Here is a 137,241-nt window from a genome sequence, read left to right on the forward strand (position 1 = left end):
AATGCATTAGACAGATGGGACATTCCCTTATCTCCGTCTTCCAACAGTGGTCCCCAAATCTCTACAAGTCCTTCCTCCCTCTCTGGAACCCAGAGCCCTCCAGGCCTGGTCTGCACTCTGCCTTCTGCCTCTCCCGAAAAAGCCACCGCTCAGCCTTCAGCCTCCCTCTGCCCAACAGCACTCCTGCCTTCCAGGTTCTGGGTGCTCATCCAATGAGGCACCCCTCCTTGGAAGAACTTGGGGCATGAATTCTTCACCCCCAGACACTCACCTTCTGTCTCCAGTCGGTGCCTGTCCCTTGTCCCCTCTTGCTGTCCAGTCCCCAGACTACTTGGGCCAGGACTGCTGAGCACTTGGATCTGAGGAGGGGGGGCTTGGAGGAGGACAGTTTCCTGTCAGGAAGCCCCTCCCTCTCTGGGGCCAGGGGCTGGCAGGCCCCATTATCTGTCTGCCCTTCTAGGCCAGGCTGTGGTTGGGCCCTGCTGTGACAAGGGCCACAGCCCCCCTGTCCCCACCCTTAACCCCCCCTCCCAGCTTTGCCGGAATCTGCACGCCCTCCTGCCTGCTTTTCACGCCTCCCAAGGTAACAACACCATCCTGTGTACCCAGGGGAGACACCCTGAGCTGGACAGGGGCCCACAGCCGTACTCCAGAGCATTGGCGACCTGGATGGGGTCTCAAGGGGGCATGTATCCCTCTTGTATCCCCTGCTAAAGGGGACAGGATTCAGAGGAAACCCTGCTGGTCCCTGGTGTGGCTTTAAAAATGTAATTCTCGGCAGGAGGCTCTCTGTGAGTTCGAGGCCAGCCTGGTCTACAGCGTGAGTTCCAGGACAGCCTCCAAAGCTACACAAAGAAAGCCTGTCTCGGAAAACCAAACAAAAAAGTGTAGTATTTATTTATTCCATGTGTGAGTAACATACATGTCTGTCTGTCTGTCTGTGCATCAGATGCTTGCAATGCCCAGACAGATTAGGAGATAGAGCCCCTGCAGCTGAGGTTACAGACAGTATTGCAGCACTCTGAGTTCAGCACTGTGTGCGGTTGCTGAGAATTGAACCTAGGTCTTCCGCAAGAGCAGGCTGTGCTCTTAACCTCTCAGCGATCTCTCCAGCCCCAAATTAACCCTTTTATGACTTGCGATTTAGTGGGTCCCGGTGCATTCACAGAGTGGCAGCAGAAGGCGCCGGCATCTGAATCCAGGACATCTCCATCACCTTGAAGAGACTCCACAGACTCTGGTAGCCATCCCTCTGCCTCTTCCCAAGGCCCCGGGCCACCAGGAAACCAGGGCTCTTGTTTCTCTCGGCAGCGGGGTGCCTTCTTTTGAACATTTCGTGGAGAACAAATTGTATGATGTGACCGTTTGTGTCCTGCTCCTTTCACTAAATGTCACATTTTCCAAGCTTCATCCACGTCGTAACACTCAGTCTCTGCATGTAGGAGGGATCGGAGAGTCGGGGACAGCGAGACCCTAAGAGTGAGTAGGGAGACAACAGCATGCCCCCTGGTGGTGGATATGAGCACTGCAGCTGTCGGAGCTGGGCCCCGGGAGGCTGGGGCGGGGCGGGGTGGGGTGGAGAGGTGGGGTGTATTCTACCTCAAGGACCCCATTCTACCCTGAACAGTCTTTGGGGGTCACAAGACTCCTAAAAGCTCACCCAGAACTCCCCCCTTAACATTCTCTAGCCTCCACTTTATTTTTTATGTTTTTTATTTATTTTTATGTATCTTTTTTTTGTTTTTTTTTGAGACAGGGTTTTTCTGTGTAGCCCTGGCTGTCCTTGAACTCACTCTGTAGACCAGGCTGACCTCGAACTTACAGAGATCCACCTGCCTCTATCAGCCCCAGTGCTGGGAATAAGGGCGGGGTCATATTATATAGCCCAGGCTATATAACCCTAGAAATTTCTGTGTAGACCAGACTGGCCTTGAACTCAGAGTTCCTCCTACCTCAGCCTCACAAGTGCTCGGATGCTAGGCACCTGCTACTAACCTGACTTGAAGCATTTTATTTATATATGCAGTTTGATTTGTAGTCATACCTTGGCTGCACTATTATTACTGAGAAAAAAAAAAAAAAAAAGAAATCATTGCAGTTAAGTGACCAGGTCCTTGTCGGGCGTTGGTGGGGCATGCCCAATCCCAGCACTCGGGAGGCAGAGGCAGGTGGATCTCTTTGAGTTCAAGACCAGCCTGGTCTCCAGAGCGAGTGCAAGGATAGGCTCCAAAGTTACACAGAGAAACCCTGTCTCAAACAAACAAATAAACAAAAAAAAAAAAAAAAACTAGGGTCCTGAGTTCAAATTCCCAGCACTTGGGAGACTGAGGCAGGAGGATTAAAAACTGGAGGCAAGTCTACACTACACATTGAGACGATGTACAAAAGGGAAGAAAATAAATTGTCTCACAGATATAATTTTAGAACTTGGGAGGCTGAGACAGGAGGATTGCCTGAAGTCCAAGGTCACCCGGGGCTATGGAATGGGACCCTGTCTCAAAAGCCAAAAACACTTACCTGGAGTTAATGCCATCGCAAAGGTGGGACTCATTTCTCAGGGCTACACTTATGTGGATAGCTGACCCCTCGATTTCCCCAAATTATAATTTGTGGCAGTGGAGACTGTGTTGTAGCTCTCCCCAGTTAAAACAAAGCAAAACCCAACATTCTCAGCGCTGTGACTGGGTGTGGTGGCTCACTCAGGTAGTCTCAGCACTCCCTGAGGTGGAGGCAGGAGATCAAGGCCAACCTCAGTCTTAAAAGAACTTCCAGGCTGCCTGGGTTGTGAGATGCATAGGACCGAGGGCTGGTTCCGGGGTGAAGGTGCTTGCATTCAAGGTTCATGACCCAAGTTTAATCCTGGGAACACAGAGACAGGGAGGAGACAAAGGACTTCCAATCGTCGTCCTCTGACCTACACAGGCATGCTCCCGCCCCCAATATAATAAATTGCTCAAATGTAATAAAGAAATAACCTTTGACTGCCACTCACTGTTGTTTCGGGCCTTATCTTTTATACCTTATGTTTTTATTTTATGTGTTGGGTATTTCCGCCTAGATGTATGTCTGTGCACCACCTGTGTGCAGTACCTGTGGGGGCCAGAAGAGGGCGTCAGGTTCTCTGGAACTGAAGTTACAGACAGTTATGAGCTGCCATGCGGGTGCTGGGAATTGAACCCCGTCCCCTGCAAGAGCAGCCAGTGTTCTTAACTGCTGAGTCATCTCTCCAGCCCCCCAACTTGAATAGTAATAAAATTTGCTTACTTGTATGCTTGCATAATTTAATTTTTAAAAAAGATTTTATTTATTTATTATGAATACAACATTCTGCTTCCATTTATATCTGCACACCAGAAGAGGGCACCAGGTCTCATAACAGATGCCTGTGAGCCACCATGTGGTTGCTAGGAATTGAACTCAGGACCTCTGGAAGAGCAGTCAGTGCTCTAAACCTCTGAGCCATCTCTCCAGCCCACATAGTTTAATTTTTAAATAATGTTTATGCTTAACAGCTAGTCCCATAATAATTTCCAGTGTGCTAGCTCTAAGCACTTCTGTCTCCCCCCCCCCCATTCTGTTTGACAGGATCTCGTGTAGCCCAGGCTAGTCCCAAACTCGCTGTGTAGCTGAAAGAATGTCCTGGAACTTCTGAATCTCCTACCTAGGACACCACCATGCTTGACAACATCTAATTTTCACCAAAGGAAACTGAGGCTTGGATAGACTTTCAAAGACAGCAGGACAGAGACCTTCCCCAGGAGCACCCGGTTCTGGGCCAGAATTTTGCAAACCCCCTTTCTTTTCATTGCACTGTGTGACCTCAGCACAGCTCTCACCCTCTCTGGTCTGTTTGCCCCTGCTGGCCTATACCTGTTTGGGTTTCCAGCTGGGGAGGAAACCGAGGCTCCCTCCCCCTCATTGTACAGACTGGGAAAGTGAGACCAGCTGGAGCTGCCTGTCATCCACCAGGCAGGGCCAGACTCAGGGTGCAAGTCACTGTGCTCTCTATCCCTAGTCGGAAGTTCAGCAGGACCTCAAGCATCTGACCCTCTTCTCTCTACCCTGTGCCCTGGCTTCAGTTTTTTTTTTTTTTTTCCGAGACAGGGTTTCTCTGTGTAGCTTAGGAGCCTATCCTGGAACTGGCTCTGGAGACCAGGCTGGCCTTGAACTCACAGAGATCCGCCTGCCTCTGTCTCCCGAGTGCTGGGATTAAAGGCGTGCACCACCAACGCCCGGCTCAGTTTTGTTTTTTGTTTGTTTTGCTTTTTCTTTGTTTCTGAGACAGGATCTTGCTGTGTAGTCTAGGCTGGATCTCGAACTCATAGCAACCTACCTATCTCTCAACCTGAGTGTTCCACCTGTGTGTGTGTGTGTGTGTGTGTGTGTGTGTGTCTCTGTCTCTGTCTCTGTGTGTGTGTCTGTCTCTCTGTGTGTCTCTGGGTGTGTGCGTGTCTGTCTGTCTGTCTCTCTGTGTCTCTGTCTCTCTCTGTGTGTGTCTGTCTGTCTGTCTCTCTCTCTGTCTCTGTGTGAGTGTGTGTCTGTCTCTGTGTGTGTGTGTGTCTGTCTGTCTGTCTGTGTCTCTGTCTCTGTCTCTCTGTATGTGTGTCTGTCTGTCTGTCTCTCTGTCTCTGTCTGTCTCTCTGTGTCTCTGTCTCTCTGTATGTGTGTCTGTCTGTCTCTCTCTCTGTCTCTGTCTGTCTCTGTCCCCTTCCTGCCCTCGGTCCTTTTGTCTCTGCCCTTGGCTTCTCTGTCCCTCTTTGTGACTCTGCTTCTCGCGTCTGTCCGTCTGTCTGTCTGTCCCTGTGTCCCTCCCATCTCTCAACATCTCCCTCTGCTCTCCTCAGCATCTCTCCGATGCCTCCGGCTCTCCTGTGAGAACTTGCCGGAGACCGGCGCGCCCAGACCTGCCACCGCCCCCAGAGCCCCCGAGCCAGCCTGGGCCTGTCCCTTTAAGAGCCGGCGGCGGGGGCGGGGTCTCGCCGGGCCCCGCCCCTCCCGCCCCTCCCCCTCCCCTGACGTCCCTTCCTCCCCGGCCCCTTGGTCGCCTCCTCTGCCGCCGCCCCGGGCCGGCTCCGCGCCCCCTCCCCGGCCCCCGCCCGTGCACCCTGCTGCTTGCCCGTCGCCCAGATGGCGCCCCGGGTCCCCCTCGCACGGGGCCACTAGCACCCTCGGTGTCTTCTCCCCTCCCCCGTCCTGCCCTCGCTCGCTCGCCCGCTCGCCCGCTCGCCCGCTCGCCCGCTCGCTCTCTGCTCGCTCGCTCGCTCCGCGAGGACTCGGGCGTCCACGGCGCCCAGCTTTTTTGAGCTCGCGTCCCCAGGTCGGCTGGGGGGGGAGGGGGAGAGAGGGGACCCCGCGATCCCCACCCCCCCCAACCCGGCCACCCCTGTCCCCTTCCCTCCTGGGACCCCGGAGAAGATGTCTTCGAGGACGGCGCTGGCCCCGGGCAACGATCGGAACTCGGACACGGTGAGTGGGGCCCAGCCCCTTGCGGGGGGGGGGGAGCTTGCTTGGGGGTCCGGCCCCCGGAACCTCTGTCTTCCCCGCTCGGGGCCACCGGCCCCGCCGCCGGTCCTGGTCCCCTCTCCCGGCGCTTCCCGTGACTTTGAGGCCTCTCCGTCCCTCCTCCCCGCAGCCCCGGCCCAGCCCGACCCCTAGGGGCGCCCCTGTCTTTGGACCCTTCTCTTGTCCCTCTGCAGAGCGCTTCCGCCCGGTCCCTTCCCTCCAGGAAGCCCCCTCCCCTGCCCGCCCGAGCCCCTCCCTTCCCCGGCTGCCGCGGCTGTCCCCTCCCGGCTCGCCCGCTCGCCCCGCAGCCTCGGCTCGACCCTTCCCGGCTCGCACAGCCCCTGGTGCCTGAGGCGCAGCCCTGCTCTCTCCCTCTCAATCCCCCACCCACCCCCCCCAGCCAGGCCCGACCCGGCCTGGCCCTGCTGTCCTCCCTGCCTCTTGTTTGTCCGGGTGCTGGCTCCCCTTGCCGGCCACCTCCAGTCGGTCCCCAGGAGCCGCCTCCCCCAGGAAGCCAAATGCCACCTGGGCCCAGGGCCCTGCCAGGCTCCTTCAAGGTGGCTCGGCTCCCCTGGCTTGGCCCTCCCTGCTGGGCCCCGGCAGCGCTGTCCTTGGACCCTTGGCGCCTCTGGGCCACCCCCCCTCGATGCGACCCAGACCCAGCTGGTCTTTCTAACAGGAAGTCTTGGCTTCCAAGCTGCAGGCTTCCATCCCGGGCTTGGGTTTCCAGGCCCTGCACCCGGCTGACTCCCGGCCTCCTCCTGAGCCTCCTCAGCTTGCAGGCAAGCCCCAGCCTCCAGACACCTCCTCACCCCTCCCAAGGACTGGAGACCCCCCCCCACTTTCCTTGCTAGGCTTCTCTCCTCCGCTTCCTGGGCCCAGATTTGCACCCCCAGACTCTTGGACGGGACCCCAGGCTCTAAGCCTTGCTTCCCCTGTGGGGTTGCCCTGCCCGTGCCTTTGACATCCAGTGCTGGACCCTTAGCCCTGGCTCTGGGGAGTTTACTGAGCCTGGAGCATCTGGCTTCAGGGACTCCTGGCTGTACCCTGCCTTCCATCCCGGGGCTCGGTAATCTCGCAACTTGCCCCCCTCCCCGCATTTCCCATAATTCTAACAGCTTCCCAGGTCCCCAGAAGCCTTCCCATCAATCCGTTCCCCCTAGGATGTGGGCTCCTCCGCCATCCTCACACCACCAAGCCCAACCAGACACTTTGTTTTGAGACAGGGTTTCCCTGTGTGGCCCTGGCTGTCCTGGAACTCACTCTGTAGATCAGGCTGGCCTCGAACTCACAGAGAGTTCCCGCCTCTGCCTTCTGTGTACAACCAGAGGCTTTCCTCTGTGGCAGTGATGTCACAGATACGCCCCTCTGCCCCTTTCCCCCATCGGCCCAAGTTTCCAGTCCCAGGTTTCAACCAGCCCCACCCACCTTGGTTACCGGGTTCCCAGGTCTTGGGTTCGAATGCTGCCTCCATGAGCCAGATCGCATTGTGTCTCGAGGCTCCTGGCTCTCCCTCTCTGAACCTGATTCTTGCCTTGGAAAGTATGTGCGCGTTGGGGGGGTGGGGGGTAACGACTTGAGTCCCGCAAAGAATTGCCGAGACATGTGGGTGAAGACTGGTACATAGGCGGCCTCATGGCTGTTGGCTGCTGCCATGACTGTGGATCTGAGTCAGAAGGCGCTGCGTTCTCAACTCCAGCTGTCATTAGTTGTCAGGCAAGCTCGCGGAGTCTCCTTCAGCCTCAGTTTCCTTGTCAGTGGGTTGATGGCTCCACCTCCCTGACTGGGACATCCTCGGGTCACGTGTTGTGCCTATTGCTACCTTAATTATTCAAATAGACTCCGATTCACATCACACTGCTGTGTGACCCCAGGCCAGTGACCTCACCTCTCTGAGCCTCGATTTCCAAATCTGTACGATGATTGGGCTCCTAGCGGGCTTTCCTGCGTTCCTAAGATTGTTGGCGCGAAGTGGGGATACTCGGATGGGTGGTTCTGTCCCCCCCCCAACCCAGTCTAAAGGATGACTTTGTCTTAGCTGAAGTGACGCCCATCTCACTCTGCAGTCTGAGGTTTCAGACCCCTCCCCTGCTACCTGGTGACTGGTGACAGCCACAGAGGGGCACACTCTTCTACCCCAAGTTCTAGGGCTCCTAGACCAGGGGCCAGTTTCGCTATGTCCCTTAGCAACAGGCCTGGTGTTGGGGCACTGGCCCTTTAGGCCCGGGCCAGCTGGTGGTGCTGGCTAGTTTTGGCTCCTGCCTCTGACCCCTGGGGGTTTTGTCATCCCTTGCCCCAGCTACCCCTTCACAGGGGTCCCTCGGCCATTCAGGCTTCAGTAGGGTGCCTTCCTGTGTGCCAGGGAGCCCCCTGGCAACACCCAACAGGGATTCTTCTCCAGGCTGTTGGCTCAGCAGGGACCAGAGACCTTATCTTGCATCTCCAACAGCCGCCTGCCGCTCCTGGGTGCCAGGAGCTATGAGCGGATGCTGGCATCTGGGAGGACCGGCCCTCAGGAGCCTGCAGCTCAGCCAGAGTCCCAGGCCTGCTCGCCACACACCATGTGCCCTTGGGGAAGCCTGAGTCTAGGCTTGAGAGTGATCATTGTGACTTGGACTCACAGTGGAGCCGGGATGCAAGGGGCGTTGAGCAGGGAGAGATGGTGAGGGAACCAGGGGTGGAATTTGGAACCAAGCAGCCTGGGGAAGTCTTATTCTTTTTACTGGAAGTAGCGGGTGCTGTACCACGGGCGAGGGCTCTAACACAGTGTTGAGAGGTAAAAAGCCGGGGCCTTGGGCATGTTACTCAGGAGCTCTATCACCTCCCAGCCCCTCACTGGGGGATTCTAGGCAGGGGCTCTACCACTGAGCCACACCCCCAGCCCCTCGCTGGGGGATTCTAGGCAGGGGCTCTACCACTGAGCCAAGCCCCCAGCCCCTCACTGGGGGATTCTAGGCAGGGGCTCTACCACTGAGCCACACCCCAGCCCCTCACTGGGGGATTCTAGGCAGGGGCTCCACCATTGCACTATGCCCCCAGTACCCCTTTCTTTTCGTATGTGTGTGTGTGTGCAGGTGTGCTTACCTGTGGAAGACAGAGGTCAGCTATGGGTATCTTCCTTTATTACTCTCCAACCTTAGTTTTTGAAATACTCTGTCTTCACTAAACCTAGAGGTTGCTGTTTCAGCTAGACCGGCTGGCCAGCAAGTGCCTAGTATCGGCCCTATCTCTACTCACTCCACCCCGCCCGGTGCTGGGTTACAGGTGTGTTCCTCCATGCCCAGCTGTTATGTGGGTACTGGAATCTGAACTCAAGTCCTCAGTAAGCTCTTGACTACGTCAGCCATTCCCCCCATCCCACCCTCCAACTCTCATTTTAATTTTGAGATAAGGTCTTGAAAACTTGAAATCCTCCTGCCTCGGTTTCCCAAGTAGCTCACTGGCTTACTCCACCACGCCTGCTTCCCACGTGTTTTTTTTACTAGATGGATGATACCATCCACCAAGTCTTGTGCAGACAAGTACCTCACCCACACTCAGTTCCTAACAGAGCCCATGAGGGAGGCCCCTGCGCCCCCACAGTCTGGATAGGAGCCAGCCAGGTTCACCCAGCTTCCTCACAAGAGGCCAGAGGACAGTGCCCACCAGGCCTGCCAGTCATCCCAGCTACTTGGGAAGCAGATGCCATCAGGTTTTAAATTCAAGATCTGTTGGGAAAATGGAGGGAGTTCAAGGCCAGCCTGGACAACTCAGCAAGATCCTGCCTCAGAACAAGCGAAAGGTCTGAAAGAAAGTTTAGTAGTAGAGCCCCTGCCTAGAATCCCCCAGTGAGGGGCTGGGGTGTGGCTCAGTGGTGGAGCCCCTGCCTAGAATCCCCCAGTGAGGGGCTGGGGGCGTGGCTCAGTGGTAGAGCCCCTGCCTAGAATCCCCCAGTGAGGGGCTGGGGGCGTGGCTCAGTGGTAGAGCCCCTGCCTAGAATCCCCCAGTGAGGGGCTGGGGTGTGGCTCAGTGGTAGAGCCCCTGCCTAGAATCCCCCAGTGAGGGGCTGGGGGTGTGGCTGAGTGGAGGAGCCCCTGCCTAGGATCCCCCAGTGAGGGGCTGGGGGTGTGGCTGAGTGGAGGAGCACTTCTCTAAGTTACAAGAACTGAACAAAAGACAAGAACAGGTGTAGAAGGTGGGTCAGTCTAATGAAACACCTGTAAAAAAAAAAAAGTCAGTTTGACAAAATGGCTGAGTTCAGATCCCAGCCCCAGGCCTCAGTTTCCCCTGCCTGTAAAATGGGGGTGGTGATACATAGGCTTTCCATGCTGGTTGTTACTGTGGGGTGGCCTGGCAGAGCTTCCCTGCCCCAGGCAGCCCAGGCCTCAACTCTCAGTCTGCCTGGCCTTCTCCCTTCCTCCCTGTCCTGTGTCCTGTTTTCCCTCAGCTGTGAGGAGGACAGGGAGGGAGAGCCAGCCAAGAAAGGAAGGCCCAGTCCCTGGAGGTTCCCAATCAGGACAGGGCAGCTGGGCCTGAACAGGTCGCCTCGTTGGGGAGTCTGGGGAGGGACAGGCCAGCAGGAACAGAGGAGTTGATGGCGTGGGAGATGGCAGGGCACATGCCACCCTCAGGCGGGGTGGCGGAGGGCGGTCAGGATGAAACAGTGTTTCGTGGAAAAGTGGACACAATGAAGACTTGTATTGTTTGCAGGAGAATCTGGGGTAACAGTGATGGCAAGACAGCACCCCCCATCTAAGACTCTCCCAGAGGCTCCCCAGTCTATACCATTCCAAACTCGAGTTCTCTTTGTGTAGACATGTGGGCTGATCAGGAGGGACACTTATAAAAAGACAAAGGAAAATGCAAGACTCTGTTGCTAGAGGGCCTCCCTCCCTCCCTCCCTCTTTCTTTCTTTCTTTCTTTCTTTCTTTCTTTCTTTCTTTCTTTCTTTCTTTCTTTCTCCCCCCAAGACAGGGCTTCTCTGTGTAGACCTGGCTGTCCTGGAACTCACTCTGGAGACCAGGCTGGCCTCGAACTCACAGAGTTCTGCCTGCCTCTGCCTCCCGAGTGCTGGGATTAAAGGCGTGCGCCACCAACGCCCAACTCATTGCTAAGAGTTTCCAATGTAACATTTTCAAACCATGGAAAACTGATGAGTAGTGAGGAGACCACTGTAAAAATGTCTGGTTTGGGGCAGCCTCCAAAGCCCCTGAGAAACCCGTCTTGAAAACACCATAGATAGATAGATAGATAGATAGATAGATAGATAGATAGATAGATGTCTGGCAGTCAGCTGGGAATGAGGTAGGGACATAGAATTGAGGGCCTGGACGGCTGGGTGTGGTGACTATAGGCCCTTAATCCCTGGGTGGGCCAAGGCTGGAGTTATCGGGGATTCAAGGTCATCCTTGCCTAAATAGCAAGTTGGAGGGTAGCCTGAGCTACTTGAGATCCTCTCCCAACCTCCCCATTCTCCCACCCCAAGAAAAATAGACTTGGGGCTAGCCAAGGGTGTTGATGGGTGAAATAGGGTGTTTGGGATTTGTGCTGGCCGAGAAGGGAGTGTTGCGTCTGGATGGAGGTCCATGTTCACTGGGGGTTGAGGTTAGCAGCCTTTGGAAGAAAGTAATCAGGATGCTGGCAGAGGAGAGGGTGTGTGTGGGGGGGTCTCAGAAGCCCCCGTTTTTTGTGCATTGCTGGGCATAGAACCCTAAGCCTTGTGCCAGGGAACCAAGCACTCCACCCACCACTGAAATGCTTCTCCAGCACTTGGTTTTTCTTGAGACTGCGGTGGTTCACAGTTATCAGCACAGCCACTGAGAAGTAAGACGGGACATTAAGGCTGGCCCTGGGCTACACGATCAGTTTAAAGCCAACCTGGGCTCCAGGAGGAGCTTTTCTCAACAAAACAGGAGTAGCTTGCTACATAGCCCAGGCTAGCCTAGAACTCAGAGTGTAGTGGACGGTGCCCTTGCACTCCCAATCCATTTACCTCCACCGTCCAGAGTGCTGGAACTTGGAGCTTGATGCCTGCCTCCACCATCCAAGCACAGCCCCTGATGGAGGCCTCTTCGGGGTGGGGGGGTGTGGGGGGATGGGAGGAGGACCCAAAAGCATTGTTTTCCTATGGCCTGAGTTTGCAAAGAGATAGGAGGGCACAGTGGCCAGAGCTCCAGAGAGCCACCCACCCTGGCCCTCGGGTGCCACTGTACTGGGAAGGGACTGGGGTGTGGCTCACATGCTTCTCTCCACGCAGCATGGCACCTTGGGCAGTGGCCGATCCTCAGACAAAGGACCATCTTGGTCCAGCCGGTCCCTGGGTGCCCGTTGTCGGAACTCTATCGCTTCCTGCCCCGAGGAACAACCCCATGTGGGTAACTACCGCCTGCTGAGGACCATCGGGAAGGGCAACTTCGCCAAAGTCAAGCTGGCCCGGCATATCCTTACCGGTCGGGAGGTGAGTGCGGTGACCAAGGGGCTCAGGGAGGGTGGCAGGGGAGGGGCGTTCAAGAGGTGTGAGTTCAGGACGAGTCCCGGTTGGCCTTCTCACCATAGGGAATTCCTCCACTTGCTCAAAATTTAAAGTTGGATTTGTTTTGAGACAGGGTCTCTCTACATAACCCTGGCTGTCCTTGAACTCCCTAAATCAAAGTAATGAAGAGCCACCTGCCTTGCCTCCTGAGTGATGGTATTAAAAGTGTGTGGCACTATGCCCGACCTAAAATTTAAAGCTTTTTTTTTTCAATGTTATTTTAATTTTTTTATTTGATTTTTTGTTTTGTTTTGTTTTGTTTTGTTTGAGACAAGGTTTTTCTGTGTAGTCCTGGAGCTTGCTCTTGAACTCGGAGATCTGCCCAACTCTACCTCCTGAGTGCTGGAATTAAAGGGGCGTGCTTGCCACACCTGGCTTTAATGTTTTTTTGTTTTGTTTGTTTTTTGAGACAGGGTTTCTCTGTGTAGCTTTGGAGCCTATCCTGGAACTCACTCTGTAGAACAAACTGGCCTTGTACTCACAGAGATCCGCCTGCCTCTGCCTCCCGAGTGCTGGGACTAAAGGCATGCGCCACCAATGCCCGGCTAATGTTATTTTTAATTTGTGTGTGTGTGTGTGTGTGTGTGTGTGTGTGTGTGTGTGTGTGTAGTGCCCACAGAGGCCAGAAGAGGGCGTCAGATCTTCTGAGGCTGGCATCACAGGCACTTGTGAGTTGCCTGGCATTGGGTGCTGGTACAGACACTGTCCTGTGGAAGAGCAGCAAGCATCTCTCTAGCCTCTGCTTGCTCAGATTTTTCTAGAACAGCCCCAGTAGAAAAAGAAAACGAGTTAGAAAGTTCACTGAATTGTCAGGAAGTCTCAGGTCACAGGTGTGTTGCCTGCCTTCTTTGGGTTTTGCATATTTTTATTGTATTGTTTGTTGTGTGTGTGGGGGGGGACCACATAGGACATCAGGTGTTTTTGCCTGTCACATGTTTACCTTGTGACAGGTTCTCTCATTAAATTGAGACAAGCTCCTGGCATCCACTGTCCTGCTCCCAAGTCCATCCCAATGCTGGAGTGTAAGGGACTGGGGGTGTGGCTCAGTGGTAGATACCCTGCCTAGTGGTAGAAGTGCCTGGCTTGTACAAGGCCTTGGATTGGATGCCTAGGAGCATATAAACAACACAACCTGGAACCCTAAGGACCAGCCAGTGGTGGCACACCTTAAATCCCAGCACTCAGGAGGTAGAAACAGGGGAATCTTGGTGAGTTTGGAGGCCAGCCTGGTCTGTAGACTGAGTTCCAGTCCATCTAGACTGGAACTTAAAAAAAAAAAAAAAAAAAAAAAATCAAAACAAATCCTAAGAAACAGAACGGCAGTCTGGTATTGCTCATCAGTGTGAATACAAATTAAAACCCTTTTCTTTTTTGAGATGGGTTTTTGCTAGATTGATGGAGGCTCAAGTCAAAACTCCTTTTAGTTTTATTTTTTTCCCATTTATTTGTTTTGTGTACAGAGGTCAGAGGACACCCTGCAGGAATTAATTCTCTCAATTCACCTTGTGGGTTCCAAAGGCTCAAACTCGGGCCCTCTGGCTAGACGGAAATGCCTTTACCTGCTGAGCCATCTGACCGCCACCCCCAGTACCCCATCTGAAAGACAGTGTTAGGATGGGATGGAGTCAGACAAATGAATTAGCACCAACCATGTGACGGCAGCGCCGGGCCCCTCCCAGGAAAGCAAAGCTCTTTTTCATTCCACAATTTATTCTTGTGCTTCGTCACATTCACAGATGAAAGGAACCATATGATCATCTCAATACTGGCATGAAAAGTGCCTGACAGAATTCTCAAAAATCCATGTGTGAGAATCCGGCAAGGGCACAGACTGTTCCCCATATGTGGGGTACGGAATACATTCCAGAGGTTGCTTTTTCCCCACCCCAAAGATTTATCATATTTGTTTTAAATCTTTACTTTTATTTATTTATTTATTTATTTTGAGACAAGGTCTCCCCTTGTAGTCCTGGCTGGCCTAGAACTCTTGGAGATCTACCCCCCACCTACTCCTAAGTGCTTCACTGCACCTGGCATAAAATTCATTTATTTACTTATTTAAGTTGTGTGTCTGTGTTTCTGTGGGTGGATATGTACACAAAGAGTGCAGGGGGCCCAGGAGGCCAGAAGATGGCATTGGACATCTTGTAGCTAGAGTTACTGATGGTTTCGAGCCACCAGGTGGGTACTGGGAGCTGAACTCTGCAGGGCCCTCTGCGTGAACCATATCTGTATTTAACATCTCTCCAGCCCCTGGTTGGCCTGGAACTTGCTGTGTAGACCGGGCTGGTCTCTGCCTCCCCCTTGTTGTCCTGATAGGCATGGGCCACCATACTTAGCTCAATTAAGACTTCACATTCAGCCGGGCGTTGGTGGCACACGCCTTTAATCCCAGCACTCGGGAGGCAGAGGCAGGAGGATCTCTGTGAGTTCGAGGCCAGCCTGGTCTCCAGAGCGAGTGCCAGGATAGGCTCCAAAGCTACACAGAGAACCCTGTCTCGAAAAACCAAAAAAAGAAAAGAAAAAAAAAAGAAAAACAAAAAAACAAAACAAAGCAAGACTTAACATTCAATATTTAAGAAGCTTTAAGAGAATGTTTGACGTGTCTCGTGTAGCCCAGGCTCGCCCCAAATTTGCTATGTGATCTGAGCTGGGGGATTTTGACCTCCCGTCTTTTTCCACCTCTAGGTTGCTATCAAGATCATTGATAAAACCCAGCTGAATCCCAGTAGCTTGCAGAAGGTGAGGCCCAAAGAGGGAACGGGGTGGGAACACATGCCAGGTGGGAGTTAACCAGGCCTGGCGGGGAAAGAGATCGGCAAAGCCACCCCCCTCATTGCTGTCTGTTCTTCCTTTCTGGCCTCGCCCAGCTGTTCAGAGAAGTCCGAATCATGAAAGGACTCAACCACCCCAACATCGGTGAGGAGAGGACGGAGCTGGCCCGAGAGCAGGCCATGGGTGGAGCCTTGGGAAGGGACAAGGGGACTGTATCACAGAGACCCAGTCACTGGTGGCACTGTCATTCCTGTGTGACTCTGGGCAAATGACTTGGCTTCTCTGAGCCTGTGCTTTGCCTTCTGTATCCAGGTTGTAATGGCTGGATAAGATGAGCGGTGTGACACATTGTATCCGGGTACAGGTGAACCCCCGATACATTGTCATTAGTTAGGCAGAGGAGAGGAACACAGTTTAGCCCCCTGGATGTGGCTGGTGACTGCCTGCAACACGGGCACAGGTCCCAGACCTCATCGGGCTGAAACTCTCCTGTAGAGAAGGGGAGGCTGAGCAGCGTGGAAAGCCTGGCCAACAGTAGGAAGCCACTGAGAGGGGAGCCACTGACGGTTCTCGGGATGGCTGTGGGGTGGGGTGGAGAATGGTGGCTCTTCTACTCTTACCTAACCTGCCCCCCTCCCCCTAGTCAAGCTCTTTGAGGTGATAGAGACAGAGAAGACGCTGTACTTGGTGATGGAATATGCCAGCGCAGGTGAGGCCACACCCCCACACCCTGCTCTCACATACCCCCTGTACCCCCGTGCCCTGTGCTCACATACCTCTGTACCCCCATACCCCCTGCACCCCCACACCCTGCTCTCACATACCCCTGCACCCCCCGTGCCCTGTGCTCACATACCCCCCTGCCCCCTGGCTCCAGCCCTGACCCCTCTTCCTCTCCATCTGCAGGAGAAGTATTTGACTACCTCGTGTCCCATGGCCGCATGAAGGAGAAGGAGGCCCGAGCCAAGTTCCGACAGGTGAGAGACGGGGTTCCCCACCCCTGGCTCCTGGGAAGAGGGTCTGGGTGAGGGCAGAGCGGTGTGCCCTGCAGATGCGTGTACAGGGGGGAGGGCATGCAGGGACTCAGGTGGGAGGGGGCTGTTGGGGACCTGGGGGTGCGAGTGACAGAGTGTAGATGCGAGGGCGGGAAGATGGGAAAAGTTCCAGAATATGTGTGGCAAAGCTGGGGTGGTCCCCCACCACTCGAGGGTGGAGCCAGGGATCAGGAGCTCAAGGTCATCCTTGGCCACGTAGAGCTCGGGGCTAGCCTGGGCTATCTATATAAGACCCTGTCGTGAAAGGGAAGGAGGGAGCGGAAAAGGAAATGCTCGGGAGATGGCTCAGTGGACACAGCACCTGCTGAGCGAGCCAGGGGCCCAGAGTTTGGCTCCCTGCCATCCGTGGGGTGGGTGGGCAGAACGGGCACCTCCATCCCTAGGAGACAGACGGGCTCGCTGGGGCTGGGTAACTACAGTAGCTAGATTGGCACGCTCTGGCTTCAGCAAGGGAGACACCCTGCCCCGTAAATACAGTAGAGAACAATTGAGGAAGGCCCCATGTCAGCCTCTGGCCTCCGCACGCACGCGCACATTCACTGACACGCACGTGAGCATGCAGAAACACACGTACACAGTCCCGTGGAAGATACAGAGAAAGGTGTGTGGATCCTTGCCGAGGTGTGTGTGTAGGCGTGTGATCCTGCACGCGGTGGAGTGCAGGGTGCGGGTGGTGCTTGGCGGTGGCAGGACCTGCAGGTGCTGGTATCGGGTGTGTCATGGCGATGCCCCGGTGTGGAGGATTCCGCGGTCAGGGTGTGGACATTGGTGGGTGAGAGTGACTATCAGGTGAGAGGACTTACCAGGTGTGAGGTGACTGGGCGTGCAGGTGTGAGGCGAGAGGGGACGTGCAGGTGTGAGGCCCAGGTGTGAGGCCAGAGAGGACGTGCAGGTGTGAGGCCCAGGTGTGAGGCCAGAGAGGACGTGCAGGTGTGAGGCCCAGGTGTGAGGCGAGAGGTGCAGGTGTGAAGAACAGATTCAGGGTAAAAAGATGGTAGCTGTGAAATTTGAGAGAACAGGCGTGAGCGCTGTCAGCATGTGTGGCCTGTGGGGGGGGGGGGCGCCACTATATTTAGTATTGGCCCTTTATGTAGGGTAAGCACCTCCTTCAGGTGCTTTTGGGGGTCAAGATATTAGCTGTGGCGACTTGGGCCCACACACCTGTTTCCAACATGGTACACTTTGGGAGTTTCCAAACATGGGCTAGTCCCAAGGGGCTACAGCTGTGGACGTGTGAACGCGCGCGCGCGCGTGTGTGTGTGTGTGTGTGTGTGTACACGTGTGTGAGCGTGCCTGCCCGTGTGAGCGTGCCTGCCCGTGTGAGCGTGTGTGTGTGTGTGTGTGTGTGTGTGTGTGTGTGTGTGTGTGTACACGTGTGTGAGCGTGCCTGCCTGCCCGTGTGAGCGTGTGTGTGTGTGTGTGTGTGTGTGTGTGTGTGTGTGTACACGTGTGTGATCTCACTGTCAGGGTGCTGAAGTTTGCCAGGGTCCCATAGGGCCTCAGCTTGTGCCCAGGGGAGGTGCTGGGTGTGGAGGTCCCCTGTGGGTGGTGGCTCCATGGGCTGCTGACTGTCTTCTACCGTAGATCGTATCCGCGGTACACTACTGTCACCAGAAGAACATTGTACACAGGGACCTAAAGGTAAGCCCCTCCCACTGTGACCCCAGGCACCCCAGCCCTGCCGCCCGGTACCCAGGCTTCTTCCCAGGCATTTGTTGCATTGAGGAGGTGGGCTGACATGGGTTGGGACCAAGTGTCCTGATGGCCTGAGGACATCAGGGTGAGATACGCTATCAGCCTTCGGCCTTCAGTGCCTGGATGTATCTCTGGCGTTCTAGAAACTGTGAGAACTTGACTTTCAGGCCCAGGTCACTCCACAGAGTCTTGGAAGCCCAGGGTCTTGGGGTGACACAGAGGTCACAGCACCAGCACCGGGGGATGCCAAAGCGACCCCTCGGGCTCAGGCCCGGCCCCGCCTCCTGCTGCGGCCTCTCTGGTGACTCCTAATCAAAGAACACAGACATCTCAGACCGGATAGCCCAGTAGGCTCCGTGCAAGCCCATCTGGGTCATCCTTTGCGAGCCCTACTATGTGCTGACCTGGACACTAAGGGCTTGAAGGACAAACTCTGCCTGAGGACTGGAGTTGTTTCATTGTCTTTGAGAGCCGGGGGTGGCTTTAGTGGATACAGGTGTTTGGCTTGCTGTTCCCATGCGTCAGCCTGTGTTCAGTGGGCGGGCACCTGGTGCCCACAAGGTGGAAGGAGTGAGAACTGACTTTATAGTTAGCCTTTCACCTCCACAGATGCGCGCACCCCCATCCCACTCACCGGTCATGTGCACATAATAATAAAAACAACAACAGAAACCCTGGGGCTACCTGAGTGTGGGGCGTACCTGTAATCCCGGAATTTGGGAAATAGACACAGGAAGATCAGGAGTTCAAGGCCAAGGGCTGTGAAAATGGTTTGTCATAGATTCCTTTGACACTTGCAAGGTCCTGGGTTCAGTCTCAGAAACGGGACAAAAGGAGATCAACGGGAGTTTAAGGCCAGCCTCCGTTACATTGAGGGGATCAACGGGAGTTTAAGGCCAGCCTCCGTTACATTGAGGGGATCAACGGGAGTTTAAGGCCAGCCTCCGTTACATTGAGGGGATCAACGGGAGTTTAAGGCCAGCCTCCGTTACATTGAGGGGATCAACGGGAGTTTAAGGCCAGCCTCGGTTACATTGAGGGGATCAACAGGAGTTTAAGGCCAGCCTCCGTTACATTGAGGGGATCAACGGGAGTTTAAGGCCAGCCTCCGTTACATTGAGGGGATCAACGGGAGTTTAAGGCCAGCCTCAGTTACATTGAGGGGATCAACGGGAGTTTAAGGCCAGCCTCCGTTACATTGTCTCAAAACAGCACCAACAACAAAAGCTGGGGGAAGTTGTGTGTGGTGGGTCTCGCCTGTAATCCCAGCTCTCAGGAGGATGACTGTAGGTTTGAAGACAGCCTGAGCTAAGATGCAAGCCTTGTGCCAGCTACAAGCCTGTGATCTCAGCACTTTGGGGGTGGTTGCCATGAGTTGGAGGATAGCCTGGGCTATGCGGTGAGATCAGTGCCATCTTGAGCCACATAGACCCCATCTCAACAACAACAAAAAAGGAAGCCTGGTTTCCAAGACATGAAGCCCACTGTGGGATGGCTGTGGAAACTTCTGGATGCTTGCTCTGTCTGTGAGGCAGGCAGGCTGGTTTGCCATCATCGGCTGCTCGGTTGATAGGGAAAAATCAACCTGGAGGTTGTGCGCCACCTAGCGAAGGCGACTGGAATTGACCAAAGTGGTTTTCCAGCATCCAAGGCCATCCGAACTAAGGTGAAGGCTGGACTGTGGCGCCGCCTCAGATGTCCGGACAGAAAATGTCACCAGGCTGCAGGCATGGCTCAGTCTGAAGAGCCTAGCATGCACAGAGAACCACGGGCTCTATTGCCGAGTCCACATGAACTTGGTGTGGCGGCGCACGCCTGTAATCCCAGCCCTGGGGAGGCAGAGGCAGGAGGATGGCAAGTTAGGCCAGCCAGGCTCCGCAGTGAGCCGCTCTCTTCACACTCTGCCCTCCCTTTCAGGCAGAGAACCTGTTGCTGGATGCGGAGGCCAACATCAAAATCGCCGACTTCGGCTTCAGCAATGAGTTCACACTGGGCTCCAAGCTGGACACCTTCTGTGGGAGCCCCCCGTACGCCGCCCCCGAGCTGTTCCAGGGCAAGAAGTACGATGGGCCAGAGGTGGACATCTGGAGCCTTGGTGTCATCCTGTACACACTGGTCAGCGGCTCCCTGCCCTTCGATGGGCACAACCTCAAGGTACCAGGGGCAGGGTGGGCAGGGTCAGGTGGCCTTGAGGCCACATGGTCAGACAAGGAGCAAGGATGACTTGGATGCCCACTGCCTGGAGGACAGTGACATTGGGTCCCAAGCAGTGAGCTGCACATCTGGTGGGTTTGGGTTCTAGTCTTGGTCTGCTGTGGGGGGAGGATTGTTAGAAACTTCTGGGTCTTGCCCCATTTTTCAGATCTACTGTGCGTAAGAGGCAGAAACATGGCAGGAGGGTGAGCTTCTAGAACAGTGTCAGAGGCCGGGTGGAGTTTCATTTCTGTGCAGTGCCCAGAACAGGGAAACCCACATAAAGCAGGAGCAGACTAGTGGTTACCTAAGGAGGGGAGAACAGCTAAAGAGATCAGGGATTTTGCTGTGTGTGGTGTGTATGACTAGGGATAGAACTGAGGGTGAAGTACTCTACCGCTGAACCACGCCCCAGCCCCTCACTGGGGGATTCTAGGCAGGGGCTCCACCACTGAGCCACACCCCCAAGCCCCTCACTGGGGGATTCTAGGCAGGGGCTCTACCACTGAGCCACACCCCCAAGCCCCTCACTGGGGGATTCTAGGCAGGGGCTCTACCACTGAGCCACGCCCCCAGCCCCTCCCTGGGCATTCTAGGCAGGGGCTCTACCACTGAGCACACCCAAGCCCCTCACTGGGGGATTCTAGGCAGGGGCTCTACCACTGAGCCACGCCCCCAGCCCCTCACTGGGGGATTCTAGGCAGGGGCTCTACCACTGAGCCACACCCCCAGCCCCTCACTGGGGGATTCTAGGCAGGGGCTCTACCACTGAGCCACACCCCCAGCCCCTCACTGGGGGATTCTAGGCAGGGGCTCTACCACTGAGCCACGCCCCCAGCCCCTCACTGGGGGGTTCTAGCAGGGGCTCTACCACTGAGCCACGCCCCCAGCCCCTCACTGGGGGATTCTAGGCAGGGGCTCTAACACTGAGCCATGCCCCAGCTTTCATAGGACTTTTTTAAAATGATTAAAAAATATATTCTGGAATTAATTGAGGTGATGATTGTGCACACACCAGGCACACTAAAACTCCTCAGAGTTGTGCTTTTCCAAATTGTTTTTGTCCTAACACTACAAAGAATGGGACATACCTGTCATTCTAGCATTAAAGTGGCTAAGGCAGGGGGGTGGCAAATTCAAGGTCAGCTTGGGCATCTTAGTGACATACTGTCTCAACAGAAGTCAGAGGAAGCTGAGGCTGTGACCAGGTGTTCAGGAAGCCCTGGGTTCCACCCTCAGCACCACAAAAAAACAAAACAAACAGACAAACAAACAAAAAAGGCACACAGAAAGATTCCATCCAAATTTACTGGACTTTTCCATAGTGGATCAAGGCAGAAAACAAAGGAATGAGCTAAACATAAAATTTTTATCAGTTGCTGCCCAGTACTGGGGAGGGACACAGAACCCAGATAATTGGAAGTTACTGGAAGTGTGGGGTGTGTGTGTGTCATTGGGTTGATTTGAAGGTGGGTTTTTTTGTTGTTTTTATTTTTTTCCTTTGAAGTTTCTGCTTTGAAACATTGCCAATGCACAGAAAAGTTGCAAAGAGAGAATAGAAATAGAGACACCCAGTACTTTTCAGGAGGTCCACGCTGGCTGACATCCAGCTCTAGAATTGCCTGTGTCACTGCATATGCACGTAGCCGTGTCATTATTGATGGCCCGCTGGACAGTTCATTGTAGACACTGTGTCCGCTGTCCTTACAGGCTGAGGTGGTTATCTCCTGAGACTTGGGACGTTTTCCTGTGGCTGATCACACACAGGAAATGCAACATTGAAACAGTGATGGCCTCCACCCAACAGGCCAAAGTTAGACGACATTTGTCTAAGGAATATTGAACCATGTCCCTAGCCTCTCACTGGGGGATTCTAGGCAGGGGCTCTACCACTGAGCCACGCCCCTAGCCCCTCACTGGGGGATCCTAGGCAGGGGCTCTACCACTGAGCCACGCCCCCAGCTCCTCACTGGGGTATTCTAGGCAGGGGCTCTACCACTGAGCCACACCCCAGCCCCTCACTGGAGGATTCTAGGCAGGGGCTCTACCACTGAGCCACACTCCCAGCCCCTCACTGGGGCATTCAGTGATTTGACCTGTGGGTAGCTTCAGGTCAGTTCTTTTCAGAGTGTCCCTCAGGCTGGATCATCTCTTGTCCCCTGGAGAGTAGTTCCTGGAGGAATTCCTCAGCAGCTCCCTGTGCCAGGGAGGACTGGCCACCGCAGGGGAGCATGTAACGAGCAGGAAATGCCTTTATTCTTTGTCCCAGGGTGCAGGGCTAAGCCCTTTGACCCTCAGTCAGCCCCTCCCTTTGTCCAAGACTCAGCCCTCCTGCTTGTTGATACAAAGCTAAAGCACTTGGGCTGTCCCGGAGCACAGAGAGAAGGGCTCCTGTTGTGGAATAATCTTTGGAAAGTTCAAATATGAAGCTAAGACATTTTTCAGAGACTCAGGCTAATAATTCAGCTGTGGCCTTGTCATGCCCAGTTGTTCTAGTTGTCCTACCACAGTCTGCTATTCAGCCGCATTCCTTTAGTTATGTATTTGTTGCTATTTGCGTGGGTGTGCGTGGTTATTTATTTGTATGTATGTGTGCATGTGTTTGTGTTTGCTCACATTTGTGTGGGTACACACAGAAGCCAAAGAAGGTATTGCATCCCCCCCAACACCCTTCACTGAAGGAAGGGTGTGAGCTGCCCTCTCTATGTGGGTGCTGGGAACCGAACTTAGATCCTTTGAGAAAGCAGTGATCACCGCCGTCAGCCACTGACCCCATTTCTCCAGCCCTGTATTGTCTTGTGTGTGTGGATGCTGTGGAGGCCTGAGGTTGCTCTTGGAGACCTATCTCCCTCAGTCTCCCACATTGCTCCGTGAGGCTGGGTCTCTTACTCACACAGGGAGCTCTGTGATGTGGCAGCCCTCGCTGGCCTGCTTGCTCTGGTGACCCCCTCTCTGTCTTCAAGGCTGGTTGCACAGGCGGCCTGGCATTCCGGTGGGGTTTAGGGATCTGAATCCTCACACATACTTTACTGTGAATCCCTCAGAGCAGGTCCCTGTCTCGGGGGGATATAAACAGCGTCCCCATGCTGGACCCTGGTGGCTCACTCCTTTAATCCCAGCACTTTGGAGGCAGAGGCAGGAGCAATTGTGTGAGTTCGAGGACAGCCTGGTCTCCAGAGCGAGTACCAGGATAGGCTCCAAAGCTACACAGAGAAACCTTGTCTCGAAAAACAAAAACAAAAAAAAGGGCGGTACTGTTGTACACCTTTAATCTCTTGGGAGGCAGAGGCATTTGGGAGGCAGAGGCAGGGGGATCTCTGTGAGTTCGAGGCCAGCCTGGTCTACTAAGTGAGTTACAGGACAGCCTCCAAAGCTACAGAGGATCTTTATCCCAAAAACCAAACAAACAAACAAAAAATCATTCTTAAAAAGAATACCCACTTGAACGATGGACGGTGGCAATGCACGTTTGGGGGCTGAGGCAGGAGGATTGTGAGTTCATGGCTGGCCCCATTTATAGAACAGGATTCTATATAATAAATATATAAATAAATGAACACATGGAGATGGCCGTTGGAGCAGTATGGCTGTGTGGGAGCAGGCTCTAGGTGGGGGACGGTGACAGGGCCCCTTCCCAATGTAAGCCTGGTCTTTACCCACTGTTCACTCTGTGGCTGAGGATATGGCTTTCCTGGATGGAGGATGAGTAACTCACAGGAAGCCCTAAGATCCATCCACACCATTGTACAAGTGGAAAGTGGTACCCGATGCCTGTCACCCCAGCACTCCAGAGACAGGCAAGGTGATCAAGACTTCAGGGTCATCCTTGGCTATATACAGATTTGGGGCCAGCCTGGGCTATGTGAGATTGTGTCTCCAAACTCCGAAGGGCGGAAAAAATCAGACTGTTAAAAGAAACTTCAGAAGCTGGGTGGTAGTGGTGCGTGACTTTAATCCCAGCACTCGGGAGGCAGAGACAGGTGGATCTGAGTTCAAAGTCAGCTTGGTCCACAGGGTGAGTTCCAGGACAGCCTCCAAAGCTACACAGAGAAACCCTGTCTTGAAAAAGAAAACAAACAGAAAACATACTAAAAGTAGAAATGTTAAGAGTCTGGAGAGTGTAGCTCAGGTAACAGCCTGTGAAAATGCAAAGCCCTGCATTCTGTCCCCAGCCCCACATAACCGGGGCACGGGGGCTCACACCTGTCACCCCAGCATTCTTGAGGTAGAAGGAGGCTCGTTCTGTGACGCCCTGTCTTGAAGCTGCTGCTTTTAAGTTGCTGCCTTTAGGGTTGCCCCCATTTCACAGATGAGAAAGTGTGGTCAGGAGAACGGAGCGAAGTGTTCCTTACTATGTTTGGGCTGGAACTTTGGTCGTCTCCCAGAAGGTCTAGACGTGGAGGGGGTGGGGAACAGGCCTGTTTGCGGAGGCAGGGTGGTAGGGTGAACCTTGCTACAGAAGTGAGGTAGGGGTGTGTGAGGCCCGTCTGCAGAGGTGAGGTGAGGTGAGGTGGAGTGGGGCTGTGTGAGCCCTGTCTACAGAGGTGAAGTGTGGGGTTGCAGGGGTGAGGCCTGTCTGCAGAGGCTAGCATGCCCTGTCCTGTCCTTGCAGGAGCTACGGGAGCGAGTTCTCAGAGGAAAGTACCGAGTGCCCTTTTACATGTCTACAGACTGCGAGAGCATTCTGCGGAGATTTCTGGTGCTGAACCCCGCCAAACGCTGTACTCTAGAGGTGAGCCCCAGCCCTGCACCCTCTGGGCCCTTCCTGTCTCCTCATCCCTGCCCCTCCATCCATGCAGCCTGGGGCTGGGCCCCAGCTCTGAGGGGAGCTAGACAGCAACGAGGAGGCTGCTGGGCGGTCCCTGCCATGTCAGTAATTAAGCTAATGAACTCTTAGGATGATTGCAGGGTGCCGGGGACCCAGACGATGCGGAGGAGGAGGGTGGTGGAGAAAGCTGGGGAGGGGGGTGGCAGGCTCTGCGGGGAGCCCCATTGGGAGATGGGAAGCTGTGTCCTGTTTCTGGTCCCTTCTGACTCTGTTCCCTCATCCTCAGCAAATCATGAAGGACAAGTGGATTAACATTGGCTATGAGGGTGAGGAGCTGAAGCCATACACGGAGCCCGAAGAGGACTTTGGGGACACCAAAAGAATTGGTGAGAAGCCGGGCTGTGGTGGCGAGCACCTTTAATCCCAGCACTCAGGAGGCAGAGGCAGGCGGATCTCTGTGAGTTCGAGGCCAGCCTGGTCTCCAGAGTGAGTGCCAGGACAGCCTTCAAAGCCACAGGGAGACCCTGTCTTGAAAAAAACAAAAACAAAAACAAAACAACCAAAAAGAATTGGTGAGAGTCAAGGAAGCAGGTGTCTCAGGCTCAGGGGTGCAGTGCTACAGAGCCAAAGCGCTGGCTCTGCCCCCGTTGGTCATTGTCTTGCTACAGCTCAGCACTGAGCTAACAGTTTGGGGATATATATCCCTGCGCCACACTGGAGCTGTGTGACCCCAAGCGAGGGTTTTCCTTCTCTGTGCTTCTAGTTCCCCACCTAACACCGTACAAATCAGGGAAGGTAGTTGATCTACATATATATTACGTCAGTGCTTGGTGTGTAAATGCTGATGCCTGGCACGGTGGGCCTTTGACTATGAAGGTAAGAAAACCAAACCACTGGGGCTGGAGAGATGGCTCAGCAATTAAGAGTCCTGGCTGCTCTTCCAGAGTGGCCATATTTAATTCCTAGCACCCACATTGGTAGCTCCAGTCCCAGGGTCTCCAATGTCCTTTTCTAGCCTCCTAGGGTACCAGGCGTGCAGGTGTGCACGGATATACATGCGGGCCACCAAGTTTTGACAAATCAAAAAGTTCCACCCCCAAGGACACACCGATAGCATCAGAACAGTCATGATAGTGCTCTGCCACCGAGCCACGCCCCCAGCCCCTCACTGGGGGATTCTAGGCAGGGGCTCTGCCACTGAGCCACGCCCCCAGCCCCTCACTGGGGGATTCTAGGCAGGGGCTCTACCACTGAGCCTCACTCCAGCCCCTCACATATGTGGCCGGTATGTGATATCTGTCCACATAAAATAAATAAGTAAAAAAATATGCTACCGACCAACCCAGCATGGTAGTGTGTACCTTTAATCCAAATTACTTGGGTCATCCTCAACTGTGTAACAACCTGAAGGCCCACCTGGGTGACCTGAGATCCTGGATATAAAAAGAAATAGCAGCAAAACTAAATCTGAGACCCTTGCATCCCACAGTTGAAGAAATGGACCACCATAGGAACATAGTCAGCTTTTATGATTGCAACTAATAGAAAATGCCACTGTGTTACTAATACTTTAAGGCTGGGGGGGTGGCTCAGTGGTAGAGTCTCTGCCTAGAATCCCCCAGTGAGGGGCTGGGGGCGTGGCTCGGTGGCAGAGCACTATCATGACAGTTCTGATGCTATTAGTGTGTCCTTGGTGGTGGAACTTTTTGATTTGTCAAAACTTGGTGGTGTGCATGTGTTGGCCTAACCAGTGTGTCTTTGTGGTTTGAATGATGTTTGGCCTGACCTGGGTCACACTCCTACTCTGGGTAAGAGTGGGCAGGGGTTAACAAGCTGGTTCCATTAAGGAAAGGATATTCTTCCAAAAAAAAAAAAAGCATATGGTACTGGCAGAGGGGAGAAGAGTAAACACTGAGCGGTAGGAGGGGTTGACGGACAGCGTGGGGAAGGAGACTGACCCTTCTCTCCATCCATCTCCCAGAGGTAATGGTGGGTATGGGCTACACACGGGAAGAAATCAAAGAGGCCTTGACCAACCAGAAGTACAACGAGGTGACCGCCACCTACCTCCTGCTGGGCAGGAAGACTGAGGTCAGAGGTCGTGGGGCCTCAGGCCTGGGGTGGAGGGACTTGGGGGCCGGCAGCTCGGACAGAGCGCTGAGGTACCTTTTGTGTTCTCTCTTGTAGGAGGGTGGGGACCGGGGTGCCCCAGGGCTGGCCCTGGCACGGGTGCGGGCGCCCAGCGACACCACCAACGGGACAAGCTCCAGCAAAAGCAGCAGCCACAACAAAGGACAGAGGACCTCTTCCTCCACGTATCACCGTCAGCGCCGGCACAGTGATTTCTGTGAGTGACCCACCCCACCCTGGAAGTCTTGACTGGCCATCAGAAGCCAGCTGGGGCTCCCTACAGATGCCAGGGAAATGGATATTGTGAGGAGTTTCGATCTCACTTAGATGCTCCAGGCCAGCCTCGAATTCACCATCCTCCTGCCTCAGCCTTCCAGGCACCTGGCTTGAGAGGGAAGGAAGGCTAAGTGCCATGTGGGTGCTGGGAATTGAACCTGGGTCCACTGAGCCAACTCTTTAGTGCCAGGACAGTTTGGTACACCCGAGATCCTGCCTCTAAAAAGACATTCGGACCCCAAGCCTGTGATACTGTCTTTCTTCCATCCTGGTTGTTTTCTGAGCTTGTCTTCTCACAGCTCACCGTTCGTGTGGTCCAAATGGTAGCTAGACTCCTTAGTCAGAGGTGGAACTTTAATAGAGTCTAGTTAGGGGCCTGGAGAGATAACTCAGAGCTTAAGAGCACTGCCTGCTCCTCCAGAGGTCCTGAGTTCGGTTTCGAGCAACCGCATGGTGGCTCACAGTCATCCGTAATGGGATCTGGTGCCCTCTTCTGGTTTGCAAGCATATATGCAGGCAGAATGCTGTGTACATAATAAATACATCTTTTTTTTTTTTTTTTTTTTTTCTTCAAGACAGGGTTTCTTTGTGAAACTGTCCTGGGACCAGGCTGGCCTTGAACTCGCAGAGATCTGCCTGGCTCTGCCTTGAGTGCTGGGATTAAGGGCGTGCACCACCACTGCGGATCATAAATAAATCTTTAAAAGAGAAAAAGAGTCTAGTTAGGATCGGTGATCTGCAGCGGGATCACAGTGTGGCTGCCTTCCTCTCACTCCACACTGATGTGGGGGCGTGGCCTTCCACAGACGTCTGAAACTTAAGTTTCTTCACTGTTGCTGTAAGAAAGTAGCCTGGAGAAAGCAGTTGAAGGAAGAAAGGGTTTATTTAGCTCAGGGTTACAGTCTGTCATGGTGGGGATGTCACAGCTGCAGGAACTGGTCGTGTTGCATCCAGTCAGGAGCCGAGAGCGGTGAATGCATGGGTGGCTGGGTGCTGGTGCCCGGCACGCTTTCTCCACTCTTAACACAGATCAGGCCACAGCCTAGGGACAGGGGGCGGGGCTTCCCATTCCAATTAACGTCATGAAGCTCTCTCTGTCTCTCTCTCTCTCTCTCTCTCTCTCACACACACACACACACACACACACACACACACACACACACCCTTCCACAGGAAGCTAATGTAGACTGTCCCTTGCTGGACTCCCCAAGTGGTTCTGGGGAGTCCAGCTAAACATTTCTTTTTGTAATAAGGTCTAGCCTGGAGCTCTCTGTGTATATCAGACTGACCTGTAACTCAGAGAGATACACCTGAGGCAGACCCTGTCAAATCACTTCCATTAGAAACTGTAGCCAAGGGGCTGGAGAGATGGCTCAGAGGTTAAGAGCACTGACTGCTCCTCCAGAGGTCCTGAGTTCAATTCCCAGCAACCACATGGTGGCTCACAACCATCCGTAATAAGATCTGGTGCCCTCTGCTGGCCTGCAGGCATACATGCAGGCAGAACACTGTATACATAAATACATAAATAAAAAAAAAGATCCTGTCTCAAAAAAACAAAAGAAACAAATAAATTAAAAAGAAGAGAGCTGAAGATAAGCGCACAGATTTAAAAAAAGAAAAAGAGAGAAACTGTAGCCAATCAGACGTAGTGGTGCACGCCTTTTATCCCAGCACTCAAGGCAGAGATGAGAGGATCTCTGAGTTCGAGGCCAGCCAGATCTGTAGGGTGAGTTCCAGGACAAGAAACCCTGTCTTGAAAAACAACCCCCACTCTCCCCCAAATGGAAAAGAAATAAATCGCAGCTGTTATAAAGTGCCCTAAGGTCCTGGGGACCACCCCCCCCCAGGGTCCCTGGTGTCTCTGGTGACCTCAGCCTTCCAGGTGGTGGGATGACAAGTGGTTACCTCATCTGGCCATGATCTGATCGGGTCCCCCACCAGGTGGCCCGTCCCCTGCCCCGCTGCATCCAAAGCGCAGCCCAACCAGCACTGGGGAGACGGAGCTCAAAGAAGAGCGGCTGCCGGGTCGGAAAGCGAGCTGCAGTGCAGCCGGGAGCGGGAGCCGAGGGTTGCCCCCCTCCAGCCCCATGGTCAGCAGTGCCCACAACCCCAACAAGGCCGAGATCCCCGAGCGACGGAAGGACAGCACGAGTACCCCTGTGAGTGCCCGGGGCCGGTGGGGAGGGCTGCAGGTCCCACCTCCCCCCCTTTGCTGAGATCCTGCCCTCACCCCCAGAGCCCCACCCTCCGCCCCCACATTTAACACGTGGGCATGCATCACACGTGTATAGTGCTCCCTACCCCTCCTCCCCCACCCCCATGCACACACATCCGCCAAGCGGGACACGGTGCATGCCTATAATCCTAGCACTCAGGAGCCTGATGCAGAAGAATTGTGGGTTTCAGGCCAGCATGGGATAGAGAAATGTGTCTCAGAAAGAAGAAAAAATATAATACAAAAAGAATAGGGAGGGGCTGGAGAGATGGCTCAGAGGTTAAGAGCACTGTCTGCTCTTCCAGAGGTCCTGAGTTCAATTCCCAGCAACCACATGGTGGCTCACAGCCATCTATAATGAGATCTAGTGCCCTCTTCTGGACTGCAAGCATATATGCAGACAGAACACTGTATACATAGTAAATAAATCTTAAAAAATAAAGTCCACACTGCATTAAAAAAAAATAATAATAGGGAAAAAAATCAGAATTCTTGTTAGCTCTCCGGGCAGAGCACATCCCTACAGTTCCAAGATAGGCCAGAAGAGGGCGTCCGAACCACCCCCCCATCCAGAAGCAGCAATGCCCTTAACCACTATGCCACGTCTCCAACCCCTGTAATTCCAACTTTAGGCAAGCTTTAGAAAAGGGTATTGGATGGCAAGGCTGGCCCTCAGCAGCTTGGGGAGCACCTGCAGCGTGCCGGGGGGGGGGGGCAGGGCACACCTGAGCTGGCATTGACAGCCGCCCTGGGAACCACACCAGGAGAGATCTGTAGGAGCGCGTCAGGGGGAAATATGGGGACTGTTCTGAGCGGGTGACAAGCCCATGGCAGTGCTGGGGAAGAAAGTGGAAAGAGGGCTAGAAGCGTAGCTCAGCCTAGCCTGCAGGGGAGCTGCACACACCGCTCATCCCACACCTGGGGTTAGAAGTACTCTCAGGTGTATATAGTAGTAACTTTAAGCCCAGCCTGGGATGCGTGAGCCCCTGCCTCACACAAAGGAGACTGGAGAGATGGCTCCGTGGTTAGGAGCACTGGCTGCTCTTCCAGAGGTCCTGAGTTGGAGTCCCAGCAACCACATGGTGGTTCATAATCACCTGAAACTCCAGTTCCCCAGGATCTGATGCCCTCTTCTGTCTCCTTGAGGGCACTGCACGCAGGCGGTGTACAGACTTGCTGGCAAAACACTAACACACGTAAAATAAAAATAAATCATTTGGGCCAGGTGGTGCTGGTGCACTCCTTTAATCCCAGCACTGGGGAGGCAAAGGCAGGTGGATCTCTGAGTTTGAGGCAAGCTTTCTCTACAGAGTGAGTCCTAGGATAGCCAGGGCTACCCAGAGAAACCCTGTCTCAAACAAAAAATATTTAAAACAGAAAAATAAGGCTGGAAAGATGACTCAGTGGTTAAGATCACTGACTGCTCTTTCAGAGACACCGGGTTCGATTCCCAGCATTTACACGATGACCAACAGCTGTCTGTAACTCCAGTCCCAGGAGATCCAGTGCCCTCTTCTGACCTCTTTGGGCACCAGGCACACACCTGGTTCCTAGGCATACTTGGAGGCAAAGCACCTGTACACATGAAATAATAAAAATAAATCTTTGGAAGAAAAAGAAAAGTACTTTGTGGCAGGATTCAGCGAGGTGGGGGGAGGCTGAGGGGTGTCTTCTCACCTCTTTCCCCCCTTGGTGTGTCCCCCACAGAACAACCTCCCCCCTAGCATGATGACCCGAAGAAACACGTACGTGTGCACAGAGCGACCAGGGGCTGAGCGCCCATCCTTGTTGCCAAATGGCAAAGAAAACAGGTGTGTGCGGCAGGGGCTGGGAGGGAGGGAAGGTGGGGAGTGGGTGAGCAACCCCCAAACCTGCGCGCACTGATGACCAAAGAGGACACACAGCAGTGTGGATATGCTCAGTAGCATCTCGCTCCCGCCCCCACCGCCCTTTGCGGGAAGATCTCATTGCTGAAGGTGTTCCCACTTGGCAAACCAGTTCTCAGTGCTGAGAAGGTAGGTCATGCTGTCCTCCACCAAAGAGCCTGGGAAGCAAGTTTGAATAGGAAGTGAGTAACCACACACACACACACACACACACACACACAGACAGACACACACACACACATCACACACACACACACACAGACAGACACACACACACAGACAGACACACACACACACACACACAGACACACACACACACACACAGACACACACACACACACACACAGACAGACACACACACAGACAGACACACACACACACAGACACCACACACACAGACACACACACAGACACACACACACACACACACAGACACACACACATAGACAGACACACACACAGGCAGACACACACACAGACACACACACACACACACACACACACACACACACACACACACACGGCATGGCTTCGGGGTCAACCTTGGTTACATAGCTAATTCGAAGTCTAGCCTGAGCTACATGAAATCCTGGGTTTTGTTTTTTTGTTTTTTTGTTTTTTTTTAAATGAGTGCTGGGAAGTGGCTAAGTTGGTTAGTGCTTGCCTGCCCTGCCCAAAGGCTCGAATCTGATGCCTGTCCTACACCAGGGGAGGGCCACATGCTTATACCTTCAGCTCTGGGAAGGTGAAGGCAGGAGCATCAGAAGTTTAAGGCCAACCTGGGCTACATGAGACCCTGTCTCAATATAGAAAGAAGCTGGAGGGGTGGCCAGTGGTGAAGCGCTGGCTGCTCTTGCAAAGGACCCGGGTTTACTCTTAGCATCCATGGGTGGCTCACAACCCTTTGTAACTCCAATTCTAGAACATCCAGTGCCTTCTTCTGGCCTCTGCAAGCACCAACCATGTCCATGTGGTACAAAGGCATACATGCAGGCAAAACACCCATGCACATTAAAGAAAAAAAAAAAAACTAAAAAAAATGTAAAGGCATACATGCAGGAAAAACACCCATGCACATTAAACTAAAAAAAATGTAAAGGCATACATGCAGGAAAAACACCCATGCACATTAAACTAAAAAAAATGCAAAGGCATACATGCAGGCAAAACACCATGCACATAAAAAAAAAAAAATGTTTTTGAAGGAAAGGAAAAAAGAGGAAGCAAGAATTGGCCCCACGCAGAGCAGACATAACTCCCTCCTACCAAGCTTTGGGCACATTATTGGCCAGTACCCAGTGCATTCTGGGACAGAGCTATGAATTCCTGCCCGTCATGATTTGGTGGGTGTCAGTGTGAACCCGGGACTGCTCAGCACTGGGTTAATGGGCTAAGTTTCTGTTCTCTAAACGGAACTGGCACTAATTACTCCCGGGTTCCATAGTCCTTTACCCAGATGACGTTTAATGACAAGGAGATTGTTTGGTAGTTACTAAATTAAAACATATATATACTAATAACGGGGGTTCATCCAGCAGCCGCTTTCTGGCTGCCCTGACCGTGCCCAGAACCTGGCTCATCACTACCAACTGCATTCTGGGTAGGTCTTAATTCCTCCATTTCTCAGCTGAGAAGAAATGAGGCTTAGAGACATTAAGTAGCTTGTCAGAGTTGCACAGCTGGCGAGTCAAGGGGCAAGGATCCCAGAACCTTTATTTGTAATTAGCCTAAGATGTGACCTTCAAGTTCTGACAGGGAGCCGGGCTGAGCTGTTAGAGGAGGCCTTGGCTTCAAAGCGATGGAGGATCCAAAAACAGGTTCTCCTGAACCTGACGGTGTCCGGTGTCCGTGCGGGCCCCTGCTCGGAGTCCGAGGTCTCTGTGGCAGCTGCCAGTCTCTGAGCAGTGTCTTTGAGGGCATGGCCCAGAAATGGTACAAAGAGCAGCTGCTGGCACCTGCTGGGTGGAGGCCAGTCACGTGGCTCCGCCTTGCAGCATTGAGGGCTGGAAAATGGTCTCCTGCTGCAGGAAGCTGTGTGTGTGCCTCCTGCTAGCCCCAAGGGTTTGGATGCTGAGGAGGGGCAGGTAGATTCCGGGGCAGGCATGGAAGCCTCTGCGCTCTGAGCCGAGCTTGAGGGTCCACGTCGGAGGCCTGGTGCGTTACAGTGATGGAAGCTGAGCAGGGTCAGGTCTGGTTAGAACTGACCAGCATGGGAGAGCCTGGAGGGCGGAGGATTTGAACCCCACCCTGACTTGTCTTTCTCTGCCCACAGCTCCGGAACCTCACGGGTGCCCCCAGCCTCCCCCTCCAGTCACAGCCTGGCTCCCCCATCGGGAGAGCGGAGCCGCCTGGCGCGGGGCTCCACCATCCGCAGCACCTTCCACGGGGGCCAGGTCCGAGACCGGAGGGCAGGGGGCGGGAGCGGCGGGGGTGTGCAGAATGGACCCCCGGCCTCACCCACGCTGGCCCACGAGGCCTCACCCCTGCCCTCCGGGCGGCCTCGCCCCACCACCAACCTCTTCACCAAGCTGACCTCCAAACTGACCCGCAGGTGAGCAGCACCAGATGTGGGGTGTCGGTGTGGGCGGGGCAGAGGGGCGGGGCCTAACCTGTCTTCTCTGCTTTGCCTCCTGCGTCTGACCTCGTGGTCCTCTGCACCTCCTGTCACTCCTCCCACCCCCTCACCCCGCAGGGTTACCCTCGATCCCTCTAAACGGCAGAACTCTAACCGCTGTGTCTCGGGCGCCTCTCTGCCCCAGGGATCCAAAATCAGTAAGTCCTGCTCTGCTCTGCTCTGCTCTGCGCTGCTCCTCCTCTCTGTCGGCGTGGTTGACTGAGTGTGTGTGTGAGAGAGAGACAGAGACAGACAGACAGACAGACAGACAGACAGAGAGAGAGAGAGAGAGAGAGAGAGAGAGAGAGAGAGAGACCCCTTGGGAGGAGCCCCAAGGGGGCGAGCGGAGCACAGGGTCTGTGTAGCCTCTGTGAGGTGGCAAAGTAAATACCTGCAGGGTTGTGGGCAGAGGGGTGGGGCAGGTACCAGACCTGGATAGATCTAGCAGGCTATTTAGCTTCTCTGGTTCTGCAACATGAAGCCAGTGACCACAGAAACTACTTCCAAGGGTGGTTGATCATGGGGACGCCGAGGCGACACCGCCATGGACGATGCTTTTGAGACATCTATTGTGGTTCTGTGTTTCGGTTACCCATGATACCTACTGTGTGCCTCGCATGGCTAACAGATTGTGAAATCCCCTCCCCCATGCTGGTAGAGAGCAGAAGGAGGGCATGAGTCAGTGAGAGTACTGAAAACGTCGTGCAATCTCAGCACTAGGAAGCCTGGGCAGGAAGATCCCAAGTTTAAAGCTAGCCAGGATCTAGAAGAACAAACATGTCTGAAAATTCCAAAAAGAATATAGCTGAAATCACTAGCCTGAAGTTCCCCAGTGAGAGTTTGGGGCGTGGCTCAGTGGTAGAGCCCCTGCCTAGAATCCCCCAGTGAGAGCTTGGGGCGTGGCTCAGTGGTAGAGCCCCTGCCTAGAATCCCCCAGTGAGGGGCTGGGGGCGTGGCTCAGTGGTGGAGCCCCTGCCTAGAATCCCCCAGTGAGGGGCTGGGGGCGTGGCTCAGCGCTCTCTGCGGAAAGTGCCTGTCATTTGAATACCTGCGTGTCCTTGTGTGCTCCTGTGATGGTGTGAGAGTGTCTGGTCCCATCTCTATGTAGGTTTGTCTGCCTGCCCTTTTCTCATCTTCCAAAACCTTCAGTATTTCTTCTCCAACCTGCACTAACCATTTACGTGTGGACCCCACTCTGGATGGAAGGGATCAAATCCACACTACAGCCCTCCCAGCAGCCAGCAGGCGGGAGAGCTGAGCCACGGCAGGGGCTGCCTGGAGTCTGGTGGCGGGGGAGGGGGAGGGGGAGGGGGCTTCTTATGTCTAGATTGACATGCCGCCCCTTCCCCTTTCCGCTAGGGTCGCAGACGAACCTGAGAGAATCGGGGGACCTGAGGTCACAAGGTGAGTGTGGTCCCCACCTGCCTGCACACATCTCATTTTCTAAAAGCCAACTTGCTGGAACATCCTGGGACCCCCCTCCCTCCACTTGCGCTGTGTCTGTACCTCCCCGGGGCTGTCAGGGTTTTGAGCCCTGTCCCACCTGCAGCCCAAGGTCCCTCTAATATTTGCACCTCTTCTGTGTTACCCGCGTCTTTTATGCATTGCCTGCAGGGTATAGGCAAACCCAGCCACACGATAGCTAAGTGTCCATGCAGACTCCGCCTGCAAATACTTTTGAAAGCCTATCTCAGTTATTCCTGCTGGGTTCTGCCATTCTAGGACAAAAGAAGCCATAGCTTCTGTGAAAACAGATATCACGGTGTTATAATAAAACACTATATCCATGCTGGCTGTAGTCATGCAGATCTGCCAGTCCCAGCACCTTGGAGGCTGAGACAGGAGGAATGCAATTCAAAGTCTGCCAAGGCTACAAGAGCTCAAGGCCAGCCTTGGGCAAATTAGTAAGATCCTGTCTCAAATTTGAGGGTTGGTGGCTGAGATGTAACTTATTGGTAAAGCCCCTGCCTAGAATCCCCCAGTGAGGGGCTGGGGTATGACTCTGTGGCAGAGCCCCTGCCTAGAATCCCCCAGTGAGGGGCTGGGGGTGTGGCTCAGTGGTAGAGCCCCTGCCTAGAATCCCCCAGTGAGGGGCTGGGGGTGTGGCTCAGTGGTAGAGCCCCTGCCTAGAATCCCCCAGTGAGGGGCTGGGGGTGTGGCTCAGTGGTGGAGCCCCTGCCTAGAATCCCCCAGTGAGGGGCTTCAGGTATGGCTCAGTGTTGAGTGCTTACCCAGACTCCAGCCCCTACAATGAGAAAAAAGTTAATTTGTAGAGGTGTATTTCAATAAAACTGTACTTACAAAAGCAGGCAGTGTTACAGTTTGCACCACCCTGCTTAGTTTGACACACCACCAGTTCAGAATCCTCCACCATGTCTCATTGGCTGGGTATAGCTGACATGTCTGTCTCCAAACCAAAGTCTGTGGCCCAAAGAGTTCAGAGCGTTAATTGGTCAGCTTTGGTCATATGCTCATACGTGGCATGCACTTATTGGCCAGAACATTGACTATCCCAAACCAGAGTAATGAGAGGACCCTACTTTGCTAGAAGTTACCTGTGAGCCACCAAGGATGCCATTCCATGACTCAGGAGTCTGAGCGTGTGCTACACAGTGAGATCCTGTCACAAATAACAACAACAACAACAATAATAATATTATGTATACATATATACACATAGACAGGCATGGTGGTACATTCCTTTAATCCCAGAATTTGGGAGGCAGAAGCAGGCAGATCTCTGTGAGTTTCAGGCTAGCCGGGTCTACAGGGTGAATTTCACCGTTTTGGCCCACAGGTGGGGGTGGGTGTCTAGCTGGGAAATACAAGCTTGAGTGGCACTTCTTTGTCCCTGTGCCGATGGGAGTGGAAAAGTACGCCACCCCCCTGCCCTGTCTGATCCCTCCTGTACCCTCCTCAGTTGCCATCTACCTTGGGATAAAGCGGAAACCGCCCCCCGGCTGCTCCGATTCCCCTGGAGTGTGAAGCTGACCAGCTCTCGTCCTCCCGAGGCCCTGATGGCTGCCCTGCGACAAGCCACCGCAGCTGCCCGCTGCCGGTGCCGTCAGCCGCAGCCGTTCCTGCTGGCCTGCCTGCACGGGGGTGCGGGCGGGCCCGAGCCCCTGTCCCATTTCGAAGTAGAGGTGTGCCAGCTGCCCCGGCCCGGCCTCAGGGGCGTCCTCTTCCGCCGAGTGGCAGGCACCGCCCTGGCCTTCCGCACCCTCGTCACCCGCATCTCCAACGACCTCGAACTCTGAGCCACCAACACCACCACCGCCACCGCCACAGCCACCATCACAGCCTGGGTCCCTTCCTCTTTCTCTGGTCCCTTCCACTTACCCAAGAGGGGAGGAGGACAGAGGAGGGGGTGCCCCGTATCTTGACCTCAGTTTCCCCATGTTAGATAGGTGGACGGAGGCAGGCAGTCCTCTTGGCTATCACGGAGATAAAATAAGGTTCCGCAGTGGGAGCTGGTGGCACCCTCCTGGGCCTCTAGTGCCACACCCCGCACCTTGCTCTACTGCAGGGAGACTGAGGAGACTTTGGAGACAGGAGTGAGAAGGGAAAGTGAAGAAATTCTCCCATTCAGGGAGACAGAACTTGGGGTGCAGGGAGTGGGGGGTCACAGGCAGAAACCTTCCCCTCCCTCCCCTTTATGCTCGAACTCCCTTCCTGCCCCAGGCTGGCGCAGGGCACTTTGTACAAACCCCTGTATATACTCCTGTCCCTCTGCAGAGGTCTCTTGGGGAGCTGCCGCTGTCACCTCTGGTTTTTAAGTTATTGCCCACCCCCCTTCTGTCAGCTCCTCATCTGCAGCCTGTTACCCAATAAATAGTAGGAGAGTCCCTCTGGCCCCCAAACCCCTCCCTGGCCGATCTGGGGTTTTCCTTCCCGGCCCTTGGCCTGCAGGTGAGCCAGGGAGCTGGGGACTTGACCCCAACCTGTGGTTCTGCTTGCTGAGCCTTGGTTATCCCATCTGCAGAATGGGAAAGTGGGGTTGGAGGGTCAAGGATGGCTATGGAAGAGGGCAGAACAGAGTTCAGCCTCCTCTGTGAGGCCCGGGTGTTCTGTCAAACCCTCCTCTTGGCCACTCTCTCCCCTCTGCCGAATTACACTGGACTGAAACCTTCTTCCTTCAGTAACACATGTATTCAATAAACACTCAATGACTGGTGCCCACTCCACGCTGGCCCAGTTCTGGACACGAGTACAGAGCCCGTCTGTGGGGGAGGGGCTGGAGGTAACGAGAGCCCTGTACAGGCCACAGGAAAAGGAGGCCTTGGGAAGAAATTCTGTGGCTTGTAGCTGTGGCTCAGTTGGTACAGTGCTTGCCTAGTGGGCCCCAAATTCCATTCTTATTCTGCAAAAAATCACTTGTATTGGTAGTGGTGGTGCATGGTCTTAACCCCAGCACTCAGGAGGCAGAGGCCAGCCTGGTCTACAGATCAAGTTCCAGGACAGACAGGGTTCCACAGGAAAACCCTGTCTGGAAAAAGATGTCTGTGTGTCTGGCCTGTGATCCCAGCATGTGTGTGTTGGAGGCAAGATATGGGCCATGCTGGGATACATGAAACAACCCCACAAAAAATGTTTTCACAGAAACCTGCCAGTGCCAATGGCTTTGCCCTGGAGCCCTAAATTAAGTCTTGCCAGTTGTCCCCAACCTAACCAAAGTAGTATTTGTCTTTTGACACTTGAAAGCATCAGGCTCATCTCATTGTGTAGCCCAGGCTAGCCTTTCACTTGCCAATAGTGTATTGTATGGGGAACAGCCACAGCCCTGCCTTCGTGGGACCTGCATCCCAGAAGAGGCCTGGCTGGGGTATTTATTCTTTTCCAGCAGGGAGCCCTGGTGAGACTGTCCACATGGAAGCTGGGTGGTGGGTGGGTCAGGAGGCAAAGCAGACACGGGACAGACAGACTAAACTCAGTAATTCTTTGTCTTCAATAATGGCCGTGAGTGGTAGTAGTGTACGCCTTTAATTTTGGAGCCTATCCTGGCACTCACTCTGTAGACCCGAGTGCTGGAATTACAGGCGTGCGCCACCAACGACTGGCTTGTTATTTTGTTTTTGAGACAAGGTCTTTCTACATAGTCATGGCTGTCCTGGAACTTACTATGTAGACCAGGCTAGTCTTGAACTCACACAGATCTTTCTGCCTCTGCCGTCCAAGTACTGGAGTAAAAGGTGGGCACCACCACACCTGGCTGACCTTGAACTTCTAATTTGTTTTTCACCCCCTGAATACTGGGATTATAGGTGTACGCCACCATACCTGTGCTGGGGACCCCATCCAGGGCTTCCTACATGCCAGACAAACCTGCTACCAAATGACCTTTGACTCTTGCTCTCCACACTTAGCCATTTCCACCTTGGCTACATCTCTGCCTGAGTTTCTGCCTCCCGGTGGATGGTGCTGGTTGGACCTTCACTAGGAAGTCCTTAGGGTTGGGATCTTTATTCCCAGGAAAGGACCAGAAGGCATTTGGGGGGCAAGTATCTGAACTGAGAGTAACAGAAGTCCATTATCGTGCCAGGCATGCCAGCTCACCCCTAAGCCCCAGCAGATAAGGAGGTAGCTGCAGCTGGATCTATGTCAGTTTGAGGCTAGCCTGGCCTACACATGAGTGCCCTATAATCCCAGAATTTGGGAGGCAGAGGCTAGAGGATCAAGAGTTCAAAGCCAGCCTTGGCTACATAGCATTGGAGATCAGTCTGGGCAACCTGAGGCCCTGCCTGAAGACAACCCAAAAGCTACGCGGCAGTGTGCCACGCATCTGTAACCGCATCTGAGTTGTCACAGAGACTGTCTCAAAACAAAAGGACATAGGTTGAAAGCCCTTAGAGCTGGGCTACAGTAGCAGCAGCCTATAATCCCAGCACTCAGGAGGCTGAGGCAGGAGGATTGCCAAAAGTCCAAGGGAAGGCAGTGACAAATAGCAAGACCAGGTCTTAAAGAAAGATGGCTGGGGGGCTGGAGAGATGGCTCAGAGGTTAAGAGCACCGACTACTCTTCCAGAGGTCCTGAGTTCAATTCCCAGCAACCACATGGTGGCTCCCAACCATCCGTTATGAGATCTGGTGCCCTCTTCTGGTGTGCAGATAGACATGGAAGCAGAATGTTGTATACATAATAAAAATCTAAAAAAAAAAAAAAAAAAAAAGATGGCTTGCCGGGCGTTGGTGGCGCACGCCTTTAATCCCAGCACTCTGGAGGCAGAGGCAGGCGGATCTCTGTGAGTTTGAGGCCAGCCTGGTCTACAAGAGTGAGTGCCAGGATAGGTTCCCATGCCACACAGGGAAACCCTGTCTCAAAAAAAAAAAAAAATCAACAAAAATGTCAAGGTTATTCTCGGATCTATAGTGAGTTAGAAGCCAACTTGGGCTACATGAGACCCTGACCTTGAAGGAGCAGCAGCCACAGACGGGAACTGAGGTATGTTTGCTGGTTTTTCCACTACATTTGTGTATATGGAAGGAACACCTTTGTCTAGACAACTCAGTGTGGGGAGTTGGTTCTTTCCTTCTTGACACGGGCTCTGGGATCAATCTCCCACCATCTGGCTAGTGCCCCTAGCACTCTTCACCTTGTGAGCTGCCTCTACTGCCTGCCATCTCTGCTGAGCATGGTGGGGTCTGCCTGCCATCCCAGGATTCAGGAGGCTGAGGCAGGGGGTAAATAATGCAAGTTTGAGGCCAGCCTGGGCTATGTAGTAAGTGCATATAACACACACACACACACACACACACACACACACACACGCGCGCGCGCGCGCGCGCGCGCGCGCGCGAGCCAAGCATGGTGGTGGTGCACTCCTCTAACCCCAGTAGAATCAGGAGGATTTGAAATCCAAGGCCGTGGCTGCAGAGATGGCTCAGAGGTGAAGAGCACCGACTGCTCTTCCAGAGGTCCTGAGTTCAATTCCCAGTAACCACATGGTGGCTCACAGCCATCCGTTATGAGATCTGGTGCCCTCTTCTGGTGTGCAGTTAGACATGGAAGCAGAATGTTGCATACATAAGAAATAAATAAAATCTTTAAAAAAAGAAAAAAATCCAAGGCCATCCTCAGCTACACAGGGAATCCGAGGCCAGCCTGGGTGCATGAGAGGCATTCTCAAAAGGGCAACAACAAAAACCTGGCAGCTGGCCGGGCCGTTGGTGGCGCACGCCTTTAATCCCAGCACTCGGGAGGCAGAGTCAGGCGGATCTCTGTGAGTTCGAGGCCAGCCTGGTCTACAGAGCGAGTTCCAGGACAGGCTCCAAAGCCACAGAGAAACCCTGTCTCCAAAAACAAACAAAAAAACAAAAAAAAAAAAACAAACTGGCAGCTAGAGAGGCCCGAAGACAGGAAGCCAGTGAGCCGCGTGAGATGCAAGCCATGGTGGCTGGATGCCGAGGTCCCCGCTCCCCGCTCCCTGTCCCCTCAGTAGCTGTCGCACTCCAAGCTAAGGCCACCACGGGATTTTATTTGAGACTGGGGGGGCTCGGGGAGCAGCGGGGTCTCCCGCTGCGCTCGCCCAGGCGGTGCTCAGGCTGGTGGGCGGGGCTCCGGAGAGGCGGTTTCTCATTGGCCAGAAGCCAGAGGCGGGGAGCGCAGCGGCGGCGGCGCCTACTTCTGCGCGGGGATCATGTCGTCGATGGGCTGGCCCTTCTCCAGCTTCTTCTCCATCTCCACCATGAGCTTCACGCCGTCCACCACCAGCTGCACCTGCTCCACCTCGGAGGAGCCCAGCCGATCGGCGTTGGAGATGTCGAACACGGCGCCCACGGCCGCGGTGTCCACGCCACCTGCGCGGGACGGAGCACGGGTCCCCCGGGGCCACCGAGGCGTGAGCGGCGCGCAGAGGCGCAGCGACGCCCGTGCCCACCTGCGGGAGCCGCGGGACGGGAGCCCGCCGCCCTGCACCCCCCCGCCCCCCGGCTCCCCAGCCCGGGTTTCCCGGAGCGGTCCGCGCGCGCTCAAGCATCCAGAGTGACAGCCGGAGCCACGACCGCAGACCCCCGACGACCCGAGTTCAGTTCCCAGGACCCACGTGGTGGAAGGGGAGAGCAGGCTTGTCCTCTGACCTCCTCCGCACCATGGGAATGCTCTCTCTCTCTCTCTCTCTCTCTCTCTCTCTCTCTCTCCTCTCTCTCTCTCTCTCTCTCTCTCTCTCTCTCTCTCTCGGATAAATGCATTTCATTTTTAAAATACGCCGGGCACGGGCTGGAGAGATGGCCCAGAGGTTAACAGCACCGACGGCTCTTCCAGAGGTCCTGAGTTCAGTTCCCAGCACCCACATGGTGGCTCACAGCCATCCGTTATGAGATCTGGTGCCCTCTGCTGGCCTGCAGGCTTACATGCAGACAGAATACTGTATATATAATAAATCTTAAAAAAAAAAAAAAAAAAAATGCCGGGCACGCCTGTGATCCCAGCACTCGGGAGGCAGAAGCAGGAGGAGCTCTGTGAGTTCCAGACCAGCCTGGTCTACTATAGAGCGGGTTCTGTAACTTTGAGATTTCGAGGCCAGACTGGACGTAAAAGCAAGTTTCAGACCAACCATAGCTCCAAGGTGAGACTGTGTCTCCGTATGCATGAGTGTGTGTGTGTGAGAAAGAGAGAGACAGAGACAGAGAGACAGACAGACAGACAGAGACGACAGAGAGACAGACAGAGACAGAGAGACAGACAGAGAGAGACAGAGAGACAGACAGACAGAGACAGACAGAGACGACAGAGAGACAGACAGAGAGAGAGAGACAGAGAGACAGACAGAGACAGAGAGACAGACAGACAGAGACAGAGAGACAGACAGAGATAAACAGAGACAGAGAGACAGAGAGACAGACAGAGAGGAGAGAGAGAATGCTAGTTAAAAGTGGCTGCCTGTGGTCCAATTGACCTCCCTCTATTTACAGACAGAATCGGAGGCCCCAGGGGAGAGTCAGGAACGGATATAAAATGCACATCAAATAGCTTTGAGCCGGGAACTGGCCGGGATGCCGCCTCCCCCTCCTCCCCCTCCTCCCCCTCCTCCCCCTCCCCCCTCCTCCTCCCCTCCTCCCTCCTCCCCCTGCCCCTCCTCTCCATCCCTCCTCCCCCTCCCCTCCTCTCCCCTCCTTCCCCTCCTCCCCCCTTCCCCCTCCTCTCCCTCCCCTCCCCCTCCTCCCCCTCCGCAGACATCGCGGGCGGGCCGCACCTGTGCCACGCTTCTGCAAGCGCAGGCGGGTGAGAATCTCCTCGAACTTGGCGTGTTTGCTCAGGTTGGCCAGCTTCACGTGCACGCCTCCGCGCAGCCCGGTGCCCAGGTTGGAGGGGCAGGTGAGCACGTAGCCCAGGTGCTCGTTCCACATGAAGGGGTGCCCAGCCTTCTTGAAGATCTCCTCAATCTGGGGAGGGCAGAGGGAGGGCACCAGGGGTTGGGGTCCCAATGCAGCCTGCCAGGAGGTGTCTGAGGGGCCAGGTGTCAGGGTATAGGTGCGGGTGGGGTTTCCAGCAGGGGGGAGTGGAGCACCGGCCGGAGGAGCTCTGGAGAGAGGACTCCCGCAGAGGTGGGGGCGGGCTTCAGACCCTGGGGGGGGGTGGGGCTTAGATGGGGGAGGGGCGGGGCTTCGGAAACGCGTGAGGTGGTACTGAAAGGCGGGGCTCAGGCATGGGCTGGGATTGGAATGTAGGTAGCTTGGAGTAGGGGTGTCTGAGTGTGGCGAAGGGTTCGGACCTTCTCGGGGGGAAATGGGTAGGGTGGAATCAGAAAGAGCAGAGCTTGCTTTGTCTGTGAGTATGCGTGTGTGTGTGTGTGCGCGCGCGTGAGAGCATGCGTGTGTATGGCTGTTTGTATGCATGTGTGTGTGTGTGCGAGCATGCGTGTATGACTGTATGCATGTGTGTGTGTATGTATGTGTCTATATATGTGTGTGTATATGACTGTGTGCATGTGTGTATGTATGTGTCTGTGTGTGTGTGTGTATGACTGTGTGCATGTGTGTATGTATGTGTCTGTGTGTGTGTGTGTATGACTGTGTGCATGTGTATGTATTATGTGTCTATGCGTGTGTATATGACTGTGTGTGTGCATGTGTGTAAGTATGTGTCTATGCATGTGTGTATACGTGCATGAGTGTGTGTATGCCTATGTGTGCGTTTGTGTGTATGTGTGTGCATGCGTGTGTGTGCGCGTGCGTGTGTGTATGACTCTGTGTGTGCATGTGTGTATGTATGTATGTGTCTATGTGTGTGTATATGACTGTGTGCATGTGTGTATGTATGTGTCTATGCGTGTGTGTACGTGCATGAGTGTGTGTATTCTATGTGTGCGCTTGTGTGTATGTGTGTGCATGCGTGTGTGTGCGCGTGTGTGTATGACTCTGTGTGTGCATGTGTGTATGTATGTATGTGTCTATGCGTATGTATATGACTGTGTGTGCATGTGTGTATTATGTATGTGTCTATGTGTACGTGCATGAGTGTGTGTATGCCTACGTGTGCGCTTGTGTGTATGTGTGTGCATGCGTGTGTGTATGACTCTGTGTGCATGTGTGTATGTATGTGTCTATGTGTGTGTGTATGACTGTGTGCATGTGTGTATGTATGTATATGTCTATGCGTATGTTACGTACATGAGTGTGTGTATGCCTATGTGTGTATGTGTGTGCATGCGTGTGTGTGCCTGTGTGTAGGACTCTGTGTATGTATGTGTGTGTGCATGTGTGTATGTATGTATGTGTCTATGCGTGTGTATATGACTGTGCGTGTGCATGTGTGTATGTATGTATGTGTCTATGTGTGTGTGTATGACTGTGTGCATGTGTGTATGTATGTATGTGTCTATGCGTGTGTATATGACTGTGTGTGTGCATGTGTGTATGTATGTATGTGTCTATGCGTGTGTGTACGTGCATGAGTGTGTGTATGCCTATGTGTATATGTGTGTGCATGCGTGTGTGCGCGTGTGTGTATATACATGGTGTGCATGCGTGTCTATGCATGTGTGTATGCATATGTGTGTGTATGTATGAATGTAAGAGGCAGAGATTGGAAAGTGGGTGGGAAAAGCAGTGGGGGGTTTGGTGGGAGGAAGGAAAGGAGTCTTAGGCACTGGCGTGGTGGATTGGAAGGGCGGGCTGGGTCTAGGAAGGATGTAGCTTTACAGAGCGGTCAGGATGCAGCCCCAGTGAGCGCGGAGGGCGGACACCCACCTTCTGCAGGCCCACGCAGAAGCGGCGGAAAACCTCCTTCATGTTGCCCCCCTTCTCCATGGAGATCACGCGGAGGTGGTCCTCCTCGTTCACCCACACCAGGAAGCTTTTGTTGTCGTTGTGCCTAACAAGGGGCAACCGGAGGCCTAAACGTCAGCAGGACGCCCAAGGCCCAGGAAAGCAACCGCACTCCAACGCAGTCCCTTCCTCTGGGCACCGGGGAAGGGAAAGAGGTGCACTGGATTCCCAGTCACTCCCGCCTTAGCTTGACTCCCTGACTTCCGGGCACCAGCCTGCTGTCTTGGCACCCAGAAGGCTGAGGCAGGACTATCTGGAGCGTGAGGCCAAGCTGGGCAACAGAGTGAGTTTGAGGCCAGCGTGGGATACAGTGGCAATGTCCCTCCTGCGACCCCAAGGTCACATCCACAATGTTTATCCCTTCTGATCTCAAGTTTCGAATTCCAGGATTCGGAGATTGCAGCCGTCTTCAACTTTTAAATTATTATTATTATTTTCGTCTTTTCATACATGTATTTTGTTGTACAATGGATTTTGGTAAAAATGGCCTTTACTGACCAAAATGATCCCTGTCATCTAGTGATCTTCCTGCTTAAGGCTGCTGGAGTAGCTGTTGCTACAGGTATGTAGGGTCGTACACACCTAGTAACAGAGCTGAGATTCGAACTGAGGGAGTGGTTCAAATATAAACATTTTATTTTGTTTTCTTTACCATACTGAGGATTAAATCTGGGCCCTATGCCAGTCAGATGCTCCACCACTGAGCCACGCCCCCAGCCCCTCACTGGGGGGATTCTAGGCAGGGGCTCTACCACTGAGCCACACCCCCAGCCCCTCACTGGGGGATTCTAGGCAGGGGCTCTACCACTGAGCCACACCCCCAGCCCCTCACTGGGTGAGTCTAGACAGGGGCTCTGCCACTGAGCTGTACACCACTCCAACTCTTTTCAGGTTTTTGATTTGGTTTGGTTTGGTTTTTTTGAGACAGGGTGCCTTTGTGTAGCTCTGGCTGTCCTAGAACTAGCTCTGTAGACCAGGCTGGCCTTGAACTTGCAGAGAGTCACCTGCCTCTGCCTCCGGAGTGCTGGGATTAAAGGCGTGCACCACCACTGGCTTCTTTTCAGTTTTTACTTGAGACCCAGTCTGGCTTCAAACTCACTGTAGTCTGGCTGGCTCTAAGCTTGAAACTTTCCTCCAAGGCCTCCCCAGTAGCAGGAACAAGAGGCCTTTGCAGCTAGGCCTGGCTAGTGTCAATTCCTCACAGTGCCTCTCTGACCCAGGTTTTCTAAACTATGACACCTGACCAGGGCTGTGCAGGGCTGGAAGGCAAGGTCATGGACTCTCGCCATGGAGAAGGGTTGGAGGAGCCAGGGAAGGACTCACCAGATGCCACGGGCGTCGGGCCAGTCCCGGGCCATGCCTGAGGCCAGCAGCAGAGGGGACACGGGCTTGTCAAACAGGAAGTGGTCGTCAATGAGCTGCTGCTGTTCCTGTTCTGTCATGCTCTTCAGAGGGTAGTACTTGCCCTTGAATTCGCCTGTCAGGCTGTTGAGAGCTGAGGGGCCACAGGGGAGCAATCAGTATCCTGCCTGACTTCAGCTGGGGGTACCAAGCCTGGAGAACCCCACATTGCTGCCCCCGACACCCTGGGCCTGGGCATCAAAGAGGTCTCCAAACCACTACACTCCACGTCTAAACCCAAATACATGTCCTCTTCCAAGAATTCATGGACGCTCCCCCCCATGTCCATGCCCCCTGTATGTCCCTGTCCCCTGTATGTCCCTGTCCCCTGTATGTCCCTGTCCCCTGTATGTCCCTGTCCCCTGTATGTCCCTGTCCCCTGTATGTCCCTGTCCCCTGTGTGTCCCTGTCCCCTGTGTGTCCCTGTCCCCTGTGTGTCCCTGTCCCCTGTATGTCCCTGTCCCCTGTATGTCCCTGTCCCCTGTATGTCCCTGTCCCTGTATGTCCCTGTCCCCTGTGTGTCCCTGTCCCCTGTGTGTCCCTGTCCCCTGTGTGTCCCTGTCCCCTGTGTGTCCCTGTCCCCTGTGTGTCCCTGTCCCCTGTATGTCCCTGTCCCCTGTATGTCCCTGTCCCTGTATGTCCCTGTCCCTGTATGTCCCTGTCCCCTGTATGTCCCTGTCCCCTGTGTGTCCCTGTCCTCTGTGTGTCCCTGTCCCCTGTATGTCCCTGTCCCCTGTATGTCCCTGTCCCCTGTATGTCCCTGTCCCTGTATGTCCCTGTCCCCTGTATGTCCCTGTCCCCTGTGTGTCCCTGTCCCCTGTATGTCCCTGTCCCCTGTGTGTCCCTGTCCCCTGTATGTCCCTGTCCCCTGTATGTCCCTGTCCCCTGTATGTCCCTGTCCCCTGTATGTCCCTGTCCCCTGTATGTCCCTGTCCCCTGTATGTCCCTGTCCCCTGTATATCCCTGTCCTCTGTGTGTCCCTGTCCCCTGTATGTCCCTGTCCCCTGTATGTCCCTGTCCCCTGTATATCCCTGTCCCCTGTATGTCCCTGTCACCTGTATGTCCCTGTCCCCAGGACATAGAGCAGAACCTCCCACCCAGTCCACCTGCAGGAGAGTGTGATTCCTGAACACAGCTCTCATTGTTTTTGTTTCTGAGACTGGATCTCATCGTGTAGCCTACACTGACCTCAAACCCACCGTGTGTGACTTAATCACAGAGGGCCACTCTCAGAATGGCCACTACAGGACTGGGAAGCAGAGGCAGGTGGATCACTGTAACTTTGAGGCCAGCCTGACCTACATAGTGAGTTTCAGGACAGTCAGGTCTATGTAGAGAGACCCTACCTCAAAAAATATTTTTTAAGAGAGGCCATTATAGAATTTACACTTTGTGCCGGCTAAGGGCACACACTTTTAATCCCAGCATTTGGGAGGCTGAGGCAGGAGGATTACTAGTTGGAGGGAGACTCAGGGAGTCTCTGTCTCAATGAAACAAAAGAGAAATTTGTGCCAGGTGGCCATGGCACATGCCTTTAATCCCAGCACTCGAGAGGCAGAGGCAGGCGGATCTCTGAGTTCGAGACCAGCCTGATCTACAAGAGCGAGTTCCAGGATAGGCTCCAAAAGCCACACAGAGAAACCCTGTCTTGAAAAACCAGGGGAGCGGGGAGCATGCAGTTGCAAAATTTGTTATTGTTTGCTTTGATTTCTTCATTTTGTTTTGGTTTTTTTTAAGGAGGGGTTTCAAGACAGGGTTTCTCTGTGTACCCCTGACTGTCCTGGAACTCACTCTGTAGACCAGGCTGGCCTTGAACTCACAAAGATCCTCCTGCCTCTGCCATCCCAGTGCTGGGATCAAAGGAGTGTGCCATCACCTCCTGGCCTGGTTTCTTGGTTTTGAGGCAGAGTTTCACTATGAATCCAGGCTGGTCTTCAGTTCACGGTGATCCTCCTGCCTCAGTCTTCAAAGTACTGGGATTACAAGCGTAAGGGTGCCAGGCTTAGGCCACCTAGCAGGAGCAACTCTGTTGGTTCTCAACCCCACTTTTCAGATTCGTAACCTTGTTGCCTCACCCATTCTGAGAAATCTCAGCTCCAACAATGTTTGCTGAATGAATGAATGGATCGCCGAATGAGTCAATGGGTAGCGTGCGAGCAACGAGTTTGAAGACCCTGGGTGGCTGAGTGCAGGACCTCCCAGGCTGCCTGCCTCAGTGCCCCCAAACCTGGAGCACAGGTAATGCAGCCCGAAGGGGACCCGGGTGCAGCTGTTGGGGACCTCACCTTCCACAGACAGCTTCTCCACAGCGCGGCGCTCTCCGCGGGAGCAGTGCGGGGGCAGCGTGTAGCCCTTGATGCTGCGGCCAGTGCGCACGCGGCTGCTCAGCACATAGTTGGGGTCCAGGTCGTCTCCGCCCTGGGGGAACGCTGGGGTGTCAGGGAAGGCAGACCTGGCCAGCCCTGGTCTCCCCAAGAACCTCGTGGGGCTCTCACTCCAGATCCTCCATGAGCCTTGCTGCAAACCTTCCAGAGTATCCCCAGTCCTCCTGGCTGTCCCCCATGTCTTCTGGGGTCTCCCCAGGGCTCCTTAGAGCTCCCCTAGATCCTTCCAGGTCCCCAGTTGACACTGAACTCCTCCTGTGCCCCACCCAGCCTCACTGGCCACCACCCCCACCTGCCCTCGGGACATTTTCCTGGGAGTCTGCTTCTCAGTCTGTCCCCCCATCTCTATTTGTCTCCCCATCTCTGTGCCTACCCCGCTTCTTGGGGCCACTGACCTTGAGGTTCTCGTGGTTGAGGTCGGTCTTATGCTTGTCTGTGGGTTTGTAGCCGCCGTGGCGGTCCTGGATGATGGGGTCAAACAGGTCCTTGAAGACTGTGTAGGACTCCTCATCACCGGCCACACAGCCCACCGTCATGATGAAGGGGTGACCTGCGGGGTGGGGCTGACGTCAGCACCGGGAGCTTAGGCTTGTGACAGCTATAGGTGTTCAATATGGGTAAAAGAGCCATCGCAGGCACCAGGTAAATGGGGCCCAAGATGTTGGGGCTTCTTGAAGTCCCCGGATGTAGCATCTCAGCCAAAAATGTTGAGCTCAAACAATCCACTTCCACAGAGGATCCAGGTAAGAGGCTTGAAGGATCCTTTCATGGGTGTGGACTGCAGTGCAGTGGTGGAGCCCCTGCCTAGAATTCCCCAGTGAGGGGCTGGGGGCGTGGCTCAGTGGTAGAGCCCCTGCCTAGAATTCCCCAGTGAGGGGCTGGGGTGTGGCTCAGTGGTAGAGCCCCTGCCTAGAATCCCCCAGTGAGGGGCTGGGGTGTGGCTCAGTGGTAGAGCCCCTGCCTAGAATCCCCCAGTGAGGGGCTGGGGTGTGGCTCAGTGGTAGAACCCCTGCCTAGAATCCCCCAGTGAGGGGTTGAGGGCGTGGCTCAGAGGTAGAATAGTTACCTAGCATGCAGGAAGTCCTAGATTTCATTCCAAGGAAGGGAGGGTGGGCGGGAGACGAGGCTCCCTGGGACAGGCAGGCTGGTATCTGCCCAGGGCCTCTAGCCCTCCGGTCTGTCTGTCCCACTGTAGGCTCACCTGGGTTGTCCACCCCAGTCTGGATGACGTCATCCAGAGTGAAGCCAGAAGGGGTCTCCTTATCTCGTAGCTTCTTGTAGAGGTCAGGGGTCAGCACTTTGGCCATGTGGTTGTTATGCTTGCTGAGGTCTGGGTACTCCTCCTCAGGCTTGTAGTTCAGCTTGAACTTGTTGTGAGTGTTGCCGAACGGCATGGTGGCGGCTTGTGGGACCCTGCACGGGTAGAGGGGACGGTGAGCTCAGATTCAAGAACCCAGATGCTGGGTCATCAGACCGTGGGCTTGAAGCAGGAGGAGTTCCCTCTCTGAGAACCCCAGTCTAAGCTGGCCTGATGTGGCCACATCCTGCCTGTGTCACCTTGCTAGGGAAAGAGGGTGAAACCCTTTGTCTGAAGCCAGAAAAGTACCGTGGAAAAAAGGCAGAGGATCTGGGGGCTGGAGCCCAGTGGGCAGAGCACTTGCCCAGCGTGCACAGGACCCTGGATTTGGTGTCCAGCAAAACCGGACGTGGCAGCTCGTGCCTGTAATCTCTGAGGATCAGAAGTTCAAGGTCATCCTTAGCTAGATGGAGAGTTGGAGGCCAGCCTGAGGTAGGTGAGACTTTGTCTCAACCCTGAGAGACTGAATACAGGCCTTGGCTGGGCTCCGTAGCCCATACCTGTAATTCCAGGGCTCTGAAGCTGAGGCAGGAGAACTACAGTGAATTCCAGGCCAGCCTGGGCTCCCGAGTGAGCGCCTGCCTTTGAATAAATGAATGAATGAAAAGAATAAAAAGAACGGGGGGCGCGGGGGTTGCACGCCTTTAATCCCAGCACTCGGGAGGCAGAGGCAGGTGGATCTCTGTGAGTTCGAGACCAGCCTGGTCTACAAGAGCGAGTGCCAGGACAGCCTCCAAGCCACAGGGAAACCCTGTCTCGAAAAACCAAAATAATAATAATAATAAGAGCAACGGACCTGGAGTCAGAGGGCCTGGGTTTGAATCTCAGGTCTGCTACTTCCAACAAGCTGTGTGGCCTTGAGCAACTTGCTTGACTTCACTGTTGACTTACCCATAGAGTGGAGACTATGGAAGTGCTTACTGCTTCGGAGGGACTTAAGGACAGGTAAAGCACCTGGGCCAGTGCCTGTCATATGACATGTATTATTTTATTCCATTATGGTTAGTGGCTCTGTGAGGGTTTTTATAAGTATGGTCCCCACATGCCACATTTGAATGCTTGGTACCCAGTCAGTCACTGGGACTGTTTAGGAAGGATGGGGGGGTGTGGCTTTGTTGGAAGAGGTGTGTCACTGGGGGTGGGCTTTGAGGTTTGAAAAATCCACCCCATTCCCAATTAGCTCTCTCTGCCTCTTGGTTGTTCCAGCACCGTGCCTGCCTGCCTGCCTTGCCGTGATGGTCACGTGCTCTCACCCTCCGGTACCCTAACCCTAAATGAATGCTTTCTTTTTTAAGTTGCCTTGGTTGTGGTGTTTTGTCACAGAAATTGCAAATCAACACCAACAAGCTCCACGTGAGGCCCCAGGTGGAGATTATATGTGCACACCTGAGAGGCGGCATAAACGCTCCATTGGGATTCCCAGTCCAAATCAGTCCAGGTGAGGGCATAGGACCCGGCCCAGAATGCTTCACCCACCTCTCGGTCCTTCTGCCTCTGGGCTGTTTACAGAGCTTCTGCTTCAAAACCTGCATTCCTAAGGCACTGCTGTGTGGTCCCCGGCTAGTGACTACACCTCTCTGACATCTGCATCCTTGGGGCCAAGGCTTTCCCGTTGGCGACGGCAGATCTCTGAGTTGGAGGCCGAGGCTGGTAAGCGTGGATCTGGCATCTGGCATGAAACTGCAGCTGGGACTCTAAGGACTACTGTTATAGTCTCATTTGTATGTGTGGGTTCATGTGTGCGCACCAGGGTGGACATTCAGGATGGCCTCAGGTGCGGCCAACATTGTCTTTTTGTTTTTGTCTGTGTTTTGTTTTTCGAGACAGGGTTTCTCTGTGTAGCTTTGGAGCCTATCCTGGCACTCGCTCTGGAGACCAGGCTGGCCTCCAACTCACAGAGATCCGCCTGCCTCTGTGTCTTGAGTGCTGGGATTAAAGGCGTGCGCCACCCTACCCAGCACCAGATTTTTTTTGTTGTTGTTGTTGTTGTTAAAAGGTGTGGGTTCTGGCATTTGAACTGGGTCCCGATGATCACAAGACAAACAGTAGACTCCGGGAGCCACCTCTCCAGTCCTGTTACTTTTATTCTATTACTATTGTTTTATTTTATTGCTTTTATTGACTAGGCCTCTGCAGCTCTGACAATGGGGACCTTCCCAGCCTGGAGGAGAGCTGGAACGGGGAGGGCAGGTGGACCCAATCGAGAGAAGAAGGCGGGGCAGGAACGAGACCCAAAGCCCTTGAAGCCGCTGCTTTGAGGCTATTTTTAGATGCTTTCCCCACCCCCACTGCCACCTGCCTACACAGGCTCGCCTTGCACTAAGTCAGCATAGAGACAGGTGGGCTGGGGTGGCCAGGCCGACACCCAGCCAGGCCCTGGGGCTCAAGGACACCCTGGACTTCCAGCCCAGACCTCTCCCTTCAGAAGGTGCTCCCCGCACAGCGCATGCCCCACCCAGCGCATCAGGGACCCACACCCCAGGAGACAGGACACTGAGGCAAGAGACAGAAGAAGAAGGAGAAAGCACCCCCGAGCCCACCAACACAAGACCCCCTAAGATCACAAAGTAAACTGAGTCACGCAGTCACACCCTCAGGATCCCAGAGACAGCCAGACAGAGGGACTCAGGAGAGCCAGGGGCTTGCGAGACAGCTCATCACAAGACACTGACAATCTGAATTTGGTCCCCAGACACTCAGGGTGGAAGGAGAGACCCGATTCCCCAAAGTTGTCCTCTGACCTCTGTCCTGTGTGCAATGTGACCCGTTCCCCCACCCCACGAATACAATACATGTAATAATTCTTTAAAACAACCAAAGAGAGAGTCAGGGACAACCGAGACACAAGGTCACAGGGACGGAACACAGACCCACATGACAATGAAATAAATATAAAGGGCCACTGACAGGTGCCTCTGAGTCACCTGCCTCCCTTGCTGGTTAATTTGCCTCAGCGCTAGTCCCAGGCCGCCCTGCCTTGCAAGCGGGGACACTTGGCAGCTGTTGAGACCTTGACGGCCTGGACATTTGTCCCCACAACTTTGCAGAATTCACAAGCATAACACTACAGAGTGAGAAGACCCTTGGACTCCCCTGCCCCCACCCCTGCCCCTGCCCCTGCCATTCCCTGCAGGCCCTACCTGGCTGGGTGACTTGGGAGAGGCGGTCTCTGTTGTGGAGGTGATGCTGACCCGGGGGTAGAGCCTGCAGCCCCGGGGTTATATAGAGTGGCCTGCACGGTGTGATTTGCCAGGAGGGGCTGTCCCCAGGGAGGAGCCCCTCAGGACAGCTGGGCTCTCAGCTCATTGTCCGGGCACCGTGCCCACCCCGAACCCAGGCGTGCTGAGTGCCCAGCCCCATGGCCTTGTATGGGCTGCCCCAGGGGCTGGCCTGTTCACTGGTTCCCAGACCAAGTGCTGAGTCGAGCTGGCGGGGGACAGCTGGCCACCCGCCGGGGACATGGAACAGTAATACTTTGGGTGTCCCAGGCACAGGCACGTAAAAGCGCTGGCCCCTGAGCCTGTTGTAGCCTGCCTCAGGCCTGCACAGCCTTGATGACAGCCGGCCAGTACCCTCCCCTGGGCTTCTTTGCTTGCTGAGAATCAGCAGCTGGGAGAACCATTTCATTTTGGTTTTGTTTGTGTTTTTGAAAGAGTCTTACTCTGTAGTCAAGGCTAGTCTGGAACCCACTGTGTAGTCCAGGCTGGTTTCAGACTTCTGACAATCCTGCCTCAGACTCCCAAGTAGGATTACAAGCCTAACTTCATTTTCATATTTATTTTGGCTTTTTGAGACAGGGTCTTACTAAGTCTAACTTTGAACTCATGGCAATCCCCCTGCCTCCGCCTCCCAAGTGTTGGGATCCCAGGTGTGTGTCATTTTTTGCAGTTATGGGTTCTGAAACCAGGACCTCATGCATGCCAGGCAAGTGCTGTTCCTTGGAGCCACATTCCCCATCCTGCACACCTTGGGGGGAGTTTGACAATGAGAACCTAGGGCCCTCAAACCCTGGGGGAAGACACAGGAGAGGCCTGTGGTCACCGGGCTGTAGAGATGACAATGACCAAGGCTGAAGTTGTAGAACCAGTTTCATCCCAGGAGCGTCTGCACTGGCTGCTCCTACCAGTTGTGGAACTGACAGGGAAAGAAACAGGCAGAAAACCCACTTGAGAGCAGGAAGGCCTGGGATTCCGGGAAGTGGTGGACACCCTCGGCCTGCCCCCTGCCCTGGATTCACTGGGGACAGAGTTATTTTTAGAGCGAGCTTCTCTGCCGTGTCTACGGAGTCCAAGACCCGGGCAATGGGATGGGGGTGGCTCTCGGGCAGCAGGTGTTGGGGGGGCCTGCCACGTGCCCAGGTTAATTATAGCCAGGCATCTCGGGTGTCCCGAAGCCTTGCCTCCTTACATGGGCAGCTTAGAGATAAGCTCTAAGTGTGGCTGCTCCCATCCCCAGGGAAAGGTAGGCTGGGTGGTCCCTGAGCTGTGGCGGACAGACTGGAGCAGGACATGTGTGTGGCAGGAGCCTTTTGCACCTGAGCTGTGACCAAGGACCTCAGTGACTGAAGAGGGGTCATTCGGAAGTTAGCCAGCCTGGAGGAAGCTTCCTCCTCTGCCTGGAAGGCACCGGGATTGCAGGGACTGGGCCTCCTCCTTCAGGGTTGCTTCAGGCTCTGGATTCCTTTTGGGGTGGCAAGCTTAGCTTCACTCCCTTCTCCCCCATTTCTGCCCAGGTTGGCAAGGGTGACCAGCCTGCTCTGGGGGGCAGAGAAGGGAAGAAGTGTTTTAAAATGTACTTGGGGCTCAACCTCTGGCCCTGGTACCCCGAGTTCCTTGCCAGACAGGGTCAGATGAGCAAAGGCCTCTTTTGGGGTCTTAGAATGTAATGACTGGAGAACTAAAAGGAACTAGGTTTCAAGAGTTCGAGGTAAGCCTGAGTTCCAGGACAGTGTGAACTATACAGAGAAACCCTGAGAAGGTGCAGAGCTTTGGTGAAATGAGTCGCAGTCTCTCAGCATCATCAGGCTGTGTCGGCAGGTCCTACTCCTTCAGAACCGGTCCTGTCTGTCCAGCCTGTGTCACGCTGCTGCACCCCCCTTTCTAAGGCCTGCGGGTTAGTGGGTGTCAGGAGCCCAAAGTCTGGAGAAGGTTGGGGGCCCAAGTAGTGCTGGATCCCACAGAGACCTTCCTGCCTCAGTTTCCAGAGTGATACCACCATAGGCAGGGGCCACCATGCTTGTATTTTGTTTGTTAATGGTTTTGACTACCATGTACCCCAGGCTAGCTTCGAACTCCTAGACAATCGTCTTATCTCAGTCTCCCAGTTGCCGGGATTACAGGCATGAACGACCTCCTCTCGTCTGCGGTCTGGTAAACAGTTGTGAGCCTTAGTCATCTACCCATGGGCCTGGCCAGGGAGCCTAACTCGGGGTGTGGATGGCTGTGTGGCTTAAGGATGTTTTTTTTGATTCCTTGGCTGTGTGATCTTAAGAAGTCACCCAATTTTGAGGAATATAGGTTTTCAAAGTATGACCTGATGATTCTCTGGATTTCCTCTGTGTCTGCTTTATGATACATAGTAGTGACTGTGCTTTATCAGAGCTGTTTTTAATGATGTTTCTCAGAATGGTTTCCTTCCAGATGATGATTGAGAAGCTAATTTTAAAAAAAAATGTTGCCAGGTACCACAAGAGTAACAGAACTGTGCGTTTTCTGGGATTTTGTTTTTTACTTTTTTTTAAATGGAGTGTGCTGGATGTCTCTACAATTTTGTTCAAATGACTGCAGAACCTGGAAAAGCTGTTGCTGCTATTGATGCATAACATACTGCCATTATTGGTATATATATATATATATATATATATATATATATATATATATTGGAAACTTTTGCTGTGCTGTCAACTTTGGGAAAAAAGTATCCCAGTTTACCGTGTCCAGTTGGCATAGTACAGAACTTAACAGCCATATTGGTCTAGCAATGTTGAACTTAATTTTTTTCCATTTGTACAGGGGTAACACACTGTATTAAATATGTAAGGTCTTATCTACGTGGGTTTGATTACAAAAACTGATAAAGTATTCTCTAAATTAAAAAAAAAAAAGTCACCCAAGCACTCGGTCCTCATCTTCATCATCTTTACAATGAGGAGACTGGACGGAAGTAATTGGCAGAGAGGATGGATTTGGTACAGGCCCCACTTGGGGTGAGCAGCCTGTGTGCTGGGACCGCAGCTGGCCTAACACAATGCCTTCTGCAGGTTTCTTCTAATCTTTATCTCCTGTAATCCTGGGATGCTGCCGTTTGTGTGGAAAAGGAAACAGGTCACGTGGGGAGAAGGCAGCCAGATTAGGATATTGACACAGATCTGCCCAGCCCGATTTGTGGGAGTTAGTTCTCGCCTTCCACAGGATGGGTCCCACGAATTGAACTCGGGGACTGTCAGGCTGGGCAGCAAGCGCCTTTGGCCACTGAGCCATCCCACCCACTCCATCCAAAGCCTTTTGGAGGACCTGCTTACGAAAAGTAGGTTCCCGCTCTGGAACTGGTTCTGCAGATCAAGAAAAACTGGAGGCCAGATATGGGGGGGGGGGAGAGAGAGAGAGAGAGAGAGAGAGAGAGAGAGAGAGAGAGAGAGCAAATGACACAGCTGGGGTCTGCATCTGCTTCCTGATGACCGGTGGAACTTAACTGCCCTCTTCAGCCCTGGGTCATAGAAATAACTAGAAAAGGGGCTGGAGAGATGGCTCAGAGGTTAAGAGCACCGGCTGCTCTTCCAGAGGTCCTGAGTTCAATTCCCAGCAACCACATGGTGGCTCTCAACCCTCTATAATGAGATCTGGTGCTCTATTCTGGTATGTAGACAGAACACTGTATACATAATAAATAAATCTTTAAAAAAGAAAGAAAGAAAAATAACTAGAAAAGTTACAATATGAGTTTAAATTTATGTCTAGGCTTCAATCCACACTCGGGCTCCAGGACGTTGCCCTGCGCTGAGTATTGACGGTTTCAATGTGGCAGACACCTGTCCGCCAGTGTGTCCGACCCGGAGTGTGCGGGGATGAAGACCTGGAGCCCACGAGGTTGCGAGCCCGAGTGGGGGATCGCAGAGGGTTTCCATGGGGAGGACCCCTCCCTCGGCCTGGGTTCCTGGGGATGCGCACACCGTGGGCTGCTCCGTGGACCCGCAGCGCCCTCTTGCGGCAGCGTCTCGCACTGCCAGGACGGTTCGTGACTGGCTCAGCCAGTCACCCTGCAAATATTTCTCGTGCTCCTATGTCGCGCTGCCATGCAGTCTTGCCCTTGAAAACAAAAGAGAGACGAGGCAGCTGTTGTAGGATACTATAGGCCCAGGAGCCAACATTAAGGAATTCTTAGATGCTGGGCCCCGAGAAGCGTGGTGTGGGAGCACAGGCCTGCATTCCCTGTGCTCAGGAGGCTGAGGTAGGAGGATTGAGAATTTGGAAGACACTGTCCCCCCAAACAAAACAAAGATAATTTAGGGTATAGTGGCTGTAACCCCAGCACTAAGGAAACCAAGGCAGGTGGATCGCTCTGACTGTGACGCCACACTGGGATACACAGTCTCATAAGGGGGGAGATTGTTAATAAACTAAAAAATTGCAGGGCGTTGGTGGCGCACACCTTTAATCCCAGCACTCGGGAGGCAGAGGCAGGAGGATCTCTGAGTTCGAGGCCAGCCTGGTCTACAGAGTGAGTTCCAGGACATCCAGGGCTACACAGAGAAACTCTGTCTCAAAAACCCAAAACAACAACAACAATAACAAAAACCCTCTTATTTGTGCATCTGTATGTATGCACAAATGCACACTGTGGGTGTACAGGCTCCATGCATAAACGTGGAGCTCAGAGAACAACTTCCAGGAGTCAGTTCTCTCCTTGTTCCATGTGGGTCTTGGAGATGAACACAAGCAAGGGCCTGTGCCAAGTTCTGAGGTTGTAAGTATGAAAACAATAAATTTGGAGATTTTTATCTTTATTGGGCGTTTTGCCTGCATGTCTGTGCGTCACGGGCATGGTGTGCCTGTGGAGGCCCTGGAAGATGGTGCTGGATCACCAGGAACTGGAGTCATAGATTCCTGGAGTTATAGATGGCTTTCAGCCGTCATGTGGGTGTTGCTCCTGCAAGAGCAGCCTGCGGTCTAACCTGCTGAGCCATTACCTCTCCAACCCTTCAAAAATATATAAATCAGAAATTAAAATGTGGGGCCGGAGAGATGGCTCACAGGTTAAGAGCACTGGCTGCTCTTCCAGAGGTCCTGAGTTCAATTCCCAGCAACCACACGGTGGCTCACAACCATCCGTTATGAGATCTGGTGCCCTCTTCTGGACTGCAGGGACACATGCAGACAGAAGACTGTATACATAATAAATAAAATCTTAAAAAAAAGAGAAAGAAATCAAAATGTTACAACGTTACAATAGCCTCCAAAGCCACAGAGAAACCAACCGTGTCTCGAAACCTCCCCCAAAAATATTACAATAGCAAAAAAATCAGAAAAATATATATGATTACATTTTTTAAATTTTTTTATTATTTATTTATCATGTATATAGTTATCTGCATGCATGCTTGCACACCAGAAGAGGGCACCAGATCTCATTCAGATGGTTGTGAGCCACCGTGTGGTTGAACTCAGGACGTCTGGAAGAGCAGTCAGTGCTCTTAACCTCTGAGCCATCTCTCCAGCCCATATAATCACATTTTTATGTATTTATTTCCTATGCGTGCATGTACCGCGTGTGCACATGCGGGACTCGGAGGACAGCTTGTGGGACTCGGTCTCCTCCCACCCTGCGGGTCCCGGGTATCGAACTCAGGTCCCCAGGCTTGGTGGCAAGCGCCTTTACCGCCGGAGGAGTCGGCTCGCAGGCGGCAAATAAAGTTTTGAAAAGTTCTCAAGGCTGACTGCGCGGTTCCTCCGTGTGTGTGGCGGTCGGGGGCGTGGCATGCTCACCTGCGTGGGCGTGGCCTCGCCCCGCCCCGCCCGGCCCCGCCCTCGGGATCGGGCGGTGGCGCAGCGGGAGCAGCGGGTGTCTCGGCGCAGCAGCAGCGACGCGGTTCGGACTTTGCAGCGGCCAGGTGCGTGCAGGGGGTCGGCGACGGCTGCTGCGAGGTCCCCGAGGGGGTCGCGGGCATGGAGAGGGGGCCGCGGGCCTGGCTTCGGGGACAAGCCCCGGGGGCTGGGGGGGGGGTCCCCGCGGGCCGCGCCCCGCCTCTAGCGGGCTAGGAAAACAGCTGTGGGCGTGGCGTGGCCTTGTGACGCGGAGTTGGGTGCAGGGTCTCCGCGAGGGCTGTCGGGGCTGCAGGAGGGTGGCCGGCTGCAGCCTGCTAGTGCAAGACTTGCATGGTAAGGGACCCTCGTGTGCAAAGCAGAGGGGGACAGGCGGGGTGCACTGCGGAAACTGAGGCGGGAGGAGCGGGGGGGGGGAGATTGTTTGATTGATTGATTGATTGATTGATTGTGGGTACCAGTGTCAGGAAGGAAAAGGAAAGAGGGCCAGCGAGATGGCTCAGTGGGATAGGTGTTTGCTGCCAAGCCTGACTTGTTGAGTTTGGTTTCCCGGATTCACAAGGCGGGAGGAGAGAACTGACTCCCTCAAGTTGCAAGTTGTCCTCTGACCTTCCATGCACACAATAAGTATATAAAATATATAAGTATATAAAGTATATAAGTATATAAAGTATAAGTATATAAAGGAAAAAAATTTAAAGACCAGGCATTTTAATCCCAGCACTCGGGAAGCAGAGTCAGGTGGCTCCCTGAGCTCGAGGCCTATCGGGGCCACACGGTCAATGCCAGCCAGCCAGGGCTGCATAGAGACACCCTGGAAGTGCATATGTATACATAATTTTTTTTTTTGAGACAGGGTTTCTCTGTGTAGTCCTGGCCGCCCTAGAACTCACTCTGTAGACCAGGCTGGCCTCAAACTCACAGAGATCCACCTGCCTCTGAGGCCTTCCGAGTGCTGGGATTAAAGGCGTGCGCCGCCACCACCCAGCTTCTGGGTAAGTTTTTAATAAGGAATAAAGAGCCAGACGGTGGGTACCAGTGTAAAAGGGAGATGAGCTATCCCGTCACCCATGGGTGAGTGATTGCGCGTGTCTGCCCTGTGTGTGTTAGGTACGGACTATACACACTACTTACCGTGTGGGACTGTGAGATGCCGGGTCTGTGGTGAGCTCTATACTTGTGGCTTATTTGTGTGGCAGGGAGTGGAATCTCTTAAGCGGTTGTGGTTGGACCTAGGTGCCGTGCAGTGGTGGGAAGGGGGTATGTGGATTTGTGTCCGTGATACGGGCGATACGTGACTGTCACTGACGGACTGTTGGCACCCTGGTGTGTGTCCCTGGTATGGAGGTGTGGAGGCATGTGCGTGACTGTGCCTGCAAGCTGGGGTTTGCATAGGTGTGTGTGTGTGTGTGTGTGCTGCATGCCTGCTGTAGAGACAGGCAGCGGTGTGCAGCTGGAAACTCACTTGTGGCTGTGGACGGTGGGGGTGAGATGGCTGAGATGCTCCTGTGTCATGGAAAGCTGACTGTGCTGTGGTTATCATTGGCTCCTCAGTTGTACTGAGAGGTTGCCTGTGGGGTTCCTGTGGGTGGGGGGGACAGCCTGAGTGGCACATGTCTGTGGCTAAGCTGTGGTGTGGGGGAGGCTGCATCTGGGGCTTTGGGCTTGGGTTTGAGATTGTGCCGTGGGGTGGGAGGTGGTGACACCGGCCATGCTGGGGGCTGTAGAGATTGACCACTTATGTGGATTGCGCCTGCATCTTTGTGACCTATTTTGTTTTTTGTTTTTTGTTTTTTGTTTTTTAGTTTTTCAAGACAGGGTTTCTCTCTGTAGCTTTGGAGCCTGTCCTGGAACTCGCTCTGTAGACCAGGCTGGCCTCGAACTCACACAGATCTTCCTGTCTCTGCCTCCCGAGTGTTGGGATTAAAAGTGTATGCCACCACAGCCTGGCTTTGTTTTGGTTTTTCAAGACAAGGTTTCTCTGTGTAACCCTGGCTGTCCTAGAACTAGCTCTGTAGATCAGGCTGGCCTCAAACTCACAGAATTGGGATTTTGACTTAAAATGCTTTGAAAATAACACCAAGTAGAAACTATACTTCAGAGTTTGAAGTTTGGTCTCTCTGGGAGAGAATCCTGCAGCCCGAGCCACTTGTGAGGCTGGGACATGGAAAAGGCTATTTTAGGCAGCCTTAAGATCATCAGAGGAAACGTGTGTGTGTGTGTGTGTGTGTGTGTGTGTGTGTGTGTGTGTGTGTGTGTGTGTGTGTGTGTAGGACTCTGTGTATCAGAAGATTATCTCTTTAAAAATTACACGTATTGGCCAGGCCGTAGTGGTGCACGCCTTTAATCCCAACACTTGAGAGGCAGAGGCAGGAGGATCTCTGAGGTTGAGGCCAGCCTGGTCTACAAGAGTGAGTTGTTAGGAAATTTCCAAAGCAACACAGAGAAACCCTGTCTCTCAAAACCACAACAAAACAAAGACCCTGTAAAAAAAAAAAAAAAAAAAAAAAAAAGAAAGAAAGAAAAAAAAGCAAAGCTCTAGAACGGTGCAGTCTGCCTGTAACCAGCACTTGGGAGGTAGAGGCAGGAAGGTTTAGGCAAGGTTGGCTTTGAACCCCTGATCTGCCTCCAGAGATCTCAGATCTCGTGTCTGTAACACATGACCGTCCCTCAATTCTTTTTACTTTTGGTACACGGGATGGAACCCAGGGCCTTGGCCATGCTTGACTAGCTGTGTCTGCAGCATGCACCTTCTCATTTAAGATTTATTTTTATTTTATGTACACGAGTGTTTGTCTGCATGCATGTGTGTGTACCATGTGTGTGCAGTGCCCATGGAGGCCAGATTCCCTGGCACTGGAGGCGTGGTTGGGAGCTACCACATGGGTGCAGGTCCTCTACAAGAGCAACAGGGCTCTCTCTTTTTTTTTAAAATTAGTTTTTTATTTCACGTGCATTAGTGTGTTGCCTGCATGTGTGTATGTAAGAGGGTGTCCGATCACCTGGAACTGGAGTTACACACACAGTGTGAGCTGCCATGTGGGTGTTGAGAATTGAACTCTGGGTCCCCTGGAAGTGCTCTTAACCACTGAGCCATCTCTCCAGTCCCCAGTTTTTATTTATTTATTTTTTTGAAGCAGAATTCATGGCTCCTCAGCCTATGGTCCTCCTGCCTCAGCCTCCAGTACCAGACTGTGTGTGGTATATGCCACCACGCCTGGCTCTGGGCTTTGTGAGGAGGAGAAAGCGTGGTGTGTTTTGTATTTCTAAGCGGGGAATGTATGCGATGATGTCTTTCTTTTCTGTTGTTGTTGTTTGTTTTACTATGTTGTGTTTCTGATGAGGTAAAACATGTATGCGTGTTTGTTTAGAGAAGGCGTGGGGGCGTGTGAAAGGGAGGGAGTGTGTGTGTGTGTGTGTGTGTGTGTGTGTGTGTGTGTGTGTGTGTGTGGAGCTGAGATGGGATTATGTCTGCCATTGTCTTTAAGAAGGACCTGGGCTGGGGCTCCGTTCATAGAGTGCTTGCTCTGCATGCCCAGGACCCCGTAATTTGGTAAATTGAATATGATGGTTCATGTTGTTTAAGGTCACCCTTAACTATATAGCAAGGTCAAGGCCAGTCTGGGCACATAAGACCCAACCTCTAAAATAAAATAAAATAAAATAAAATAAAGGCTAGGTGTGTTGGCACATCCCTCTAATGGTGGCACTCTGGAGGCGAGAGATGGGTGGATTTCAGTGAGTTCTAGACCAGTCTGGGCCACATAGTGAGACCCCGTCTAAAACATAATAAATAAGGATGAGAGAGTTTTGTATGCGTTTGCTGAGGCATGTTTGGATAGCGTGTGTCTGTGAGATTCACTCTCTGTACCTCTGACTCGGTTACCCACATATTAACTGACCCTCAGAACCCCACTCGGGGGACCCTCACCCCTTACCAGCTTCAGATGCCCAGGTGTCACCTGGCCACTGCCATCCGTGAGCCATGGCTAGCATAGGTTGGGACCCCTGGTCCTGGTCCCCCAATCTCAGGATTGGTCCCCCTGGTCCCCCAACTTTAAGGCCCCCCTTAGACACCCCTCCCGACCTGGCCTCCAGGCCCTTTGCTCTACTTACCCTGCTTTCAGGGCTCCATCCTTCATCCCTCCCTCCGCTCCCCCCCCCCCCAGTGGCCTGACTGGTTCCTGACAAAAACACCCTAAGAATGAGCTCACCGGGATCCTGCCGCCTCCACACGCCCCGCCCTCCAGCCTGGCAGAGGTGGCGCCTCCGGTCCTCCCAGGGCACGCTTAGCAGGCTGGGAGCTCTGAACTGGGGTGTCTGGGGACCTGGGTGGGGGGGCCCGGCCAGGTGAGCGGAGTGCAGCAGGGTGGAGGGGCGGCTGGAGCCGGCTGTTAGCCCTCTGAGCTGATTACGCACAGAGAGCCCTGGGAGAATTCCCCCATGAAGGCTGCCTGGGGTGGAAAGGGGAGCCAGCCAGGATGGGTGGGGCAGGGGGATGGCTGGAATGAAGAGAGGCTGTGAGTCTGTGTGGCCCAGATGGTGACTCCCTCACCCTCACTGCCCCCCACCCCCACCCCCAGGAGTAGCCATGTCTGTGCAGGTGGCAGCCCCCGGAAGCACAGGGCTGGGCCCAGAGCGCCTGAACCCCGAGGAGCTGGTGCGGCAGACGAGACAGGTAGTGCAGGGGCTGGAGGCCCTGCGGGCTGAGCACTGCAGTCTCGCTGGGCACTTGGCGGAGGCCCTGGCTGCACCGGGCCCTGTGCCTGGAGTGGAGCTGCTGGAGGAGAAGCGACAGGTGGTGAAGCACTCGCTGGAGGCCATCGAGCTGGGGCTGGGCGAGGCCCAGGTATGTGGGGCCATGAGAAGGACCGGGGATGCGGAGTGCGCGGGGTGGGGGAGGCCCAGGGATGAGGGGACCCTGTGCAGAGGAGGAAGTTCAGGTGGCCTGAAGAAGGAAGGAGGGACTTCAGTTCAGAGATTCCATCCCTGTGTGTCCCGCATGTGGTCCTCCCGGAGAGCTCAGTCCTGGAGGGAGATTGGAGTTTTCATTATGAATGGAACCCTAGGTTTTGCTCCTGGTAGGCAGATAGATGCTCTCCCGCTGAGCCACGCCCCCAGCCCCTCACTGGGGGATTCTAGGCACTCTCACTCTACCACTGAGCCACGCCCCCAGCCCCTCACTGGGGGATTCTAGGCAGGGGCTCTACCACTGAGCCACAGGGGCTCCTACCACTGAGCCACAGGGGGATTCTAGGCAGCCCCTCACTGGGGGATTCTAGGCAGGGGCTCCCTCACACTGAGCACTGACACCCCCAGCCCCTCACTGGGGGATTCTAGGCAGGGGCTCTACCACTGAGCCACGCCCCCAGCCCCTCACTGGGGGATTCTAGGCAGGGGCTCTACCACTGAGCCACGCCCCCAGCCCCTCACTGGGGGATTCTAGGCAGGGGCTCTACCACTGAGCCACGCCCCCAGCCCCTCACTGGGGGATTCTAGGCAGGGGCTCTACCACTGAGCCACCCCCAGCCCCTCACTGGGGGATTCTAGGCAGGGGCTCTACCACTGAGCCACGCCCCCAGCCCCTCACTGGGGGATTCTAGGCAGGGGCTCTACCACTGAGCCACGCCCCCAGCCCCTCACTGGGGGATTCTAGGCAGGGGCTCTACCACTGAGCCACACCCCCAGCCCCTCACTGGGGGATTCTAGGCAGGGGCTCTACCACTGAGCCACGCCCCCAGCCCCTCACTGGGGGATTCTAGGCAGGGGCTCTACCACTGAGCCACGCCCCCAGCCCCTCACTGGGGGATTCTAGGCAGGGGCTCTACCACTGAGCCACGCCCCCAGCCCCTCACTGGGGGATTCTAGGCAGGGGCTCTACCACTGAGCCTAGGCAGGGGCTCCCACTGAGCCCCTCACTGGGGGATTCTAGGCAGGGGCTCTACCACTGAGCCACGCCCCCAGCCCCTCACTGGGGGATTCTAGGCAGGGGCTCTACCACTGAGCCACGCCCCCAGCCCCTCACTGGGGGATTCTAGGCAGGGGCTCTACCACTGAGCCACACCCCCAGCCCCTCACTGGGGGATTCTAGGCAGGGGCTCTACCACTGAGCCACGTCCCCAGCCCCTCACTGGGGGATTCTAGGCAGGGGCTCTACCACTGAGCCACACCCCTGTTATTCACAGATGTTTTTTTATGAAGGTGTTGGGTTAAATAGATGGAATAGGAATTAACCCTATGCATAATTTGGCTGGAATCGGGGGTTTCTGGAAAACTCTTACTATCAGAGCCACACTGGGTTGTCTTCAGAATCTGGGGGGGACCTGTGTGGAACGGGTGTATCCGGCCTGATGTAAAAAGCCGGGGCTGGGGCTGTCCGAGGGATGCATCCACTCCTCATGGTTCCGATGCTTGGCAGGTGCTGCTGGCCCTGTCCGCACACGTGAGTGTGCTGGAGGCTGAGAAGCAGAGGCTGCGGGCGCAGGCGCGGAGGCTAGCCCAAGAGAACACATGGCTTCGAGAGGAACTGGAGGAGACGCAGAGGCGACTGCGGGCCAGTGAGGAGGCTGTGGCCCAGCTGGAGGAGGAGAAGAGCCATCTCCAGTTCCTGGGCCAGCTGCGGCAGTACGATCCGCCCGAGGAGAGCCAGGTACCAGGGGCAAGGCGAGGAGGGTACACAGTCCTTCCCAGAGCCCCCAGATACCCTCAGGCCTTTCTTAGTACCCCGTACCCCTTTAAGCACGCGTGGGATCCCCAAATCCCCACATCCATTTGAGCTTCCAAAGCCCCCTCAGTGCTCCCCTGAGCTCCCAGGTCTTCCCCAGGCCTTTTTTTTTTTTTTTTTTTGGTTTTTCGAGACAGGGTTTCTCTGTGTAGCTTTGGAGCCTATCCTGGCACTCACTCTGTCGACCAGGCTGGACTCGAACTCAGAGAGCTCTGCCTGCCTCTGCCTCCCGAGTGCTGGGATTAAAGGCGTGCGCCACCAACGCCCAGCACCTCAAAGGCTCCTCCTGACCCACGCCTCTGTCAGACTCAGAGCTGGCGTGGCTAAGGCTGGAGGGTGCTGTGAGTTCAAGGCCAGCCTGGGCTACACAGTGAGACTCACAGACAAAACCAGTCCTGAAGCCTGGCATCCCAGCACTCTGGAGGCAGAGGCAGGTTCATCTGTCTGAGTGTCTACAGAGCGAGCCCCTGTCCTGGACAACAGAGAGCTACACGGACAGGCCTGAAGTAGCTTGAGGGCACTGAGGCTCACTGTTCTGGGAATTACTCTTTCCTGGTCCCCACAGAGGCCCGAGTCCCCGCCTCGCCGAGACAGCCTGGCTTCTCTGTTCCCCAGTGAAGAGGAGGAAAGGAGAGGTGGGTGTGTGGGAACCCTGGGCACGATATCAGAGGGCCATCACCCAGGACTACAGGCTAAGCCTGGGGCTGGAGCCTTGACCTGGGACGCCAAGGCCTCTGAGCCGGGCACAGGGCATGGGGAGGGAGGAGGCTGGAAGTTAGGCAGCCTATGACCTAGGCGGGTTCGGTTCTGGCACCTAACATCCCACTGGCCAGTTAGATTTCTGTAACCCCGTGTCCAGTGTCAGCATAAGGCCTAGTGCGAGAGGAGCCCTAGGGTGCGGTGCAGGCTGAGGCCCATCGTGGGGAACTCCACACCACCTCCCCCAGGTCCCGAGGCAGCAGGAGCTGCAGCAGCGCAGCAGGGTGGTTATGAGATCCCAGCTCGCCTTCGGACCCTGCACAACCTGGTGATCCAGTACGCTGGCCAGGGCCGCTACGAGGTGGCGGTGCCTCTATGTCGCCAGGCCTTGGAGGACCTGGAGCGGAGCTCGGGCCACTGCCACCCGGATGTGGCCACTATGCTTAACATCCTGGCACTGGTGTACAGGTGAGAGCCGTGGCTGATTGGAGGGGCCCCCGTCTGTGGTAGTGGCAATCCTCTGACAAGATAAAGCACCCGGGGGGCAACGGAAAAGGGGGGTGGTGGGCAGGACAATAAAAGGAAGAGAGAGCTGGAGAGATGATGAGAGCCAGAGTCTGGGCACCAGGGTGGGCAAGGGACAGGAGACCCGATGCTTGACAGAACTGGCAGACTGGGAATCTGTGCTAGAGGCCTGGGGTGTGTGGGAAGAAGACCAGGGGTCCCCTGAAAGATGTCAGTCATTCCTGGCTCAGTCCAGCCAGTGGTCCCAGCTTGACCCTGCCTACAGGGACCAGAACAAATACAAAGAGGCCACGGACCTTCTTCACGATGCCCTACAGATCCGGGAGCAGACTCTGGGTCCTGAACACCCTGCGGTGAGCCCCAATTCAGGGAGGGTGGGCTTGGGGGGGGGGAACACCTGTAGGGGCCCTCCTCTGCCAACTCTCCCCCTGCAGGTGGCCGCCACCCTCAACAACCTAGCTGTCCTCTATGGGAAACGTGGGCGTTACCGGGAAGCAGAGCCCCTGTGCCAGCGCGCTCTGGACATCCGTGAGAAGGTGCTGCAGCCAGCTCTTTGCCTTGTCACTGGTACCACAAGCCATAATCCCTGGTGTACCTTGCATTTGGTGGCAGGTTCCCCCATTGAGCCGAGCACCCAGTCCCATGCTCCACCCAATGCCCTGCTTGACCCTGGCCTCCCGACCCACTTCCTATCTCCAAGCTGACTCGTTGGACACAGCACCCATGACCTCTGGCTTCACTAATTCCCACGCACCGTGTTAGCTTCTACTCTGTCACTGCATTCCCCACCTGTGACCCTGGGTGACTGTGGCATCTCATGGGCCACCCTGTTGACACATGGCTTGTGCGTCCCCAGGTGCTGGGCGCCGACCACCCTGATGTGGCCAAGCAGCTCAACAACCTGGCGTTGCTGTGTCAGAACCAAGGCAAGTTCCAGGACGTGGAGCGGCACTACGCACGGGCCCTGAGCATCTACCAGGCCCTGGGGGGGCCGAATGACCCCAATGTGGCCAAGACCAAGAACAACCTGGTGAGGCTTGGGTGGGTCCTGTCCTGGGGACACTGTGGGGAGGGGACCTCAGGCTCCTTCCTGTAGATCAAACAGGGACAAAAGGCCAGGAGCAAACAGTTGACAGTAGCCTGTGTCAGGCTTTAATTCACAGCAGATGCTCCTGACTTTTCACACAGTGAGGCAGGAAACTGAGGCGCAAGAGTGGGCCAGGGACGGGCGGCCTGGTTCTCTGGGATGGTGGGTCTGCACCGTCATCAGTGGGGCAGGGTGCTGGGGAGGGCCGGCCGGCGGGCGGACGGGTCTGAGACATTCCCAGGCCTGAGCAAGATGCCCGCGCCCTGCCCCGGCCCTCCCCGCAGGCCTCGGCCTACCTGAAACAGAACAAGTACCAACAAGCAGAGGAGCTGTACAAGGAGATCCTCAGCCAGGAGGCTTTGCCCGCCCCACTCGGTGAGTGCACCCCTACTGCCTCCTGCCCACCCTCCTGTGTGGCGCTTGTCACGCCCACTTCCATGTCCCGTCTGCTCCACAGGAGCCCCCCATGTAGGCACAGCTGGTGACGCACAACAGCAGGTAAGCAGGCTCCACCCTGGATCCTTGTTGGGCCTGGTCTGGGTGGGTCCCCGCCATGTCCCCACATGTCCCCGTGCCCTCCCCAGGTCCTGCGTAGGAGCAGCTCCTTCTCCAAGCTTCGAGAGTCCATCCGGCGGGGGAGTGAGAAGCTGGTCTCGCGCCTCCGAGGGGAGAGCATGGCGGGCGCTGCAGGGTGAGTGCTGGGTGAGCTCAGCAGCCCGTCTGCGACACTGGTCAGAGCCAGGGCCCTGCAGTCCTTCCTGACTCACTCTGTCCTCTCGGCCTCTGAAGGATGAAGAGAGCCGTGTCACTCAACATGCTGAATGTGGAAGGCCCGAGGGCTGCCAGGCCGCAGGTGAGGGGCCGGTGGTGGAGTAGGGTGCTGCTGACAGGCTCGACAGGAAAGGTGGGGCTTCCTCCCCGGCACTCATGATGGGGTCCAGTCGGGGGTGGAGGGCAGAGGCACGACACGATCCCAGTGTCAACTGGAAAAGAACTCTGACCGTTCCTGTACCTGCCCCCAGTTCTCAACCCGGAAATTGAGTGAGGCCTTGCGGACCATGAGCGCCAGCACCCAGGACTTGAGCCCTCGATAAGTGGACTGGCTGCAGTGGCCACAGCCGCTCAGGAACTGGGAAGGGTGGGTGGCACCTGTGGATCGGGATCCTGCTGTCCTCCCTGCAATTAAAGACTGTACTCTGGGACTGGGAGATTGCCTGAGGGTCCTGGGACCTTTCAGTACCTCCTGGTGCCACAGACGTCACCCACAGTCCTGGTCAGAGCTGCTGTGCGATCTGCTCAACCCGCCGTAGCGTCTCCTCTGACTGTAGCTGCTCTAGACTGAGCAGTGACAGGCCCAGCTGATCTTCCTGGAAGGCGCAGAGGTAAAGGACAGGCGTCAAATGGCACACGTCAACATGACTGCAATGCGTGGCCAAACTGGGAAAAGGGCGCTAGGTCTCTCATCAGTGTCCCTCACTTCCTGGACATGGGGACCCTGTGGGGACTAGGGGAAGTGTGCACACTGGGAGGGAGGGGCTAAGGGCTTACCCGGTGGAAGGGTTGAGCCATCTGCCGCAGGAAGTACTTGGCGACCTGCACACCCTCGTCCACGGTCAGGTTGAGGTTAGAGTCAGTCAGGTGCTCCTGGATCCATCGAGGCAGTTTCCCACGTTTGTCAGCCCGAGCAAAGCGCTGTGGCGAGGGAGGACAGCAAACCCCAGGTTGGAACCCAGGCTGCCCACCACCCTGTCCCCTGTGAGGAAGGGGGATAGGTTAGGCTGGGGTGCCCACAGGCCTCACCTTGTCGGCAAAGACCATGAGACCATAGTCTGTCTTGCCCCTGATGGCACGACCCACACACTGGGCTGCGTGGCGCATGGCATCAAAGGTGAGGAAGTCATTCTCGCGGATCTGGAACTGGTCCCGCAGGTACTCTAGGCGGGCCTGGGGAATGAGGGAGGAGTCTAAGGTAGGGCTCCTGCCCTTCCTTCCCAAACACAACGCCCCTCTCCAGACACCACAGCTTCCCCACTCACCTTGAGGATTCGGCTCTGAGTGTAGACGTAGGGGACACCGAACATGATCACAGCCCGCCCATAGTGGTGCACTGGGGACAGCACAGCAGGGTTACAGTGCATTCTCGGCTGGTATTAGGGGGCACGTGGAAAGGATCCCTCTGCATGCCCAGTGGTCCCCAGGGGAGCAGCCACGGGAGGGTGGGCAGGCCACTGGGCCAAGAGCCAGCCAGGTCCACTCACCAAAGTCAATCCCTTCTGAGACTTTGCCCCGAGCCACCGAGAGCAGAATGGCCCCCCGGCCGTTTTCACACGCCTAGGGAGGTGGAGGCAGTCACTCCTCAGCCCCTTCCCGTTCCCCTGTTGGCAGCTGGCACTGCTCTGCCTGCCTGTCCCAGGCACCCACCTCTTGGTACTTCTCCAGGGCCACACTGGTCTCTGCCCCGTCCTGGGTCTCAATGAAGAGCAGCTTGTTCCTCTGGATGTTCTCAAGGATGCCCTGGGGGGACAGGGAGGTCAGGGCACAGGACCAAGCGCTCCTGTTTCCAGCCCCGCTGCTGTGGCCTTCCGTGGAGATCCTTCTCTGGGCCCTCAGCAGTCCAACCTCTTTGGCAGTCCAAAGTGGGGAGCTGATCCCCACCCAAGAAGGTGGGCACGGGGCCTAAAGTGGCCAGTGGAGGTGGAGGGCCTGACCGTAATCCAGGCAAGGACCACACCCAGGGGTTATCCCGAGAGTTCAAATCTGTCACTGTAATGACTGAGACAAAAGTCAGGCTGCCCACTAGGACAAGATACAGGGTCCTGGCCGGGTGGCGGCGGCGCACGCCTTTAATCGCAGCACTCGGGAGGCAGAGGCCTCACCCACACACAAGAGCTCCTAGAGTGGAACCTTAAGCTCACAACACCGTCCCCCTGGCACCAGGCCTGCTTGCTGGGGATGTAGTCTGCAGTAACCCCAATGGTGGTCCTCTCTGGTCAAGGGAAACACTGATGAGCCTGCAGGGTCTGTTAGCACCACCATCCTGTCCTGTGACATGTGTCATGGTGGAAACATGGGGAGTGAAGCCCCCACAGGAAGAGCAGAGCTGAGGGTTTGGGTGGTGGGGACTAGGCATACCTGCTCATACCAGGAGGCCACGGTGCTTTCCATGTATTGGTAGCTGGTAAAGAAGGCCACAATGCCGTCGGGGACCACAGCAGACATCTCCAGCAGGAGGTTGCCGTAGTTGCGGATTACAGCTAGGGAGAGGGGATTGGAGATTGGATCCTCTCCTGCTGCTCACTGAGGCTAGTTATCCAGTTCCTTCCTCCCAAGCCACCCAGAGACATGCCACAGCACAAGAAATACATAGAGGTGGCGGTGTCTCTTCTAGATGACACTCAGAAGCCAGTGCCCACTGTTCCAAAGGCCCTCTGCTGGTGCTACGGCTCAGTGGTGCCTGGTGGCACAGCTTCCAAAGTGAAGAGACCCAGGGTGGGCTCAACCCACAGTGGGCCTGTGTCCGCCACAGAGGCTGGTTGTGTGTGTGTGTGTGTGTGTTATGGTACCAAGTCCTTGTCCACCTGTAACCCACCCCAACCAAGCCCACACAGGTGACTCACCAATATCTTCCCTGGTCTCAAATTTGGAGCTGATGGCCACCTGGTCATTACCACGGCCAATGATCTGAAACAGAGTGAAGGTTCTGTGATACACCTGACAAATGTCCCCTTTTTTGACTTAGTGTCTCATGTAGCCCAGGCTGGCCTTTAGACGCGAGCTTCACTGAGGCTACCTACCCTCCCAAACCCATGAGAAGCTGTTTCCCCAACCTCTGAAGTTCCATGAACTCCTGGTCCTCCTGCCCACTTCCCAAGATCACAGGCCTGCATTACCACAGCTAGCTAGCACAGGCACTTCCATGTATTAGGCGAGCACTGTACCAAATAAGGCCCGAGCTCAGGAAAGCGTCATGTAGACATAGACAGTGGCCCTAAGCCTATGGCTGCAACTGCTTGGGCCAATGCCCTGCAACAGGTCCCAGGGCAGGGACCTCTGCTTCTAGGCAAGGCTACACTCCAGCCTTAGGTAGTTTCAGAACACAGGTCACCCAAAACACACACCCCATTAGCCTCCCTCCCCAGTCCACCATGCCAGTGAATGGTCAGAGGGAACATTCCAAAAAGCCCACAGCTCTGAAAACAACCGTCTAACTAACCCCTGCTGCCGAGAGCAGGCCTGCAGACAGGCTGTACACAGCTCGTGCTCCACAAGCATGCAAGCAGGCTACAAACCTTGCGTAAGGTTTAAAGTGTTTCTGATGTGCCAAACAGCATCCCCAGCCACAGCTGGCTTCATGTGGCCCATGGACTGTGGGGTGAATATGTCTAACAGCCGGCCACACTCTAAACTCCAAAACAGAGGCAGGCTCATTATCCAAGTCACAGCTGGATGACAAATGGCACACTCACCCTGACCTATACGGTGATAAAGCACCAGGCCTGCTCCCTGAGCACTATGGTCCAGGTTGCTGGGAAGAGACCCTTCCAGGCACCATTTGGTGGCTTGGTGCTCCCATGGGTCTCACCCACTCACCATTGGGCAGAGGCAGACTCGGGCCAGTGTCATGGTGAAGGTTGCCATGGTGACGGGGTGGAAGTCCAGGATCTTGGGGTAGATGTCCAGTGGGGACAGTGTCTGCAAGAGACAGCAAGGAGGACCTCAGCAGACTGGGGCAGGGACCAGGGCCCCCATGGAACAACAGCACAGAGTCCTCACCCCAGAGGTGATGATGACAGACTGGAAGCGCTCAAACACAGGCTTGATGGCCAAGGAGGCGTCCATACAACTGTGGGATAACACAGTCGTCACCCAGGGCAGAGGCCGGGGGCGAAGCCATCCTGTCCACACAGGCTTGCATCTCACCTGAAGTGCAGGATGGGGTTGGCAATGGTCGGGGTCCTGTCATCAAAGGGCTCGATGATAATGGTGAAGCCTGGGGAGGAGGAGGCCGGTGAGTGTGCACGACAGCCCCCGCCTGCCCCTGCCCCTGCCATGGCTAGCGCAGGACAGGACTGTACAAACGCTCAGGTGTGGAAGCAGGGTGAGCCAGGGCTTCACTGCACGGCCCCGCAGGGAGGCCAGGCCCGCCCTCCCCCAGGCCGGCCTCACTCCCACCTGTCCCCCCCTGCTCCCCACACTGCAGTCGGGGAGACGCTATGGAACCTTAAGTTGGCTGGTGTCTCCACACTCCTGCCATACCCAGAAGTGTGCCCATGAACTCTGCAGGGCCAGCCCTTGCTCCCAGCTACGGTATCAGCGTCATGTCCCAGGGCCCACTTGGTTGGTTGGGTCCTTGTTCCACAGGCACCCTGGGAGCCAGGACTCCTGCTCCTCACAGCACAGCCACACTTTCTAGTGTCCCCTTCTGGAGTGATCTTTGCTCCTAGCCCCCAGGCTGTGGCTCCCAGATGAGGGTAGGGATATGGACAGGAGGATGAGGGGGGCAACTAAGGCTGTGCTGGGCCCAGCCTGGCTGTGTGTGTTAGACTCCGGGCCCAGCCTGGCTGTGTTAGATCCCGCTGTCTCCACGGGGCCCAGCCTGGCCCATCTGTTGACTGAACAAATGATTACATTCACAGATTCTGTTTCACTTGGCAAGGAAAGACCAGGTCTTGTGTCCAGCATCATGCTGAGGACCCAGCAGAAACCAACAGAATCTCGGTCCTACCCAAAAGGGCTCTCCTTGCACGGGGGAGACAGCTAGCCAGAGACCCAGCTGGGACAGAGGGAGGGGCAGGCCCAGGATGGAATGGAGTGGGGGTGACTTTCTGAGAGGTAAAGGACTTGACTCGGGCAGGTGATGGGGCACAGGGAAGGAGGCTTTCTGTAAGACTGTGATGGATGCATCAGTAGGTGGGGGCCGGAGGGAGAACAATGAAGGCCAGGAGAAGAGGCTGGGTGAGGGCAGAAGGAAGCAGACAGCTGCCAGCAGCCCCTTCTTCCAAGGCTGGGCCAGCTGCAGGACGCCAGCTGACCTGGTTTCCTGGCTACGGTACTAATCCCCAGGGATAAGCTTAAAAACTCAGTGCAAAGCTGGGGCGGGCGGGGGCAACAAAAGCTGTAGCTTGTCCCCTCTCCCTGTGCATCACCTGCATCCCTCTCCCTCAAGGGCTTTTACATCTGGCCGCTTTCTCCCATAGCTCTCCCCAAGGCTCCCTTTTCCTGTCCCCACAGTCTATGGCTCCCCCTCTCTGTTGGATGAACCTTGAAAACAACAACCTCACCAAGTACATCCCTTGCCCAGACCCTGCCATGGCTCCCGGTGCCCTCAGGCACACATGAGGACTTCTCCCCCAGCCAAAGGTGGGCTGACCGCACAGCATCCCTCTGCTCAGTATCACAGCTCACTCGAGTTCTCCCCCTGCAGCCAGGAGGAGCCTCTAGACACACGAATCTGAACACGAGGCTCGCTCACTCGCTTGTTCCCCAGGGCCCTCATAGTAGCTCAAATCCCCTGTCTCACATGCCCAGACTTCCTGCTAATACCCCACCCGACTTAGCTAGGCCCCCAAGTCCGCTGCCAGGAGGAGCAAGAGGGGAGCTTACCCTTGGCGTAAGTGCTGACGAGAGTGGCGAAGTTAGCAAGGAGTGTGAGCGGGGAGAAGTCAGCCAGGTCAGCAATCTCCAAGGTGTGCAGGAGGGAGCGCAGGCGCTCAGCACAGAACCTGAGAAGCCATGGGGTCGGGAGAGGGAGGGAAGCAGCAATGGCTGGGACTCTCGCCACCTGTTTACCTGGGCATCGTCTGTGGCCAAGCTGTCCCCACACTGCAAACATCCACAGCTACCGCACAGCACTAGCACACGCACACGGCGCCCAGGTTTGCCGCTTGTATGCAAATTCTTGTCAAACAAGACCCATGGCCATCAGTCACTGTGCTGTGCAGCCAGTGTCGTGGGCCCCACGCTCAGAAAGAACAGCCACACACTTTCCCAGGCTCGCATATGCACACGCATAGGGCTGCAGAAGTACCAGGTAGTCCTGCAGCGGTCACAGCCAAGAGCTGACCTCACAGTGACACGGCTCGCTCCACATCCGACTCTGACCTGACCCCTGACCCCGTCACCAGCCACAGGTCTGGACCTGAGGTCCCCATGGCAGCATGCGCACCTGAGGGGCTTGCGTTGGATGCACACGCGCTGAGCCAGGCCGCTCAGGAAGGCAGGAGGGCTCTCCTGTACCACATGCTGCACGCGCAGCCGCCACTTGACGTACTCCAGCAGCCGCCGCAGGAAGCCCAGGAAGTGCTCGGCAGTGCGGATGGAGCCTGGCACGGCCTCTGCAGGGAGACTGAGTCAGCTGGCACGGGAAGGAAGGCGTGTGAGGGTGGGGGGTGGGGCACGGCTCACCCTGCAGCACCTCGTCCGGCAGCACAGGGTTCGCCAGGTGCGCGTCTGTCTCCCGCGCCGCGCTGGCCTCCCGCAGCCCCTCCACCAGGCGCCGGTACTCGTCCCGCAGCCGCTGCTCGTCTGTCTCCTTGATCCTGGCGGGGACATGGGACAGAGCTGGAATGGGGCAGGTGTCCAGGGCCACGGAGGCAGGCGGCACACAGGGAGCAGAGTGGGCACCTGAGCACCGTCTTCTGCAAGGTGTCCAAGTTGCTCTGGCAGCGGTCCAGAGTCCTGCGGGTGAGGTTTACACTCATGGAGTCGATGCAGACATTGTCTAGGAGGAAAGCAGACAGACATGGGCTCAGCCGGCTTGGGGGCGGGGCAGAGAGGCCGCCGCTGTCTGCACACCCTGGCACCCTCCTCACCAATGTTGTGGGCTTCATCGAAGACCACGACGGCCTTGCGGGCCAGCTCTTTGGACACCAGGTCTGCGATCTTGGGGTCCAGGAGATAGTGGTAGCTGTAAACCACCACGTTGGCATGCAGGATCTAGGAACATGGAGGGATAAGTTTTTGCCTTGGGCCCTGCTGCCCCCGCCATACCACTCCTTCCCAGGTGTACAGACGTAACACCAAGACAGACAGCAGGTGGATGGAAAAGACAGATGGGACCACCCAGGCAAGGCATAAACAGAGGCTGGAGACAGGAAGACCTAGGTACCAGGTCAACAAAGATGCAAGCAGACAGATGGGCTAACGGAGGGGTGGGCAAAAGTGGCTCATGCCTATAACCCCCATAGCTGGGAACCTGCGTAAGGTTCTTCTAAGTTTGAGGCCAGCCTGGGTTATAAGTGAGACCCTGCCCCAGAAGAAAACAAAACAACTCTTCACCGAGTATCGAGCCAGGAAGTAGGGGCACCAGCCCTGCCGCTGCCCCAGGGCCTTCAGGTCATCCAGGTTGTAGATGCCTGCCGGGAGGGGCACCTGGCGTCCGTGGGCATCAAACTCCTGGGGAGGCAGAAGATGGCAGTGTCAGGGAGAGCTGCTGTCCAGAGTGTCTCTGCCCTCCCCGGCCCGGGCCAGAAGATGGCAGGGTCAGGGAGAGCTGCTGTCCTGAGGGTGTCTGCCCTCCCCGGCCCGGGCCAGAAGATGGAAGGGTCAGGGAGAGCTGCTGTCCTGAGGGTGTCTGCCCTCCCCGGCCCGGGCCCTTCCCTGCACCTCATAGAAGCGGCAGTGAGGCAGGCTGGCATCCTGCTGGTACTGGGCCCGCACATATGAGGCTGTGAGGCTGTGACACTTGCCGTCCACGTCCTTCCCAAAGCGCAGTGGTGTCACCTGGGGGTTCAGGGGACAAGTTACAACAGAGACAGGAGGTAGTGCGTGCCAGCTACGCCAACCTGGGTTTCCCAACTCGGGACATCACAAGTAGCAGGTCAGCTGGGGTTTCTGGGCAGCCAGAACCTTCACCTGAGCCACTATTAGTTAAAAGGACTTGCTGCAGGGATGTCAGAGTGGGACATCAGAACCGTCCCCAGAGCTGGGCACGGCAGCACAGACCTGAATCCCAGTTACCAAGACAGCTGGAGCAGGAGGAATGCACCAACTCAGGCCAGCCCGGGCAAACACCAAGGCCCTACCTCACAATAAAACGTGTGCAGGGAGATACGCAGGCAGAACACTGTTTACATAACACATAAATTAATCTTAAAAAAACAACATAGAAGTGTTTATAAGTGTTTAAAAAATAAAAATCTAAGTTTCTCCCTCTCTCTCTCTCTTTTATTTTTTGTTGTTTTTTGGAGACAGGGTTTCTCTGTGTAGTTTCAGAGCCTATTGGCATTCGATCTGTAGACCACACTCGCCTCGAACTCACAGAGATCGCCTGCCTCTGCCTCCTGAGTGCTGGGATTAAACGCCCGGCTCTAAGTTTCTCTTTTAAAAAACAAGCTAGACAAGGCTAGAGAAATGGCTCAGAGGTTAAGAGCACTGGCTGCTGTTCCAGAGGTCTTGAGTTCAGTTCTTACCAACCACAACCATCTATAATGGGATCTGATGGCCTCTTCTGGAATAAGGGTGTACATGCAAATAGAGAACTCACATTAGATAAATAAATCTTAAAAAAAAAAAAAATTCAAGCCGACAGTTAGTGTCACATGTTTTTGAACCCAGCACTCAGGAGGATCTGTTAGTTTAAGGCCAGCCTGGTCTACAGAGTGAGTTCCAGGACAGCTAGGGCTACACAGAGAAACCCTGTCTTCACTGAGTAGCCCTTGGCTCAACTGTGTTTTGGGGTTCTGGAATACCTACATACATATAATAGATATCGTCAGATAGGACAGGAGGCTGCCATGAAATTCACTTATGTTTCATGTATATAAAAATCCTAACACTTCAAATGTGCTCTACCGTTTAGACTTTGACTTATCCCATGAGGTCAAATGAGAAATTCTGAGGCGTCACCCTGGCACTCCAGCAGTTTCTGTTCTAGGAGCAGGAGCTAACCTGCGCTCTGACTGATGACCCAAGATCTAACTGAAAAGGGAGTTACACTGGTGGTCACCTCACATGGCCACGGGCTGTCTCTGGGGCTTGCACTGGGTAGCCCAAGGCTGAGGGCGAGGCCCGGGTCTCACCTCGGGATGAATGCACAGGTTCTTTCTTGAGCTCAGAGCTAGTCCCAAGAACGGCAGCTTCTCGCCCTCCTGCTGCTCATAGAAGCTGAGCAGCTTGCGAAGCTCTTCTATGACCTGCTTAGACGATGGGAGCATTGCGTGGGGACCTCAGGACCAGCATAAGCCCCTGCCCACCAGGCCAGTGAGGGCAGCAACTGGGGACCACTGAGGCCGAGGGGAGGGGACAGACCACTGGGTCCATCCTCACTGCCCACCTTCTCAATCTCTGGCACAGTCCGAGAGCAGTAGATAAGTTTGGTCACCTCCAGCGGAAAAGCCTGTGGGTGACAATCAGCTCAGCCCCATCCAGCCCCTCCCCGCCCCCCAGTCCAGACACCCATGATGGTCACTCACCCTCTGGTAGGCCACTATCAGGGCCAGCAGGGACACTGTCTTCCCGGTGCCTGAGGGCATCTCCAGGACTCCATGACCCTGAAAGTTGGGCACAGAAGAGACAAGACACGGGCTCTCAGAACCTCGGGGTCATAAACTCTGGGGACCCTAGAGGACACCATTACCTAGGAACATGACACACACAACGGTGAACTGCCATCAAGGCCCAGGGAACAAGGGGCTTCATCTCTGCTTCTTTTTTGCTGGAGTTTTTATTTTTCATCCTTAATTTTCATCCCAAGGATCGTGCTCTGTAGCCTTGGCTAGTCTAGTACTTGCTATGCACCTCTGGCTGGCTTTGTACACTTGGTGATGCTCCTGCCTCTACCTCCTGAGTACTGGGGTTGCAGGCTGAGCCCTATTTCGTTGACCTCTCTGGATCACACCTGGGTCACAGCATCCTTGCTTGACTCCTTGGCTCCACAGCCCTTACTTGGAACAAGATTGTGAGGACTGCCAGGCGTTGGTGGCGCACGCCTTTAATCCCAGCACTCAGCAGGCAGAGGCAGGAGGCTCTTTGTGAGCTTGAGGCCAGCCTGGTCTACAGAGTGAGTTCCAGGACAGCCAGGGCTGTTACACAGAGAAACCCTGTCTTGAAAAACCAAAAAAGAAAGAAAGAAAGAAAAAAAAAAGATTAAGAGTATCAATAGACTTGTGGGCCAGTGAGATGACTCAGCAGGTAAAGGTACCTGGGGCCCAGCTGATCACTGAGTTCAATCCCCGGCACCTACACCGAAGGAAGAACCAAACTGCCTCCCAGAAGTTGTCCACTGACCTCCTCATGCACACCAGAGCATGGACACCCACACTCTAAATAAATAAATACAATTTTTAAAAATTGTTTTAAAGAAAGTTTGTGTTCAGGGCTGTTGAGTCAGCTCAGCACGTAAAGGCGGTTGCCATCAAGTCTACCAGCCTGAATTTGATTCCCAGGACCCGCATAAAAGTAGGAGACAACCAAGTCCACAAAGTTGTCCTCTGTCCTCCACATCCTGAACCCCCCCCCTTCCACTACTGTGACCATACACAGGCCAAATAGACTCTGAGTATCAACACCAGTCAGCCTGTCAAAGTCTGTCTGTCACCTGGAACCTAAGGCAGGAGAACTGCTAAGATCAGTGTCAGCCTGGGCTACAGAGTGAGCCTGGGCAATTTAGTTATGTCCTGTCTCATACAGAAAGGAAACAGAGGGCTGGGATGGAGCTCCAGGTGCAGACACTCTGCCCAGCATGTTGGTCTAATTCCCAGCAACAACAACAACAACAAAAAGCAACAAAATCACCCTGAGCTGGAAACTGCTGCCCTTTCTGTGTGAACTGCCACAGTCCTCACAACCTAGGAAGGCTGCCACCAGCTCCAACTTTAAAAACTTTAATTTAGGGCCCGGCATTGGTGGCGCACACCTTTAATCCCAGCACTCGGGAGGCAGAGGCGAGTTCCAGGACAGCCTCCAAAGCAATGCAGAGAAACTCTGTCTCATAAAACAAAACAAAAAAAACCACCACCACCACCACCAAAGATTAATTTATATGTGTGTGTATGTGTGTACACTCTGTGTGTACAGGGCCTGCAGAAGCAGGGAGAGGATGCCGGACCCCCTAGAGCTGAAGTCACTGCTGGTTGTCAGTGCCAGGCATGGGCACTGGGAATCAAACTGGGATCCTCCGGAAGGGCAGCAAGTCCTCTCAACCACCGTGCCACCTCTCCAGCCCCTCCTGTTATCATCACCAACACATTCTTTCTTTCTTCCTCTTCTTCAAGACATGGACCTAAGGCAGGAGGGTTCTTAAATTCAGCGTGAGCCTGGGCAAGTTAGTGAGGTCCTGTTGAATAGTGAAAAGTAAAGAGAGGGCTCTGATGTAGCTGGAGGTGTAGGTATTTGCCCAGCACACTGGTTCAATTCTTTCTACAGAACAGGTTCTGTCTATGTAGCCCAGGCTGTCCTGAAATTCCATATGTAGACCAGGCTATAGACCAAGTTACAGGGCTCCTCCTGCCTCTGCCTCCCAAGTGCTGGAATTAAAAGCATGTTCCACCATGCATGGCCCCGAACACCCTATTGTACCAGAGAATGAATTTTGATCCTCCTGCCTGCACATTCTGAGGGCTGGGATTACAGGGGTGAATCACCAGACTTACACTGTGTCGAAGATGAAACCAGGGCCTGGTGCATGCCCCAACCAAAGTACATCTCTCTCTCTGGAGAAGCATGAACACCATTTACAGGGGTGGAAATTGTGGCAAGAGCTTAAATGACATGCCCAACAGTGCACAGCTAGAAGCCCATGTGTAGATCCTGGGTGACAGAAAAAAGTACCTATGTCCCTAAGACTCAGCCTTGATTCTATTATCAAATCCCGTGATTACTATTCTGGGGAGTGTGTGTACATGACATATGTTTGGATGACAAGGTCATAGGACATCTAACTTTGTGGAGATCCTTTTCTCCCTCCACTTCTACACGGCTCCTGGGATCCAACTCTACACTGGTGCAGCAAACACCTCACCCACTAAGTCACCTGGCCCTCCCTTACCTTTTTAAAGGTCTTACTATATAGCCCTGGCTTGCCTGGAGCTCACCCAGGCTGGCTGCAAATCCCCCCACTCATTCTCCTGCCTCAGCCTCCCCAGCGCTAGGTTTACAGGCAGGCATCATGTCACACCGGGTTAATTCAATGTTTGGATTCGAGTATGCTAGGCAAACATTCTACTAACTGGGCTACAACTCTCCCTCCACAAGTTACCTTAGATACTTTGGGAAATAGTCCCCCTATGCACAGCCCTAGCTGGCCAGGAACTCACTATAAAAGCCAGGCTGGCCTCCAAACCCACAGACACACGCCATCACGTTCAGTTTACACGGTGGCGAGGATGAAAGCGGGAGCTTCAGATCCATGATGCTAGCAGGCTAGGCAAGCACCCTAGCTACCTGGTGAGCCACATTCCCAGCCCTGTTACTTATTTGTGCCGCTGTTGCTGACACAGGGTCTCACTGTGTAGCCCAGGCTGGCCTCCAAACCCGCAGACACACACCGTCACCTTCAGTTTACGTGGTGGCGAGGATGAAAGCGGGATCTTTAGATCCATGATGCTAGCAGGCTAGGCAAGCACCCTAGCTACTGAGTGAGCCACATTCCCAGCCCTGTTACTTTTGCTGACACAGGGTCTCACTGTGTAACCCAGGCTGGCCTCCAAACCTGCGGACACACACCGTCACGTTCAGTTTACGCGAGGATGAAAGCGGGAGCTTCAGATCCATGATGCTAGCAAGCACCCTAGCTACCGGGTGAGCCACATTCGCAGCCCTGCTACTTATTTGTGCCGCTGTTGCTGACACAGGGTCTCACTGTGTAGCCCAGGCTGGCCTCCAAACTTGCAGACACACACCGTCACGTTCAGTTTACGCGGTGGCGAGGATGAAAGCGGGATCTTCAGATCCATGATGCTAGCAGGCTAGGCAAGCACCCTAGCTACCGGGTGAGCCACATTCCCAGCCCTGTTGCCGCTGTTGCCGACACAGGGTCTCACTGTGTAGCCCAGGCTGGCCTCCAAGCTTGCAGACACACACCGTCACGTTCAGTTTACGCGGTGGCGAGGATGAAAGCGGGAGCATCAGATCCATGATGCTAGCAAGCACCCTAGCTACCGGGTGAGCCACATTCCCAGCCCTGTTACTTATTTGTGCCGCTGTTGCTGACACAGGGTCTCACTGTGTAGCCCAGGCTGGCCTCCAAACCTGCAGCGATGCTCCAGCCTGCGCTTCCCAGGGTGCTGCTGCGATTGCAGGCCTGGGGCCAACGTGCCCGGGTTCCCCCCCCTCCCCCGACCAGACCAGACCAGGAAGTTAGCCTGAGGGAGGCGGGGAGGGCGTGCAAGGCGGCGAGCGCAGGCGGCCGTCGAGCCGTCGAGCCGTCGAGCCGTCGAGCCGTCGGCGACCCCGGCACCCACCTTGGCGTCCAGCGTGCGCTTGAGCTCCAGCATGTAGGAGAACTGCTCCGGGTAGATGTAGTCGTACGGGAAATAGACCAGCAGCCCGTCCACGTTGAGCCTGGCGGCGAAGGCGACGCGTCGGTGCCCGGTGCTCTCGCTCCGCCCGCCCGCCCGCTCGCCCGCTCGCCCGGCCCCCAGCCCGGGACCCCGGAGCCACCCGGCCCGGCCTCGGCAGCCTCTCCGGCCCCAGCGAGGCCCAGCGGCCGCCCCATCGCCCCCCGCAGAGCGAGCCGCTCCCCCCGAGCCCCCCCGCCGCTCACTTCATGGCGTCTTCCCGCGGCGTCCGCTCGCCCGCCTCTTGAATATTCAACGAGGGAGGAGGGGAGGGGCCTGGGCCTGGAGCCCCGCCTTCCTCGCGACGCTATTGGCCGAGCCTGCCCGTCACTCCGCCAATCGGAAGACGCGCGCCTGCGCGTGGCGGCGGGAAGGCGGGCTCTTGGGGGGAGGCGGGGCCCGAGGCATCGCTTGAGGATCGTGGAGGACGGCGCAGGAGCGCGTGGAAGGAAGAGAGCCGATAGAGTCGATCCGGCTCGCACCTCTTCCGGGCTGTCCCGGTGAGGACCGAGAGGAGAGGGGAGGGGAGGGTAACGGAGAGCTTGGAGGCTTGCAGTTACAAAGGCGTAGTTGTGCCACACAATCACGGCTTTATTAAAATCTGTGTCCAGACCTAACTGACTCAAGACACCCCCCAAAACAGCGTCTCCCAGCTATTTGAGCGCCCCCACTCTAGCCAGACTCTCCTGCGTGTTATTTAAAAATCCACCCAAGGACTTACCAGCGTTTTCTGCTCTCGGAGAGGACTCCCAGCCCCCTTACATCAGGCAATTTACAATCGCCTGCAATGCTGGCTCTGGCCCCCAAGCATACCTGCAATTGGGTGCACGTGCACTCTCAGGAGGCAGAGGCAGAAAAAAAAAAAATCATCCTTGCCTACTTAAGTGAGTTTAAGGCTCAAAAAAGAAAACTCCAAGAAAGAAATCCAAAAACCAACCAACCACCGACAATAAATACGTCATACAAAAGCACTTTACCAACTGAGCTATAGCCCTCAGTGCCTGCTTTTTTAATCACGTTTTATTTAGTTGGTTTGGTTTTCTTGAGACAGGGTTTCTGTGTGCAGACCTGGCTGTCCTGGAACTCGCTCTGTAGACCAGGCTGGCCTCGAACTCAGAAATCCACCAGGCTCTGCCTCCTGAATGTTGGGATTGAAGGTGTGTACTATAATGGCCGGCTGTTTTTCTTTCTAGTTATTCTATTGTATGTGTATGCGTGCTTTTGCCTGTCTGCATGTGTGCGCAGCAAGTGTATATACCTGGTGCCTTTGTAGATCAGAGGAAGGAATCAGATCCCCAGGTCCTGGAGCTATGGATGGCTGTGAGCCACTATCTGGGGGCTGGAAACCACACCCAGGTCCTCTGCAAGAGCAACAGTGTTCAACCGCTGAGCCATCGCTCCAGCCCCACTTAATTTTTAATTACATTTTATTTCTTTATTAGTTACATGGGTATGCACTGGGACTGTCGGAGAACAACTTGCTGGAAGCTTCTTTCTGTCCACTGTGCAGATTCTGGGGAGCGAAAGTTCAGAATTTTGAGCATTGGCAGGTGCATTAATTGGCCTGTGGAGCCACCTTGCCCCAAACGAAACACATCTTTTTCGTGTGTGTGCACACGCATGCTCACACACACACACTTGTGCCAGTCAGTGAGGAAACTTGTCTCTTGGTTTGAGATTTCACACTGTCCTTAATCATGCATCAAACCACCTTGCAGGCCAGGGTGGAGGCCAGCCAGTCAGTCAGTGATGGGCAGGATCTCGCCTGCCTATGTCCAGTCCCTTAGTTAACACATACCTCTTGCTCTCTCAACTTAAACCTCGTGTTAGGACCCTGAAGATGGACTTGGGGGAGGTGGCACCAGACCTTTTTTATCCCCCTGTTTTTTATTTATTTATTCTTTTTGGGGTGGGGGTTTCGAGACAGGGTTTCTCTCTGTAGCTTTGGAGCCTATCCTGGAACTCACTCTGTAGACCAGGCTGGCCTCGAACTCAACAGAGATCTGCCTGCCTCTGCCTCCTGAGAGCTAGGACTAAAGGCGTGTGCCACCGCTGCCGCCGCCACCACCACCACCACCCAGCTCTTTATTTCTCTTTTAAACATTTTTATTCAAAGGATCTTTTCAAATTCTCCAGCTTCCTAATGTGGTCACATGATATAAAAGCTTTTCTTTGTCTTTTGCTAAATAAGTAAGCAGAAACTGGTCACGGCGGGGCACGTCTATCACCCTGAGCTCCTACAGGGTCTGAGGCACCAGGATTACAGGTTTAACGGTAGCCTAGACTGCACAATAAAATCCTGTCTTAAAATCTTTTTAAAAACCTGAGCATGAGCAAGGAGGTGTTCACACACTCCTTTAATCTCAGCACTCGGGAGGGGGAGGCAGGTGGATCTCGTTGAGTTCGAGGCCAGCCTCGTCTACAGAGTTAGTTCCAGGACAGCCACGGTTAGTTACACAGAGAAACCCTGTCTCCAAAAAGCAAAACAAAACAAAACAAAAGGCTGGGTATGGTGGCATTCATCTTTAGTGGCAGCATTTGAAAGGAAGACGCAGGCTTGAGGCTAGCGAGATCCAGGACAGCTAGAGTATATAGTGAGACACTGTCTCAAGAAACTAACAATAAAATAAAAATATTGGACTTGCCTGTGACAGACCTTTGTGAGAAGTAACTTGTCCAGGTTAAGTGTCAAGTTGACAAAAACTAACCCGTTCCTCTGAGGCACAGACAGCATTCTTGGAGCCTGAACAGACTCAAAATGATGCTCACTTCTGTGCAAACTACCTTTATTCATAAAGGAAACAGTTCCCGGTGTCATTGCAAACATTAAGCCACATGGGTGTGAAGGCACTTGGTTGGGCAGGCGGAGCAGACATCCAACTGAGGAGCCATGCGCCCCACCCGAGCCCCAAGGCTGCTGGGAGAAACGGGGGCTGCTGGGAAGATTGGAGGCAGAAAGGACTCAGAGAGAAATGAAGGGGTGGGTCACCCTCCCAGGCTCAGCTGCCACAGCGCAGTGGCTTGCTGGCAGTTAGGAGGCTCTTTGAACCAGGTCTGATTTGGCAAGTCTGTGTGTGTGTGTGTGTGTGTGGGGGGGTCTCCTGCCCACAAAGCCCCTCACCCCACTTCACCCCAATGCCTAAGGCGACTTCCTAATCTTAAGTCTGGGGCTGCCCTCCCTCGAGCCTCTGGAACAAGGAGAACTTCTGGTGCAGGCTGCCCCCCTCTGGAGAGCAGGGCGCAGGTAAACTCAGCAGTAGCTGCACTGGGAAGGTCCGGGTGGAAGGCAGGCGGGTTTGCTCTTTTGTCCTTGACGATCTTCCTTCATAGCTGCTAGATCTTGCTCCTCTGAGATTTCACTCTGGGGAAGAGCTGAAGGAAGGGGACCGTTAGACACCAGGAGCCCCCAGCCCTGCTTATCCCACCCCCAGGAAGGGGGGCTGCCATCGAACCACCAGCCAGCACCCTGGCAAGGGTAGGAAGACGTGGGGGAACCTGGACGTGGCTGTCTTCCACTTTCCTGAGTGAAAGGGGTCCCCTCGACCAGCACCATAGCACAGCCAATAATGGATTCTTCTAGACTCCTTCACCATTGTAATGATGAACTCTGTGTGTGTGTGTGTGTGTGTGTGTGTGTGTGTCAGAGAGAGAGAGACACAGAGACTAGAGAGAGGCTCATTTGTAGCTTAGGCTGACCTAAAACTTACTATGTAGCCCAGGCTGGCCTCAAATTCTTAGCAATTCCCCTGCCTCAGTCTCCAAAGTACTGGGGTAACAGGAAATGGTACCATCTTGCCGGCTCCTCCTCTTTCCTGAGAGCAGCCGGACCAAACCCATTAGTGGGGGCTCCCACCGGGTCCCCTCTGGGCTCACCCCAAAGTAGTTGCGCGGGACATAGCCCTCCTGGCCATGTAGTGCGGCCCACCACCAGTCGGTCTCCTCTGGCCCGTCCCTCCGAAGCACGGTGACGGACTCGCCCTCCCGGAAGGACAGCTCATCCCCGAATTCCGCACTGTAGTCCCAGAGCGCATACACAATCCCACTGTGCATCAGCCCCATGCTTTGCTCCACGTCTGAAAACACACGAAGAACATGGCAGGCGGGCCAGGGCCCAGGAACAGACAGACAGACAGACAGACAGACACAAGGGGAACGGGCACAACAGAGGTGAGCCACCGGAGAAGCTGTCTGTGCCTCTGTCTGTGGGTGGCAGTGAGGGGCTGGAACGGGCACCCTCTGACATTTGAGGAGTCTTGGTGTGCAAAAATGGACAACCTACCTTCGCTCAGAGTCAATGGCTGGTGTTAATCGCCTTTCTCTTTTTTTAAAGATTTATTTATTTTTTATGGATACACTGCTCTGCCCACATGTGTGCCTGCAGGCCAGAAGAGGGCACCAGATCTCATAAAGGATGGCTGTGAGCCAGCGTGTGGTTGCTGGGAATTGAACTCAAGACCTCTGGGAGAGCAGTCGGTGCTCTTAACCTCTGAGCCGTCTCTCCAGCCCCCTCCCCCGCTTTTTGTTTTAAAGATTTGCTTATTTATGTGTTTTATGTAGAGGGATGCTCTGTCTGCATGTACATCCACTCACCACAAGAGGGCATCGGATCCCATGGAATTACAGTGACATGGTCGTAGCCGCCACGGCAGTGCAGGGCACTGAACTCAATATTCATGACTGCTGGGTGACCTCTCCAGGCCCCCACCTCCCTCTTTAAAGATAGGCAGGCTCAAATATATCTCAGGCCGGCCTCAGGCTGGGTGCATAGGCAAGGACGATCCTGAACTTTTTGTCTTTGTGGCTCCGCCTCCCTTCCAAGCTGTGGTTTTACAGGCGTGGCCCTCAACACCCACTCTACGCAGTACTGGGGATAGAACCCAGACCCTCAGTCGTCCCAGGCAAGCGCTCCACGGGCCGAGCTACATCCCAGCCCACTCCCCCTTAAGTGTCTTTGCTTTTTTATTTTGTGTGCATTGGTGTTTTGCCTGCCGGTATGCATGTCTGTGCAGGAGTGACAGAGTCTGGATTTATAGACGGTTGTCATCCACACAACCTTTTTTAAGGACAGGCTCTCTCTAGAACTCTAGCTGGTCTCCAGCTATGATCTTCCAGCCTTAGGAATGGGCCTGCATTGCCTGTCCCCCCAATCCTACCTCATACAATGTTAAAGCCTTCTGCCCCGGGAGCCCTAATGCCGACTTATGACATGATCTGCCCCTCCAGGTGGAGACTATGGGCAAGCCTCTGGTGCAGTCTTATCTTGGCTGTCCCATTCATGCAGTTTAGCCTGGGATTATCGACAAGTGTCCCGGCCTCTGCAGTGGCTTCCCAGCAGGGTGTCATTCCTCCCTTCCTTTTGTTTGTTTTTGGTCTTGAGACAGGGTAGCCCTCTGTAGCCCTGGCTAGCCTGAGCTTGCTCTGTAGCCCAGGCTGGCCTCCAACTCACAGAGATCTACCTGCCTCTGCCTCCCTAGCGCTGGCATTGCAAGCGTGTGCCACCACAGCAGCTGGACAGTATATTTGACATTTGGACTGCTCGCCCCTCGGGTGGAACGCAGGTGAATTGTACAGTCTAAGTTCTGCCGGGTGGTTTGCACAGCTTCTACCCCCACCCCGACTTCAGGCACAGCCTCGCACCTGCCAGATAGGTGGCACAGTCCGCATAGCCCTCTCGGTAAGGGTCGCACTTTTCAATGGCAGTGGCCCCGTCGCTGAGTGTGGTGGCAAAGATGGCCGCACCGTGCTGCACCAGTGCGGTGCAGATGGCTGTGTCGTTGCAGGAAGCCGCGCAATGCAGTGGTGTCCTGGTGGCAGAAGCAGGAGTGAGAGGGAGGTCCCAACCGGCAGCGCCACCCTACTCCAAGTGCCCACGCCAAGGTCCTGCCCACCACCCGGCAGAGGGGCACGTGAAGGACTCACCAGCCGTGGCTGTCAGGGGAGTTGACATTGGCGCCCGCGGCGATGAGGAAGTCCACGATGGGGTAGTTGGCGCCACAGATGGCATTGTGCAGAGCGGTGATGCCCTCCTCATTGGGCTGGCTTGGGTCATTCATCTGGGAACACCAGGAAGAGGAGGACTCAGCCCTGCCTGTCACCCTATGCTCTCCGCAGACTGCCGTGGGGGTGGGGGTAGGGGTAGGGGTGGGGGCACCTCACCTCCTTCACCGCCTGCTGTACCACGTCCAGCTCGCCAGTCAGTGCTGCGTCCAACAGCAGCACCAGGGGGTTGAGGCGCGCACGCCGGGCCTTGCGCGGGGACCCCACTTTGCGCAGTACCGAACGCATTTCCTGCCGTATAAAGTGGGGCTTCCGTGAGGCCTTCCCAGACACACCTCAGTGGGAAACAGACCCAGGGGCCGGGTCGCCTCAGGGTCAGGAGGATTCGCTGCGCCCTTGTACAACATTGGTCCTTTACAACTATCAGGTCATCCTATGACTTTGGAGTTTAGAATCCTGAGGTCTAAAAGCTGGGAAGGCATGGAGTAGGTGGTCTTCAAAGCACTTATTTCTGTAAGACAGGCACGGTAGTACATGTCCATAATCTCAGCACTCGGGTGGTTGAGGCAGGAGGATTGCAGTGAGTTCAAGGACAGTTTAGAGCCAGGTGGGATTGATGCACTTCTTTAATCCTGGCACTCGGGAGGCAGAGACAGGTGGATCTCTGTGAGTTTGAGGCCAGCCTGGTCTACAGAGCGAGTTCCAGGGCAGCCAGTGCTACACTGAGAAACTGTCTCAAAAACAAACAAAAAATGGAGAAAAATAATACACGTCGAATCACCACAGAAAGAAATCTCTGGCTAGGTCTGCAAGGGAATATCTAGGTTGGGTTAATTAAGGGGGGGGGTATCTGGATTGGTGCCACCATTCCATGGGCCAGGAATGAATAAAGAGGCAAGCCAAAACACCAGCATCCATCTGTCTGCTTCTTGACGGTGGAGCTGCATGCATCCTGTTCCTGCCACTATTGAAAGGTTCCGGCATTACCTGTACCAGGCAGTACCCTGGTCAGCCCAGGGTTCCATGGGAACTAAGTCTGCACGCAGGTGTAGAGGACCCCTTTAAAAGACAGACCCCTGCCCATTTACGCTCTCTCTTTACTCGCTCTCTGCTCTTCTCTCTCTCTCTCTATGGTGACGGCTCATGGCGGTCAGCCATTAACTTTGTTTCTCTTCTCTCTTACTCCCTCTACTCTGCCGGGCCTAATAATAAACTGGTTAACATCTCTCATCCGCCTCTCTTTTTCTTTACTTCTAACTTAAACAAAAATTTTAACAACTATACCTTCCCCGCCACGATGGATTGTACCCTCAAACGAGCCAAAAATCTTTCCTCGGTTTGCTATCGCTAATAACACTAACTGGTTAGCAACTGCTATTGCTAATTGAGTTGCCAATCACTAAAAGATGGAACAATTACACACAAGGACAATAAACAACACGAGACAGCAAGAACAAATTCCCAGGCCAGTGTTAACAACGGGAGGGTCACACTTTATGTCCCCGGCAGCAGCCAAACCTCACAGAAAACCCATCAGGTGGCCTCTGCTATTCTCACCCCCATTACAGACTAAGGGCCTGGCCCTAGGCGCTACAGATAAATAAGCAGCATGGGGACAGAGGGAAAACTCTGGAGTTGGCACACATACACCTTGATGACCAAAAACTTGGGGATCAGAGACTCTCTCTTCAAAAGGAGACAGAGCAGGTGCCCCGTAAAAGTAGTCACTATAGACTGTCTGGTCCCCAGGTCCCAGATAAGCCCACTGTCACACTGAAAACTCAAATAAATCAATTGCAGGTATAAGACTGAGATTCATGAAGGAATGCTAGGGAAAAGGCACAGGCAAATGAATCCAAGCTAGGGGGCAGGGGAAGAGGGGAGGGAGAGGGACTTGGGATTGACATGTAAAATCATTTTCTTTCTTTTCTTTTCTTTTTTTTTTTTTTGTTTTGGTTTTTCGAGACAGGGTTTCTCTGTGCAGCTTTGGAGCCTATCCTGGCTCTCGCTCTGGAGACCAGGCTGGTCTCGAACTCACAGACATCCACCTGCCTCTGCCTCCCGAGTGCTGGGATTAAAGGCGTGCACCACTAACGCCTGGCAAAATAATTTTCTTTCTAATAAAAAAAAGGGGGGGGAGGGAATGAAGCCAAGCTGTCAGGTCACCCCTCCATCCAGTCTCTTCCCCTTTATCCGGAGCCCAGCCCTGTCTACACAAAAGACTCCATTTCCGAGGCTCCTTTGCAGCACGGTGGGCACCATCTTGGGTCATTAAGTCAGGCTAATCTGAAAGGCTAGTGTGTAGCCAGGGAACAGGGTTTGGATACAACACTGTGTCTAGTTTAAACCACTATATGGTAAAGACTTTTTTGTTGTTGTTGTTACAGCAACTGTATCAATGATGAGCACACACACCGTTAGTCCCCTCCTGTGACTTACCATGCTCTGTGGCTGCTCGGGAACACTGCTCTGGGGTGGGGCTGGGGGTGGGATGGGAGCTGGTGGGGCGGGGGCGGGGGGCCCTGCCCTGGCTTCAGATCCCTCTGTGATGGTGGACAGCTCTGGCTCGGGCCCTCCAGGCCCCGGGCCGCCATGCCGATGGAAAAGTCTATTGATGATCAGCTGGTACTGTTTCTTGTGGGTGGGGGGCAGGGCCGCGGCGGGGCTCTGCTCCATGGAGCCTCTGCGTTTGAGGGGCCGGGGTATCTCTGCCAGCACTCGGGCCACCTCCTCCAGCTCGGGCACCGTCTGGGCTTCGGGGGGCAGCGCTGGCTGCAGCCTGGTCGGGCTGAGAGGCCGAGTGACGGCGGCGCCTTCATCGGGGTCCCCAGCCTCCAGCACGGGAGCCAGTAGCCCCTCTAGCTCCGGCTCTGGCTCCAGCTCGGCAGGGGGCTTGAGGAGGCCTGGCAAGAACGAGAGGAAGAGTAAGCAACGGGGGGGGGGGGGGGGGGTCCCAAGAGCCACACAACCTCTGGCACGCAGCCAGCTCCGGTGCTGTGTGACCTCAGGGCAGTTACTTGCCCTCTCTAGACTTCGTACATCATATATTGTTACGGTATCTCCCATCTAATGAACATCTATATGTCAGATTTATTTATTGATGGTGCTGAGCACTGACCACAGGGCACACAACACACATTCTACACACTGAGTTGCCTCATCCCCAACCCTTCTACAGGGTAGAGAAGATCAGTGACTGTCTCCATCTTACAGGAAGGAATCTGCGGCTCAGAGAGGGAAACCCACTCGCCCAAAGTCACACAGCTGGTTGACTCTGCAAGCTGCACCCCTACCAACAACAGTAAACTTGGTCATCTAGGATCCTAAGAATTTCACTCCCCTAACACCTCATGCAGAAAATTCCAGAGTAGAAACCTGGTGTTCAAGGGTCCCTTGCCTCTGTTTTTTTTGTTTTTGTTTTTTGTTTTTTTTTGGTTTTTCGAGACAGGGTTTCTCTGTGTAGCTTTGGAGCCTATCCTGGCACTCGCTCTGGAGACCAGGCTGGCCTCGAACTCAGAGAGATCCCCCTGCCTCTGCCTCCCGAGTGCTGGGATTAAAGGCGTGCGCCACCAACGTCCGGCTCCCTTGCCTCTGTTTTATATCCCCTCCCTCCAGGGCACTGCTGCGGAAGCAGGTGAAAAACTAGTCTTTATCCACCATCCCAACGTCTGGCACAATCCGACAAGTTAAGCATTGTTACAGTGTTCTCACAGGTGGGGAAAACAGGCTCAGAGAGGTTGAGTGAGCGATTTATTCTGAGTCACACAGCAAGCGAGGCTCAACTCTCAGCCCCGCTCCACCCCTCCAGCACTGAAGGATGCTGTCGGCCAGGACACGACGGGCAATATGCACTGGGCCTTATTTTTCAAGACTTGATATGGTTGCAGTACCATGGCCCAAAAGATAGGATTTTTATCAAGATTGAGGGTGGACCCTCAGGGAACATAAGGCTTACAGAGGTTGTAAAGCACATACATGCCTTTAACACACAGCATGCTCGACCGCTCTGTAACCCTGGCCCCGTGTTTATCTGGCCCAGCTCTCCCCGGAGACGGGTCCCCATCGTTTGCGCTGGGACCCCCCCACTCGTCTGACTCACCTTCACTCAAGGGAGACCAAGTCTGTTGAGGTGCTGGAGTCTGAGGCTGGGGCTGGGGCTGGGGCTGGGGGGGCATCTGAGGTTGGGGCTGGGGGGGTGGCTGGGGTGGCTGCTGGGGAGGCAGCTTAGGTGGGGGTGCTCGGGAGAAGATGGGGGATCCCGGGAGCACAGCCCTGCTGGCTCCGTGTTCCCAGAAGGCGTTCTGGAGCTTGAAGATCATGCTGAGGGGTATGGGGCGGTGGCGCAGGGCGTTGCGGGGCTGGGGACTGGCGGGGGGCATGGGGATGCGGCTGACGGGCTGCCAGCTGCGGGGCAGAGTGCCCGAGGGCCCTGCCGAGCCCACAGAGCGCCGGTAACTGCCCACGTCGGAACGCCTGTCGGCGGCGGCCAGAGGGGACACCTTGTAGTTGCGCGGCAATGTGGCGCTGGTGATGTCCTGCGGGGGAGAGAGAGGAACTTAGACAGGCAAGGGCAAGGGGGTGAGGGGAGGAAAGAACACGTCTGTGACGGCCCGCACCAGTAAACCCGGCAGGAGAGGCTGAGGCAGGAGGATTGCCTTGACTGTAAGGCCAGTTTGGACTAGAGGAAAAAAAATAAACACAAAAGGAAAGAAGAAGAGCATCCATAGTTCGAGACTAACACTCAGAAGGGACTGAAGTAAGATTCAAATCAGTTTGTGAAAACTAAGCAGAAGTTTGTGGATATAGCTAGCTTAGTGGTAGAGCCCCTGCCTAGAATCCCCCAATGAGGGGCTGGGGGCGTGGCTCAGCGGTAGAGCCCCTGCCTAGAATCCCCCAGTGAGGGGCTGGGGGCGTGGCTCAGTGGTAGAGAGCTTGCCTAGAACCCCCCAGTGAGGGGTTGGGGGTGTTGTTTTAGCACTATCCACTCACCTAGAATGCACTAGGCCCTAGATTCAATCCTCTGTCTCCCACCATAAAGACCATGAGGGAAGGCCTGTGTGCGCGCGCGCGCACACACACACACAGAGACACACACACAGAGACACGCATACACAGAGACACACACACACACAGAGACACGCATACACACACACACAGAAACGCATATACACACAGACAGACAGACACACACACAGACACACACACACAGAAACGCATATACACACAGACAGACAGACAGACAGACAGACACACACACACAGACACACACACACAGAAACGCATATACACACAGACAGACAGACACACACACACAGACACACACACACACACAGAAACGCATATACACACAGACAGACAGACAGACACACACACACAGACACACACACAGAAACGCATATACACACAGACAGACAGACAGACAGACAGACACACACACACCCTTTACCCCAGAGCTGCCCACCTGCCCCTCACCTTGCCACTGCCCCCCAGCCCATCCAGGCTGCTCTCTCTCCAGGGCAAAAGCTGCAGGCCGGGCGAGGCAGGCCGCGAGAAGACATCCAGGCCTGCAAAGCACGCATGTCACGGTTAGGATGGGCTCCAGATCCCTGTCCTGGGGGGGGGGTCCCCCACGCACTGTCACTCACGCTCGTAGCTTGCTGTCTGTGAAGACTTTTTCTCGTAAGCTACGTCCAAGTCAGACTCGTTCCAGGCTTTGGGGGGCCTCCGGCGCAGCGTCAGGTCGTCTGGGGGAAGGGGTGCGTGAGCGAGGGTGTGAGCCTAGGCCAGACCAGGCCAACCCCCCTAAGGGCGGGTCCCCGGGGTACCTTGTGCGCGCAGCGGCGGGGCGAAGGCGCTGCCACCCGCGCCCAGCAGGGGGCCCCCGAACGCGGCCGCCGGTGCGTCGTAGGCTGCAGCGGGGGGACGCGGAGAAGGTCCGCGTTCCGGGAAGAAGGCTTGGGGACCCTCGGCTAGAGGGCTGCCCCGGGGGGACCCCGCACGGCCCAGGTAGTCGAAGGGCGTCGGGGGTCCCGGCTGGCGCATGGAGCCGGTCCCCGGCCGTGGGGACGGCGCCCGGCCATGAGGACTGCCCGCCCCGTCGAAGGCGCGCGGTCTGGGCGAGGGCGCGCGCTCCAGGCTGCCGTAGGCATCGGGCTGCAGGTAGATGGGCGCGCGCGGCGAGGACGGCCGGCCTTTGGGGGACAGAGGGCTGTAGGGGTGCAGGGACGGGGCGCTCTCCGAGCGTCCAAAACGGGCCTCGGTGCCGTCAGCGGATGTCTTCTGTGGGGACCCCCTGCTGCCAAAATGCTCCGGGACAGGGCTGGTGCTGTACCGGGACATCTGTGGGGAAGCCGGGCATGGGGGAGTCAGAGAAGACAGTCAGTAACGGAGGAGGGGTGAGTGACGGGAGGTTAGGCCTGCAGACTGCGGGCGAGCAAAGCCTGGGCGCAGGGGGTCTAGCTCGTTACTGGCTTTTTTTTTTTTAATCATTTTTTTATTTGAATTAGAAATAAGATTGATTTACATGACAATCCCAGTTCCCTTCTCCCTCCCCTCCTCCCCTACCACCCCCTCCCCAACTAAAACCCTACTTATCACATAGCCTTTCTTCTAATCTATACCTGACTCAACCTTTCTGCTCCCTCATGACCTCTGCATCCTTCCTCGTCCCCCCCCCCCCCCGCTTCCCGTGCTCTCAATACGCTCAGGGGATGGTGACCCTTTCCCCTTCTCCAGGGGACATTACTGTCACTTTTTTCCCCACTTTAATCCCAGCACTCGGGAAGCAGACAGTTCCAGGACAGCCAAGGCTACACACAGAGAAACGAGTCTCAGGAGAAAAAAAAAAAAAGTGGCGCACGTTTTTAATCCCAGCACCCGGAGGCAAAGGCAGGTGGATCTCTGTGAGTTCCAGGTCAGCTACGGCTACATACTGAGACACTGTCTTAAACAATAAATTAATTAAACCGGGCGGTGGTGGTTGGTGGTGCACACTTTTAATCCCAACACTGGGGTGTGGGGTGTGGGGGTGGGTAGAGACAGTTGGATCTGTGAGTTCGAGGCCAGCCTGGTCTACCGATCGAGTTCCAGAACAGGCTCCAAAGCTACACAGAGAAACCCTGTCTCGCAAAACCAATAAATAAATAAATTAATAATAGTAAGAATCAATTAATTAAAATAGTAATAGAAAAACCTTTTGAGATAGGGTCTCGCAAAGCTCAGGCTAGCCTGAAGGTCTTCATGTAGCCAACTGTGGCCATGAATTCCTTATCCTCCTGCCTCTCCGTCTCCAGTATAGCAGGTGTGTGCCACAAGCCCTGATTTTATATGGTACGGGAGACAGAACCCAGAGCTTCATTCATGATGGGCAAACGTTCTGCCAATTTATCCAGCCTCTGTGTAGCCCAGACTGGCCTTGAACTCACTATGAAGAACAGAGGCTGGCACTGAATTCCTAGAGCAGGGAGGAGCCTGCTCTCCATGCCTAGGCGTCCCTGTCTTCTAGATGGCCTTGCATAGCTCACAACCTTAGAGATCCAAGCCTTCCCTGGGGCATGGAGAGAAGCTGGCTTTGGGGGTCAGCAGAGGGCGTCACCAGGCTCACCCTAGGGGGGGCTCCAGCCTGTGGGCCGGGAGGCGCTGGCGAGTCTGACCACAAGGACTCTAACTGCTTGGTCAGTTCGTCCACTTTGGCGGCCGCGGTATCCAACTCCATCTGTTTCAGGTCCATGTGCTTCATGGCCAGCGCTGGATGGACGGGAGTGAAGGTCAGGGCCACGCCCCCTCCACCACGCCCCCCCATCACCGGGCCCCGCCCATCGGCCCGGGTCTTCGGCTCACACTGGAAGTTCAGATCCAGAAGATCCCTGGCATTCTGGAATGCTTCGCTGTCCATGGTGCCGGCCGGAGCAGGGCGCCTGCCTGGATGGAGAAGGCGCTCAGACCCTTCAGGCCACGCCCCTACAGGCCCCACCCCCAGGGAAGGCAGGGCCCTGCCCAGCCATTGGGGCTCCAGAATGCCAATTCCTTCAAAACTCTGTCCACGTCCATTAGCCACCTAGAAGTCCTAAACCATGCTTGAAAGTTTGAGACAAAGAATCTCACCATCAACCCCATGTGGTACTGAACTGAGACTGATAATAATTAACTGTTACTGTAATGAACGTCTACGAGGGACCCGGGGACAACACCAGTTTCGGTGTTGATTTTTTGTTTTGTTTATTGCTATAATGAGAATTAAAGACAGTGGCACATGTTAGGCAGGGGCTCTACCACTGAGCCACACCCCCAGCCCCTCACTGGGGGGGTTCTAGGCAGGGGCTCTACCACTGAGCCACACCCCCAGACCCGGGGTGTTGTTTCGGTGTGATTTGTTCACTTTTGTTTATTGCTATTGAGAGGCAGGGGCTCTTGAGCAGCCCCTCAGATTCTAGGCAGGGGCTCTACCACTGAGCCACACCCCCAGCCCCTCACTGGGGGATTCTAGGCAGGGGTCTCAGGCTGGCTCTACCACTGAGCCACCCCCAGCCCCTCACTGGGGGCACACCCCCAGCCCCTAGGCTGGGCTCTACCACTGAGCCACACCCCCAGCCCCTCACTGGGGGACTCTAGGCAGGGGCTCTCACTTCTAGGCAGGGGAGCCACACCCCAGCCCCTCACTGGGGGATTCTAGGCAGGGGCTGAGTCACACCCCAGCCCCTCACTGGGGGATTCTAGGCAGGGGCTCCACCACTGAGTCACACCCCAGCCCCTCACTGGGGGATTCTAGGCAGGGGCTCTACCACTGAGTCACACCCCAGCCCCTCACTGGGGGATTCTAGGCAGGGGCTCTACTACTGAGTTACTCCTCCAGCCATCGTTTTACTGTTGACACAGTCTTTTTAAGTATTCAGGGTGGCCTGGAAAGCTTCATGCAGCCTAAAATTACACACACTTCAAATCTGAAATCCTCGACCTGCCTTGGCCTCCAGGGCTTTGGGATTATAGGCCTGTACCTGCATACTAAGTTTGTTGTTTGGGTTTTTTTTGTTGTTGTTATTCATATTTATGCTTGGTGCCCATGGCGATCAGAAGAGGGCGTCAGATCCCCTAGAACTATAATGACAAATAGTTGTGAACTAACATACCGGTGCTGGGAACTGAACCTGGGTCCTCTGTAAGAGCAACACGTGCTCATATCTTCGGAGCCATCTCTCCAGCCTCATTTTGTTGTTGTTATTTGGGGCAGGGTGTCGTGGAGCCCAGGCTGGCCTAAAGCTTGTATGTAATCTAGGATGAGCTCAAACTTTTGATCCTCCTGCTTGTACATCCTGAGTGCTGAGATTATAGGCTTGGAGCGCCGAGTGGATCATGAGGTGCTGGGAACGGATGCTATGTGTGCATGCAATAAATCACGTTACCAACTAGCCCACTCCACCTCTAAACAATAGTTATAAGCTAGGCATGCGTCATTCACCTGTAATGTTAGCTCTCCGGAGGCAGCTAGCTGCAAAAGATTTCTTTCTTTCTTTTCTTTTTTAAAAAGATTTATTTTATTTCATGTGCATTGGTGTTTTCCCTGCATGTGTGTCTGTGTGAAGGTGTCAGATCTTGGAGTCACAGACAGTTGTGAGCTGCCACGTGGGTGTTGGGAATTGAACCCAGGTCCTCTAGATGAGCAGCCAGTGCTCTTAACCACTAAGCCATCTCTCCAGTCCCGTAAAGGATTTCTAGTTTCAGACCAGCCTGGGAGACAGAGAGAGCCCTACCTTAAAAAAAAATTCCAACCATGGTGGCGAATGCCAATAGGAGGCTAAGTAACTGAGAGGTTAACCTGGGTTAAAGGCTGTGGGAGAGCTGGCTCAGTGGGTTCAGGCCTTTCTGTGTAAACATGAAGAATTGAAGTCAGCCCTGAGCACCCCAGTGAAACTCAGAGCAGGGGCATGCTGGGAATGCCAGCTCGGAGGAAGTGGAGACAGGCAGTCACAGGCAGTGGCTGCTTAGCTGCTCCAGCCAAACCTGTCCAGAAAGAAACCTTGTCTCAAAAACTAAGGTGGGGATGGACAGATGGTTCAGAGGTCAAGAGGTTCGATTCTCAGCACCCACATGGCAGCTCCCAACCACCCGTGACTCCAGCACGCCAAACACTCATATACATAAAACAAAAGAAACAAACCTTAAAAAACAGCCACACGTAAGGTGGAGAGAGATAGCGGAGCATATGTGACATTGACCCTTGGCTTCTATGTACAAGGACACAATGCCTAATAGCAACACACTGCACACACACCCATCACACACAGAGAGGCACACACACACACACACACACCCACACCCATCACACACAGAGAGGCACACACACACACACCCCACACACACTCCATACACAGGGGCATTACACACCATCACATCACACACAGAGAGGTACATACACACACACACACACACACACTCCATACACAGGGGCATTACACACCATCACATCACACACAGAGAGGTACACACACACACACACACACACACACACACACACACACACACACTCCATACACAGGGGCATTACACACCATCACATCACACACAGAGAGGCACACACACACACACACACACACACACACACACACACCCCACACACTCCATACACAGGGGCATTACACACCAACACATCACACACACAGAAAGGCACACACACACACACACACTCTCCATACACAGGGGCATTACACACCATCGCATCACACACAGAGAGGCACACACACACACACAGAGAGGCACACACATACACATACACACACACACACACACACACACACAAGCACAAAACACTCCACACACAGGAGCGCACACACACTCACAGAAGCACACACGTACACACAACCCTCTTGCTAATAAGCAAGAAAACACAATTCAGACAGCCTGGAGCCCAGTGCACGTCTGTGGTGCACCCCTCCAACCCAGCACTTGGGAGGTACAGACAAGGGGATCATGAGTTAAGATGTAATCCTTGGCTACTCAGCAAGTTGGAGGTTAGCTCAGACAATACGAGACCCTGCCTCAAAAAGCAAAAAGAAAAAGGAAGAAATACAATGAAAGAAAAGAAAGAAACCTGGGGTTGAATTGTTCGGCAGCCTGAGTTCAACTCCCAGCACCCATCCATGCACAAGAGCTCACAGCTGCCCGGAACTCCAGCTCCAAGGGATTCAGTGCCCTCTCCAGCCTCAGAGAGCACCGGAACTCATGTGTTCGTACCAACATACATTCACATACTTAAAAATAAAATAAATTAGCCAGGTGGTGGTGGCCACGCCTTTAATCCCAGCACTCGGGAGGCAGAGGCAGGTGGATCTCTGAGTTTGAAGCCAGCTTGGTCCACAGAGTGAGTTCCAGGCCAGCCAGGGGCGGGTACAACATCACCGCTTCCTCTCTGTCACTGTCTACAGGAGCCCTGTTCACACTGACCCATTGTTAAGAAGAGGGACAGGGGGATGGCCAGAGCCAGAGAGGCAGCTATGGTCATAAGCCAGCAGGAGGAAGCTAGGCTGCCGGGAACCGGTTACACCAGCCATCTCTATCCCCATAGCAGCCGCCACGCCCGCCAGCCCTGTCACCTTTTAGCTTTGGCGGTAAAGGTGTAGGCTGTGGGGCCAGCTGGGACATGTTGACACCAGCCTCTGTCTGGAGAGCCACGAGGACTAGAACCTGTTGGGGCTGGTGGCTCATCTGAGTATGTGTGACCTTGAGTCTTCTCCACTCCTGGGGCTGGAGACTCCCTGACTCCTCCTGAGACTCCCCACAAGGCAGGAGGATGTAAACTGAGTATTCCGGAAAGGCCCTTCCTTCTGATCTCAAAGAGGGCTCCACTCTGAAACCTGATGTTATAGTCTGTGTAGCCCAGTCTATCCAGGAACTTTGTAATGGCTCCTTCTGCCTCTTGTGGCTGGGGCTACAGTCCTGCATCATCACACCCAGTAATGACTCTGAGACGTAAAGTTCCTCAAAGATGGAGATAAAAGCTTTAGTTTCTACTGAGAGAAGCTTCTGAAATGGGAATGGGGATGTGGCTCAGTGGCAGAGCCCCTGCCTAGAATCCCCCAGTGAGGGGCTGGGGGTGTGGCTCAGTGGCAGAGCCCCTGCCTAGAATCCCCCAGTGAGGGGCTGGGGGCGTGGCTCAGTAGCCCCTGCCTAGTGAGCGGCTCAGTGCTCCCCCAGTGAGGGGCTGGGGGTGTGGCTCAGTTGTAGGCAGTGAGGGGCTGGGGGTGTGCTCAGTGCCTGAATCCCCCAGTGAAGAGCCCCTGGGGTGAGCCTCAGTGGTGAGCCCCTGGGGTTGTGGCTCAGTAAGATCCCCCAGTGAGGGGCTGGAGCCCAGTGGGAGCCCCTGCCTAGAATCCCCCCAGTGAGGGCTGGGGGCGTGCTCAGTGGCCCCTGCCTAGGATCCCCCAGTGAGGGGCTGGGGGCGTGGCTCAGTGGGAGCCCCTGCCTAGGATCCCCCAGTGAGGGGCTGGGGGCGTGGCTCAGTGAGCCTAGGATCCCCCAGTGAGGGGCTGGGGGCGTGGCTCAGTGGTACCCCCAGTGAGGGGCTGGGGGCGTGGCTCAGTGGTAGAGCCCCTGCCTAGGAACCCCCCCAGTGAGGGGCTGGGGGCGTGGCTCAGTGGTAGAGCCTCTGCCTAGAACCCCCCAGTGAGGGGCTGGGGGCGTGGCTCAATAATGGAGCTCTGTCTATTGTGATTGAGGCCCTATGCTCAATCCCTAGTAGAAAAATAGGCTCCAAGTCCAAGACTCTATCCTTCTTTTCTATCTCTATTCTATAATTCTTTAATTTGTTTTGCTCACAATTTCCAGTTTTCCTGCTGTACTTTCTGTCTGTCCCAGAATTGCACTCTCCTGGAGTCTACCACAAGCCAGAAACCAGAGCTGGAGATGTGACCCTTGGAATGCCCCAACAACAGTGCCTCAGCTGCTTAACTTGTACAACAAAGGTAAACAGGTTACCACACTGGAGCAGTGCAAAGATCTATCTGGACAGAAGACACGAGAAGAAATCAGGGACAGAGAATCTGGGCCTCAGAAAGGAGAGCACAGTCAGGCCTGGCCACACACGCACGCGAGTGTAATCCAAAGGCAGAGGCCTGAAGATAGCCAGGCTTGTTTACATCTCATGCTCCAGGCCAGCCAGAGCCACACAGAAGGATCCCGTCTCCAGGCTCCACCGTTTAGAATGTGGAGGACCAAAGTTCCAGTCCCCAGCTGCAGCCTGGTCCTCTTAGGGTACCGGCACTCCTGTGTGCATAGAGGGCTGAGACATGGCTCAGCAGGTAAGAGCCTGTTCCTCCAGAGGACAGAAATTCCCTTCCTAGTGCCCGACATGAAAGGGATCTTTTGGTAAATGCATCATTATCAACTGGGTTCTAACAGCAGGGTAGGAGCACCGACCGCCAGGGGGCGCGCGTTCCCGGCGGGTGCAAGGGTTGAGCTCAGGCTCCGGGAATGCGAGGCGGGCCCGGGCAGGTGCACAGCTCCCCAGGCCAGGGAGCAGGGCGGGCCAGGCGAGGCAGCGCCTCTGTTCCCATGCTCCTGTTCCTGCCCTCCACCCTCAAGTCTTCTTCCTTGGGCTCCCCTCCAACTCTATAGCTCCCCTTTCAACTGGCTCCCACCACTGCTCCACCCTTTGGTTTCCTTGCCCGCCTCCTCTGCACCCCAGCCAGGTTCTCAGAGCTGAAGGATCCTTCTGGGGCTTCCTGGAGGACTCAGTGGGATCCAGGTCAGGGCACTGGGATGGGTAGGGCACACCCAAAATGAAATCCTTCACTGTAGCCGGGTCAGACTTGATGTTTGCCTCTGTGGAATGGGCTAGGGACTTCCCCTAGCTAAGCCTCTGCCTTGAGCTAGTTACCATGACGGCTTCTTTGTCCCTTGTTTTCTCATGTGCACAGTGTGTGTGTGTGTGTGTGTGTGTGAGGACTGATGCCTTCACCGAGATGAGGTCTGAGCTTGGGAAGACCTAAATTATACAGTGTTTACAACAGTACAAGTGAAGGACCGAATGTCTCGAATCCTGGACTGTTATTCTACCAGCCTTCCTCCATGGTTCCCTAGATGGTTCTGCCACCCCAGCACTAGTTCAAGGCCACCCTGGGCTACATAAGTGACATTCTGCCTCAAACAAGAGCTGAACTTCAGCTCCCAGAAATAGTTTGCTTATGTAGCTTGCACGTGGCTTGGGTTCAGCCCCTTGAGGCCAGGGGGATCAGTCACACCACACATGGGCAGGCTCAAATCCAGGGACGAAAACCCAGGCTCCGCAGATTCTCCCAGAGATTCCTTTGTGAGGGCTCTTGGTTAGTTGGTTTATTTACGTAGTAGCCCTGGCTTCTCTGGATTTATGTAGACCAGGCTGGCCTCAGAGATCCGCCTGTCTCTGCCTCCTTAGTGCTGGGATTAAAGGTGTGTGCCACCACGCCCCACAGTGGTTGTTTGTATTTTGTCTTTATTTTCTCTCGTAGCCTGTGCTATGCTTTTTTGCGCTTGGCTGGTGTATCCAAATAGAGACCTTAGCCCTATTGACTGCTGGTTGTTCACTCAACGGGGGGTTCGAGACAGGGTCTCTTAGTGTAGTCTGAACCGTCCTGAAACTCACTCTGTAGATCAAGGCTAACCTTGAACCCAGAGATCTGCCTGCCTATGGGGTCCCCCCCACCCCAGTGCTGGGATTAAAGGTATGTGCCACCACCACCCAGCACCCATGCTAAACTTAAATTTCCAATCCTCCTGCCCCCATCTCCCCAGTGCTAGAAATACTGGCATGTAACATGACAGTCTGCTTTATTCAGTTCTGGGGACTGAACCCCAGGGATTCCTGCATGCTAGACAAGCCAGCGCTCTACCCTCTGAGCCCACATGCCAACCCCTTCTGAAGAGCTCTGGGTTCTATTGCCAGTGGTTCAACTGCCTGAGCCTTTGGACCTCAGACCCTAAATTTCCCACCCGCAACAGCGGTTATCCTGAGTAATGCAGGGTGAGAGCCTTGGAAGATTCCAGACAGAAACTGGCAAGATCCCAGGGTGTGGGTGGTGGCGGTTTGCCGGCCTCAGTTTCCCCATTGCTAGGGAGGAGTCCTCCCCGGGGTCAACTAACTCCACTGAAGGGGAACTGGCTGTTCCTTCCTTTGGGTGATTGCCAAACACTTCTGTGGACAGAGAGATCCATCTGACCTGAACCTGGCAGGACACATCTGTGTTGGCAGCTGTGACTATTATTTTTTAAATTTCATTTCCGATTGTCACCAGTGTTCTTCCTGGCATTAACCCCTTACGCTCTTCAGATCCTTGGTCCCCTCCCCACCCGGACTTCTTAATCCCCAACGTAAGGGCCCAGAGGTGGAGAGAGGAGGGAATTGCCTGCCTGCCCCTGCCCTCTCCCAGGCTCAAGGACAGACACCTCCAGAATTAGCTTCCATCCCTCCCTTATCTCCCACAATACCTCAGGTCAGACAGATGGAAGTGGAGGTGACATTTCTCACCTCTGGGTCAGAGCAAGGAACCCCCCCCCACCCCGGGAGGAAGAAGGCTATTTAGAAAAAATCTGCTGGGAGTGAAGGAGTTCTTTCCATAGACAGTTGCCACAAGAGGAAGCGAGCCTCGGTTTACCCCTTCCAATCTGGGTAAACGCAGCAGCAGTGCAGGGCGGTCACACAAGCCTCCCGGGTCCAATCCCCGGGGTCCTGTTATTCTGGCCGGGCTCTACAACGACCTCAGCAAACTCCAGCTATTTCCCACCCTAAAGGGGCAACAAGAGGTCGGACCCCGTCTCCGCCAGGGGGCGTCCTTAGTGGGATGCGCCTCCTCTGGTCAGGCAGGTCTGACGCCCCGGTTAATGACATGTTGGGGTTCGCTCAGCGGCACACAAGAGATTGGAGAGCTGCCCCGGTTTCCCATCCCCTGCCCCCACCCCAAAACCAGAAAGTGGTGTGTGGCGTGGGGCACAGCCTCCTGAAGAGCCCACGCCCCCCCTACTCCCCCCAACCCCTCCCACCACCACCCTACTTGGCTCACTCTTTTCAAAGATCGGGATCCCCCGTGCCAGTGCCACCAATGTGACGCCAAGACCTAGTGGCTCTGTGCTGAAGGCAGCCGGAGGGCGCGGGGTGGGAGCCCCCATCATCCTAACCTCCCACATGGACCCTAAATTCAGAGAACCGAGACCCCCGAATCCTCCGGAGACGCTTGCAAAGAGCGCCCCGGTTCAAGAACCTCAGCTCCGAGGGCTCCCGGGACCGAGGGCTCCGGGGACCCCTAAGATCGCAGGCGGCCGAGCCCCCCATCCGTGCGCCCAGTAACGCCTGCAGCACCCCGGCTCCCTCTCTCCAGCGCCCCGCGCTCTGCCCCGGGACCCAAGGTCCCCGAGGTCCCCACCCCAGGCCATCCCAGGGACGCGGCGTCAGGTTCTGGGGTGGCTAGACCCCAGGTGGGGCGGGACTCACGCGTCCGGGGCAGATGCTGGCACCGGGGGGCTTTTCCTCGGGCTCCGGCTCCGGCGGCGGGGAGCGGAGGACGGGGCGGGGCAGTCGCTGGGGAACAGGTTAGACGACGTGACTCGGACTGGAGGGAGGCGTGTCCCGCAGGGGAGGCAGAGCGGCGGCCGCCTGGAGCATCTTGGGATTTGTAGTCCCGGAGGAGGGGCGGGGCGCAGCAAGGGACCTCGCCGTTCCGAGTCAGGCGCGATGCGTGTCACAGACAGCGAGAGCGAGAAACCAGAAGAAGATCGCCCTGGATGGTGAAACGCACAGGAGTGCAGACCTCCTTAGCCGTCCCCCACTCCTCCGGACTCAGTTTCCCAGGCGGGGCAGAAATTTGCACGACCCAATACCACGGCGAGTAAAGGACCCACCTTAATCGGGACTCCGAGCCCCGGCTTACCTGTTTTAAATAAAATAAAAACACAAAAATGAGGGGTCTTGGGGCTGGAGAGATGGCTCAGGGGTTAAGAGCACTGATTGCTCTTTCAGAGGTCCCGAGTTCAATTCCCAGCAACCACATGCGTGGGTCACAACCATCCGTTATGAGATCTGGTGCTCTCTTTTGGCACGCACTGTATACATGATAAATAAATAAATCTTTTTAAAATAAAAATGAGGGGGGGGGCTGGAGAGATGGCTCAGAGGTTAGAGCACTGACTGCTCCTCCAGAGGTCCTGAGTTCAATTCCCAGTACCCACACGGTGGCTCACGACCATCTGTAATGAGATCTGGTGCCCCTTTCTGGTGTGCAAGCATGCATGCAGAAAACTTTATACATAATAAATAAGTAAAAATCTTAAAAGAAATAAAAATGAGGGGAGTCTTTCATGCTAGCACTCGGGAATTTAGAGTCAGGGGCACCTCTGCGGGTTCGAGGCTCTCCTGGGCCGCACAGTAAGACCACGTCTCACTCAAACACAGAACAACACAAAAACTCGCACGGGCGCGCTTTGCGGTCCCCAGCAGCGCTGCGGAGCGGAGCGGAGCGGAGCGGTCCCCAGCAGCGCTGCGGAGCGGAGCGGAGTCCCCCGCCGGCCGCTAGGGGTCCTCGGGGAACCGGGGTCCTGCAGCCCTGGGTGGGGGGCGATCGCGCGGAGGACGCGGGGATGGCTGGCGGAGGAGACCCCTTCCCGGTGTCCCTGGGTCCCCACCCCGGAGTTCTCGAGAGCCACAGGAGCACGGCGGGGGCCGGGGCGGGGGCGGCGGGGGTGGGAGCGCCCCAGGTCCGGAGGAGCCTCCTCCATCCCGGCCGAGAGGGGGAGGGACGCGACGCTGACACAGCGGCCAGGAATGCGGCCGGGCCACCCTGTCTCGCCGCCGTCCTGCTGGGAAGGGGCGTGGGCGCGTCCCCCGGATCCCGGGTCCACGTGCAGCTGTTTACTCGGGCCGCGGGGCAGGGAGGGGTCCGGCCAGCAGCACCTCCGCCAACCTCAGAGCAGGGGTGAGGGGTGGGGGTGGTGGTGATCGGGGGACGGGGGACACTTCCCGCTCAGGACGCGGGATCCGCGACGTCACCTGCGAGCTCCACACGACCCCACCGCTGCCACTCCCTCGGTTCGGAGCCCGGCCGGGGGGGACTCTGGGGTCCGAGGCTCCTCCCCTGACCCCGAGGACTCCTCCCTCCCCGTCGGTTTCCCGCCTACCCCAGACTCCAGAATCCCCGCCTCTCCTTGGTGCTCCCGATGCTCAGATCGCCCTCCGCGCTTGTTTCCCGACCTCGCCCACTCCAGTCGATCCCGCTTTCCCACTACGAGCGCCGGGCGCTGGACGGGCGCTCGCTCGCAGGGGCGTCTGCACCGCGGGCCTTCTGTCTCTTTAAGAACCGCGGCCTGGCTGTGTCCCCGCCCCTTTAAGGCTGTGTTGGAAGAAACCACGTGAGCAAAGCTGGGGGGGTACGGATGGGCGAGCGGTTCGGTCCGGTCCCCCCCCCAGCGCCCGGAGATCCGGCCTGGCCGGCGTTCCCGACGCAGAGTGCATTGGTCCCCCCGCCCCCCGGTAGCGGGTGGACGGTTGGGACATTAGTCATTCCTCCGCTGGGCGCGGCTCACAAGGGCAGCTCGGCCCCAGATCCGAAAATGCAGTGACGGGGGGCCGGGCCGGGCCGCGCCCCCCGCTCTCCCGCGCGACTTGGACGCTTCCGGGAGCGACTCCGCCTCCGGGGTCGGTCCACGTGGTGGGGCAGCGCTGAGCGAGCACCGGTCCCGCGTGGGCTTCCCCGGAGTCGGGATGGCGGCGGGCCCACAGGCCTCGGGTGAGTGGGGCGGGGGCTGCCGAGGTAGGGCGCCCGGGAGGGCCCGGGTGCTGGAGGGACCGGGTGGGGGGTGCCCGGGAGGGCCCGGGTGCTGGAGGGACCGGGTGGAGGGATCCGGGGGCAGGAGGGACCCGGGTGAGGGAGGGAGGGAAGCAGGAGGGACCCGGGTGGGGGGATCCGGGGGCAGGAGGGACCGGGTGGGGGGCTCCAGGAGGGGAAGGGACGCCCCGTGGGGCGGAAGGCGGGGTTAGCAGTGCGCAAAGGACTCTACAACACCCTTCTTTTCCTCGCAGGTGCCGCTCGGTTCTCCTGCCCCCCCAACTTCACCGCGGTGTCTCCAGACTCGGATCCCCCTCGTTTCTCCTTGGAGGCGCTGACGTTTCCAGATACAGAAGTGTGGCTTATCCGAGCCCCTGCAGACTTCGCCCCACAGTGGTGAGTGGTTCCCCAGGCCGCCTACTGGGTGGCAACCCCCCCAAGACACACACACACACACACACACACACACAGTGGCAACCCCCTCCCCCAGACACACACACACAGTGGCAACCCCCCCCCAAGACACAGAAACACAAAAACACACACACACACACACACAGAGCCTAAAGACTGAACCCACCCACACCGTGGGCCTAGAACTTAAGACAGCTTTTCTGAGCAGCCCGGAAATGCTGGTTGTGTTGTTTGCAAACAGCCTCCTTCTGGAGCCCAGGCTGGTTTCTAAGTCCCAGAACCCCACCCCACCCCCCAGCCTCAGTTTCTTGGGTTCTGGGACTGCACGTGGGTGTTACATGTTCTCTTTTGGTTTGCAGAGTCTTATGTCCCATGTAGTATTCAAACTTCGGGCCCCCCTGCCTCCACCTCCGTAGTACAGCCCCCGTGCCCAGTTTTATGTAGCGTAAATGATCAAATCGAGGGTCCGTTCATGCCAGACACACACTCCACATCTGAGCCTCATCCATCCCCTGCCTGTCTGCCATCCGTAAATATTACTTAGCCGGTAATGATGGGGATTGGGTTTAATCCCAGCGCACAGCTTGAGGCAGCTTGAGGCTTGGTAGGCTTCAAGACCATCATGAGCTAGGGAGTACCAAGGTAGCTTCACACAGAGTCTGTCTCAAGAAACAGGCCGGGCGGTGGTGGCGCACGCCTTTAATCCCAGCACTCAGGAGGCAGAGGCAGGCTGATCTTCATGAGTTCCCCGCCAGCCTGGTTCCAGGACAGCCCGGGCTACACACAGAAACCCTGTCTTGAAAAACCAAAAACTAAAAAAAAGGAGGCAAGCCAGGAGTGGTGGTGCCTGGAGGGTGATGCAGGCTGATCAGGAGTTCTAGGCATCACAGCCCGGAAGAGCTGCTTCTAGCCCCAGCCTCCCGCTTGCAAAGGATCTAGCTAACCTCTTTCTGCCTTCTCCTTTTGTCTCCTCAGCCTCAATGGGCGGCGTGTGCCTCTCTCTGGCTCAAAGACTGTTAAGGGCAAACTGGATGGCAAGAGGTGCCGATACCGGGTCCTCACCAGCAGCCCCCAGGCTGGGGAAGCCACCCTGCTGGCCTCGTCAACAGAGGCAGGCGGGAAACTCACCTGCGCCCCGGCCCCCCATGGAAGCTTAAGGATAATGGAGGGCCTTCAAGAATTTCGCGTCTCTCGGGTCCCTCTGCAGCCCATTCCCACAAGCCTGCCACCTCAGATCCCAGATGGCCTAAGGCCGAGGTTCTCTGCCTTTGGAGGCAGCCCTCCAGTCACGGGGCCTGGGTCAGTCATGGCTCTGAGGTCACCCAGTTCAGGGAAGAAGAAAAAGAAGAGAAAGCTCGAAGAGACCTCAGCCATTCAGGAGGCAGTGGACGGGCACGGGGCCATGGAGGTGGGCACACCCTGGGGTGGCCTAGAAATGAACAAGAAGAAGAAGAAAAAGAAGCATCGGGCGGATGAGGCAGAGATGGCGGAGCCTTTGGGACTACCATTCCCATCTGCCACCAGCACCAAGAAGAAGAAGAGGAGCAAGTCCAAGGGGGCGGACACATTCCAGCCGGAAGAAGGGCTGGGGTACACGGGACCTGTGGGCGAAATGCAGCCTCCTGATGGGACCATCCTGACCCCCACCAAGAAGAGAAAAAGGCAGGAGGATCCTGAAGGGATGGAGGTGGCGGAGGGCACCATGTCTGGCTCTCAGTCACAGGTCACTGTGGAACCCCAGGAGGAAGCCATCTCACTGTCCCCCACAAAGAAGAGGAGAAAAGAGAAGAGGCAGAATTTGGTGGTGGAGCCAGAGGCGGGGCTCCCTGGAGCGGTCACAGAGCCTGAACTTTCAGAACACGGGTTTCAGGCCGAGACAGCTACGGTGTCCCCCAAGAAGACAAAGAAGAAGAAAAAGGAAAAGTGGCTGGGTGAGGAACTGGCCTTGGGGGCCGAGGTGACAGAGGCTGTACTTCCGGCCAACTTTGAGTCCCAGGTGTCTCCAGCACCCAGCAAGAAGAAAGAGAAAGGACAGAAGGTGACAGAGCCCCCATCTGAGATGACTGACCCAAGAGAGTCTGAGGAGCCTGAGGCCGCAGCAGCTCAAGGATCCACAAAGAAGAAGAAGAAGCCGAGGAAGGATCAGGGAAGTGGGGTGTAAGACACCGTTCCCCACTGGAAGATAGCCACCTCGGGACAGGAGAAAAAGCAGAAGAGCCCTAAAAGCACCCTGGGGAAACTGAGGGGGCCCGGGAGGGCTGTCGGAAGTCAGCTGCACGGGAGAGATGAGCCTTTCCCTTCAAGCAAACACACCAGCAGGAGCCGCAGCCTGGAAAATGCTTTATTATGACACTGTAGCCTCAGCGACCTCGGGTCATCGGGGCACTTTGAGGAAGGGTTCATGGAGGACGTCAAAGAGCCTGCGGGCCTAAGGGCAGGGAGAGAATAGAGCTTGTCATTAAAGGCTGTTTGCTTAGAGTGCCGATGTGGATCTTTTTCTCCTGGGATTCTGCTTGACACTAGCCAGGAGGCTGGGCTGTCCCACCCTTTGGGCCTCAGTTTCCCGTGTGTGTGAGAAGCACACATAAGCCGACCATTTAGAACCATAAAACTAGCCCATTGTGGTGGCCACATCTTTAATGCCAACACTTGGGAGGCAGGGGCAGGTGGATCTTGTGTGTTCGAGGCCAGCCTGGGCTACACAGAGAAACTGTCTCAAATAAGTAAATACACGCCCTGTAATCTCAACAGCTGGGAGGCTGGGACCATATATTAAGTCCAGCTTGAGCTACATGAGAAAGTCTCAAACAATCAAGTAAAAGAAACAAAGAAAACCTTATTTACATTTGAAACATTTGGTGTCAGAATCCTGGGCTGGCCTGGCTAGCTTAACCAAGGATGACTTTGAACTTCGGATCCTTCTGCCTTATCCAGGTGCTGGGACTTAACCAGGCCTCACAGGCTGCTCTAAGTGTCCACCATGCTTAGTTTAGACAGTGCTGGGATCAGCCGGGGATTTGTGCATGCTAAGAAAGCATTCTATCGGCCTGGTCTATAGAGCAAGTTCCAGGACAGCCTCCAATACAGAGAAACCCTGTCTCGAAAAACCCCCAAAAAAGAGAGAGAGAGAGAGAAAGCGTTCTACCAACTCAGCTACATTCTCAGCCCCCAGGAGAAAGCTTTTATGGAGCTGTTTAAATCAAGCATGGTGGCTCATGCTTATGATCAAAGCAGAAGTCAGTGGAACTGAGTTCAGTCAGGCCCAGCCTGGTCTACCGTGAGATCTAGGCCGGCTAGAGCTCTATATTCAGACCCTGTCTAAAAACAGCCATTTAATACAGTGGTTCTCAACCTTCCTAATGCTCTGACCCTTTAATACAGTTCCTCATGTTGTGGTGACCCAATCATAAAATTATTTTGATTGCTATTTCATAACTATAACTTTGCTACTATTGTGAATCATGATGTTAATAACTGTATTTTCCGATGGTCTTGGGTGACCCCATGCAAGGGTCATTTAACCTCCAAAGGGGTACGACCCTCAGGTTGGGAACCACTGATTTAATCGCCCTTCAGGGTCTAAAGTTCATTGGTTTGGGGCTCACCCCCCAATCCCTGTGGTGTCCCCCCAGAGTTCTCACCTTCTGGGGGCCCAGGCCGGGGCACAAGGCTAGGTCCTCCCGTGATGCCGTCAAGAGCTGTTCAAGGGACTGAAAGGTGGAACAGAGGGATCAGGATCAGGGGCGGTGGGCTCTACACCCTAGCCTGTCCCTGCTGCAGGGGGCCCAGGGGACTGTGGGGAAGTCAGGAGGGGATGCCCGTGGGGGGGGGGCTCTTACTCCAAATGTAGCCAGGAGGGTCTGGCTGTCGGTCTTGTTGACTGACTTCACGGTGGTCAGACACTCGGTGGCCTGGGTGGGAGAGAGACAGGATGTTTTCTTAGGACCCGGCTGTCAGGACAGCCTGTGAGTACTGCTTAAAGGGCAGCTGCAGGGAGAGTCCCTAGAGTTTGAGGCCAGCCTGGTCCACAGCCATTTTCAGGCTTGCTGGGGAGATTGTTCAGTGATTAAGAGCACACACCCCACTTCCAGAGGACCCAGGTTCAGTTCCCAGGACCCACCCTGGGTGACTCACTTTTTTGGAGCAGGGTCTCCAGATGTAAGCCTGACTGGCCTACAATTAGGTAGATCTGGCTGGCCTGAACTCACTGAGATGCCCCTGCCTCTGCCTCTCTAGTGCTGGGATCAAAGGCGAGCACCACCATGGCTGAACTTTTAACTTGGCTGGGTGGGCAGGGCCAGGTCACACTGGCTGTGTCGGGTGAGTCTCTTCTCTAGTCCCTTGGGATAAGGGGAGCACCTTCTCTGGGGCTAATGGAGGGAGCCGATGTGTCCAGTGTGGGAGACACGAGGCCCTTAACTGCTAGTGGGCCCTGTGACTGGGTCACTTCCCAGGAAAGCTCCCAGCAACGAATGCAGAGTCCCTCATTAGCACTGAAAATCATCAGTCCGTTCACAAACATAACATCCCAGTGGCCAGAGTGCTGGGTCAGGATGGTTCCAGCCTGGCACTATGGGCTACTAGGCTGAGAGGATGAAGGAGGGCTTCCTGGAGGAGGCGGCATCAGAGCTGGCATGGACATGTAGATTCTAGCAGAGGGATGGTAGATGCTGAGGGCAGGAAGGGGGTCAGAGCTAAGGGGGACGAGGTCTGGTTTGTACTTGAGAGATCCTTGCAGCTGGTAGGCAAGGATGAGGGAGGGCTGGACAGGGCATGAGGGCAACAGTGTGGATGGACTTGCTTGGAAGGAACAAGCCACTCAGGGTCAGGAGGTCACCAGGACAAGGGAGGCAGTCTCACCCGGGACAGGAAGTTCTGCTCCAGCTTCTCCATGAGGAGGTCAGCGGGCTTCTGCTCATATGCCTTGTAGGTCTCCAGGTACCGTCCTGCTTCCTCGGCACTGGGTACAGGACACAGGTCAGCCAGGATGAGGGCTATCATTCAGGATTCTCCTTCATAGGACTGCTAACAATTTCAAAAACTAGGCCAAACCCAGCCCCAACTCCCTGCAGGGTAGGTTCTCAGACATATTATTTAGTCATGCTGGGGACGGAGTTCTAGATACTGTAGAGCTAGACACTCTACACTGAGCCACGCCCCCAGCCCCTCACTGGGGGATTCTAGGCAGGGGCTCTACCACTGAGCCACACCCCCAGCCCCTCACTGGGGGATTCTAGGCAGGGGCTCTACCACTGAGCCACACCCCCATCTCCCTTTTCTCCACTGACAAAGGGTCTCACTGTGTGTCCCTGCCTGGCCTTGAACAGCCTACCACTAGGATGACAGATGTCTCCCATCACACCCAGCCTAAGATTTTTTTTTCTTTCTGAGGGTCTCATATAACTCATGCTGGCTTTGAACTGCTGACTTAATAAAGATTCTACTGCCCTTCTGATCCTCCTGTCTCCACTTCCCAAGTACAGTTGGCATTACAGGCATGAGCCACTCTGCTGGGTTTCTGCAGTGCAGCGATAGAACCCAGGACCTGCTGCCAGGAAGCCGGCACCCGCAAACACTGACGTGTCCCTTTCTAAGTTGAACGCTATTAATTTACCAGGGTTTAATTTTTCTTATGGTGGCTGTGAGGAAGGGTGTCTTTCTTTTTTTCTTCCCGAAATGGACGATCTGTGTGTGTGTGTGTGTGTGTGTGTGTGTGTGTGTGTGTGTGTTTTCTATTTGTGGTTTGTTGGTATGCATTTAAATGACCTCTATATATCTAGGCATGCATGCAATAACAGCACTTAGGAGGCTGAGGCAGGCAGACTGCTGTATTCTAGGGTAGCCTTGGCTATGGAGACTCTGGGGAACAGAACAAACCAGAAACACTAGATAATGATTCCTTCAGTCATTTGGTCTAACCTGGGCATATCTGACCTCTGTCACCCGCCTTGCTGGGCAGTGGTGGCACACACCTTTAACCCCAGTACTTGGGAAGCAGAGACAGGTGGATCTCGAGTTCGATGCCAGCCTCATCTACAAATCAAGTTCCAGGACAGCCAGGACTGTTACACAGAGAAACTGTCTTGAAAAATAAAACAAAACAAAAAATGAGAAAAGACCCCATCTTACACATGAGAATGTTGAGGCTCAGAGAGGCGGCGGTGCCCGCACCAGGCACCCATGGAGGTGGGAGGCCCCTGGTCTCTTAGCCCAGGCTGGCCTTGTGATCTCGACGACGCACCTGCCTTGACTCCCCAGAACTGGGATTATAGGCTTGTGCCACCATGGCTGCCTTAGGAACTACCTACACAGGCTGGGTGGGCTGGTGTGGCGGGTGGGGCGGGAGGGGTCTGTGTTTTACCTCCAGGCCAGGACCAGGGTGCAGTCCGCTAAGATACACATTTTAGCCAGGTCCTTCAGGGCCTTCTGAGGATCTTTCTGGAAGAGAAGACAGACAGAGGAAGAGAGGTAGAGACTGGGGACACGGCAGGGATTTACAGTGTGAGAGCCCAACAGCTGGGCACTGGGGCGGGGGTGGCCCAGGGTGTGGGGGGACAGGGCGGGGATGACACTGACACCGGGACACAGACGAAACAGCATAGCCGGCAAACCCACAAGGGCCCCGAGTTCTGTCTCTGGCATGGACGGAAAACCTGCGTGTGGTGGCATGCTGATCTCAATGCTGTGGTGCCCCGGACCCCAGTGAGAAATCCTATCTCAATAAACAGATGAATAAACCACGGTGGATGCACAGAGCTCTGTGGGCGTCTCCACCCTCTCGGCTGAAGGGGCCTGGCTTCAGCCACGACCACCTGAGTCTCATCCACAAGGGAGGAGAGAACCAGTCCCTGAAAAGTTGCCCTCTGACTTTTGAGTATGTAATGCCTCCCCTGACCACATATACACACAAATCAATAAATGGAAAAAACACTTGTCAAGTTCTTTAAAACAGTAGGTAATAAAAAAGCTTAGACATGGAGCCCAGGGACCCAAGTGGAGGTCACGTCTCAACAGTTACTCACTCACAATGGGAGAGAGGAGGGGGTACTAGGGAGCTAGGAAGAGTTTTGAGTAAGAGGAGGCTGAGATCCATGCATGGGGACCTGTCCAGATGCTGTTATGGAAGGAGGGTTAAAAACTGAAAGCCAGAGAGGGTCAGCACACTGGCTTAAGCTTTTAGCGCTAGGACACAGGAGGTTGGGACAGGAGGTTGCTGTCAATTCAAGGCCAGCCTGGGCTATATATTAAGTTCTAGGTTAGCCTGGACTGTGTTGTGAGACTTTTTCTAAAAAAAATAAAAAGAGCCGGGTGGTGGTGACACACGCCTTTAATCCCAGCACTTGGGAGGCAGAGTCGGGTGGGTATCTGTGAGTTTGAGACCAGCCTGGTCAAAAAAGTGAGTTCCAGGACAGCCAGAGCTAGACAGAGACACCCTGTCTTGAAAAAAATAAGTAGGGCTGGATGGTTCTGAGGTTAAGAGCATTGACTGCTCTTCCAAAAGTCCTGAGTTCAATTCCCAGCAACCACATGGTGGCTCACAACCATCTGTTATGAGATATGGCGCCCTCTTCTGGTGTGCAGATAGACATGGAAGCAGAATACTGTATACATAGTAAATAAATAAAAATCTTTAAAAAAAGAAAATAAATAAATAAAGGTGGCCAGGTCTGCAAGCAGGGAGAAGTTGTGGATCTGACATGACAGGCCGTGGTGACAGATGAGGAACAAGAGATAAGAGTTATTTAGGCAAAGGTCAGGGATTAGGTGAAGAGGCATGGGGCAAGTTTTTGTTCTTGCAATACTGTGGACCAAACCTAGTGCATGCTAGGCAGAGCTCTACCATAGAGCCACACCCCAGCCCCTCACTGGGGGATTCTAGGCAGGGGCTCTACCACTGAGCCACACCCCCAGCCCCTCACTGGGGGATTCTAGGCAGGGGCTCTACCATGGAGCCACACCCCCAGCCCCTCACTGGGGGATTCTAGGCAGGGGCTCTACCACTGAGCCACACCCCCAGCCCCTCACTGGGGAATCTAGGCAGGGGCTCTACCATGCAGCCATACCCAAAGCCCACTCCTGGGAGAGTCTAGGCAGGGGCTCTCCTGCTGAGCTAGGAATCCTATCTTTTATTTTTATTGGAGTCTAAGTCCCGTTGTAGCCCAGGCAGACTCGGGAACTCATGATTCCCCTGCCTGAGCCTCTAGAGGGCTGAGATTGGATGACTGGGATGCACCATCATGTCTGGTTCTAGCAACTTTCCCTTCCCACCTCCCAGCCCACGAAGGCTTTCCGGGAAACCCATAGCAATTTCAGCTGAAAATCCATTCTTCGTTGCGGTTTTAGGTATTTTGTCTTAAAAGGCATTCAGCAGCCCGTGCATTAACTCCATGCCGCAGCTGCACGGAGGGAAAGAGGGAGGCCAGCCGAGACAGCCCTGCTCACCACATCCACTTGGACCAACAGCACACGCAGGGCAAAGCTCTTCCCCAGGCTCTGCAGCCGTTCGTGGATGTAGTCTGGATGGAGATTGTGGTAGCGGAGGCTGGTGGAGACAGGGAAGGGGACAAGTGTGAGGGGCTCAGTGCCCCCGAGGCCCAGGTGTCCTTATGCATCTCCCTGGCATGCAGAAGTTGAGACTCTAATATTAGCACAGCAAGGGGGACGGTGTTGCCAGGGCCCAGGGAAGTCAACCAACAGGGATGGATTTCAAGGTGGGGTCATGGCAGGTAAAGGCAGCCTGGCTGTGGTGTTCTGGGAGGCCAGACACTCGACTTCTTCCCTCAAGGCAGGACCTTGCTACCTCAGGGCCAGGAATATAGAGCTCAGGTCTCCTCCCTTCTTCAGACCCAGCGTCCAGGCCTTCTTCCCTCACCCCCTGGGGCCCAGCTACTCTTACTCTGGCCACAAACCCTTCTTCAACACAGAGCCATGAACAGGCCCAGAGCCCACCACACTGAATCACCACAACTTGCCCACAGAACGGCTCAAAATGCTGAAATTGTGGGGCAGGACTCTAACCTTCGGAGGCCCCCGGAGCTCACCTGAGGAAAAGGGCGCAAGTGCTCTGTCCCAGCACATAGTCAGGGGTCACCTCGCCGAATTCCCAGGGCACGTTGCGCACGAACTTCAACACAGGGTTGCCCCTCTGCCAAGGGAGACAGGCAGAAGCCGCTTATGGGGTAACACCTGAACTAAGAAGGCGGCGGCTAGCCCCTCCCCTACCTCTCCCCACCCCTCCCCAGGCCTTCATCACAGCCCCCCCCCAGATACACTTTAGCCTCCGTCCCGGCGGCAATCCATCCTGCTGTCTGTCTGCTTTCTGCCAGCCCTCACTCTGACCTCTGCAACATCCATAGTGGCTCCCTTAGGGGGCACCCGGCTCCCAGGACCTCGGGCCTCTCCATCACCACTTCCCCCTCCTCTGGTGGAATCTGCACCCTGTCAACACCCCCTCTTCCGACACCACAGCACCTCCCTGGCCGAGGCCACCATCACACACACACTACCTCGTGGCCACCCTGCAAATGAGAACCAGAGGCATCAGCTAAGCTCTGCATGGCTCCCCAGTGTCCCCAGAACGAAGCTGGCTGTTAAACATGGCCTCTTCAGGTTCCCTGCTGTGCTCCCAGACATCCTCAACAGCCTGGGACTGAAACTGATTGGACAAGCCGAGCTCTAATCCATGCCGGGGACACAGGCTCTGACCCCTGGTTCCAGATCTGGCTCTCCTGAAGCCCTTGTGGATGGGACACAGCGATGGCCTTTGGTTCTGCTATCTGCACCTTGACCCCATTCTTAAGACTTCTGGAATTTCCTGGGTGACAGATAGCATCTGGCATGGAATTCCTAAGCCCTGTGGGATTCCTGAGGGATGGGAACACTTGTGTTGTCCCGGGTGACTCATAGTGGCTCCCGTTTGGTCCAGAACAGATACTCCTACACAGGGGACCCATGCTCAGAGTTAAGGGTTGGGGAGGAGCTCAAGGCTCAGTGTATACCAGTAGCTAGGGATGGCACCGATCCGGCCTAGGACATAATCTGCCATACCCCAGAAGGACCAAATTCAAGAGCTTCCTTGTAGCTGGGTGCATGGGAGTCCCAGAGGGTGGGGGTGTGGAGGAAAGCGGGAGCTGAGTGCTATGTCCTCTCCCATGTCACGACACCCCAGGCATGGAAGGGTTAAAGAATGGACACACAACATACACAGGGACGAATGGATGCCTGAATTCATTGGAGCTACCCAGATATCAAAACCCTTCATTATAAAGCTGGGTGTGATCCGGGCGGTGGTGGTGGTAGCACACGCCTTTAATCCCAGCACTTGGGAGGCAGAGGCAGGTGGATCTCTGTGAGTTCGAGGCCAGCCTGGTCTGCATGGGGACTTAGTGAGTTTCAGGCCAACCAGGGCTACATAGTGAGAACCTTTCTCTAAATAAATAGGTAATTATGGGGCTCCACTGGTGAAGGGGTTTTTACTGTTTTTTAACAGTAAAAGGTAGACCTGAGGGGGGATCCCCAGCACCCACACAGACAGCTTGTCCTTGTGTGGAGTGCTCTCCCTACAGGCTCTAACTAAATGAACAACCCGGGGGACAGGAGCAGCGCTGAGGCCCTGGGGCGCTCTCCACCCACAAGCCATCAATGAATGCATGGATGGTGAGGTATCCATATGAAGGAATGGATGAATGAATGAATGAATGAATTCAGGAAGGAATTGGCAAATGAAAGAAGTGATGAATGTATGAGTGAAGGAAGGAACAAACAGTACTTCTGAGAACAGTGTGTGAGCCCCAGACCTCCTTCCACTGATCCCAACACTAACCCCTGTAACGGGGTTTCCCACCAGAAACCCTGCTCACCTGCCGGGGGCTCACAAGGATGCTATTGGATTTCGCTCCCGTTTTCACCGTCTGGCCGGGGTTCTCTCCCTTCACAGGTTCAGAGCCTGTGGGCCCTGTGGGCCCAGCCCCTCCTGGAGGCTGGGCAATGGCATACTCGGCGTACGTCTGAGGGGCCGCTGGGACCGAGGGGGCCGTGGTGCTGGGGTTCCGTGAGGATCTGAATAAGGGCTTGGCCTGTGGGCAGAAAGGAAGGCTGGGGGCTGTGAAGGAACACTGGAACCCTCACCTTCCTCTCCGACTCTCATCCTTCTTCTTCTTCCACATGCTGGGGGGGGGGGCCTAAGAACTCAAAACAAGGCTGGGGTTCTGGCTCAGTGGGTGCAGTGCGTGCCGAAGCTCTGGGTGAGCCAGGCAGACCTGGGAGGCAGAGGCAGGAGGATCACAAGGTCAAGTCGTACTCACTGATGTGGTAAGTTTAAGGCCAGCCTGGGCTACCTGAGACCCTGTCTGAAAGAAAAATTAGCCGGGCGGTGGTGGTGCACCACCATGGCAGCTCACAACACTCTCTCTCCAGTTGCCAGCCCCTGGTCTCTGCAGGCCTACATGCACGCAGTGCTCACACATATGTGCAGGCGAAACATCTACACACATAAAAAATATATATATTATATATATAATATAATATATTATATTATATATTATATGATATTATATTATATGATTATATATTATATGATATATAATAGATAATATAATAGATAATATAATGTATAAATTATATATATTAATATATATATTAAATCCAGCATGGCCCATTTCTGTAATCCCAGAACTAGGGGGGGTCAGATTGGAAAAATAGGTTCAAAGCCAACCTCAGCTACATAACTAATTTTAAGCGTTGCCCAGGAAACACGTGACCCAACCTCAAAGACCAAAACCAAACAAAAGCCATCATCACTGGCCATTGGCTAGCTGCCAGCCGACAGCTTCTAACTTAGCCCTCTCTTAACCACCCTGCCACCCCACTTTACAGATGGGGAAACCGAGGCTTGCAGAGGACAGCAGGCTGCTTTTCCAAAACAACTCAAACCCCGGGGGTCCCCCAAGCCCTCGCCCTTACCCCTGCAGGAGGGGCCTCGTCTTCCAGTGGGATCACAAACTTCTTCCTGGTGGGCTGCGGCAGGCTTCCCTCGGCTTTCCCAAGGTCCATCTGGGGCCTGAGAGGCGCGGCGACACCGGGGTGGGCACTTCCATCCTCCCGAGGGGAGCTCCGCTCACAGCGGGCCGCCCCAAAACCTTGCCTGCTTCCAGTAGCCTTAGGTTCCACAAGCCCCGCCCGTGAGCCCGCCCCTCTCAGCCTGCCCGCTCCGGATTGGCCCACGCACCGTGCATTCCCCGCCCACTGTCATATCGCCCCGCCCCCAGACTGGCTCCGGGACGGTTGGCCCCGCCCCCAGAGGCACACCTGGCAGCCCTGGCCCCGCCCAGTCTCGGCCTTGTCTCAGCCTGGGCAACGATTGGCCTCTTCCTCTGCCAATCATCCGCCCGCGGCCTCCGCCCCACCCCCTCGGCTCCTCCGCCCCTCTCGGCCCTACCTGTCGGTCTCAGGTCTGTCAAACTCTCAGCGGCTCTTTCCCGGGGAGGCCTGGACGCAAACACAACGAGGGGGATAGAGGCGACACACCGCCAGCGCGGCCAGCACAACCCCGGGCTGCACTCACTTCCGGCCTCTCTGGCCCGCCGCTCGTCTCGCTGCTCCCCCGGGGAGGTAGAGCGGAGAGGCACGGTGTCGGCGCCGCTCTCTATGGTCCTGGAGGACCGTGGAGGTGCGGGGCGGGGCGGGGCGAGCATCTCGGTGCCCGGGAGTCTGGGAAGGCCCCGCTGAGTGCTTCCCGTGTCCCCAGATTCCAGACAGGGCTCGGTGAAGAAGAGAGCAAACGGGAGAGGGCGAGGGGAAGGCAAAAAGCAGCAGAGACTCAGCCCGCTGACACTGACTCACGGGTTCGAGCCCTTCCCCACCTGCGTGCATGACTGCATGCGGCTGCGAGCCACGGCTGGCACTCCCCTAGGGCTGCAGTCCAGAGGCCAGCCAGACGTGCCTGCTCCCACCCAGACAGGGACAGCCCAGAATGGGCAGGGCCGGCAGGGGCGAGTCCAGAGGACGCGGAGACCCGGTTAGTTAGTTAGTTAGGGAGAGCACCTGACCCAGCCTGGGAGTCAGAACCGGCTCCTGAAGGAAGGGACATCCGAGACCTGGGGCCCGATGGATGATGACTTAGCATTACTCATTTCCTGAAAGGAGAGTTTCACCCTGTTTCAACTTGTGCTCCTCCGATTGCTAAGGAAATAGGGCATCGTTTTGTGAATCTAAATGGTCTTGTATGTTTGGTGTTCTTGCTCATTTCCTTTGCCCATTTTTTTTAAAGATTGGCTCATATCCTTTGCCCATTTGTTTTTCAAAAAAAGTGAGCAATTCAATTAAACAGTTTTTGAAAATTAAAAAAAGGGGGGGAGGCAAAGGAGATGAGCATGTCTTTATTACTGCCCATTTACTGGAGGGATGCTTGGGTGTCGGTCCTGTTAGTCACTTCCATAGATTGCAAATGCTTCCTCCTGGTTCATACTTTGGGAATCCTCCGTTTTTGCGTGTATTTATCAAGCATGTTCTCCTTTCGGTCTTTGTGTGTTGAGGGAGAACGTGAACTGAGGTTATAATATGAAATCCGCTATGTGTTTTTAATGTTTTCCCTGTTATGGTGTGTGTGTGTGTGTGTGTGTGTGTGTGTGTGTGCAAGCACATGCCTGCGCTGGACGTTCTAGGCAGGGGCTCTACCACTGAGCCACGCCCCCAGCCCCTCACTGGGGGATTCTAGGCAGGGGCTCTGCCGCTGAGCCACACCCCAGCCCCTCACTGGGGGATTCTAGGCAGGGGCTCTACCACTGAGCCACACCCCAGCCCCTCACTGGGGAATTCTAGGCAGGGGCTCTACTACTGTGTCACACCCCCACGCCGTTGGAATTATGATACACAGAAGAAAATATTAACAGTTAATAACTGGGCATGGTGGCGTTCGCCTTTAATTCCAGCACTCGGGAGGCAGAGACAGGTGGATCTCTGTGAGTTCGAGGCCAGCCTGGTCTCCAGAGCGAGTGCCAGGATAGGCTCCAAAGCTACACAGAGAAACCCTGTCTCAAAAAACCAAAAAACCGGAGGGAGGGAGGGACGGAGGGACGGAGGGAGGGAGGGACGGAGGGACGGAGGGACGGAGGGACGGAGGGACGGAGGGACGGAGGGACAGAGGGACGGAGGGACGGAGGGACGGAGGAAAGAAAAGAAAGTAGTAAGTAGTAGTTGACCCTACTAACACAGGAAAGAAAAACAATTGAGCGACCACCTAATAAAGGTGCGCTTCGGAATCTTGGCCTCCAGAGGGCGCGCCTGAACTGCGTGTTGTGTGAAGCCACAGCAGCCCAGCTTTTGCAAGGCGAGTCCCTAGTATACTGCTTGATTTCTCTACCTGGAATCGTTTGCTGAGGGTAAAAGGACACAGGAAAACGGCAGAGTGTGGTGGCGACCACTAGCATGCTTTTAAACCTAGCACTGAGGAAGCTGAGGCAGGAGGACTAATGCGAGTTCCAAACTAGCTTGCGCGGCAAAGCAAGACCCTGAAAACAAAAACAAAAACAAAAAACCCAACCCTGACGTATTGGCGCACGTCTTCAATCCCATCACTCGAGAGGCAGAGGCAGGTGGATCTCTGTGAGAGTGTGCAAGGTCAGTCTGGTCTCACAGCGGTGAGTTCCAGATCAGCCAAGGATGCATAAGAGAACCAGGGACTGGAGCGATGGCTCAGAGGTTAAGAGCACCGACTGCTCTCTCTTCCAGAGGACTCGATTCCCACCATCCTCAGGGTGGCTCACACCCGTCTCCAACCCCTGTTCCAGAGGGCCTCCACAGGCACCGGGGACACAAAACCCTCGTGCATCTAAAACAAAATGGAATTCCATGCCATTTTTTAAAATAAAGTGCCAGGACACGTGTCTCTGAATCCAAACGAAATGTCTGAGACTCGAAGCCAAGTAGAACCCTAACTCCGTTTCTCCCAAGGGGGAGGAGGGGTGTGGGATCCCAAGCCTCGATTCTGCAACTCTCGGCTCGACCGCCAGGGTCCGCCAGCTCCCTGCCACAGGATTTCCCGGCGCATTGGGCTGGACCACGTGGAATGCTCTGGACCCAGCCAGAAGGCGATGCGCATCCCTACCGCAGACAACCTGCGTCCCGGCCGCCCACGGCTGTGACTTTGAGTCGTTTGTATTAGTCAAGGGCGGGAAAAGTTGCTCTGAGTTCTGTATCATCCCTAAGTTTGCTTTCCGTGTTCAGTTTCTGCACTGAGTCTTGCATGCCCAAATCCAGAGCCACCCACCCCTTCCCGGGGCTTAGAGTTGAAACGATCCCACCATCCATCTTCACTTAGCATCCCGGTCCAGCTCTCCTCCTAGCTCGTTCCTCCTGTGTCAGCTTGGTTTCCCCTCTGCACTCCAGAAGGGATGGAGAATGGGGGAGGGGGTAGGACCAAAAAGTAACTGGACAGCTGGAGAACCTCGAAGGTTCCGCCCTCGGCGGTGGGGAGAGGGGCGCAGTGACCAGGCCGGCGTCCCCACCCGCCTCTAAACTTAGCCGTGGTGACGGCGATCGCGGCGGGCTGGGGACGCAGGGGGCCCGAGCAGAGAGGGGGGCGGCTCGCCTAGGCTGTGAGAACCTCTATTTATAGCGCCCGGAGCCCGAAATAGCGTGGAGCAGAGCGGCCGGGATGACGCGGGAGCCGCCCGGGGCTGACTCACCCGGCCCGGAGTGGAGGCCCCGGGATGGGGGACAGTGGAACACACCGGACCCGACCCCGCGCCCTCACGGACACCACTTCTACTAGGGCCATCCCAATGTGTCCACTGGGACAGCCCGTGGATAGTTAGATACACAGCAAAAGATGTTGTCTGTAGCCTGGGGCACTGCAGCTGGATCAGGGGTAGGACTTCCACCAAATGAATTGGACTCAGGTATGCACAGGCGCTCCTCACCAGAAAGAGCACTGAAATGTTTTCGAGATGGAGGAACAGACACACTGACCACAGACAGCCGTCATTCCATAACGTGTATCCTGTACGATCCCCACCCTCCCCATGTTCCCCCTGCCTGGAATGCGCATCCTTGCTTCCAAAGTCTTGAGAACCCATCCACTTACTCCAGAGCGCCATCCCTCTGTGACCTATGACCTGGGATAAAAGAGTGATGCCCAGGGTAGCGCAAGAGAGAGAGAGCTAAATATAGATTTCATTTAGCCGATTAGCATGGATTAAAAAGTGTTGGCAAACCAGCGGTGATGGCGCACGCCCTTAATCCCAGCACTCGGGAGGCAGAGGCAGGCGGATCTCTGTGAGTTCGAGGCCAGCCTGGTCTCCGGAGTGAGTTCCAGGACAGGCCCCAAAGCTACACAGAGAAACCCTGCCTCGAAAAACAAAACAAAAACAAACAAACAAAAGAGATACCTTGATAGAAGGAGCCACTATGGGGATAACAAGAAACTTAGCACTAGGGAAATTCCCAGCAATCCACAAGGAAGACCCCAACCAAGAATCCAAGAATCCAAGCGATTGTGGAGAGGGTACCTTAAATGCCCTTCCCCTATAATGAGATTGATGACTGCCATCATAGGGGTCTACAGAGCGAGTTCCAGGACAACCTCCAAAGCAATACAGAGAAGCCCTGTCTCGAAAAACAAAACAAAACAAAATTCCATCCTAGAACCTTCATCCAGTAGGTGGTGGAAGCAGACGCAGAGATTCACAGCTAAGCACTGAGCCGAACTCCTGGAATCCAGTTGCAGAGAGGGAGGAGTGATGAGCAAAGGGGTCAAGACCATGCTGGGGAAGCCCACAGAAACAGCTGACCTGAGCAAGTGGGAGCTCACGGACCCGAGACTGACAGCTGGGGAACCTGCATAAGACCAAACCAGGTCCCCTGAATGCAGGTGTCATTTGGGGGCTTGGGCAGTCTATGGGGCGTCTGGCAGTGGAACCAGTATTGATCCCTAGTGCATGACTGGCTTTTTGGAGCCTATTCCCTAGGGATAGATACCTTGCTCAATCTAGATACACAGGGGAGCGCCTTGGTCCTGCCCCAAATGATGTGACAGACTTTGACGATTCCCCTATGGAAGGCCTCACCCTCTCTGCTGAGTGGATGGGGGGTAGGGTGGGAAGTTGAGAGGGAGAAGGAACTGGGATTGGTATGCAAAATAAGATTGTTTAAAAAATTAACAAAAAAGAAGAAATGTGAGGGAGAGGGGTGATGGCTTACTGAAGCCCTACAAGATGGCAGCTTGTAATGACTTAGCAACCCAGATGCCAGCCCTCAGGGTCTGAGGCCAGGGGATGAAAAGTTAGAGGTCAGCTGGGCTACTCAGCAAGGTTCTGTCTTAACAAAAATCAAATAATGGCTGCAGAATAGCTCTGTTGGTGGACCGTTTGCTTAGCATTGACAAAGTCCTGGGTTCGATCCCCCATTCACTACATAAACCTCGAATGCCGGTTCAGGCCTGTTATCCCAGCACTCTAGAGGTGGAGGGTAAAAGATCAGGAGTCCACGGTCATCTGGGGAAACTTAGGGAGTTTGAGGCCAGCCTGGGCTACCTGAAACTGTCTCAAAATTAAACAGGTAAATAAGAAAACAAGCAAGCAAATAGTAGTATGCCATTGGTTAGATCTATAGTGTGTTAAAAACAAAACAGAAAACCAAACATCAAAAACAGGGGTGGAGAGATCTGCTCTTCCAGAGGACCTGGGTCCAATTCCCAGCACCCACATGGCAGTTACCTGTCTGTAACTCCAGTTCCAGGGAGCCCAACACCAGTGCACATAAAATAAAAATTAATAAGTTAAGACATCAAGCTGGATGGTGGTAGCACACACCTTTAATCATAGCACTTGGGAGGCTGAGGCAGGGGGATCTCTGTAAGCTCCAGGCCAGCCTGGTCTACAAAGTGAGTTCCCAGACAGTCAAGGCTACACAGAGAAACCCTGTCTCAAAACAACAACAACAACAACAAAAAGACATCAAAAACAGCGACACCTTCATACTGACTTCTGGAGAATGTGATGTTCCATTAAACTGTACAACACAGGTTAACATGAAATTTGGTTGCTATTATTATTTTAATGAGTTGTTAAAATAAATGTCCCTTGAATTTATCCGGTTTCTTTGTTCTTTATCCATTTGGGACATTCTCTTTATATAGCCCAGGACAGCCTGGAACTCACCATGCAACTCAGGTTAGCCTTAGTTCACAGAGATCCGTATGCCTCTGCTTACCAAATGCTGGGAATAAAGGTGCGCACCGTGCATCACCCACCTGGCCAGATTTCTTTTCTTTTCTTTTTTTCCGAGACAGGGTTTCTCTGTAGCTTTGGAGCCTGTCCTGGAACTCACTCTGGAGACCAGGCTGGTCTCAAACTCACAGAGATCCGCCTGTCTCTGCCTCCCCAGTGCTGGGATTAAAGCCGTGCGCCACCAACGCCGGGCCTCTGATTTCATTTTTTTAAAATTCTTTTTCTTTCGTGTGTGTGTGTGTGTGTGTGTGTGTGTGTGTGTGTGTGTGTGTGTGTGTGTAGGATGGAGTTCAGAGAACAAGTTTGTGGAGTCAGTTCTCTCCTTCCATCTTTTATACAGCTTAGCTTTCAGGGGTAGAACTCAGGTTGTCAGACTTGCATGGCAAACATCTTTGCTATTGGGCTATTTTGCCAGTTCAGCTTCTCCTCTCTCTCTCCCTCCCTCCCTCCCTCCCTCCCTCCCTCTGTCTCCCTCCCTTCCTCCCCCAGTGCCTAACATAAAGCAGACTAGCCTCAAACTCACTATGTAGTTGAAAATTACTTTCATCTCCTGATCGTCCTGGCTCCAATTCCCCAGTGCTGGGAAGACATATTCAACCACCCCATCTGTGTGCAGTGCTGGGCAAGGGGACAGGACCCAGGGCTTCTTCGCGCATGCTAGACGACCACTCTGTCGGCCTGGGACTTCTGACTTTGTAGATGAGCAAACCGAGGCTCAGGGCCGTTTAAAGTCCCAGCCGGGCAGCTCCAGGGCTGATATTAGAACCAAAGCAATCTTTGCCGGACTGTGGTCTCCTGTCACTCATAGCTTTAGGGCAGTGCCTCTGGCATGCTGTCACACATGGAGGCCATTCGCCAATTGTTGCTATTTTTGTTTTTATCATTATTATTGTTAGCTTATGTGTGAGACTCCTTTTACATTTATTTGTTTTTCTCATTCCCTCCACGGTGTGGGTCCTGGAGATTAAAGCCAGGCAATCAGGCTTCGTGACAAATGTCTTCACCTACTGAGCCATCTTGCTGGCCTGGTGACTTTTTTGTATTTAATTTAAATTAATTAATTAATTCCGTTTAGGGTCTCTTTGTAGCTCAGGCTGGCCTTGACTCTCAGTCCTCCTCCTGCCTCACAGCCTGGCTGGGGTAACTGGCATGGGACATCAAGCCTGGCTGTGGTTTGTTTTGCAGTCAGGGACTCACTATGTAGGCCAGGCTAGCCCAGAAAGAAACCAAACCCTCCCCCCCCCCAAAATCACCAACGCACCTGCCTCAGTTTCCCATGTGGTGAGTGTTGGGGCTTCTTAAGAAATTTCCTTGCTGTTGGGAGGGAGGGACTTGTGCACGCCCCAGCACACAGGTGGAGGTCAGAGGACACCTTCATGGTCGTTTCTGTCCCACGTTTACAGGGGTTCCAGGGATCTGGCTCCGTTTGTAAGGGTTTCGAGGCAAACACCTTTCCCTTTCCCTGCCAAGTCATCTTGCCAGCCAGGTTTGGAGGTTTTAATTGGCTTTGCTTCCCATCCACACTCTCCACCCTCCTCCCAAAACAGGGACTTGCTGTGCAGCCCAGGTTAGGCAGGAAGAGGGGGCAATCATCTCTCAAGCTCCTGAGAGCTGGGTATAACTAAATTTTTATTCATAAAATGTACACATATGTGACTCTGCTGAGAATGTTATAGAAACTGACAACACTGAGACCCCAGGACTTGTAGCTGAGTGGTAGAGCCCCTGCCTAGAATCCCCCAGTGAGGGGCTGGGGTGTGGCTCAGTGGTTGAGCCCCTGCCTAGGATCCCCCCAGTGAGGGGCTGGGGGCATGGCTTAGTGATAGAGCCCCTGCCTAGGATCCCCCAGTGCTGGTTACTCCTGATGCACCTTTTGTGCTGGCTCAGTGTGGCCTGGTCCTCTCTGGGACGCAGCAGTGCAGGAGGCTCAGGTGCTCTCTGAGTCCCAGGAAAACTCAAAGAAGGAGTCATGCTGAAGAGCAAGGATCGCACCAATTGAGGGCGGTTGAGCAGGATGAGGCTATGGGGTTTTTATTTATTTATTTATTGTTTGTTTGTTTGTTTTTTGTTTTTTGTTTTTTGTTTTTTGTTTTTTGTTTTTTGTTTTTTGTTTTTTGTTTTTTGTTTTTTGTTTTTCGAGACAGGGTTTCTCTGTGTAGTTTTGGAGGCTGAGCTGGAACTCACTCTGTAGACCAGGCTGGTCTCGAACTCACAGAGATCCACCTGCCTCTGCCTCCCGAGTGCTGGGATTAAAGGCGTGCGCCACCAGCACCTGGCGAGGTTATAAGGTTTTTAAAGCAATGTTTTCAGCATACTGATCAAATCACCAGTGAGTGGCTGGGGCTGGGGCTGAATGAGTTCCACCCCAAGCTCAGAGACAGAGAGAGAGAGAGAGAGAGAGAGAGAGAGAGAGAGAGAGAGAGAGAGAGAGAGAGAGAGAGAGAGAGAGAGAGAGAGAACCAGAGGATCTCTGTGAGTTCAAGACCAGTCTGGTTTACCTACCATGACCCTGTCCCAAAAGGAAATAAGTGACTAGTGACCGAGGGGAGCCGTGCACACCTGTAATCCTAGGACTCTGGAGGAAGAAACAGGAAGCTCAGGTATTCAAGGCCATCCCCCAGTGCCTGGCAAGTTCAAAGCCAGCCTTGACCACAGCACCATAAACAAGTAAATAAAACAAACGTATAAATGAATTGACAGGACGGTTTGGTGAGAGTAGACCAGGCGGGCCTTGTTGGGAGCCACGAGAGGTAACGGTGACAGGCTGATACCTCCGGCTTCCCCCATCCCATCCACCTATCACAGGGAGGGAGACTCAGAAGACCTAGTGGGGCAGATGGTACTTCCAGGCATAGAGAGAGCTTCCATCTCAGGTTCAGCTTCGCTTGGTTGCATCCTGAAATGGGGAGCTCATGACCTCTCCGGCCTGTGCACACCTCTCAGGAGCAGCAGAGGAGAAAGTGGCAGCCGCCTGTCACCCAGCACCAGCTCCAAACCGTGGGCTGAATGCCCCCCACGCAAGGCTCACCCTAACCCTGTTTGTTCTCGTGCGTTTAACACGGAAGGAAACCCGTCCTGCCTCCCCCTCCTCCTGGCCACACGAGCGAGCGAGCGCCGATGCTCAGGCTTGCCTTCTGTTAGCACCATCCAGTTCCAGTTCAGGAGAGGCTCCCATTCCAAACCTCAACTCACAGGGTTCCCTTGGGTTCAGCCTGCCTCTTTGCAAGCGACTTCACCCAATCCAGGCCCACGCCTCTGCCCACGTGTGACCCTGATTGGTTCAGAGGCAGGCATGTCACCCCCCTGTTGGGGGCCAATGAATGATGGCCGAGGCTGGAGGCCTGGACCGCTAGGTGCCCAGCTTGGAGGGCATAGAGGGCGCTTTCCTAAAATAGCGTTAACAAGATGAAATAAGGGCTGGGGGGTGTGGCTCAATGGGTCGACCCCTTGCCTGGCTACCCTGGGCTCGGTCCCCAGCAGCGAGTGTCACAAACCCGTTCTGCCATCACTCGGGAGATGGAAGCAGGAGGATTTAGAGGTCCACGGTCATGGTTAAGAATACTGGCTGTGCTGGGTGTGGTGGCTGAAGCCCTCGGGGGACAGAGGCAGGCAGATCTCTGAGTTTGAGGCCAGCAAGCTCCAGGGCTACACAGAGAAACCCTGTCTGGGGGAGGTGGGTGTCGGGAGGAGGGGAGAACATGTATTTGAATTTTGGGTTTCTAGTTAGTGGAACTGTTTGAGAAAAATTGGGAGGAATGTCACTGCGGGGAGGGGAGGGGGGTGCTGGCCTTTGAGGGTTCAAAGATCATGCCTGTCCTGCTCTGGCTACCTGCAACCTTTGGATAAGATGTGAGCTCTCGGCTACTGCTCCAATGCCTGCCTGCCTGCCTGCCTGCCTGCCTGCCTGCCTGCCTGCCGCCGTACTCCCGCTGCCGTGATGGTCATTCGCTCTGAAACCTGTTTCAGAAGCCCCCAATCGAATGTTTCTGTCTACACATTGCCTTGGTCGTGGTGTCCCAACCCAGGGTTAGAACACCAACTAAGACAGATGCCCAGCATGCACGCGGCAGCTCAAAAACAATCCTTTATTCTGGTTCCAGGGATCCAGCACCCTCTTGGCCTCCTTGGGCATTGCACTATGGTGGTCCATATGCGTCCATGCAGGCTCGGTAGTCACACACATAAAATAAAACAAATTGCGTGAAAATTATTCAGAGTCATCCTAGCTACTATGGCAACCCTGAGGACTTGGTTTTGGTCCCCAGAACCCTGGTAAAGATGTAAAGAAAGAAGCAGCCAGGCGTTGGTGGCGCACACCTTTAACCCCAGCACTGGGGAGGCAGAGGTAGGCGGATCTCTGTGAGTTCAAGGCCAGCCTGGTCTTCAGAGAGAGTTCTAGGACAGCCAAGGCTACACAGAGAAACCCTGTCTCGAAAAAAGAAAAAAGAAAAAGAAAAAAAAAAGATGCAACTCCACAAACCTGTCCCCTGACCACCACACACACACACACACACACACACACACACACACACACACACACACACAGGTGACACCTGTACCTCCCATCACACAATGCAATAATAAGTAATATGGAGAGCCTGTCTTGGGCGATCACAGAGAAACACAGACAAGCAGACAGTGATCTCATGGCCTCAAGCTGTGACTGAAGCTGGATTGTCACTTTTTTCTCTCCCCTCCACACTCTCTGTTTTTACTTTTTTGGTAAGCCAATGCACTTTTCTCAACCAGTTCGCAGCCAAGGCTGAGAAATTCCTAATTAATCCCCCGATTCTCTCAAGGGCCTCCCAGAACTAGCCCTGAATTCTACTGCTCTGACTCCTGGGGGACAGCATCATGACACTCTCTGCATTACAGTTGGGAGCCTGTGAGGCCCAGGCTGTATGATCCTCATCTCCACAGCTACAGGGGCTTGCCCATCCTCCCTCACGAGGCAGGCTGTCTGTGGTCACCCGGGGCCTTGGCTGGCCTAGAGCTCGATACCTAGACCAGGCTGACCTTTCTTAGAAATCTCTGCCTGCCTCCTGAGAAGACACAGGGGTGGTGGCGGTGGGCGTGGTTCTGGGACTAAAGGTGTGTACCGCCCTGCTTGGCAAATAAACTTTTTAAGTGTATAATGGGACCATCCAGATGCCTCAATGGGTAAAGGTGTTCTTGTAAACACCCATGTAAAGACACACAAGCTGCACACACACACACACACACACACACACACACACACACACACACTAAAAAACACAAGAGCCACTTTTGATGGTGTAAACCATCCCAGCACTTGGAGGTCAGAGGCAGGCAGATCTCTTGGAGTTCAAAGCCAGCTTGGTCTGCATAGGGAGTTCCAGGCCAGCCAGGGCTGCATAGTGAGATCCCATCTCAAAGGGAGGGTTAGGGAGACACACAGAGAGAGACAGAGAGACAGAGACAGGGAGACAGGCGGGGGAGGAGAAGAGAGGGGGAGGGGAGAGAGAGAGAGAGAGAGAGAGAGAGAGAGAGAGAGAGAGAGAGAGAGAGGGAGAGGGAGAGGGAGAGAGAGAGGGAGGCAAAGAGAGAAAGAGGAAGGGAAGGAGGGAGGAAGCTAGGAGGCAGAGAGAGTCAGATCTTTGTGAGTTCAAGGTTAGCCTGGTATAACCTATCTGGAAAAGAAGAGAAGAGAGAGAGGGAGAGAGAGAGAGAGAGAGAGAGAGAGACAGACAGACAGACAGACAGAGACAGAGACACAGACACAGAGAAACACACACAGAGGCAGAGAGACAGACAGAAAAACAGAGACAGAGAGACAGACAGACAGAGGCAGACAGAGAGGCAGAGACAGAGCAACACAGACGGGCAGACAGAAAGACAGAGAGATCCAGGCTGAAGTCGCAGGATGCTACCTTGCAGCTGGCCCACTGGCCACATCGCCAGCCCCTCCCGGGTGTGTGTGGGGGAGCTGGGGTTCAGCTTGCCCCGGTTTCCTCCTTCCGCGATGCCCGTGCGTGGAAGGCCCCCTCCTAAGTGCGCCCGAGGCTCCTGGAAGGTTCTGCGCGACGGTGACTCAGGCGCGTCCCCGGCTCCCCGGGCGCGCACGGCCTCGGCCACCCGCGCGCGCGGCGGCTCCATTTTTACCCGAAACGCCGCTAAAAATAGTCACCGCGCTGCGAGCGAGCGGAGCCCGAAATAGCGGCCGCCTGATAAGGCAGCGACGACTCAGCGCTTCCGGGGAGCGGAAGGCAGCCGGGAGGCGGCCCCGCGGTCACCCCGGCCAGCCCAGCCCGGATCCCCCACCCCCTCCTCCACCCAAGCTGTCCGTGCGACCTCTGCGTCTGTCTGTCCATGCTCGCCCCGTGGCTGGCCGCGGGGTCCCGGGCGAGCTAAGCCGAGCTAAGCGCTGAGAGAGAGAGAGGGTCTGACAGCCTTCTGTGTTGGGGTGGGTCTCCCGAGCTGGCACTCACCCTGGGCCTGACTTATTTTTGTTTTTTTGTTTGTTTGTTCTTGAGACAGGGTTTCTCTGTGTAGCCCTGGATGTCCTGGAAATCACTCTGTAGACCAGGCTGGCCTCGAACTCAGAGATCCGACTGCTTCTGCCTCCCGAGTGCTGCTGGGTTTAAAGCCGTGGGCCACCACTGCCATTTTTAAATGGCTTGTGTCATTTTAAAAAGAAAAAAAAAAAAGATATTTGTTTATTTTTAAAGACAGGGTCTCAAATATGTAGTATTGACTGGACTCTGCCTCCTGAGTGCTCGGATTGGAAGTTTAGCATGCCTGGTTATTTATTTATTGGTTTTTAAAATATTTTAAATATACATTTGTTTGTTTGTTTGTTGTATATTTGCACCTATGAAGGCCAGAGGGTCTGGCAGCCTTCTGTGTTGGGGTGGATCTCCCAAGCTGGCACTCACCCTGGGCCTGACTTATTTTTGTTTTTTTGTATGTTTGTTCTTGAGACAGGGTTTCTCTGTGTAGCCCTGGATGTCCTGGAACGAACTCTGTAGACCAGGCTGGCCTTCTTCAATGACTTTCCACCCTGGAGCTAGCTCACTGATTGGCCACACCGGCTGACCACGGAGCCCCAGGAATCCTCCGGTCTCTGCCTCTGGGACTAACACCGTGTGCAGTCACACCCTGCTTTGTACAAGGGTGCTTCGGAGTGGACCCGGGTACTCATGATCAAGCCCTTGGCCAACTGAGCCATCCCCAGTCTCTCGACTCCACACTGTTTTGGGGGGAGTCTTGCTATGCAGTCCCTGCGGGCTTGGCACTTGCCAGCTGCATGCCTGGATGAGTTTATGGGGGATCCTCTGGAGGCCAGAGGATGGCGTCATATCGCCTAGAATTGGAGTTATAAGTGTTTGTGAGCCACCGTGTGGGTGCCAGGGACCTCTGCAGGGTAGTAAACATGCTTAATGGCTGAGCCATCTCCGCAGCCCTACATTGCTATTTTCTTTGGGTGGGTTGAGGTTCTTATTGCGCAACCCCAGTCCTTTTCCCTGCCTATATGCTGGCTGTGTTCAGTGCAGGCAGAGAACAGTGTGAGAGCCTCTGGAACTGGTTGTGAGTACCGGAATTGAACCGGATCCTCAGGAAGGGCAGCCGGTGCTCTTAACCACTGAGCCATCTCTGCCAGCCTCTTACTTTTGAGAAAGGGTTCCTTGGTATCCTGAAACCTGTCAAGTAGGCTAGCCAGGGAGCTCCAGGGATCTGCCTGTCTCTGGCCCCTCGGTGCTGGGCGATGACTAGCACACACCACCAAACCCAGCTTGCTTGCTTGCTTGTTCGTTTTTTAAAAGATTTTCCTTATTTATTATGTAAACAATGCTATGTTTGCACATTTGTCTGTGTGTCAGAAGAGGGAAGAGGGCACAAGATCTCATGACAGATGGCTGTGAGCCACCATGTGGTTGCTGGGAATTGAACTCAGGACCTCTGGAAGAGCAGCCGGTGCTCTTAACCTCTGAGCCATCTCTCCAGCCCTGTTTGTTTGTTTTTAAAGTGGGTTAACTCAGGTCCTCCCTCTTGCAAGGCAAGCGCTTTACCAAATGAGCTACCTCCCAGGTTCTTATTTACAATTTTTGACTGAGGTCATACTTATACATATTCACAAGGTACTATATCTTTTTTTTTTTAATCTTCACTTGTATTGGACAATGATCAGCAGAGGCTAATGTAGCATGTCTACCATCTTTAACTTTTATCTTTTTTTTTCTCTTTACTATGTCGGGGTAAATAGCCCAAAATAGCTTTAAACTGGTTTTGTAGCTGAAAATGACCTTGAACGTCCCTTCTGCTGCTATCTCCTGGGTGCTAGGGTGTCCCTCTGTCACACCCAGCCTGTCACTTATCAATACTAATTTTGTGGATCTTAGTAGGATCTTTGAAGCCCTCGCTGCGTCTCCACTTGGGGGGGTCTATCACTGTGGCAACCTTACTGGAGCCCCACAGCACTAGGATCCCCAGTACTATTACCATTAACCCCTCCCATAGGCATTGTGGGGCCTGCCAATAGTCTCAGCCCTAAGGAAGCTGAGGCAAGAGTTCTAGACCCGCCTGAGATATATCCCTGAGACCTTACCTCAAAAGAAAAGAGTGGGGACCCTCAGGCTTGGAGAGGCACAGGGATGCTGCCTTTTAAGGGGATGAGAGGTTTTTCAAAATTTCAAGTGGAAGACAGGTGTAATGGCATACACCTTTCACCCCAGAGGCAGGAGGACTCAAACACATTGAAGACCAAAAGGCTGAGAGAGAGTTGCGTGGGGGTGTGGGGGGCGGCAGGGTGTGTGTGAGCGCTGTGGAGACTGTCCAGTCAGTACAAACTCAGAAGCCCTGACATCAATCCCCAGAACACCATGGAGAGATGACTCATAGGTTACGAGCGCTGGCTGCTCTTGCAGGGGACCTGGGTTCAATTCCCAGCAACCACATGGTGGTTCACAACCATCCGTAATTCCAGTTCCAGCAGGCCTGATGCCGCATTCCAACTAACGTCTGTGGGCACCAGTCACACACATGGTGTACATACATACATACATGCGGGCAAAACACTCACACATAAGATAAAATGAATACATCTTTAAAAAGTAAGATTAAAGTCGGGCAGTGGTGGCGTACACCTTTAATCCCAGCACTCGGGAGGCAGAGGCAGGCGGATCTCTGTGAGTTCGAGACCAGCCTGGTCTACAAGAGCTAGTTCCAGGACAGCCTCCAAAGCCACAGGGAAACCCTGTCTCAAAAAAAAAAAAAAAAAAGTAAAATTAAATAAAAAGCCAGGCATGTGGGCTGGAGAGATTTTTGCAGAGGACCAGGGTTGAGTTCCCAGGACCTACATAGCAGTGTACAACTGTTCCAGCTCTGGGGATCTAATGCCCTCTTCTAGCCTCTTTAGGCACTACACAGGCAAAACATTCATATACATAACACATACAGTAATAAACAAGTAAATAAATGTATTTTAAAGGGGGCTGGAGAGATGGCTCAGAGATTAAGAGCACCGACTGCTCTTCCAGAGGTCCTGAGTTCAATTCCCAGCACCCACATGGTGGCTCACAACCATCCGTTATGAGATCTGGCGCCCTCTTCTGGTGTGCAGATAGACATGGAAGCAGAATGTTGTTTACATGATAAATAAATAAATAAAATCTTTTTAAAAATGTATTTTAAAGTCATCTTCTAATCCCATCACTAGGGAGGCAGAAACAGATAGATCTCTAGAGCTGGGCAGCCTCGATTGTCAAGATCCAGACCAGTAAGAGACCCTATCTGAAAGAACAAGGTAGACTGGCACCTGAGGAATAATACCAGATCAGTGGCCAGGATTCTACATTCATGTACTCGTGTGTGAGCATACAAATGTATGTACACCCTTATGTACATACTCATATGTGCCAGAGCTGGAGTGTGTATACCCGCACGAGCCTGTACACACACACACACACACACACACACACAGAGAGAGAGAGAGAGAGAGAGAGAGAGAGAGAGAGAGAGGATATGACCAGAAAGAGCAAGATTCGGGTTAGGGCAGAAAGGAAGGAAGGCTCCAAGGTTCTTCCATATCATTCTGGTGGGTCGCTTTGATGGAAGCCCTCCTCCCCCCTTGGGAGGCTGAGATGCCAAGACAGTGTCAGTTCCCCCTTCCTGTGGCCCCGAGGCACCCAGGAGTGTTTCAAGCAGGAGAATGAGGCTGCTAAATGACATCCGAGGGACACACTGTGTGGCCAGCATAGCCAGCTGTATGGCTGTATGACATCAGAGTGATTCGCCACCTGCGGGCATAGCTAGTCATGCTCTGGGGTGGAGATGAGGAAGTCCAGGAACTCAGTAGTTGAGGGGTGTGTCGTCTGCCCTCAGTCCCAGGGAAGGGAAGGTCCACCTTTGGAGGCTGGGTCTGAAGAAGGGGCTCAGACTTGGAGGAGGTCTACCTGGAGTCAGTGACGATAAGACAGAGTTGGCCCGAGGGTTTCTGGGTTCGTGGACCCGGGTTTTGGTACCTGCTGGATAGCCCTCCACTGCAGGCAGTAACTGGGATAGTTTAGGTACTGAATGTATGTGTTATTGTTGTTTTGAGACTCGGGGGGTGGGGTGGGGGGAGGGGAGCGGGTTGGGGGTGCTCACTGTCTGGCCCAGGGTGGCCTTCAACTGGAGACAACCTCCCTGCTTCAGCTCCCAGAGAGCTGGGATTGCAAGGCCACCACACCAGGCTCTCAACCAGCCCTCCGTGGGAACCAGTTTATGATCTGGGACTGAATTGGTTGGCCCTCCTGGCTTCGGCCCTGACACTGAGTACCTCTCACAAGGACATCACTAAGCCTCGGGTCCACCCAGGCCTCAGATCAGGACCTGGATTCTCCATTGGGACAGGGAAAAAAGCAATTCCCGCCTGGCGCTGCCCCGCCCACAGTGACGCAATGAGCAGCAGCCGGGATCCCGACCCAAGCTCCTCCTTGGGGGCTGAGGGAGGAGAATAACCCGGATCGGATCGGATCGGATCGGTGGCCCGGCAGGGTTACATAACCGGCCCTCGCGTCCCACGGGACGCTGCCGGACGTCCTGGCCGGGCTGGGGACAATGGACGGGGAGGGGCTGTGCCTCCTGGCGCCTGAGAGTGGCCGGCACCCCGTTTCTGATTCACCCCAATTTCCGGCTCTTTGTGACCTTCCCAGGCAGGGATTCCGGTGTCCCTCAAAATCACTCTGGATCCTATTCCGGACACCAGCACCCCCTCCCCAGTCCCTACGGTGAC

At 54.7% G+C, this 137,241-nt stretch overlaps 7 protein-coding genes across 19 annotated transcripts; 3 read left to right on the plus strand and 4 right to left on the minus strand.

Moving 5' to 3' along the window:
- Positions 1 to 5,042: 5,042 nt before the first annotated feature.
- Positions 5,043 to 37,830, plus strand: Mark4 (microtubule affinity regulating kinase 4). Of its 3 annotated transcripts, XM_027430906.2 has the most exons (18): positions 5,043 to 5,466; positions 11,738 to 11,938; positions 14,702 to 14,755; positions 14,884 to 14,932; positions 15,432 to 15,497; positions 15,695 to 15,765; positions 17,428 to 17,484; positions 19,456 to 19,692; positions 24,344 to 24,463; positions 24,786 to 24,885; positions 26,481 to 26,590; positions 26,687 to 26,846; positions 28,850 to 29,067; positions 30,831 to 30,934; positions 33,282 to 33,560; positions 33,702 to 33,781; positions 34,983 to 35,027; positions 36,544 to 36,755. In XM_027430906.2, the coding sequence occupies exons 1-18, from the start codon at positions 5,416 to 5,418 to the stop codon at positions 36,606 to 36,608; spliced, it is 2,067 nt and encodes a 688-aa protein (XP_027286707.1). In that variant the 5' UTR covers positions 5,043 to 5,415; the 3' UTR covers positions 36,609 to 36,755. The 3 variants fall into 3 exon arrangements, with proteins under 3 accessions (XP_027286707.1, XP_027286706.1, XP_035305302.1); XM_027430905.1 differs by lacking the exon at positions 33,702 to 33,781 and having other exon boundaries at positions 5,416 to 5,466; positions 36,544 to 37,830; XM_035449411.1 differs by lacking the exons at positions 5,043 to 5,466; positions 33,702 to 33,781 and adding an exon at positions 8,014 to 8,164 and having other exon boundaries at positions 36,544 to 37,830.
- Positions 37,831 to 41,237: 3,407 nt separating this feature from the next.
- On the minus strand, positions 41,238 to 50,063 carry LOC118237687 (creatine kinase M-type). The gene is made up of 7 exons (XM_035449547.1): positions 49,871 to 50,063; positions 49,065 to 49,219; positions 48,571 to 48,703; positions 46,208 to 46,379; positions 44,807 to 44,930; positions 42,811 to 43,000; positions 41,238 to 41,416 (listed from the first exon to the last, which is right to left on the minus strand). The coding sequence occupies exons 1-7, from the start codon at positions 50,061 to 50,063 to the stop codon at positions 41,238 to 41,240; spliced, it is 1,146 nt and encodes a 381-aa protein (XP_035305438.1).
- A 13,241-nt stretch (positions 50,064 to 63,304) lies between these two features.
- On the plus strand, positions 63,305 to 69,366 carry LOC113837287 (kinesin light chain 3). Of its 3 annotated transcripts, XM_035449385.1 has the most exons (13): positions 63,305 to 63,414; positions 63,648 to 63,913; positions 65,483 to 65,713; positions 66,354 to 66,423; positions 66,736 to 66,955; positions 67,278 to 67,365; positions 67,447 to 67,548; positions 67,869 to 68,042; positions 68,384 to 68,474; positions 68,557 to 68,597; positions 68,684 to 68,790; positions 68,889 to 68,952; positions 69,122 to 69,366. In XM_035449385.1, the coding sequence occupies exons 2-13, from the start codon at positions 63,656 to 63,658 to the stop codon at positions 69,191 to 69,193; spliced, it is 1,518 nt and encodes a 505-aa protein (XP_035305276.1). In that variant the 5' UTR covers positions 63,305 to 63,414; positions 63,648 to 63,655; the 3' UTR covers positions 69,194 to 69,366. The 3 variants fall into 3 exon arrangements, with proteins under 3 accessions (XP_035305276.1, XP_027286712.1, XP_035305275.1); XM_027430911.2 differs by having other exon boundaries at positions 68,889 to 69,366; XM_035449384.1 differs by lacking the exons at positions 68,889 to 68,952; positions 69,122 to 69,366 and having other exon boundaries at positions 68,557 to 68,882.
- On the minus strand, positions 68,137 to 82,903 carry Ercc2 (ERCC excision repair 2, TFIIH core complex helicase subunit). Of its 2 annotated transcripts, XM_027430909.2 has the most exons (24): positions 82,801 to 82,903; positions 82,499 to 82,598; positions 78,512 to 78,589; positions 78,373 to 78,435; positions 78,119 to 78,232; positions 76,704 to 76,820; positions 76,377 to 76,493; positions 75,911 to 76,034; positions 75,723 to 75,819; positions 75,504 to 75,637; positions 75,265 to 75,433; positions 74,703 to 74,821; positions 73,020 to 73,089; positions 72,873 to 72,942; positions 72,690 to 72,791; positions 71,717 to 71,780; positions 71,232 to 71,353; positions 70,521 to 70,613; positions 70,358 to 70,430; positions 70,136 to 70,206; positions 69,900 to 70,043; positions 69,648 to 69,791; positions 69,340 to 69,466; positions 68,137 to 68,882 (listed from the first exon to the last, which is right to left on the minus strand). In XM_027430909.2, exons 1-23 carry the CDS (start codon positions 82,803 to 82,805, stop codon positions 69,374 to 69,376), a joined length of 2,283 nt encoding a protein of 760 aa, XP_027286710.1. In that variant the 5' UTR covers positions 82,806 to 82,903; the 3' UTR covers positions 68,137 to 68,882; positions 69,340 to 69,373. The 2 variants fall into 2 exon arrangements, with proteins under 2 accessions (XP_027286710.1, XP_027286709.1); XM_027430908.2 differs by having other exon boundaries at positions 68,137 to 69,466.
- Positions 82,904 to 85,363: 2,460 nt separating this feature from the next.
- Positions 85,364 to 106,876, minus strand: Ppp1r13l (protein phosphatase 1 regulatory subunit 13 like). 8 transcript variants are annotated; one of them, XM_027430914.2, is made up of 15 exons: positions 106,724 to 106,876; positions 105,452 to 105,480; positions 105,045 to 105,330; positions 96,431 to 96,511; positions 96,195 to 96,337; positions 94,417 to 94,930; positions 94,237 to 94,335; positions 94,064 to 94,155; positions 92,691 to 93,126; positions 91,031 to 91,494; positions 88,751 to 88,882; positions 88,514 to 88,647; positions 88,232 to 88,398; positions 86,468 to 86,667; positions 85,364 to 85,966 (listed from the first exon to the last, which is right to left on the minus strand). In XM_027430914.2, exons 4-15 carry the CDS (start codon positions 96,483 to 96,485, stop codon positions 85,928 to 85,930), a joined length of 2,475 nt encoding a protein of 824 aa, XP_027286715.1. In that variant the 5' UTR covers positions 96,486 to 96,511; positions 105,045 to 105,330; positions 105,452 to 105,480; positions 106,724 to 106,876; the 3' UTR covers positions 85,364 to 85,927. The 8 variants fall into 8 exon arrangements, with proteins under 8 accessions (XP_027286715.1, XP_027286717.1, XP_027286714.1 ...); XM_027430916.2 differs by lacking the exon at positions 105,452 to 105,480 and having other exon boundaries at positions 96,431 to 96,507; XM_027430913.2 differs by lacking the exon at positions 105,452 to 105,480.
- A 273-nt stretch (positions 106,877 to 107,149) lies between these two features.
- Polr1g (RNA polymerase I subunit G) lies at positions 107,150 to 110,262 on the plus strand. Its single transcript, XM_027430920.2, has 3 exons — positions 107,150 to 107,331; positions 107,625 to 107,766; positions 108,760 to 110,262. The coding sequence occupies exons 1-3, from the start codon at positions 107,307 to 107,309 to the stop codon at positions 109,943 to 109,945; spliced, it is 1,353 nt and encodes a 450-aa protein (XP_027286721.1). The 5' UTR covers positions 107,150 to 107,306; the 3' UTR covers positions 109,946 to 110,262.
- Positions 110,108 to 119,865, minus strand: Ercc1 (ERCC excision repair 1, endonuclease non-catalytic subunit). Its single transcript, NM_001246804.1, is given in 9 exon segments — positions 110,108 to 110,212; positions 111,426 to 111,494; positions 111,624 to 111,695; positions 112,645 to 112,744; positions 114,146 to 114,222; positions 116,227 to 116,326; positions 116,826 to 116,929; positions 118,644 to 118,859; positions 119,746 to 119,865. Coding segments are annotated over 9 exon segments (882 nt in total). The 5' UTR covers positions 119,836 to 119,865; the 3' UTR covers positions 110,108 to 110,158.
- Between the last annotated feature and the right edge of the window lie 17,376 nt (positions 119,866 to 137,241).

The sequence above is a fragment of the Cricetulus griseus genome, chromosome 9 (genome assembly GCF_003668045.3).
Source record: "Cricetulus griseus strain 17A/GY chromosome 9, alternate assembly CriGri-PICRH-1.0, whole genome shotgun sequence".
NCBI lineage: Eukaryota > Metazoa > Chordata > Mammalia > Rodentia > Cricetidae > Cricetulus > Cricetulus griseus.

Excerpts from the sequence above, each read along its gene's own strand:
- Mark4 (XM_027430905.1), top strand. The coding sequence starts at position 5,416 with ATGTCTTCGAGGACGGCGCTGGCCCCGGGCAACGATCGGAACTCGGAC. Across the intron at positions 26,591-26,686 it reads TGCTGGGCAGGAAGACTGAG|GAGGGTGGGGACCGGGGTGC; the intron begins GTCAGAGGTCGT and ends TCTCTCTTGTAG. Across the intron at positions 35,028-36,543 it reads GGGGGACCTGAGGTCACAAG|TTGCCATCTACCTTGGGATA; the intron begins GTGAGTGTGGTC and ends TACCCTCCTCAG.
- LOC113837287 (XM_035449384.1), top strand. The coding sequence starts at position 63,656 with ATGTCTGTGCAGGTGGCAGCCCCCGGAAGCACAGGGCTGGGCCCAGAG. Across the intron at positions 66,424-66,735 it reads TGAAGAGGAGGAAAGGAGAG|GTCCCGAGGCAGCAGGAGCT; the intron begins GTGGGTGTGTGG and ends CACCTCCCCCAG. Across the intron at positions 68,475-68,556 it reads GGCTTTGCCCGCCCCACTCG|GAGCCCCCCATGTAGGCACA; the intron begins GTGAGTGCACCC and ends TCTGCTCCACAG.
- LOC118237687 (XM_035449547.1), bottom strand. The coding sequence starts at position 50,063 with ATGCCGTTCGGCAACACTCACAACAAGTTCAAGCTGAACTACAAGCCT. Across the intron at positions 43,001-44,806 it reads TCTGCGTGGGCCTGCAGAAG|ATTGAGGAGATCTTCAAGAA; the intron begins GTGGGTGTCCGC and ends TGCCCTCCCCAG. Across the intron at positions 41,417-42,810 it reads CTTGCAGAAGCGTGGCACAG|GTGGCGTGGACACCGCGGCC; the intron begins GTGCGGCCCGCC and ends CGTCCCGCGCAG.
- Ercc2 (XM_027430909.2), bottom strand. Across the intron at positions 75,434-75,503 it reads GCCGGACGAGGTGCTGCAGG|AGGCCGTGCCAGGCTCCATC; the intron begins GTGAGCCGTGCC and ends GTCTCCCTGCAG. Across the intron at positions 73,090-74,702 it reads CGTCAGCACTTACGCCAAGG|GCTTCACCATTATCATCGAG; the intron begins GTAAGCTCCCCT and ends CCTCCTCCCCAG.
- Polr1g (XM_027430920.2), top strand. The coding sequence starts at position 107,307 with ATGGCGGCGGGCCCACAGGCCTCGG. Across the intron at positions 107,332-107,624 it reads GGCGGGCCCACAGGCCTCGG|GTGCCGCTCGGTTCTCCTGC; the intron begins GTGAGTGGGGCG and ends TTTTCCTCGCAG. Across the intron at positions 107,767-108,759 it reads GCAGACTTCGCCCCACAGTG|CCTCAATGGGCGGCGTGTGC; the intron begins GTGAGTGGTTCC and ends TTGTCTCCTCAG.
- Ppp1r13l (XM_027430917.2), bottom strand. The coding sequence starts at position 96,485 with ATGGACAGCGAAGCATTCCAGAATGCCAGGGATCTTCTGGATCTGAAC. Across the intron at positions 96,338-96,430 it reads TCTGGATCTGAACTTCCAGT|CGCTGGCCATGAAGCACATG; the intron begins GTGAGCCGAAGA and ends CCGTCCATCCAG. Across the intron at positions 86,668-88,231 it reads CTGTGCCACCTATCTGGCAG|ACGTGGAGCAAAGCATGGGG; the intron begins GTGCGAGGCTGT and ends GTGTGTTTTCAG.